Source organism: Mustela putorius, unplaced genomic scaffold (assembly GCF_011764305.1).
Source record: "Mustela putorius furo isolate JIRA1106 unplaced genomic scaffold, ASM1176430v1.1 tig00003853_pilon_pilon_pilon, whole genome shotgun sequence".
NCBI lineage: Eukaryota > Metazoa > Chordata > Mammalia > Carnivora > Mustelidae > Mustela > Mustela putorius.
The window spans coordinates 60,675,347-60,819,525 of record NW_025422005.1 but is presented as its reverse complement, the minus strand read 5'-3'; the positions used below and the strand labels follow the sequence as shown (position 1 = coordinate 60,819,525).

The following is a 144,179-nucleotide window of genomic DNA, read 5'->3' as shown; positions in this document are numbered from 1 at the left end:
AAATAAAAATAACAAAAAATTTTAGAACATCTAGAAGCTTAGCTATTTTTTATCTCAATTTTCATACAATTTTATAAAGTCATATTTAGACAAAAAAATGGGACTACTTTTTTTTTTTTTAAGATTTTATTTATTTGAGAGAGGGAAAGCAAGAGAGCAGGCACATGCAAGGGGAGGAGTAGAGAGAGAAACAGGCTCCACACTGAGTGGGGAGCCTGATGGAGGGCTCCATCCCAGGACCCTGAGATGGTAACCTGAGCTAAAGGCAGACACTTAGCCAATTAAGCCACCCAGGTACCCCAAACTACTTTCTTTAAACACATTCTTATCATGGTAATACTTTGCCTCTTACAAATTTCTGATATTAATAGTTGAGAAGAAATTTCATATTTGCAGATGTAGAAGATACCTAAATCTTCCTTATTAAGATTTGAAGGTATCTGCCAGTTGACTCCTCCACCCCAAATCTATGTAGTTTTATTTTTACATTATCATAAAGAAGAACTGTTGTAATATAACACATTTAAAATGACATCAAGTGGTTCTCTTTGAATCAGTCTTTTTTGTTGTTGTTGCACATATTTTGTAACACTAAAATCTGCTCATAGTTTCAATTCTTCAAATGCGTGTATTGGTAGTATAATTCTAAGGCATTAAAAGACATAAATAGGTCTATTTGTTTAAAAATAGAAGTGGGTCTATTCAGTGTTATTATTTGATGAGGAGAAATACATTTTTTCTATATTCTAAACAAAATAGTGAGTACATAAGTCTAAATAAATTTTGCTTTCTTAACACAAAAGATTGATATATGTGAAGATACAACAAAAGACTAGGAAAAATATAATTTTCTATGTAAAAAGTTTACAATATAAATACAACAGAAATGTCTCTCCATGTATCACAGTAAAATTACATATAAATTAAAACAAAAATATTAATTATCAGAAAGACACATTAAAGATGTAATACACAGTCTATGTGCTATTATTAGCAATTGGCTATGGTATAAGATACACATTTATAGATTTGGAGGGGAAAAAAGTTAGAAACACCATAATGAATTCATTACTCTAGTCAATATTACATGTCCTGTAGCAGGAAAGAACATTTTAACCAAGACTTTTAAGATTTAAAATTGCATATAAATGATAATTATTTCCATTGTCATGCTAATCAAGACTAGATTAGCATGGTCATTAGAGTAAAATGTGGCCGGAAGAGAAAATTATTCTAAAAGTCATCATTTGAACCTAGGTATTTTTTTTTCCTCTCCCTCTCTCTTGATTCTTGCCATCTCCCAGGTGAAGGATGGTGCTAATTGTGTCCAGGAGGTCATTTATTCCCAAAGTCTGAGTGTTACTATTGGATTTTTTTTCCTTGACCCCAAGTACCTCATTTTTAGCAGGGCTCCAAGGATAATAGGAAGGCTTTCCCAAGGTTAGAATCAATAATAGATATAAAGAGAAAACTGATTTCTGGAGAGGGGCTACATCATGTCTGAGGGCCATTTTGTTCTTCTTGTGATAGTTCTATAGTCTTTAAAAGTAATTCTATAAATAAAAAATATATATATAACATATTCACTAGAGATGAACAGCCTTTCCATGATCCATGACATTGAGTAAAAGATGTATGGTTTTGAGGTTTCTTTCTGGCTCTGTAAAACTCTGATTCTATGGCTAATTCTCAACGAGCACAAGTAAACCCCAAGGCATCTCTCAGAGGGAAATTCTGAGAGTAAGGGCTCTCCTGTAAAATCCTCCAAGAGTCTGGGATTTTAAAACCAGGGAAACAACTTCTTGGGCCCATGATGACTTTTATGAAATAGAAAGCTCCCTCTGTAGTTGTGTATCTACTTCAAGGGACATGAAGCATATTCTATCAGCTAGAATAGTTGTAGAATAATCAATGGTTCCTTTCCTTCTTTCTTTCTTGCTCTTCCCTCCTTCCCTCCATTCTTCCTTCTATCCCTTTTCTCTTTAATTCCAGTCAACAGCTATAATTGTTTCTTTTTCTTTTTTTATTAATATGTTTAGAATATGCCTTGTGATTTCATGGGATACGTTCAAAGTTAATTCTTCACTTCACTTCACTTCACTCACTTCACATTAATTCTTTCTTAAGTGCAGATGTAATTTAAATCTTTCCTTCTTCAGATCCTTACTTAGGTCACTCTACCCATAACATGGTCAGTTCCCAATATAGAACTTTCAATTAAGAAGGCACAAAACACTTGTCAATAAGACAGAGAGTGATTTCTTGTGGGTTTGGGTATTGAAGTGAAGCTGCTGAATTTACCTAGATATACTTTTCTTTGTGCTTTGGCCATGGTTAGCTCTTCTTGGTTCTAATGCCTCATTTCTAGCAAATGCTAGACCTACAGACTTGTATTTACTTGGCATTTGATCTATTTTATTTTCTTCAAAGGTATAGATTTTCCTATCATAGTAGGCCAGTGGAAGCTTTGAAAAACTTCATGGCAGTACTGCCTGTCCCATATTTTGACTTCTTTCATGTCACTAGGTGTTTTTGGGCCATGCTTGGCGTTTATCAGTTTAATTAATCTGACCTCAACAGTAGCATCCATGCTAACTGAAATGATTTCTAACAATGTTTTGTTGATCCCTATAACTGCTGAAGAATAAATGAAACAAGATGGGATTGGGAGGGAGACAAACTATAAGTGACTCTTAATCTCACAAAACAAACTGAGGGTTGCTGGGGGGAGGGGGTTTGGGAGAAAGGGGTGGGATTATGGACATTGGGGAGGGTATGTGCTTTGGTGAGTGCTGTGAAGTGTGTAAACCTGGTGATTCACAGACCTGTACCCCTGGGGATAAAAATATATGTTTATAAAAAATAAAAAATTAAAAAAAAAAGATGCTGTTCCATAGGGTAGCATTTTTTATTTATATGGCTTACATTTTAAGTTTGAGATCATCTTCTAATATCCCCTCCTCAGTTCAATTTTAATTAGAGCTATACTTTGCCTCTCTGATAAGGTCAGTTTTGCACATTCATTCCTTGAAAAGACTATGTTTAAGAGATTAAAAATATCATGTTTTGTTATTATGGACTGCTACAGAATACAGCTTTGCCTTTTAAAATATTTGATGAGGTTCATAATACTTGAAACTGAAGGAGTGTGGCTGAACTTGATCATAGGGAATTGCCCCTGGAAGTTTAGGTGACCTTGAAGTTAAGATAGAGAGGCTCACAGCCCAAAATGTCAATGATGACACATGCATTTTTTCTACATAATACTATGCTAATACGATGTGATATAGTACTGAAGCTCAAGAAACAAGCTTAATGGTACTCTTAAGAGCTTTATGCCTTTTGTTTTTTATACAAGGCTTTTCATTATCTAGACAAGAAAATGAATTTCTCTGTGGTGTTTTTTCTTCTTTTCAATAAAAAAGTGACCTTCATTTTGTGTGACCTGCTTGATGTTACTGTAGTGCTTGAAAATACCACTACTTCTTTTCCAGAGAAAAGGTCAATTACTCACAACATCCTCCTTTCTTTAAAATGTCTTTCAGACTATGTTTATACAGCAAAAAGTCAAGTGGAGATTTAGTTTACCTGGTTTATTGGGTTGATATTCAGTTTGGCAAAAATGATAATTCATAGTCTAATTTTGCTTATTTTGATTAGCTTCACTTTATTTTAACTATCATATATTTATTTGCTTGTTTATTTCTTTGTGCATTCATTCCTTTACCGTTTACATGAAATTTGGGAATTCTAGTTACAAAACATCTTTCAGTCTTTCTTGTACTTTTCTACTACATTTATCAAGTCTCCATATGTGCATGGGTCTGTTTCTGAGTTAGCCCTTTCAATCTGCTAGTTGTTATCACTGTGCCTACACCACAATTTATAATAGTTTTATGATAAATCTTTGTATCTTACACATAAAAATCCTTGCGCTGTCCTTCTTTAGCAGTGCTGAGGCTAATCTTGATCCTTTCTTATTTATATTCAATATAAATGTTGAAACTAATATACTTAGGAAAAAATATAACTAAGATGGTAAAAGATCTCTACTCTGAAAACTGTAAGACATTGATAAAAGAAATTGAAGAAGACAGAAATAAATGAAAAAGTGTCCTGTGTTCATGGATTGGATGAAGTAATATTGTTGAAATGTTAATGCTACCAAAGCTATCTATATATTCAGTGTAATCTCTATCAAGATTTTGATGGCATTTTTATAAAAGTAGAAAAAGACACTGCTAAATTTATATGAAACCATAAAAGACCCTAAATAGACAAAAAAGTCCTATGAAAGCAGAACAAAGTAGGAGGACAGTTGGCATCGTATTTCCTGGTTTCAAGCTATCCTATAAAGCTATACTTATTAAAAGAGTATGGCATAAAAGCAGACAAATAGACTAATGGAACAGAATTAAGAGCCTAGAAATAAACACAAGCATATGTGGTTAACTAATATTTGACAAAGTGGCTGAGAATACTTGGTAGAGAAAAGAATTTTTTCATTAATGATACTGGAATAATTGGGTATTCACATATAATAGAATGAAACTAGACCCATATTTTACACTATTTACAAATATTAACTCAAAATGGATTAAAAGCTTAATTGTAATACCTTACTGCATGAAATTCCTAGAAGAAACATAGGAACAAAACTCACTGACTTTGGTCTTGGTAATAATTTTTTAGATACAATGCCTAAAGCAAATCAATAACAAAAATGAACAAGTATGATTATATCAAACTAAAGAAAAACTTATGCATGGAAAAAGAAGCCATCAACAAAGTGAAAAGAAAACCTATGAAATGAGAAAAATATTTGCAAATAATATATCTGATAAGGCATTAATATCTGAAATATATAAAGAACTCATACAACTCAATATCAAAACTAATAAATTTTTAAAAAATGGGCAAAGGACCTGAATAGACATTTCACCAAAGAAAACATATGAAAGATCAATAGGTACATGAAAAGATCTTCAACATCACCAATCAATATGGAAATACAAAATAAAACCATAGTGAGTTATTACCTGATGCCTCTTAGGTCATCACTGAAAAAGCAAGAGATAACAAATGCTGATGTAGATGTAGATAAAAGGAAACCCCTTTGTACTGTTGGATTGTACATTAGCACAATTACTGTAGAAAACAGTATGAAGTTTCCTTAGAAATTAACAATAGAATTACCATATGATCCAGCAATTCATCTGCTAGGAATATGGCCAAAGACTGTGAAAACTCGAAAAAATATCTGAACCCCTATGTTCATAGTGGCATTATTTATAATATTTAAGACATGGAAACAGATTAAGTATACCTCATAGATGAATAGATTAAGAGGTTCTGGTTTGCATATCTATATATATATAGACATATCTATATATAAGCAAAACACAATAAAATAAGGGATATCTATATAGAGAGAGAGATATGTCTATATATATAGAATAAAATATTTATATTTTATTCAAAATAAAATATTTTATTTTATAGTATAAAATAAAAAAGCAAAATACAATAAAATAAGGGATATCTATATATATAGATATGTCTATATATATATAGAATAAAATATTTATATTTTATTCTAAAATAAAATGTTTTATTTTATAGTATAAAATAAAAAAGCAAAACACAATAAAATATATATCTATAGATAGATATAGATATAGATATATAGACATATATATATGTCTATATATATAGAATAAAATATTTATATTTTATTCTAAAATAAAATATTTTATTTTATAGTATAAAATAAAAAAGCAAAACACAATAAAATATATATCTATATAGATATAGATATCTAGACATATCTATATCTATATAGATATCCCTTATTTTATTGTGTTTTGCTTTTTTATTTTATAAAAATAAAATATATATATACCTATATATATCTATATATCTATAGATATAGATATATAGACATATCTATATATATATAGATATCCCTTATTTTATTGTGTTTTGCTTTTTTATTTTATAAAAATAAAATATATATATACCTATATATATTTATATATCTATAGATATAGATATATAGACATATCTATATATATATAGATATCCCTTATTTTATTGTGTTTTGCTTTTTTATTTTATACTATAAAATAAAATATTTTATTCTATATATATATAGACATACCTATATATATATAGATATCCCTTATTTTATTGTGTTTTGCTTTTTTATTTTATATATATTGCATTTAAAAATAAATACAAATTAAAGTTTTGTGACAACCCTGCACCAAATAATCCTATTGACACTATTTTTCCAATAGTATTTGCTCATTTCACTTCTCTGTGTCACATTCTGGTACTTCTTTCATATTTCAAAATTTTCTCTGTTATTATTTGTAATGATTACCTGTGATCAGTGCTAAAAGCTCAGATTGTGGTTAGCATTTCTTTTTATTTTTTCTGTATTCTTTTTTTTTATATAATTTTTTATTTTTTATAAACATATATTTTTATCCCCAGGGGTACAGGTCTGTGAATCACCAGGTTTACACACTTCACAGCACTCACCAAAGCACATACCCTCCCCAATGTCCATAATACCACCCCTTTCTCCCAAACCCCCTCCCCCCAGCAACCCTCAGTTTGTTTTGTGAGATTAAGAGTCACTTATGGTTTGTCTCCCTCCCAATCCCATCTTGTTTCATTGATTCTTCTCCTACCCACTTAAGCCCCCATGTTGCATCACCACTTCCTCATATCAGGGAGATCATATGATAATTGTCTTTCTCTGCTTGACTTATTTCACTAAGCATGATACACTCTAGTTCCATCCATGTTGTCGCAAATGGCAAAATTTCATTTCTTTTGATGACTGCATAGTATTCCATTGTGTATATATACCACAAAAACAGACACATAGATCAATGGAACAAAATAGAGAGCCCAGAAATAGACCCTCAACTCTACAGTCAACTAATCTTCGACAAAGCAGGAAAGAATGTCCAATGGAAAAAAGACAGCCTCTTCAATAAATGGTGCTGGGAAAATTGGACAGCCACATGCAGAAAAATGAAATTGGACCATTTCCTTACACCACACACAAAAATAGACTCAAAATGGATGAAGGACCTCAATGTGCGAAAGGAATCCATCAAAATCCTTGAGGAGAACACAGGCAGCAACCTCTTTGACCTCAGCCACAGCAACATCTTCCTAGGAACAACGCAAAAGGCAAGGGAAGCAAGGGCAAAAATGAACTATTGGGATTTTATCAAGATCAAAAGCTTTTGCACAGCAAAGGAAACAGTTAACAAAATCAAAAGACAACTGACAGAATGGGAGAAGATATTTGCAAACGACATATCAGATAAAGGACTAGTGTCCAGAATCTATAAAGAACTTCGCAAACTCAACACCCAAAGAACAAATAATCCAATCAAGAAATGGGCAGAGGACATGAACAGACATTTCTGCAAAGAAGACATCCAGATGGCCAACAGACACATGAAAAAGTGCTCCATATCACTCGGCATCAGGGAAATACAAATCAAAACCACAATGAGATATCACCTCACACCAGTCAGAATGGCTAAAATCAACAAGTCAGGAAATGACAGATGCTGGCGAGGATGCGGAGAAAGGGGAAACCTCCTACACTGTTGGTGGGAATGCAAGCTGGTGCAGCCACTCTGGAAAACAGCATGGAGGTTCCTCAAAATGTTGAAAATAGAACTGCCCTATGACCCAGCAATTGCACTATTGGGTATTTACCCTAAAGATACAAACGTAGTGATCCAAAGGGGCACATGCACCCGAATGTTTATAGCCTCAATGTCCACAATAGCTAAACTATGGAAAGAACCTAGATGTCCATCAACAGATGAATGGATCAAGAAGATGTGGTTAGCATTTCTTAACAAAAGTTTTAAGTTAAGGTATGTACACTTTTTAGAAATAATGCTATTATACACTTAATAAACTAAACTATAGTGTAAACATATTTTCCCCCCCACTAGGAAACAAAAAACTTCATTTGATTCACATTACTGCAGTGATCTGGAGTTGAATTTGTGATATCGCCAAGTTACAACTGTATCGTGGAATATTATTCAACCACAATCAAAACAAAAGAAAGCAAACAAAAAACACTGAAACCCTACATTGCAACATGGATGGATCTTGAAGGCATTATGCTGTGTGAAATAAATCAGACAAAGATACTGTATGATTTCACTTACATGTGGAATCTAAACTTTTTTTTAAAGAAATCTTGTAGAAAAAAAGATCAGACTTGTGATTACCAGAAGTGGAGGAGGGAAAGGGAGATTTGAGGAAAGGGGTAAAAAAGTGCAAGCTTCCAGTTATAAAATAAATAAGTATTAGGAATGTAATGTACAGCGTGATGACTATAGCTACCACTGCTATACCATACGTAGGAAAACTCTTAAGAAAGTAAATCCTGAGAGTTTTTCCTCTCACAAGGAAACATTTGTTTATTTCTTTTTTCTTCTCTTTTTGTTGTATCTATATGAGGATATGAATGTTAGCTAAACCAATTGTAGTAATCTTTTCACAGCATATGCAAATCAACCTAAAAGAAATAGAAAATTGTGAAAAGCATGCTGAAAATAATTTAAAAGGTAGATCTACTCTTCAGTTTGTATCTCTTCATTTTTCCCTTTCTCATCTTCACAAATTAACTCAAAGAATGCAGTTTTATAGATGAAACGAATGATTCTTTTGTTTTTCATGGAGTATTTTTCATGCAGTGGTTTACACAGGGTTCATCCATGTCAATGAAGCAAGTTGTGGATTGAAAGTAACAGAGACCCACCTTATACTTGAAATGGTGACATTGCCTCCATTTTCAGTTGTACTAACAGCTCAATGTGTGTGGTTTTATTTTTAATTGATTTTTTTTTTAAAGTTTATTTATTGGGGCACATGGGTGGCACAGTAGGTTAAAGCTTCTGCCTTCCGCTCAGGTCATGATCCCAGGGTCCTGGAATCCAGCCGCGCATGAGGCTCTCTGTTCAGCAGGGAGCCTGCTTCCTCTTCTCTCTCTGCCTGCTTCTCTGCGTACTTGTGATTTCCGTCTGTCAAATAAATAAATTGAATCTTAAAAAAAAAAAAAAAGTTTATTTATTTATTTGAGAGACAGAGATGAGTGGGGTGAGGAAAAGAGGGAGAAAATCTCCAGGAGACTACCTGCTGGGCATGGAGCCTGGAGTAGGGCTCAAGCTCATGAACCTAAGATAATGACCTGAGCTGAAACCAAGAGTGGAAGTTGGACACTCAACTGACTGAGCTATTCAGGTGGCCCAACAGCTCAATGTTAATTAAATAGCCTGGGCCTTTTCCCAGCAAGTTGTACCCTGACTCATTCCTAGTTATTCCACGTTTACAGCACTTTGGGCTTGCATCAGAGGCAATGTCTTGTAAGACTCCCAATAGAAGACAGACCAGAGAGAGAACTCCACTCATAAATTCTTAATAATGGATACTTAAGTCTGCAATGAATTCAGGGATAGAGTCAAATGAGTCTTGTTGAATAGTTACTGTCAGTTTGTATGTTACTTGTAATACATCAGGTAGTAAGTACTTTACATGTATTGTCATTTAATCTTTACAACATCCATGAGGTAGGTACTATTATCTTCTCCATTTACAGATGAGAAAACCAAGTCATAACAAAGAAAAGGGTTTTTCAAGGTCACTCAAGTTATATGTAATAGAGCCAAGACTATGACCTGGACAATATAGCTTCACAGTCATCCTTGTCTTGGGTTATACAATAAGAACAATTTATAAAATATCTGATAAAGATACATTTCTCTTCTGAAATTCACAGGTTATCCAGTTAGATTTAGCTTCTTAAAAAAAAAAAAAGCCAACAAATTTTATTTGAGATTCCAGTTTTCTAAGTGATAACTATCAGTTACACTAGTCTTTGCTCACAATTTGGGAAAATAGTTAACTCTGATATAGGGGTGGAAAAAGTTTTCTTAACTCTTGTAGGATCCCTGGGTGAGTTTGCAAATTAAGCTGACAAAGACAGATTAGCAGAAAAAAAAGCATACACAGTTACTTAATATTAGTTTTACTTGACATGTGAGTTCAAAAGGAAAACCCAAAGAAATGGTGAAACTTGAGTGTCCTTATGCTATGTTTGATGAAGAGCCGACAATAGTGAAGAAATATTTTAAGTCAAGGAATATGAGGTAAGTGTTGTAAATTGGGGAAAACTTATGAAATCCTGTTTGGCTTCTTCTCCATATCCCTTTGTTTTCAGAGGTAAGAATGCTCCTTTCCTCCTGGTGTAGGGAGGAACACCTCTTACATGAGGTTTTTATAACCTGTTTCTGGGAGGAGGGTTTGGGGTGAATCATGCTGATTGACTCATTGCTTCTGCTGTTTTCTCAAATTCTTTCAGTCTAACATTTTCAATATACCAAGGGCTATCTTTTGAGATAGCACATCCTGAACCCCATCAGGAATATATAAGAAGATGAAAATAATAGTCTATTTTGACCTGAAAAGGTAGTAATTTACAAAGGGTAAAATAATATATATAAATTTGATTTTAAAAGAGATAAATTTAATTTTTAGTATTTTTTTTGAATGTATTTTTTTTAATGTTGTCTAAGTCCTCAGTCTTTTCTTTAAAGTTTTCTACAAGACCCATTCTGTGACAGCACTGACTGATCTGTTCTCTAAAATGTATCTTTTCTTAGCAAATTGGTGTTAAAAGCAACTAGTGAACAAGTTTTCAATAACTGCCCCTGGAAATCAAGACTGTTCAACCTAAAATAATTCCATCTGGAGAAAAGGGCCATAGCTAGAGTTCACAGATGAGAAATTGGCTGTCAGAACCATATCCTATATGTCCACACCGAAGCCCTGTAATGTTTGATAGAAAACCACAAGAAGAACTATCCACTCACTTGGTGTTAGATATAAAATACCTGCTATCTCAGGAAAAAGAGACAGCTTTATTTTCACTTACATGATGAATTGGTTAATTTGTTAACATAATATATATTTAAAGGCATTTTTAAAAAGAAAGAAATATGAATAAAACCTCTCAAAATGGGCTTTGTTCATTTTAGTGGTTTCTAACTTCTCAGTACCCTCCTTCAAAACATACACAGCTCTACCTGTCTGTCAGATATTTATTTTCCTAAACTTTGAAAAGTTAAAGAAATAAAGGCCAACTGCAGTTTAAGTACACATGGCATAGGCACTTGTAGAAATCTGTGGTTGCTTGGCAACTGGAGGCTGTCTATTTGGAGAGTGAAGAGAAGTACACAATGTGACTTCAGGATGGATGAAGGGCAGCAGGAGGCATTGAGTTGACTGAAATGATTCAGAACACGGAAACATTTTCAAATAACATACATCCCAGTAGGTGATTATTCCCAAATGATAATCATATTGCTGCTCTGCTCCCCTCTGTAGACATGATAAGAACCAGAGGACTGTAGATGCAGGAGAATCTTCATTTTTGGGTTTTACTTGTATGACTATGCCTCATACACTCAGAGTTTTGTGGTAATAATACTGAAATAGCACATTAACAAGCAGAGTAGTTATCACTGCTTCCTTGGTCAATTGACACGTCAGTTAAGGAGATTTGATTTTTGAAAAGTCTCACCATCCTTATTAAAGATCAGCAATCATTAGAATTAACCACATGCTGATTTAATCAACATATAGCTTTGTTAATTACTAGTTCTTTCTTCATGTCCATCTGTTTTTAAGATTTTAGTGAACCTGCACCAGATGTTCATGTAAATAAAATAAGCTGCTTGCCATGTAAATATAACATTTTCAAGTGTGTTGTATAACAGCCTTTTAATTTATGCATACTGTTGTCTGTGTTTTGTCTTTAGTGGCTTAAATACAGAACTGATAACTTTGTTACCAGCCACATTAGGCGCAGTTTCTACTTGAAGCTGTGTGTGTGTGTGTGTTTGGTTGGTTGTTACTTAGTTATTGTATATAGTGTTAGGTGTTCAGATACTTAAGATATAGCAAAGCATTTGTCAGAGTATACTGAGAATGGCAGTATAAAAGTGAGCAGGGACTATTCCATTTTCACTCAGTCTAATGGTGTAATAAACTAACTACCAAATTCACGGTAAATATGATCCATTCATCTGGCATGGTGAAATTGTAAAGTGTTTCATGTATGTAGATGCTTCAATTTTGTGACTCTTGAGATCATCCCAGCCTCCAGTCTATCTGGAAAAGTCACTTGATAAAGTGGAGGGTAGACACAAGACATTTTCACATTTCTATGTAAGAGATTACTGGAATTGATCAAACTGAAGAATGATGGAATTGGTTAGTAGAAAGATTGTAAGAATCAAATTAGGACATATTGGGGCTTTTTGAAGAAGATAGTGCATTTTAAAATGCTACCCTGTACAATAGGATGAAAAGACTGTTTCCGTATCTGTTTTATAACAACGAAAATGTTTGAGCCCAGGTGGTTATGGATATAGCAATCAAGAGGAATCTAAATTACAATGTAACATTGAAAAGGAAGCCAATTTAAAGAGGTTCAAATCAAAGGCAAATTATAAAATGAGCATTAATCTCTAAGACTATTCACATGTTACCTGAATTTAAGAGGTTGATAAATTAGATCTACTAATGGAGTTTAGTGGAAGAATATTTGTGTGTGTGTGTGGGGGGGGGGGGGTTGACCAAAGAAAACAGACCTGTGGAATTATCTATAAAGAAAACCAGCTTGAATAAACTAAAAAAAGAAATTCAATTTCAAAGGAAAATAAGATGCACTGTGTAAAAAGAAGGGACTGTCCCTTTGTGACATTATAGGAAGGAGCAGAGCAGATCACACTGATGTTCTTGACAGTGTTTCTAAACCAAACTATGAATCAGACTGCTCAGCACTGTGGGCCTAGAATGAGAATTTAATTACACAGACAGGAAGAGTAGATGAAAACTCTTTAATAAATGTACGGTTACACAGTTTTCACCATTCTATTAGGCATCCATTTTCTTTTATTTAATTTTAAATGGCTAAATATAGTCACATGGTACTAAGCACATGAAAAGGTATGTGGTATAATTGACCCATCGTAATTCTCTTTTTATCCCATCTGCCCAGTTTCCAACTGCTCCTTCCACATTACCATTGTTCTTAGTTTCCTAAAACTAGTTTTGTTGTGTATGCAACAAAGAGATTTGAATGAATATTTCTTATGCTTATGCTTATGAGTATATTACCTTATATAGCTAGGCCAAGGAGACAGTGAAGATAGAATTAAAATAGGAGGAGTATCCTGGATTATTCTGCTTAGCACAATGTAATCACATGGGCCCTCAGAAACAGAGGAGAAAGGCAGAAGAGCTATCAAAGAGATGCAACCAGGGAAGAAGAGGTGGCATAGATTCAAAGCATGACAGGAACTTGACCTGCCATAGCTGCCTGATTATGGAGAAAGTGGGCCATGAGCCTAGGAAGCCAACAGCTTCTAAGATCCGAGAATGGCCCTCAGATGACAGTCAGTGAAGAAATAGTCCTATAAATGTGAGCAGTTGAATCCTATCAACAATCTGAATGAGCAAGAAAACAAACTCATCTTGTGAGCCTCCACAGAGGAAAGAGCCCATCAACCTTAATTTTATCCTAGTGAGACCCCTTCAGATTTGAGATGGACAAAGTAATAAATTTGCGTGGTGTTAATCTGCTAAATTTGTGTCAATATTTTGTAGTAAAAATAGAAAACTAATGCATCCCTGTTTCTTGCACAAATATAACATACTTTATGGACCTGGCTTTTTTCACTTAAAAATATATCTTGGGAGTCTTCCCGTGTCAGTGTACAGAAGCATCAACCTTCTATATTGTTTTCTTCCTATTTAATAGCCTTATAGGATTTCATTTTCATTAAGTATCTTAATTTATTTAACTAGCCATGTATCGATGAATATTAATTTGCTTTCCAAACTTTTGCCTTACAGATAATCCTGCACTAAAGAACACAATATGTGTCTAAGGTATCTATGAAGTAAATTTCCAGTGGTGGAATTACTGAGTCAGAAATTACATCTATTTGTAATTTTGATACATATTTTAATATTATACTCCATAGAGGTTCTGCCAATTTGAACTTTTACCAGTTATGTATAAAAATGCTAGTTATCAAATTTAGATAATTTTGTCAATAAAGAAAATAAGTAGTAAACTCTCATATACTTCAAATATGAATTTCTCACAATGAATGAAATTATACCAGTTTTTTTTTTTTCTGGTTTGGGAGATAAATTATATACTCATCCCAACTATTGCTACAACCTCTACATTCCCTACCATTTTCTTTACTTCTCCTCTTTTTTTCTTGTCGTTTTTAGATCATTCCTTTGGTAGTCCTTATGGTTACTTCATAGCATATGGATTAAAGGTCTTCCAGTTTCATGGAAAATATAATTTGCAATGTTTTGTTAGGTTCTATTTCCTTTTTAAAAAATAATTTTATTTATTTGACAGAGAGAGGGCACAAGCAAGGGCAGTGGCACAGGGATGGGGAGAGGTAGGCTCCGTACTGAGCAGGGAGCAGGGAGCCTGGTGGCCTGAGGGGGTGATTCCAGGACCCCAGATGCATGCATGACCTGAGCCAGAAGCAGGTGTTTAACCGAATGAGCCACCAAAGTGTCCCTTGTTAGGTTCTATTTCATTTGTGATCTCCTTATTACTTTTATAACATTTTCAGAAGAAAGGGAAAGATGCAATTGTCGATTGTGATAGGCAACTTCTGAGATGGTCCCTAATCATCCCTGTCTCCTAATATTCATGTCCTGTAATGCCTTCCTCTTGAGTGTGAGCTAGACTTTCTTTCTTCTATAAAGAGAATACTGCAGAAGTGATGGGTTTCACTTCCAAGATTATGTTATAAAATATTATGGTTCTGTCTTGAGCTTTCTCTGTCTCTCTTTTTCCTTCTCTCTTTCTCTGATCACTTGCTTTTGGGAAGCCAGCTCCCTTCTTGTGAAGTAGCACTATGAAGAGTCACATATGAGTAGGTGTGGAAGTGGATCTTCTGAGCCCTGCCAATAGCATAGTGGAGGGGCTTAGAAAGAGATCCTTCCCCAGTCAAGCCTTGACACAGAACACAGCCCTGGATGAGTATTTGATTACAGCTTCATGAGAGACTCTGAGTCAGAGCCATCCAGCTGCTCTGTAACTGAATTGCTGACCCACAACAACTGCATGATAATAAATGTTCTTTGATTTAAGATGCTAAATTTTAGGGCAATTTGTTATATAGCAATAGATGACATCAATCAATGCATTCTGTACAGCTAACACCCAATTTACCATTACAGAGACCAAGAATAAATTCTAGTGTGGCTTTGAACTAAAAATGAAGTAGGAAACATGCAAACTATTAAAGAGAAAAAAGCAACGGTAACATAAATTTAGACACTAAAGTTGTAGCATAATTTATAAGTTACTCAAACTGCAGTAAAAACCTTTTTTAATTCTAGAAATCTCGTATTCTATTTATAAGAAACATCATGTCACTGCATTTGTTAATAATAAATCCAATTTAGGAAAATGAGTGGAAGGGAGAATGATAGGCTCCCAAATGCATTATTTTTCTCTTCTCATTTTGTACTTGAGGACTTTCTTTGTTTATAACAACTCAAGTGAGTGGATATAGATGAAGATTCATTTTTTTCAGTATTTATGACCTGAAAAATCCCAAGAGCATATTTAAGATATGATGTAAACACCCAAAATTAATTATGGCATATGAAGTTTCTATTTTCTTAATTGAGATCATAGCTTAGAAAGAGGAAGCATTACAATTCAACTTCTAAACTTCAATTCCTCAGCAAATGACATAAGAACAATTCCAAATTTGAATCAATGTCTACCACTAGGAATAAGCATAGGCTCGATGGAAACCAAATGAGATGAACAGGTTTGTCAAGTTTTTAAATATCTTATTGGCTGCACTATAATATTATGTCCTCCATAATCATAACCAAGGTGGAACTAGTTTCTCTGGGCAACCCCAAAATATTTCTTTCCAATGTCTCCATTCCTTACTCTTAGCTAGTTGAAAGCAAAGATCATGTTTTGTTTCTTTTTAAGATCATATATATTTTTAATATTTGTTTCACTTTGGAATAAATTTAGATTTACAGGAAAAGTATGAAGATAGCACAGAGTTTCCATATACCCCCAATAGTTTACTTATTATTAAAATCTAACATTAGTATGGTTCACTTGTAACAACTGAAGTACAAATCTTGGTAAAAGATTATTAACTACAGCTGTCACAGATGTGACAGTTTTACTCATTTTTGATGGCTTTGACAGCCTTGAGAAGCATGTGTATGAATAAATGGAAGTGGATTATTTTCCAATTTACATTCTTAGACCACTGAGACCTAGACTATTGAGGGCCAGTGTGGAAGGAAAGCATCCTCAGAATTGGAATGAGCCAATTGTTACTCTTGAGAGACTTTAGAGATAAAGCAGAGAGGGCACCGTATAGAGTCTAGTGGAAGATTTGGAGTGGAGAGTGGGGAAAAGAGTTTAAAAAGATCATCTTCAGGTTTTCAGTGCCCAAACTGTATGTCTATATCTAGAATGTTGATGTCATTCTACCATGCATGTGAGGCACTTTATACCTATTCAGTTCAAATTTAAATGATTTTTTAAAAGATTTTTTTCATTTATTTGAGAGAGAGAGAAAGCTCAAGCATGAGGAATGGCAAGTGGAGGGAGAAGCAGCCTCCCCACAGGGAGCCTGATGCAAATTTGATCTCAGGACCCTGGTATCATGACCTGAGCCAAAGGTAGACACTTAACAAACTGAGCCACCCAGGCATCCCATTCACTTCAACTTTAGACAAACTTCAGATGGCTTTCCCTTTCAATTTGATTACTTTCTTTAAAAACCTTTCATTGGGGCCCCTGGGTGACGCAGTGGGTTAAAACCTCTGCCTTCGGTTCACGTCATGATACCAGGGTCCTGGGATCAAGCCCCGCATCAGGCTCTCTGCTCAGCAGGGAGCCTGCTTCCTCCTCTCTCTCTCTCTCTCTGCCTGCTTCTCTGCCTACTTGTGATCTCTGTCTGTCAAATAAATAAATAAGATCTTTAAAAAAAAAAAAAAACCTTTTCATTTACTCCTGACAACCACTCTCTAAACAATTAGATATCTTATTAAAAATAATAAGAACACGAATAACAATAACAAGAAGAATAATAACAAAAGTAAAAATAACAAAGAAGTAGTCTCTTAAGAGATTAGGGTTAAGAAACAAGAAAGCCTTCAATACAATAGTATAAGGAAGGTCATTATGGTTTATTTTTCCCAAGTTTATTACAAAACTGCTAGAATATATATTACCACAAGTATGTTTTTACTGGAAAAGTAGCTTAATAAACCATGCCAACTATCTTGGTGGTAGAGCAACATGGCAGAAAGATCTGGGATGGTGGAGATGGGCTTTGCTTTCAGTGAGAAGAAAGAGGTTTATTGTATGAAGCAAGTCAAAGGGAAACAGTAAGGTCCCTGGAACTTGTAGTCTTCTTTTATCATCTTTGGTGAAAAGGGAAAGAGCACTAAAAATTGAAACACTTCACTGACCTCCTCTGTTTTCACTCACACTGTTTCTGATGCCAGATGAGAGGTTTCCTTTTTCCTCTTGACATCAAATACATGTGTCTTTTCCAATACCACTTCGCCAACTCTCTGATACTAACTGGGTGTCATATAATTCCATTCAATTCTGATAATATCTACCTGCAGCCAGCATTAGGTCCTAATTCTTAGAGAGCTCAGTGCTAGAAGATTGCCCTACTTCAGGTGTCATTACAAGTCTTGGCCCTCACTGTTTCTAAATGATGGGTTAGAGACTGGGGGCTCCTACAGTGCCCACTCCAGTTCCATAATTCACCAGAGTGACTTAGAGAACTCAGAAAAACATGTTATTTACATTTTCTGGTTTATTTCAAAAGATAAAACTCAGGGAAAGCCGAAAAAAAAAAAAAAAAAAGAGATACCTACGCATTGTGTGTGTGTGTGTGTGTGTGTGTGTGTGAGAACATACCAGTACACAGAGCTCTCATGCCCCTTATGGGAGAACCACCCTCTCAGCACCTTGATGGGTACAACTTTTAGCCTATCCTTACCAAAGTGGAGGTTAAGGGACAGGAATGAAAGTTCCAAACTTCTAATCAAGGCTTGGTGATTCTGGTGACCAGGTTCCATCCTGAAGCTATCTAGGGGCCCTTCAAAGAGTCACCTCATCCAGACACAAAAGAGTGAAAGACACTCCTATGGTATTTCTCACTGTAAAATTCAAAGAACATTTAGAACTATGTGCCAGGAACCAAAGATAAAGACCAAATATCTTCTTATGATACACGAATGGCATTAGACACTTTAATTAAATCATATAAGATAATAGCAACAGTCTATCTCTCTGTCTTTTTATATTTAGAATCTTATGTTTTCTTAATGTTCTCCTTTTAGGAGAAGAAAGGTTTGCATCATTAATTCTTCTCTAAGCTCTTAGAGCATATACTTTTTCAACAAATTGATTCAATTCATCTTCATTGCTGTCGAGTTGAGCTGGCAAAAATGAAGAAATAATCCAGTAGATTCATGGGTGTTATTTCCTGATTATGTTCATAGTAAACGGAGATTTGTTTTTGTTTTTATTTATAAATTTTATGCTTTAAGAAAGGAGTGTCTTGGATGAGATTTGCCCTTCTATAGAGCTAGGAAGCAATCCTAAATTAGTAAAAACTCTTTATGTCTTGACTGAACATGTTAAGCTCTCATGGGTCAAGTAGGCTCCTGTTTACATGCTGAGAAAACATGGAACATTTAAATAAATCCTAAACAAGGATTATTCTTTTAGAATTCATTTTATCATAGTGGAGTTCTTGAGAAGAAATTACTTCTTTAACCTTATCTAACCAGTTATGAGGACATAATTCGATGTGCCAAGATCTACAGCCTCTTCCCAGATGTTTGAAAATTTATGAACAGGCACAGTAAGGAAACTTGCACAAATCAAGTTAGACAGATTTCCACATCCTGGAAAAGCACTTGGAAGTACATGAGCTGACCTTATGCTGAGAGATCACTTTAAAATGATGAGAATCATGAATTTTACTTGGTGCTAGAAATGTTAAAGCAGGCCCATCTGAATTACTGTGCCTTGTGTAAGCAGGTTTCAATATCTGAATGCCCATGTGTGATGTACTGTGTTTATCCAACATGAGCTAGGTTACGATTTGTTGGGTAGTTCTGGACGACTTACAGGTTTTCCTTGAGCTGCTGTCTTAATGAGGCTATGAACTCCAGGAACTCCTGAGGCTATGAACTCCAGAACTCAGTGACACACCTACTTCTCAGGGGCTGGAATGAGAATGCCATTATTTTATTCAAGTGTAGGGCTACCTTGGGTCCCTACCCATCTGTGTCTTCATTGCCATTTGGCAACTGTGCCTTTGTTTATGCATCTTCAGGCTTATTCAATCTTAAGAAATGACCAGTAGGAAACCCTGTAGCTATAGTTGACATTTATACTCTTTGCCAGTTATAATTGCTCCTTAATGTAATGATGTTCAGTTTATAAATTCATGGTAGAGAATAAAATTAGAATAATGGAGACCAAGAATTAAAAAAAACCTGGTGATTAAAGATTTATCTCGTGGAGTGTTTAATATATTTTTTATTTTGAATACTTTTTCAAAGGTCATGCTGTCTTCTATTCCTAACAGTGTCCACTGTTCTGAATTCCAAATTTACATTTTCTGTCTGGCATCTGAAGTTATTTGAGTTTGTTATTCCTTCGTTACACAAAGAGAAATCACAGCTTATATATGATGTTTATAATGATCATCAATTAGAACAATAAATCTGCAGCTTTTAGGGTCTTTTTACCCTGACAGAGCAGATTATTTTGGGGATATGTCTGCAGTTAGGAGTTATATATAAAGATGTGTCCTTAGAAGGTCTGACAGATGCCAAAGGAAGTAAAATGTGGGTTCTCTGGCTTATGCTTTCCCTCCTTGCCTTCTTTGGCTTTGTTTTTCCTTCACTTTTCAGTGGACATGAAGTTTATTTATTTGGGCTGGAGGAATATGTATGAAATCTGAATTCTAGTTAGCATTCCAATTTTTTTTTTAAATTTTTAGCCTTCACCTCCTCATTTACCAGTATGTACTAGAGTATAGACTAGATGTGCTAAATTAAACAAAAAAAAGGATATTTATTTAACCATTAATACTCAACTTATATCAATAGGATAATGAATATTTGGTATTTTTAATTGTATATTTATTTGTGCTCTTAGTGAAGTAAGAAGGACCGAGGTCAGCTTCAATCAGCCATTGGAGTAATGAAAAATTAAATACTAATTGAAAAATTAAATACTAATTAAATACTAATTGAAAAATTAAATACTAATCATAGATAATATAAGATTTTATCTGTAGCAGCCTTCTTTGATTATCCATATATAGCTGTATCTTAACATTATCTGGCAATCTGGGCTTGCATTTTATTAACATTTATTCTGAATAAATTTTTTCCTCAAATATGAATTTGTTGAGTACCAGCAAAGGTTCTATTTTTTGCTGTCACATTGAGATGAAACCTACTGTGATGAATTATTAGGACAATGAAAATTAAGCAAGAGTGAAGGCTGTAATTTGAGAAGGAAATAAATCTGCAACTTGCAGAAAGAATAGTAGCTTGGAAGATTTATTCTCTTTTGAAGTTGCCTGTCACAATATGGTAACACTAGGCATCAGAATTTGAAAGATGGTTTTAAAATCTCCTCATTGAAAACATTTCTAAGTGGCCAACTTTTCAAGTGTCACTGTGGGGGGTATTTGTGTCTATCTTTTATCCTTGCCATGATTTGAAGGAGCCATTCGTAGTAATTACTAACTGGGAAGGTAGGAATAGCCTGCTTTGCAAACTATATGACTATGTAGTTAAGTAACAACAGTCAAATAAACACTAGGCTTATACACTATCATAAGCTGTTGCTGGCATTTGGAGCAATGAGAGACAATAATAGGAAGACATTCCAGGATTCCCACAATGGGGGACTTAGTGCACTATTTCTGACCCATCTTACCTTATAAAATTAACTGTTTTACAGTTGATGTTCATATTTCACATTGGGGTTATGGTAGTATTTCCCAGTAAATTTCAAAACTCCAAAGTGCAATGAAACAAACAGACATTCATGTTTTAGTCAATGTTTTTATATTTTTGTGTTTCTGATGCACAGCATGTAGTTGAGGAATTTCTGCCATGTGTTTTACTTTGTGGGAAATATGAAGGAGTATGCAACTAAGATTCAGCCTCAATATAAATGGAAAAGGAAAGCACCAAAACTTCTGGTGTACCTATTAAATATTTGATAATGTCCTAATAATTATTTGCAACCAGGTATTATTATCGCCATTTTACACCTGAGAAAATGTAGGCCTTGACAGCTTACATACTATGACAAAAGTCAGGCAACAGTAAATGGTATTTTCATAATTTGAACCCAAGCTTTGCTAACTAATTTTTATTATAATGCCGTGGGTCATTCTGCCATCCAAGCAAATCAGTCTCTTTTAAGAATTTATGAGCATCAGAACGCCCAAGCCTAAATGCTTGCCTCTTCACATGGACAAGTTCCTAAGCCTTTCTGCATATCATTTTTCAGATATTATAGGCCATTGTTAGTACAGACAGTCCATCCAGTGTAATAGAGGGGCATGCAGAGAGGGAGATTCAAGATGAGGCTATATGCAGGGGTCACCTGGGTGGCTCACTGTGTTAAGTGTCTGACGTCAGCTTAGGTCATGATCTCAGGGTCCTGGAATTGAGCCTTAAATTGGGCTCCTTGCTCAATGGTGAATCTTCTTGTCCCTCTACCCCTCCCCCCACTTATACTCTCTCTTTCTCTTAAATAAATAAATACAATCTTAAAAAAAAAAAAAGAAAAAGATGAGGCTATCTGGTAAATGTGGGGGAAACAGTTACAAAATCACAGTGAAATATGAAACCAGCTGATTCATTGTGAATAATGCAGAAAGATGCCTCAGTGTGGTTGTATGGCTCCGCTAGTGTTTCATACAACTAATTTAAAATGAAGGAGTTCAGCATAGAGGAGTGATTTTTCCATGGCTACTTTCACATGCTTAGGTAGACTATGAAGAGAGTTGGATTTAATGACAACTGGGATTTAGCCTGGTTTGTAAGATGAAGTGAGTTGAGGATATATGGAAAAGACAAATATAATGATAAAACATAGATCTAAGCTGAGTGAGAAGTGTGTGAGACTGTAAAGATTGTGGAGGGCAAGGACAGTGAAAATATGTATCATCTAACTGAAGATCTCCCTGGGCTCTAAGAAATGTCAGAGTAGGGGACTAGCAGAAGTAAGCTAGAACACCAATGAGCTGGGCATTATTCTGAGGATATAGCAGCAGACAAAACAATGAAGTGGAGATTCTTGATAGCTTTGGTATTGAAGGAAAATCTGCGTTTGCCATAAAGCTTATAACCGCTGGTCTAAAAGTGGTTATAAGATCTTTAATTTACTTAACAATTTAATGGAGCAGTAATAAAGGAAATAATTTACTGTGACTTTATAGCTGGACTCCAGAAAAAAACAAAAACAAAAGAACAAACAACAACAAAACCCAGCAAGACAACAAATTTGTTTTAGAACTTCTGTGTCCCTTGCAGGCAATCTCAAATTAAATGAAAGCACATCAGAAAATATTTATTAAGCACCCAATTTTCTGAACAGTACCTCAGGGTTCATTTACTGCTAGGAATAACTATGAAGTTGAGGAGGAATATATTTTAATAATAAGAGCCAACCAAGTATTTTAATTTTTTGTGTGCATTTCATGCAGAACATTAAGAATTAAATTAAATTCAGCCAATGTTTACAAAGGTGTTATCCCTGACCTAGATGATTTTACAATCTAGTGGGGAAGAAAAATGTGTTTGAAAATTACCATAACAAAATGCATGAAATGACAGGTGACAGAAGTTACATATAAACACAGTGCTAGGAAGCCCCAAGGAAGGTGTGATTAATTCCTGCTTGTGGTGACTGAGAACTTCAGATGGGAAACACCATTTTGCTATGTTTTGAAGAAAGAGCAGCATTTATAAAGGCTAGATAGAAATGCAAGAAAAGAGGGTATTTGGAAATCATTCTAGGCTGAGGAAAGGCAGAGATGAAAGCCAGAGACAAACAAGTATAGGTTACGTTCAGAGACTCGCAAATAGGATCCCGTGGTTGAATCATGGGTATCTTTGGAAAGAGAAGTGAGATTGTAAAGTAGTGCCCAGGACATAGATTATTGCTTAATATAAAAGTTGCTGGAAGAGGATAGATATGACTAGCATAAAAGATAAGCATTTTGTGCCATTGAAGTAATGTGATAATGTTCTTTTCTTAATGAACATGTACTGTGGGCATTTTGAGTCTCTGACATTAGAAATCCTTGTTTTGACATAAACATGGGTATAATTCAGTAGCAGAATGTATTTTTTTAGTTAAACTTCTCACTTTATGCTACTCTTGATTGATATTTTTGGAGAATCTTGTGAGACTTACATCTGAGAGAAATCCAAGATGCCTACTAAAAACACAGATAGCTTTAAGGAACCATTATCAATTGTTTTCCAAAATTCATTGAAGTACTTTTTTTTTTTTTTTTGCTATGATGAAACAAAGTAGGGTTTGATTTTGTTATAAATATGAAAAATATAAATGGATTATATTTTTCCATACATTAATTTCAGAAATGTTTAACACCTGTCAAAAGTAGCTAATATTTTAGTGTCTTTAATATTTTTCTAGGCTATGATAGCCGAAATTCCTGACTTTATTCTAAAGTTCTCCATGTGTGTTGCAATATTTAATGTGCTAATAAAATCCATAATTACATTTTCCAGTTTTAATTATGAGATGCATTGAAATGTGTGGCTCTGTCACATAAATGATGACAGTACAGGTAGAAATGTAAACAAGTTTATCCAATAAAGTAAATACACTATTGATTCTATTGATACATGTTTGGAATTCCTCATACTCACTAACTTCATTAACTTTCAGAATAGTTGCAAAATAACTGTTTTATTGATGATATACAAAACATTTGATCCTCAGTAAAGCTCAACAAGAAGAGAGTATTTTCCTTATTCTCATAGTGGGACAGAGCCTTAAAGGTTTGGAATGCTGATATTTATATTGGTGTTTCATGAATAGTTCTTTGCAGTAATATTTTTGTTTTCTGATATAAAACTAAATATATGGGTATCAGTTCTTTCTGGTTATGCCAGCTGCTATGTAGCTTTCAGAGTTACCAAGAGTGCACAAAGGGTATAAGGGAATAGTACATAGAGCTCCTAAGTTTTTTGTCCCCAGAGACTTTTTCCCTTGGTGAAAGCATTTAGCGTGTATATAGACCAGAAGAATAGTGAGATAAAAATATAAGATTCTGACCTCCAGTAATATGCTATGCTGTGTTTTATATGTGTATATGTATGTACGTGTATGTGTGTGTGTGTGTGTATGGCTTAAATTATAGTATATTAAGCTCTTTCTTCTGATTTTTTATGCAGCTGTTACAAATTATTTTTCCTCCTGAATCAAAACTTTAATATTTATCCCACCCTGTCTTTTGTAACTGTACATTTCCAGCTGATAAAGAATTGTGGTTTTATCAGTTCCACATGGAGAAATTTTCTCCAGGGAATAGCCTATTCTTTATGACATTTATTATTCTAGAATAATCCTCTTTTGATCTCTACCAATAATGAGTGCCCACTGTAGTGGTTAAAACCCAGCTACTCTTGAACTAAACCAAATAGAAACAGATAAGAGGAATTGAAAAAAGATACAGACAGTAAAATCAAAGGACTTTTACAGTCTTAGTCTCCTTTGATTAAAATTTCCCAGAACGTACTTATACAGAAGACACTAAGTTATAATTAGTACTGAAATATGCTAAGTGATTTTACCTAACTAAACTAAGAACTTTAAGTCTTTAAGTGATTATTTTTTCTTACATGTGGATAAAGAAATTTACAGGCTACACAATTTTCTTTTTTTACACGTGACCAGTTATTTTGTGGGTTAGAGCAGGAAATGATTAAACTCAGATATGTTTGAATCTTTTTAGTTTACAAGGACTTGTTCTGTTTCTTTGCCCAAATCTTACATCTCACCCTAAGCTGAATCTTGCCCATAAAATTAGTAAAATCACTGACCTGAGTGAGAGAATGCAGATGGTGGATCTGTGTTCACCACCAGATCAAGAATGACAATGGTATCTTCTTTAAAGATTTTTTATTTATGTATTTGAGAGAGAGAGAGATCTCAAGCTGGCAGAGAGGTAGGCAGAGAGAGAGAGGGGAAGCAGGCTCCCTGCTGGGCTTGATCCCAGAACCCTAAGATCTTCACCTGAGCTGAAGGCAGAGACTTAATCCACTGAGCCACCCAGGCACCCCTGTATCCTCTTTAAAAGTAAATCTGTAGAATAAGATGTGTTCTGGATTTCATGGCTCAAAACAACAAGTCAGGTTTCCACTATTTCTTGAACTACTATTCCTGGAATACCTATCATGCGGCATGCACTTTATCTTTCCTTTATTTTTTTTTTAATTTATACTATCATATAATGTTTTATTTGTATCAAGGGTACAGGTCTGTGATGCACCAGTCTTACACAATTCACAGTGTTCACCACAGCACATACCCTCTCCAATGTCAATCCCTCAGGCATGCTTTGCATCCCACCCCTCTCAACTCCAGCAACAGTTTGTTTCCTGAGATTGAGTCTCTTTATGGTTTATCTCCCTTTCTGGTTTCATCTTGTTTCATTTTTTTCCTCTCTTCCCCTATGATCCTCTGCCTATTTCTCAAACTCCACGTATGAGTGAGATCATATGATAATTTTCTTTCTTTGATTAACTTATATTGCTTATCATGGTAATCTCTAGTTCCAGCCATGTGATTACAAAGGCAAGATTTTGGGTGTGGTTTTTAGATGACTGCATAATATTCCATCATGTATGTGTATATGTGTGTGTGTATTTATTCCACATTTTCTTTATTTATTCTTCTGTCGATGGACATCTAGGCTCTTTCCATAGTTTGATTATTGTGGACATTGTTGCTATAAGCATTGGGGTGCACGTGTTCCTCCGGGTCACTACATTTGTATCTTTGAGGTAAATACCCAGTAGTACAGTTGCTGGGTTGTGCAGTAGTTCTATTTTCAACTTTTTGAGCAACCTCCATACTGTTTTCCAGAGTGGTTGCACCATTCCCTCTGCATCTTTGCCAACGTCTGTCATTTCCTGACTTGTTAATTTTAGCTATTCTGACTGGTGTGATGTGTATCTCATTGTGGTTTAGCCTTGTATTTCCCTGATGCTGAGTGATGTTGAGCACTTTTTCACTTGTTTTATTCATGTTTTCTTTGCCAAAATTTCTGTTAATATCTTCTACCCATTTCTTGATTGGATTATTTATTCTTTGGATGTTAATTCTGTCAGTCATCTTTTGGTTTTGTTGACTGTTTCCTTTGCTGTGCAAAGCTTTTTTTCTTGATGAAGGCCCAATAGTTCATTTTTGCCCTTCCTTCCCTTCCTTTTGGCAGTGTTTCTAGGAAGAAGTTGGTGTGCCTGAGGTCAAAGAGTTTGCTGCCTATGTTTTCTTCAAGTATTTTGATAGATTCCTGTCTCACATTGAGGTCTTTCATCTATTTTGAGTCTATTTTTGTGTGTGTTGTAAGGAAATGGTCCAGTTTCATTTTTCTGCATGTAGCTATCCAATTTTCACACTATTTGTGAAAAGATTGTCTTTTTTTCCATTGGTCATTCTTTCCTGCACTGTAAAAGATTAGTTGACCATGGAATTGAGGGTCCATTTCTCAGCCCTCTATTCTGTTATTCTGAAATTGTACGAAAAAAAAAAAAGAAAAAAAGAAATGGAAGGGAAACTTCCCAACTCATGTTATGAGGCCATGTATCAACATGGACGGGACTGGAAGAGATCATGCTGAGTGAAATAAGTCAAGCAGAGAGAGTCAATTATCATATGGTTTCACTTATTTGTGGAGCATAACAAATAGCATGGAGGACATGGGGAGTTAGAGAGGAGAAGGGAGTTGGGGGAAATTGGAAGGGGAGGTGAATCATGAGAGACTATGGACTCTGAAAAACAATCTGAGGGGTTTGAAGTGGCAGGGGGGTGGGAGGTTGGGGTACCAGGTGGTGGGTATTATAGAGGGCACGGATTGCATGGAGCACTGGGTGTGGTGAAAAAATTAATGAATACTGTTATGTTGAAAATAAATAAATTTAATTAAAAAAATTTAAAAAAATGCACAGAAATCAGTTGTATTTCTATACACCAACAAGTCAGAACAAAGAGAAATTAAGGAGTTGATCAAATTAACAATTGCACCCAAAACCCTAACATACGTAAGAATAAATCTAACTAAAGAGGCAAAGAATCTGTACTCAGAAAACTATAGAATACTCTTGGAATAAATTGAGGAAGACACAAAGAAATAGAAAAGCATTCTATGCTCATGGATTGGAAGAAAAGAAATTGTGAAAATATCTATGCTCCCTAGAGCAATCTACACATAAAATGCAATCCCTATCAAAATCCCAACTTTTTTCACAGAAATGGAACAAAAAATCCTAAAATTTGTATGGTGTCAAAAGAGACCCCGAATTGCCAGAAGAATGTTGATAAAGAAAAGCAAAGCTAGTGGCACCACAATTCCAGACTTCCAGATCTATTACAAAGCTGTAATCATCAGGACAGTATGGTACAGGCTATCTTTGCTATTTCTAATCTTCACACAAAACCTTCAAGATAGTTAATACCATTGCCATTTTTGTACATAAGAATACTGAACCTCAGAAAGGTTAAGTAACTTGCTTAAAACTGAATAGTTGATACTGATGGCTCTAGGCTTTTGTTTTGGAAGTATCTGGCTCTATCCTGTCATTCCAGGTAAAATTTATTGGAATTACTATGCTAAACCATAAAAGAGTTAAACTGTATTAATTTTCTATTACTGTATAAAATGTTACCACAGAATAAGTAGCCTCAAATAAGATGATTTTCTGTGGCACAACTAATAAATACTTATAATTTATTATTAATAATATTATAATCAATATTATAATTAATACAATAAATAATATTATAATTATATTATATTATAATATACTAATATAATAATATAATAATAATATAATATATATAATTATATTATAATATAATAATATAATATTATAATTAATATTATAATTTATTTATTAATTTTACTTTTTTAAAAAGTTATTTGAAAGAGAATAGGAGAGAAAGAGAGAGAGCATAAGCAGGATAGATGGAGAGGAAGAAGCAGACTCCCCACTGAGCAGGGACCCTGATATGGGACTTGATCCCAGGACCCTGGGATCATGACCTGAGCCAAAGGCAGATGCTCAACCAACTGAACCATCCATGTAAATACTTTTAATTTATAACATAATTTTTATATAATATATTTTATAATTATACTTTGTATTTACATGTTATAAATAAATGCATACTTAAATATATGTGTGTATGTCATACACATATACACAAATAGTATAATATTGGGAGTCACCTCTCATCACCTTTGCCATATTTTATTGATTAGAAATGCATCAGAGTCCCATCTATACTTGCAGGGAGGTGATTATATGAAGACAGGGGATTTATGTATCACTCTAGGGCTGTCCAGTCTACTACATTGCCTGTAAGAGTAAACTATAGCTGTTAGGACACTTTCCCATAGTTTATCCTTTTCTCTTTTTCAGTTTTTTGTTTTGTTTTGTTTGGTTTGGTTTGGGTTGGGTTTTTTAAGATTTTATTTATTTATTTTCAGAGAGAGACACATAGAGAGAGGGAGCTAAAGCAAAGGGAGTGGGAGAGGGAGAAGTAGGCTTCCTGCAGTGTAGGGAGCCCAATGTGAGCCTCAATCCCAGGACCCTGGGATCATGACCTGAGCTGAAGGTAGACACTTGAAGACCCAGGTGCCCTTTTTCAGGGTTTTTTTTTTTTTCCCAGTTTATTATTCCTATAAACCTGCTGCTTGTATAAGACATTTATGAAAAGTAAAGAGAAATATCAGTGTTCTTGCCTCTTTCTCAATTTTCAGAATAACTTACTTCCAAAAAATAGATATTCAAGTCCATTTGTATATGGTTGTTTGTGGAAAATATTGAAAAAGTAATGTATTCCAGCAAACAGTCATACAAGAGCATTAAAATAAAAGCAGAAGAGGGATCAAAGATTATGATTATGGTGACCTTGGAAATTTAAGCAGTTTACTCTTTATCTTTATAAGACATGGGAAAAAGTTTTATTGCAAATGTTTAAGCTCATAATGTTTTTTTTCCTTTCTCTCCTGTCCTCTCCTACTCTCCCCTCTCCTCCTTTCTTTCTTTTTCTGCTATTTATATTATTATGTAACTGAAAAGAATGAGCATGAGAGACTTCTGCTTTATTACTTTTTTCCATTTTATTTTACTTCTTTTCAGTGTTCCAGCATTCATTGTTTGCATTTATGCACCACACCGAGTGCTCCACACAATACGTGTCCTCTGTAATATCCACACCAAGCTCATCCGACCCCCCACCCACTCCCCTCCAAAACTCTCAGTTTGTTTCTCAGAGTCCACAGTCTCTCATGGCTTGTCTCCCCCTCCAATTTCCCCCAACTCACTTCTCTTTTCCATCTCCCAATGTTTTCTGTGTTATTCCTTATGCTCCACAAGTAAGTGAAACCATATGAAAATTGGATCTTTCTGCTTGACTTATTTCATTCAGCATAAATTCTTCCAGTCCTTTCCATATTGATACAAAAGTTAAGTATTCATCTTTCTGATGGAGGTATAATACTCTATTGTATATATGGACCATATCTTTATCCATTCACCCATTGAAGGGCATCTTGGTTCTTTCCACAGTGGCGACTGTGGCAATTAATGCTATGAACACTGGGGTACAGATGACCCTTCTTTCCCCTACATCTGTATCTTTGGGGTAAATACCCAGTAGTGCAATTGCAGGGTCATGGGAAAGCCCTATTGTTAATTTCTTAAGGAATCTCCACACTGTTTTCCAAAGTGGCTGCACCAACTTTCATTCCCACCAACAGTGTAAGAGGGTTCCCCTTTCTCCACATCCTCTCCAACACTTGTTGGTTACTGTCCTTTTAATGTTGACCATTCCAACTGGTGTAAGGTGGTATCTCAATGTGGTTTTGATTTGAATCTTTCTGATGGCCAGTGATGATGGACATCATCCTGATGGCTATGTAATATTCCATTGCATATTTGGACCACATCTTCTTTATCCATTCATCTGCTGAAGGGGATCTTGGCTCTTTCCATAGATTGGTGACTGTGTCCATTGCTGCTATGAATGTTAGAGTATAGATGGCCCTTCTTTTCACTACATCAATATCTTTGGGATGCAAGGGTGGTTCAACATTCACAAATCAATCAGTGTGATAAAAGAAATCAATAAGAGAAGAGAGAAGAACCACATGGTCCTCTCAATTGATGCAGGAAAACTATTTGACAAGATACAGCATTTGTTCCTGATTAAAACAATTCAAAATATAGGGATAGAGGGAACACTCCTCAACTTAATAAAATCTATCTATGAAAAACCCACAGTGACTATCATCCTCAATGGGGAAAAGTTGACAGCCTTCCCTTTGAGATCAGGAACATGACAAAGATGTCTACTTTCCACACTGTTGTTCAACATAGTACTAGAAGTCCTAGCAACAACAATAAGACAACAAAATGAAATAAAAGGTATTCAAATTGGTAAAAAAGAAGCCAAACTCTCTCTCTTCAAGGATGACATGATACTTTATATGGAAAACCAAAAAGATTCCACCCCCAAGCTAGAACTCATACAGCAATTCAGTAATGTGGCAGAAAACAAAACCAATGTACAGAAATCAATTGCTTTCTTATACACTAACAATGAAAATATAGAAAGGGAAATGAGAGAATCGATTCCATTTACTATAGCACCAAGAACCGTAAGATACCCAGCAATAAACGTAACCAAAGAGGTAAAGGATCTGTACTCAAAGAGCTACAGAACACTCATGAAAGAAACTGAAGAAGATACAAAAAGATGGAAGACCATTCCATGCTCATGGATTGGAAAAATAAACATTGTTGAAATGTCTATACTGCCTAGAGCAAGCTATAATTTCAATGCCATCCCAATAAAAATTCCACTGGCATTTTTTAAAGAGATGGAACAAACAATCCTAAAATTTGTATGGAACCAGAAAAGACCCTGAATTGCTAAGAAACGGTTGAAAAAGAAAAACAAAGCTGGGGGCATAATGTTGCCTGATTTCAAGTTTTACTACAAAGCTGTGATCACCAAAACAGTATGGTGTGGCACAAAAACAGACACATAGACCAGTGGGAACAGAGTAGAGAGCCCAGATATGGACCCTCAGCTCTATGGTCAAATAATCTTTGACAAGGCAGGAAACAATATACAGCGGAAAAAAAGACAGTCTTTTCAATAAACGGTGCTGGGAAAATTGGACAACTATGTGTTGAAGAATGAAACTCAACCATTCTCTTACACCATACACAAAGATAAGCTTGAAATGAATAAAAGACCTCAACATGAGGCAGGAATCTATCAAAATCCTAGAGGAGATCATAGGCAGTAATTTCTTCAACATTGGCCACAGCAACTTCTTTCAAGATATGCCTCCAAAGGCAAAGGAAACAAAAGCAAAAATAAACTTTTGGGAGACTTCTGCTTTATTTCTAACTCTAAACTACTAACTGTCTTAGATATGTTGGTTTTATTTTCTTCATCTATAAAATGAGGAGATTAGTAGAACCCAGACACTGTTTCTGGGAAGCACAGAGAGGCAAGCCAGCTGCCTCTGGTAGCATCTCATAGGTGGGCACATTTTGTCAGTCATAGTAAAATGTATTGGATGGAAGTTTTAGAGTTGATCTATCACTCACACACCGACTAAAGCTACTTACATATAGAAATGACATATGTAAATAAAAACACCAATGATTTACTTGCCACTGAGGCAATATTTGACAAATCAAAATTCTATCGGTCATTTGGGGTGGGGTAAATGTATTCAGTTAGTTTGAAAGAGCCAGAGTTAAAGAAGAATGACATGATATGAAGGACTCTACACATCAGCCTAGGGAAACTGGATACAGCAGCTACCCACAGACCAGGGACATAGTCACTATGCATTAGGGTTAGATTGACACCAAATGATCCTTCTCTTTTGGCATCTACTTTCTATCTTCTGTATAGATAGCAGCCATTCTGTTAGGATGCTATATTTATCGCATGTAACTCATTATATCCTACAAACTTGTTTGGTTTGAGAAAAATCCCATTCTAACTTGGATTCAAAAGATGGGTAAGGGAGGTTAAGGAAGGTATTTTTGAGGAGCACAGGGTGTTGTATGTAAGTGATGAATCACTGAATTCTACTCCAGAAACCAATATTGCTCTGTATGTTAGCTATCTAGAAGTTAAATAAAAAAAAAATTTTAAGGCACTGTTTCCATCATTATGATATATTTCATTATAATGTGATATATATATAGCACATATATGATCTTACAACCTTGGGCTTTTTTAAAAGAAGTCTAATTTGATTTTTGGTCATTTCAGTTGTTGTGGGGAAGGAGCTTTTTACCAGAATGTGCTCTCAAATTCTAAAGATAAACCTGTACTCCCTATATTTGTCCTTGGTTCCTCTTTTTGAAGGGGTATGATTCATTTTATGGATCACACTACTCTGATTGATGAGAATTAGGTTTGGCAGGCAACTAGTATAGTGAATCTTACTCTATACTTTTTTGATATGTATTCTTTCTTCCTTTTTTTTTTTTTTTTTTTCTGTTGCTCTAACATTTTCTGTCTCCATTATAGTGGGAGTAGTTTAGGTAGGATCAGGAGTCATTTTCTTTGTTTGCTTTTAAGACTTTACTATTACAATCACAAAACACTATCTTTTTTTTTCATTATGTTATTTTAGTCACCATACAGAATATCATTAGTTTTTGATGTAGTGTTCCATGATTCATTATTTGCATATAATACCCAGTGCTCCATCCAATACATGCCCCTTGATACCCATCCACCCCACCCTCTCCCCTCTAAAACCCTTGTTTTGTTTCTCAGCATCCTCAGGTTCTCATGGTTCATCTCCCCCTCCAATTTCCCTTCCTTCATTTTTCCCTTCCTTCTCCTAATGTCCTCCATGATATTCCTAATGTTCCACAAATAAGTGAAACTATATGATAGTTTACTTTCTGCTTGATTTATTTCACTCAGCATAATCTCCTCCAGTCCCATCCATATTAATGCAGAAGCTGGGTATTCATCCTTTCTGATGGCTGAGTAATAGTCTCTTCAATATATGGACCATATCTTCATATTCATTTGTCTGTCGAGGGGCATCTTGGCTAATTCCACAGTTTGGCTATTGTGGACATTGCTGCTATGAACACTGGGGTGCATAGGGCCCTTTTCTTTACTACATCCATATCTTTGAGGTAAATACCTAATAGTACAATTGCTGGGTCATAGAGTAGCTCTATTTTTAACTTTGAGGAACCTCCATATTGTTTTCCAAAGTGACTGTAATAACTTGCATTCCCACAAACAATGTAAGAGGGTTCTGCTTTCTCCACAGCCTCTCCAAAATTTGTTGTTTCTTGCCTTGTCAATCTTTGCCAGTCTAACTGGTGTAAGGTGGTACCTCAATGTGGTTTTGATTTGAATTTCCCTGGTGGCTAATGATGATGGACATTTTTTCATGTGTCTGTTAGCCATTTGTATGTCTTCTTTTGAGAGTGTTTGTTCATGTCTTCTGCCCATTTTTTGACTTGATCATTTGTTTTTACATGTTGAGTTTGTGTAGTTCTTTATAGATCTTGGGTATCTGCCCTTTGTCTGTAGTGTCATTTGTGAATATGTTCTTCCATTCCGTGGGTTGCCTCTTTGTTTTGTTAACTGTTTCCTTTGTTGTGCAGAAGCTTTTTATCTTGATGAAGTTCCAAAAGTTCATTTTTGCTTTTGTTTCCCTTGCCTTTGGTACGTGTCTTAAAGAAGTTGTTGTGACTGATGTTGAAGGGGTTGCTGCCTATGTTGTCCTCTAGGATTGTGATGGTTTCCTGTCTCTAATTGAGATCTCACCCATTTTTGAGTTTATCTTTGTGTATAGTGTAAGAGAAAGGTCAAGTTTCATTCTTCTACATATAGCTATCCAATTTTCCCAGCACCATTTATTGAAGAGACTGTCTTTTTTCCATCATATATTTTTTCCTGCTTTGTCAAAGACTATTTGATCATAGAGTTGAGGGTCCATATCTGGGCTTTCTATTCTGTTCCACTGATCTATGTGTTTTTATGCAGTATCGTGCTGTCTCAATGCCCCCAGCTTTGTTTTTTCTTTTTCAACATTTCCTTGGCAATTTGGAGTCTTTTCTGGTTCCTTACAAATTTAAGGATTATTTGTTCCAGCACTTTGAAAAATGCCAGTGGAATTTTGATTAGGATGGTGTTGAAAGTATAGATTGCTCTGGGCAGGATAGACATTTTAACAATGTTTATTCTTCCAATCCATGAGCCTGGAAAGTTTTTCCATCATTTTTTGTCTTCTATTTCTTTCATGAGTGTTCTGTAGTTCCCAGAGTATAGATCTTTTACCTCTTTGGTTAGGTTTATTCCAAGGTATCTTATGGTTTTTGGTGCTATAGTAAATGGAATTGATTCTCTCATTTCTCTTTCTACAGTTACATTACTAGTGTTTAAGAAAGCAAACTGTTTCTGTACATTGATTTTCTATCCTGCCACATTACTGAATTGCTGTATGAGTTCTAGTAGTTTGGAGGTAGAGTCTTTGGGTTTTCCTCATAAAATATCATGTCATCTGTGAAGAGTGAGAGTTTGACTTCTTGGCCAATTTGAATGCATTTTATTACCTTTTGCTGTCTGATTGCTGTTGCTAGGACTTCTAGTACTATGTTGAACAATAGTGGTCAGAGTGGGCATCCTTGTCCTGTTCCTGATCTTAAAGGAAAGTCTCTCAGCTTTTCCCTTATTGAGAATTATATTTCCTGTGAGTTTTTCATAGATGGATGTTTTTATTTAATTTTTTATTTTTTATAAACATATATTTTTATCCCCAGGGGTACAGGTCTGTGAATCACCAGGTTTACACACTTCACAGCACTCACCAAAGCACATACCCTCCCCAATGTCCATAATCCCACCCCCTTCTCCCAAACCCCCTCCCCCTAGCAACCCTCAGTTTGTTTTGTGAGATTAAGAGTCACTTATAGTTTGTCTCCCTCCCAATCCCATCTTGTTTGGCTCTTCTCTCTCCTCTTATTAATGTGTTATATCACATTGATTGATTTTCAAATGTTGAACCACAACTGTAACCCAGGGATAAATCCCACCTGGTCCTGGTAGATATTCCTTTTAATGTACTATTGGATCCTATTAGCTGAGATTTTGTTGAGAATCTTGGCATCCATATTCATCAGGGTTGTGGTCTGAAATTCTCCTTTTTGATAGGGTCATTGCCTGGTTTTGGGATCAAGGTAATGGTGACCTCATAAAAAGAGTCTGGAAGTTTTCTTTCTTTTTCTTTCTTTTTTGAAACAGCTTCAGGAGAGTAGGTATTATTTCTTCTCTGAATGTTTGGTAGAGTTCCCCAGGGAGTCTATCAGGTCCTGGACTCTTGTTTTTTTGAGAGGTTTTTGATCACTGTTTTAATCTCATTACTGGTTATTGATCTATTCAAGTTGTTAATTTCTTCCTTTTTCAGTCTTGAAAGTTTATAGGTTTCCAGGAATTCAACCACATTTTCTAGGTTGCTTAACTTATTGGCATATGATTTTGATAATAATTTAAGATTATTGTTTCTATTTCCTTGGTGTTGGGCTAGTCATGATCTTTCCCCTTTCATTCATTATTTTATTAATTTAGGTCCTTTCTCTTCTTTTGGTTAAGTCTGGTCAGTGGTTTATCAAACTTATTAATTCTTTCAAGGACCCACTTATAGTTTCTTTGGTGTGTTTTATTGTACTTCTGGTTTCTAATTCATTGATTTCTGCTCTAATCTTAATAATTTCCCTTCTTGTTCATGGATTAGGCTTAATTTGTTATTGATTCTCCAGTTCTTTAAGGTATAAAGATAGTTTGTGTATTCAGAATTTTTCTATTTCTTTGAGTGGGGTTTGGATGGCTATGTATTTCCCCCTTAGGCCCTCTAAGATTTGTCTTATTCCATAGATTTTGGACTGATGTGTTTTTCATTCTTATTGGTTTCCAAGAATTGTTTAAGTTCTTCTTTGATTTACCTTGACCTAAACATTCTTGAACAATGTGGTGTTTCACTTCATTCTTCCCAACTTCTTGTGAGTGAGTTCCAGTTTCAAAGCACTGTGGTCTGAGAATATGCAGGGAATAATCTCAATGTTTTGGTAACAGTTGAGAAATGATTTGTGACCCAGTATGGTGATCTATGCTGGAGAAAGTTCCATGTGTGCTTGAGAAGAATGAGTATTCTGTTGTTTTAGGGTCAAATATTCTGCATATAATCTATGAAGTCCATCTAGTTCAGTGTGTCATTCAAAGCTCTTGTTTCTTTGTTGATTTTCTGCTTAGATGATCTGTCTATTGCTAACAGTGGAGTATTAAGGTCTCCTACAAGTAATATATTATTATCAATATTTTTCTCTATTTTGGTTAATAGTTGGTTTATGTAGTTGGCTGTTCCCATGTTGGGGGCATAGATATTTACAATTGTTAGATCTTCTTGTTGGATAGACACTTTGGGTATGATATAGTGTCCAGTGCCCTTCTATATCTCTGACCATGGTCTTTAGCTTAAAATCTAATTTGTCTGATATGAGAACTCTTACCCCAGGTTTCTTTTGCAGTACATTGGCATGAAAGATGGTTCTCCATCCCTTTGCTTTCAGTCTGAAAATATCTTTAGGTTCAAAATGAGTCTCTTGTTCACAGCATAGGATGGATCCTGTCTTTTTATCCAATCTGCAACTCTGTGTCATTTTATGGGAGCATTTAGGCCATTCACATTGAAAGTGATTATTGCAAGCTATGATTTTATTGTCATTGTGTTGCCTGTGAGGTCCTTTTTTTCTATACAATGTCTCTGTAAACTTCTGTTCTATATTACTTTTAGGGTCTTTCTCCTTTTGTAGAACCTCCTGTTAATATTTCTTACAGGGTCAGCTTAGTGGTCACATATTCTATCGTTTTTTTTCTGGTCTTTGAAGCTCTTTATCTCTTCATCCATTCTAAATGACCCCCTTGACAAATAAAGTATTCTTGGCTGCATGTTTTCTCATTTATTACCATGAATATGACTTTCCAGACCTTTCTGTCTTTCCAGGTCTCTGTGAACAGGTCTGATGTTATTATGATGTACCTCCCTCTGTACATAAGGAATCTCTTCCTCCTAACTGCCTTAAGATAGTTTCCTTGGTTTTAAGATTTGCGTGTTGTACTATTTCATGCCAGGTCATTGGTTTATTCTCCTTGATCTTGGGAGGGGTCCTCTCTGCCTCTAGGACACGAATACTTATTTCTTTCCCCAAATTTGGGGAGTTCTCAGCTAGGATTTTTTCATATATATCTTCTAGTCCTTTCTTTCTCTCCCCTGCTTAAGGGATTCCAATAATTCTGACATTGGGACATTTCATGGCATCATTTATTTCTCTAATTCTGTTTTCAGAGATTCTGAGCTGTTTGTTCCCAGCCTCCTCCTGTTCCTTCTTTTCTATCAGTTTGTCTTCCAGATCAGTAATTTGTTCTTCTGCCTCATTTGCCTCAGGTGTTAGAGAATCTAGGTTAGATTGGATCTCATTGATAACACTTTTAAGTTCTGCCAGATCAGCTCTCATTTCTTCCCTAGAGAATCTGTGTTGCTATTAATGTTTTTCTTCATCCTAGTTATTGTCTATGTAAGTGTTACCCTGAAGTCTTTTTCCAAAATCTTGCTTACATCCAAATCAATTAGTTCTGTGGCAAAGTTCGCAGTCTTTGAGTTTTTCCTTTGTTGGGGGTTCCTCCTCTTAGTCATTCCATTGCAGAGGGAATATACAGAGTCCAAATTATTGACCATAACCCAAGCAAGATGCTTCTGTTTTATAGACACCTTAGAGTTGTTGGCTTTTTTTTTTTTTTTTTTTCAGCCTGTCTTCTGGGGGAGGAGACTCTCATGCTGTAACTCAACCAATTTTGAGCAGAGTTGCTCTGCCCACTGCAGGGGACAGTGAGCTAGGTGATAACTGATTTGGGGGCCTTTTGTTCCCAGGCAGGTTCCCCTGGTGGCTTTCTGCATCTCTTCTGAGAGTCAGAGCAGAAGTGACTATATCCAGACCTCTATCTCATAACAGAGAGGTTACAGCCTGTTCTTTAGTATGGACTCCAGGCCACAATGTCTTTTTTTTGTCTGTGCTGCTAAAACCCGCATTGTCCTGGGTTGTGTGCTGCATAACAGCACTCCCAGCCCTTACTTCCAGATCCAGGCACATCTCTGCCCTTTGTGTTTCTAAAACTGCCAGCTGTACCCAGTTCACATGTGCAGCCCTGCAGCTTCAGGTTTCAGTCTGGGGGATTGCCCTAAAGTTTTTACCCCAAGGCTACTGGTCTGTGAGTCTGTGCCCCATTCCCAGTGTGGGAGGCTTTTGTGCGCCCAGGGCACAGGATCCCAGAGGCTCCCTTCCCCTTTCTGGTATCTGTCCACAGAATCATGGCTCACCGCTTCATACCTCAAAGCCAACCACTGGAAATATTCTGTTTGTAGAAATCTAGACATCTCTTCTTATATCTCAGGCTGATTTCATGGATGTTCAGAGTGGTCTGGTAGATATCCTGCTCAATTCATGGGACCAGTTGAAATAGAATCCCCTACTCCTCTACCACCTTGCATTTCTCTCTCACAAAATACTATCTTTTAATGCTATTTCATATTTTATAAGAGAGTCTACATGTGTTATTTTATTCAACTCCAATAATATTCTAGGAACAAAAACGAATTATTTGTGATTTATATATAAAACAAACACCCAAGACAGGTTAAGCAATGTATAAAATAATAACTAATATTTTGTGAATGCTTAATATGTTTCAGACATGTGCTAAGCATTTTATAGACATAAAATATTTTATCACAGATATTTCTCCATATGTTCCCATTTTATAGATGAGGAAACCAAGACTTAGGAATATTAAGTGGTTTAGAGTCACAGTGATTATGAAAGGACAGAGCTAGGCTTCAGGCATCCTCATCAGCATTCAGAGACCAACCTCTCCTGAACACTGTGTTTCCTGATGATCAGTAACTTAGGCCCTTGTGACTCAAACCAATGCCTTTTGTGAATTGGTGCCCTATATTAAAGTATGGTTTTTATTTAAAAACAAATGAACAAACAAACAAAAACTTAACTAATCCTTTGGTGAACAGTAACAATATTTCTTTTAATAGTGATACAATTTTTTTTTTTGAGTTCTAACATTTAGAGCTATGTGTTCAATTGGAAACAATGTGTTATTTCCTTATATGGCCTTTGCTCCGTGCCAGTGTTCTTTTGTTAGTATGAAGATGGAAATATGATTCAGCAGTAAGTGTACTCTGCTAGGAGTCAATTGTTGATCTCTGGGAATGGTAATAACTATAGTGTTGTTTAGTGTATTAAAAAAGAATCTTAAAATTTTAAATACAAGTGAGGAAATGATGTGTTTTCGAGAAAACTAAAGCTAACCTTATACTTGAAAAGCAATTTAATGTGATCAATTTACCTTTGCAACAATACTCTCTAAGCTATAATGTGCTCCCCTGATGGTCTCACAAACTGTACATTTGACATGCAGTTAACAGACTGCTGTTGCTGGTATTCAAATAGCAGAAACCAGAGAGGCTGTACTGGGAATCTACTGTAAGTTTTCTATTCTGGTTGTCAAGCACGTCCTCTAATTGTTTATTCTTTTGACCACCAGAAATTGCCAGCAGAATTCCTTCATTAGTTTTATTCTGTGGCCATGCAACCTTCTTCTACCTGAGTAACAGAATAGGCTTTTTTCTTTCAGTGGAACAATTAGACTTAGAAACAGAAGACAGAAAGGTTCATGCCCTAGTTCTGCCTATAGTAGTTGAGTAATGGGAGAATGCATTAATCTTTCTTTAAGTCACAGTGCGTCTGTGATCACAGTTGAACAAACGGTAGATAGACCAGACAGGCAGAAGAGAGTCCCAGGCATAGAAAGATGCTGTAAGGGAGTTTGTTTATCTGGTTTTCAGTGTTGGGTATCAGAATCGTTCTTGCAGTAATCAGTGACATATACCATGCCTAAAATATAAATATGCCTGGAGATGATCCTTTACCATCTGACTTTAGAATGCCAATAAGAATTGTTTGAAAGTGATTTTGTTCACTCTAAGGGATTAGTGAAATTATTTCTCCCACCTCCTCTCTCCCTCTCAACCAAGATAAATATTCTGTTCCAGTTCAGACGAGATTTCTGAAATTATCCAGGTGTGTTTTCTTATTTGTTTGTTTGTTTGTTTGTTTCACTTTATTTTGTATTCTGTTTCAATTCGTACAGAAGTATATTGTGGACATTTGCTGATTTGCATTTTCAACATCTATCCTTCTTACAACTGATAAAAGACAGTGATTTTGCTTTGGAGGACTTATCCCATTAGATATGGGGCAATGGGACCATTAATCAAGAGACTTTCACTTCTTCAGCCAAAAGGCCCATGATCCAAGATGCTAGAGTCTCTCTCTTTAAAATTTGATTCTTTAATCTGAGAACCAAAAAGAATAAACATGGTCAGAGTTGACTGATCCTGTTGGTTGTGCCGTAAAGAGATTTTTTTTTTTCATTAGTTCTCAATTTCAGATTCCTGTACTGCTTTTCCTGAACTATTTGAGCTGGTTTTTAAAAATTAGTTTCTTTAATTCTATGTTCTACCCCATATCCGTCCTCTAATGCCTTTAGCCAGCACTGGTTCTGTTGCCTTCCAAAGATTCTAACTATATAAAAATACTTGTTCATCCACATCTACCTACAATTATATATGCCACAAGGGTACCTAAGAGAGTTCTCTTTACATTTGTCTGTCTATCTCTCCCTGCTTCTGTGTTCTGGTTTTGTTCTGTCCCTGCTGCTATTTTTGGGAAGAAGACTATATCAAATTTTTAGGTCTGTACTGAACTAATTCTTACACTGAAAAGAAAGCATAGCTATCATTACTTTTTGTGAATCATCTTGCCTTATACCTCATCCAGGCAGGTTGTCTATTTGTTTCTCTCCTGGAGCTGTGTAGGTTGCAAAGTGCTTGGCACAGTCTGGTTGAGCCATCTTAAATGTTTGGTAACTCTCAATCACTTTAAGGGTTGTGATAAATTGTTAAGGTATTTAAGCCAAGCCTGAAGATGACAAGAGAAGTTCTCTAAAGAGCTGGCAGAGTTGACTGTGCCACTTTAAACTGTTAGATGTTTTGAGCACCTTTGAGTGCATTTTATCCTTGTTGCTGCTGGACAAATAGTATTAGATGGGAAGATTGGCTTACAACTATAGCAGTGCTCTGCACAGACTGCCCAAACATGGGACACTGACATGAGGAGACTCTTAGAAAAAGAAAAAAAAAGAGAGAGAGAGAGATTGATGCACTGAAGAGAAACTGAGTAATATGAAACTAACAGATCTTTTTTTAAAAATGCCATAGTGTATCTATATTGGAAATCAAAAGAGATTCTGAATGCAAACAGAATGATAGAACATAAGTGGAAAGTGGACTATTATTAAAACACTTTCCTTTTAGCCATAGTTGCTCACCCAGGAAGACTCAATAGTCTTAGACTCACACTTGAACACGAATAACATGGATTTATGCACCCATATGTGTGCAATAATTTTCACAGGTGTGCTGGAATAGTTATTGTTCAAACAGTCTAATGTTAATACTCGAAAACTCAGGAATTTCCCTATCTTCTCTGGTAACTTCAAAATTTACCTTATCATTGATATATCAGGTAATAAAAAGGTACTTTTATTCATTCTTGGCACTCATGATATATTTGGAGGTTTAGGGAAGAAAATCACGTTTTAGAAACACATTTCTTTAATACAGGACAGTTCTTTGTTCTAATTTTGTGTATGGGCTTTCTTTATGTTTTCTTATTTTAAATTATTACTGTATTGTCTGGAAAAGCAAAGAGTAGATAATCTATAATTGACTGAATTTTTCAATCCCTCTCGCATCTTGCAGAAATATCCTCTTGTGTTTAGCATTAAATGTAACAAGTTATTGGGGAACTAAAGTCAGGACTATAACACACACACACACATTGTGTATATATATGAAACACACACACACACACACACACACTAACAAGCTAACAGCTTGTTAAAATAACAGACAAAAGTGAACTTCCTAAAATAAGGACAAAATTTCATAGGGATTCTGTGTTAGGATATGTTTGAGGCTTTATCCAGAAAAATAATACTGAAAATATAGATAATTTTTTTCTACATTTAGCAAAATCTGGGCTATAATTAACATTTATTAATTTGTAAATATAGACTTGCTTCAACAATATATATGTATATTTTTAAAAGATTTATTTATTTATTTTAAGAGTAAAAGAGAGCACATAGAGTAAGGGTAAGGGAAGTAGGAGAGGAAGAAGGAAAGAGAATCTCAAGCAGATTCCCCACTGAGTTGGGAGCCCAACTCAGGGCTCAATCTCATGTCCCTGAGATCATGACCTAAACCAAAACCAAGAATCAGATGCTTAACTGACTGAGCCACCTACGTGCCTATTAAGCAAGATATATTTTTTAACATTTAGACAAAATAGTATGATATCTTAAATTCAACTTTGACTTTTGCAGCAACATCATAAAAAGGATCAATTTTTCAAAACATATCAGAGTATCATCATTTTTTCCAAGAGCCACTTTTTATGCTTTAAGATTCAAAGCATTATCTCTTGAAGCACCTCCTTGATATTCTCTTCTTCAGTTGTCTTCAGTGGTTTACTGGCTTAAATCAGCCTGATGTTTCTGTCAGTGGCTCTGCCTGTGATTGCAGCAGTTGCTCCAAGATCACGTGCACTTTGTTACGTACATTTTTATTAAATTTTGTTCTTTTGCAGTTTTGAAATTTTGCATATATCTGGGTTTTGTATTTAGGTGTATTTAACTTTTTACAGTGGAATAAGAACTAATGTTAACCTCAAGCACAATATTTATGCTAATATTAAGAAGGATGGATGCTTGAATGCTTTTCCTTCCTTTGAGAACTAGAAATTATAGAGATTGAGGTAATAAATAGACAATACTCCATTTAAAACATTGAAAAGTCACTCAAGACTTAATTTAGAATTACCCTGAATTATTGAGTAATGCTTGAAATTAGCCAAAGGAATTAAGAGATCATGAACTGAATGAAATTTCCATCATTCTTTGCCATTGTTGATAAATCTCAGTAAAATCACAAATATCTAAAGTAGACTTATCATACTAAAGAATTTAAAAATGAAATAGCCAAGTTTATCTGAATTTTTATTTCTAGCCTTCAGTAGTATCTTAACTTTATGATTTTTCTTTGGGTGCCTTGGCTATTAGTGATTACCTTAAGCTATAGAACCACATGATCCACTTTTTTTCCCTGTGGACTTTTATGGCATGAATTGATTTCTAACAACTATTTGGGTAGGATGAAAGAAGAAAATAAATGAACAATCCTTCAGAATCTGTGACACAGATCAGAAACAATAACTTTTCTTTATATTTATTGTTGGCGAATCTTACGTCTAGTAATCACAATTAAATAGTCTTCCTGACTGCTAGTGAAAGGAATGATTTATCTTCTACTTGGAGTATTAGTTGTCAGTCACACAATTAATCATACTATGCATTTAGTTTAATAACTGTATTGAATTTAATGAGAGCTTTGTTTTTAAAGTTCTAGATAGCCATGGTCTGCCTATATAATTTCTAATGTAATGGACTGGAGAATGGGATGAGTATCATATGTCACTGATGTCTTTCCTAGAAAGGACACTATCGCCTTTTTCTCTTTTCCTTATTCCACTTGCTTCAACATAAAGTCCACTTTCACATTCCTTTCTCTTTCCTGCATTTTCACTCTTTCCATAATTTGCTCTTTTTCTCTTTGTCTCTTGCATATTAGAATTTGTCTTCAGTTATTGTTATTATTTTAATGATTGTCAATATTTTCTTAGAGTGGGACCATGTATGAGTTGGTCAGATGTAGTCATGTCTAGTACTGCCAGGCACTATGCTCAGTACATTTACATTTTCTCTTACAACACAGGACATGGGTATTAACCCCCATTTTATAGATAACAGGCAGACATGGAGAACTAGACCATAAAGCTAGTGTTAGGGGCACCAGAATTGAATCCAGGCAACCTAGCTGCAGTTATGATATTAACAACTATGCAATGGAGTTTTTCATAGAATAAAGAAAAAGGTTATTCTTAATTCCAAAGGTTTTGCAGTTTAAAAAATTATAATGATCAAATATGAGCACAATCTTAGAAAATGTCACTTCCCATAGATTTTAGATGGTTAGAAAAGATGGTCAGTTGACCTTCTTGACTTCCTTTGCTCATTGAGAACAGCAGTAAAGGCTTTCATATTTTACTTACTTATTTAATATTAGGAGCCTATATAAACTCTTTATGGGAATTTTCAAACTAGTCATTTCATTTAGGCAGACAAAAGATGCAGCTGAGAAATCTAAATATGTATTTAAATGCAGTGAAATTATAATTTTTTTCCCCTAAGTAAGACTTCTATTATTCTTCTGGAATTTCTCTTTCCCAAAGAATGGCCCTTTTGTTGGTGAAACTTTCCTGAGTTATTCATTGACAGCTGCAAAACTGCTTTGCCAAGTTAAAAATAAAATCTGTATTTTGAAAGATGCTTATTTGTTAAACATGAGATGATTTATTTAGTGCCTGTTTATAACAGTTCTAGAAAGATGTAACTTTAGGAATATATTTTTATCTGAAATCACTATAAAGAGATCATTATGTTCTTTCATGTTTAGGATTTTATTCTCTTATTTTTGTACTATCCTCTTCAATTAAGCACTGACAAAATGGTCTTACTTTTTTCTTTTTTGTTTCATTCTCCTCGTATCCTTCTTTACCAACATCTTCTCTTAATTCTCTACTGTCATTTAGATGATGATCAAATGAAAATTATCTATTAGACACCAATTAAGATCTCAAAGTGATGGTTAAACCGTTCAACCTGCCATTTTCCAAGCTTTGCAGTGCTGACTTACACAATTTCATATTTCTTTTTAGAATAAGTCATCTTACTATATATACAGTATAGTATAGTAAAGTAAGATGATGGTAATATTCACCATTACTTTCTTAGAGCTTAAGATAGCATGGGGAGAAAATCAGGAAATTTTTAAGTAGTTATTTAGTATAGAATGAAAAAAATCTATGAATGAAGAAATTAATGAATGAAGTGCTCAACCATTGACCTCACTATGTTCTGCAAAGGTATTTTTGTTTGTTTGAGCTGCTTCTAAGATTTCTTTCCTATTCTTTTTTACTCTCTCATCCTTCAGGCTGTAGCTTGAATGATCTTTACACAGCATAATATATGCAAATTGAACATATTTAAGAGTTGTCATTGAAATATAAGCAAATTTTGTTAATTTTCTATGTATTTTTAAAAATTCAGATATAACACTCACTGAATATAATGACATTTTTGACAGAGCACTATATATCTGAGGTGGATAAAAACGGAATAGAGCATGTCTAAGATTTGGTCAAACATTTATCCCTCTGGCAGACTAAGAGGTATATGCAACCTTAAATCATGTATAGAACCTCAAAAATAGTTACAACTTTCTTACTACATGTACTTGTCTAGATTTAGAATGGTTGCCACAAGATTAACTTGTTTTGTTTGGAGAATTTGGGTTTATTAAAAAATCACACTGAACTAAAATTTAGGGTAAGTTTGGTCCTGAAGTAGATATAATTGATGAGTTATACCAGCCTTTTCTGGGTTCTGTTTACCCACAAAGTAGCCAAGATAGCATGGACAGATGGTTTCCTGGGTGATAGGGGAAGGAGTGGGAAAGGGAATAAAGGTCAACAGGTCTGATATGGTGATTTCATCAAATAATCAGTCTGTTCTTGAGTCACTGATCTTAGATGGTCAGTATATCTGGGGTGATGAGTAACTCTAAACTGCCCTATGTGTGTGCATTCAGATTTATTGAGCCAGGTGGTATCCTGAAACATCCTCAGTATATAGACCATATAGACCATTATAACCAAAATGGTTGGTCTCTTGAGATTTAAGTAAATCAGATTGTTAGTGTGTTCTTGCCAAGCTAGAGCCAGAGTATGATTGGGTTTGCTGAGTTTATCAGTAAAGGTTGTTATCCTGGCCAGTCATTCTGAGCTGATGAGAGTATTGGCCATACCAAAGTTTCTCTTAACATTCTTCTTGACACCTAGCTGAAAATTTGCTCTTCTACTTAGAATGAAACATTAGGTTAGAGATAGAATTGTTTATATATATACAGAGACCCAAAAGGGCTCCATATTTGGTCAAGATGACCCCCACTCATCTAACTCCACCACCTAAGATTGGGACAGAAATAGATGTAGCCTAAAATGAAATTGCAGCTATGTCTCAAGTTTTCTGTGTGGTAGGACCTCTTTTCACCCTTCTCATACCTCCTTCCCCCATCTCTGAGCCTATGGCAATGATGTCTACAGATGTGATACTCCTGCTTTTGTGATATGAACATCTAGCATCTTCTACTTCCTTTCCTTGATACTGAGGCTAATGTGATTCAACAGAACCTGTTAAACACAAGTTGCTTGGAATACGAAGCCCCTTAACCTTGGTTCTAATCCGTTCTCTGCATTTTACTGCCTGACTGACTTAGGGAAATAATATAAAATATCTTAAGCTGGGTTTTATCTTTTGTGAAGTGGGGGGTAGGATAGAAACTTTGGGTAAATGGTAGTTTAGTTGACTCCTGTGTCTCCTGAGAACCTCCTAAGAAGGCATTCCTGAGAACCTTTATGCTGCTGAGCAGCTGGCAGCACATAATAGGGCAGGTAACTCAGGTGAGACCAGTCTCTGTCTCATTGCTGGTAGAAAGAGTAGGCATGGGAGAAGAGCCTGAGAGGATAGCATCCAAGACCCTCCGGATCAGTGTTGCGAGATTCAGCAGATAGCTTGGTCTGAAGAGATCTCGAATCTGGAGTGGTACTGAGGGGTTCACATTGATATATTTTTGTTCCTAATCCTTATGGTACATGAAGAATTAAGAAGAGGCTGAAATATGAAACGAGTTCATTTTTCCCTTGAGGCAGAAGCCTAAGAGGAACTGGGAGTCTTCTGCTTGGTGACAACCGGGACTGACACCTTGAGGCCTTATATCAGCCAGCTCACAAGAGTTGAGACATTTGCACTTTTATATTTCACTGGAGATCCCTTACTTAAGGTACCCTAAAAGGTGTACCTGAGACCCAATAAGCAGATAGGTGATAATAAGATATATTCTAACAGGGATCCAGTAGCTATTGAGAGGAAGAATAAACAGAATACCCCAAACAGGTTGTATCTAATGTATCTGAGCTACAATAGAAAAAACATAAAAATGCAAACCAAAACTTAAAAATTATAATTGTGAGGGCACATAGGGAGATTGAGGCAAAACTCACTAAATATTCCTATGCTATATATACTATATAATCAATTCTGGCCAATGAATTATAAACAGTCATTCCTAGACTAAGGCAATGAAGAGCTGATAAACTACTTTCATCTTGCTCATTTCTTGCTACAGTGACCTTGGGGACCCCTTATTCCACATGACAACCCTATAAAGTAGAGGAAGACCATCAGACAGTATTGAGTTGCAGCTTGTGGAAGAACAAAAATCCAAAACTGAAACTTCAATTATATTAAGCCATTGAGATTTCTGAGTTTGTCGATTATATGACAGAGCCTAGAGCTTCCCTGGCAAATGCTGACATTCCCTCTTTGCACTGAATGGTGTTGCTATGTAGCTTATTCTCTTATTTAAGTCATTTGAGAACCAAACAATCAAATCCATAGATAACTGAAGGACATTAATATTTAGGATGGTATGAAAGTTCTCTTGACTCCGAAAGGCAGATTTTATCGAATTGCCTCTCAAACTTTAAAGTACATGTGAATTAACTAAGGATCTTGTTAATTTTCACACTGTGATTCAGTACCTATGAAGCACTCTTAGAGATTCTGAATTTCTAGCAATCTCCCAACAATGCTAATGTTGCTGACCGTTGGGTGACACTTTGAGCAGCAAAGTTTTAGGAGATACGTAGAAAGGTGGTCACACATGGTTTCTCAAAAGCCTGGCAGATAGATAATACTTTGGACTATTATAAGACTTCAGGTGGCAAGACTTAGGCTGGTTTCAATGAAATTGATATGATTAGCCTCATTGTGATCGCTTCTTCCTCTTCTCCCTCCTCTCACTTTTTTTTTTTTTTTAACAGTTTTAGCAGATGAGAGTAGTTGAAAGCAAGAAGTATAGTCTGAGTTAGAAGCAGAGCATCCCGTTGAACTTGCCCTGTTCCCATATTGGTCTTAGTGCACCGGGGGGGGGGGGGGGGGGGACCATTTTCTGAGTCTGAAGTTCCTCAGGGCAATATCATGAATGAAATATTTAACTTGAAGTATAACTGAACTACCTCTTAGAAATTTTAGGAACCCATTTCAGTATACTCAGCAGTTCAACTAGAGTCAATGAAGTACTTACTGTTAGCTCTGTGAGTATGAATGACCACACAGTCTGGGAAGATTAGATTATTCCATCAATTTTTACCATTTCCTAGTCACAGAGAGTCACCATTATTGCAGCAATACTATTGTATTAATATTTAGTATATTCTTCCACTGTGGCAGACATTTAATTACTAAAATGCATGCCCATTTTTTGGTAATTAGTAAATTACCAAAAATTAGTAAATTAGTAAATAGACAGAAAATTCTCCCTACCACTTATTTAAAACCTGGTGTTAAGTCCAGAATTAGGAAAATGGTAGTAATCTTTTTATTAGAATGAGTCAAGACTAGCCCCTCTAGTAAAGCCAGGAAAAGATGCAATATTTTTAAATCCATAGTCTGAAAAATGAAGGGAAATCATTTTTAAGTTCTTTGCTTTGTAGAGAAATACACAGAAATTAATATTGTCAAAAAATCTAACAAGGAAGCATTTATGGTCTTTTCCTTTTTGAATTTTTTCTACCATTATTTTATGTCTTCTCGAGGATTTTAAAGCATTTTGACATATTTTTGCAAACTTGCTCTCATTACAGTCTACTTATATTCATCAAATCACCAGTGATTTTTGTGAGTTCAACTCACTTTTTACATAGCAGATATCTGTCAGGTCATGGATTTTGCTTTAAATCAGTTAGCTCTGATTCTTGGGTTTTTATTCTGTCTGAGATGTCATTATGTGGTATATGAAATTTTTTAAAAATTCTGGAAATTGTCCCATGGACCATGTATATATAAATTTTAAATCACTACACCTGAGTTCAACAAATGTCACATTGGTTTAAGTTTTTATTTTTAAATTAAATTAAATCTGACTGTGAAAGTCTACCTGTGGGGGAGGTAAGAATGTCAAATTTGAATCTGGAGTAGTCCTTCCTTCTACTGAAGCTTGTGCAAGGCTCTAAAATATTTAGAAGATGACCAGAAAATGGGAGAAAAAACAGTTTCTGAGGAATTGTTCTCTTTCTTTTTTCTAAAACCATACAATACATTTGAAAGAGAAAATTTCAAGATGTTCGCACTTCTCTTAGATACAGATATTCTTGAGTAATTAGAGCCTTGGTATTGCCACTATACAGAAATTTCTCTCTGAAGTTATGTGACACTTCAAAGTTCTCTGAGTAATAACTGTGGTGAGCATTATGAAGGAATTCTAACCCTCAAAAAACATATTTTCTTTTTAGTATTGGGAAATCTGTTCTTCCCTAAGGATAAGCAGCCTCTACCTCTGTCTTACTAAGTATTTCCCTCTCATTCAGGTAGGAGAGAAATTAAGAGAAGTGACACATAATAGGATATGGTACAAAAATGGAAGGATTATCATTTTTTTTTTAAGATTTTGTTTATTTATTTATTTGAGAGAGAGAGGTAGACAAAACACTAGCAGGGGTTAGAAGCAGGCTTCCTGCTGAGCAGGGAGCCCGAGGCAGGGCTTCATTCCAGGATTCTGAGATAATGACCTGAAGAACTTCTTACTGCCTAAATTTTTTGGTGAAATTATAGGCAAGGTCCTTTTCTGAGAGTGAAAATGGAAGAAAGCATATTAGAAAAGAAAAAACGTTATAAATTACCATTTAAAAGAATGGTAGAGTAAATAGAGTAGCAATATGTAGAATGATTTCCTGGCAGCACTGTGGTTTCTTGTATCCTGTATTCGAAGTGAAACTAGTCATTGTGGTAATACCTTTTTCCCTTATACATTTAATTTCAGAAAGGTGTATACGGTGCTCCTAGTATAATGGAGAGAGGACCAAAGGACTGAAGGGAGTAATTTTGATCACTCACTGACCTTAAAATGTAAGATAGATACAGTAAGAAATTGCTAGGATTAATAGATTAAAGGAGATAAAGGCTAGTTGAATTCATGGTACTAGAAGGAATGACCTGGGGAAAAAGAGATGATGGTCAGATTATGATGTATAACATTGATATATGGAGGACTATAGTATTAGTATGATAAGATTTGGAATAATAATCATTTCTAACTAAGGAAAACTGTTAGAAGAATGAATTATCTAGCACTACATTATCTAATGCAGTAGATACTCAGGACATGTGGTCATTTCAAATAAAAATTATGTTCATCAGAATTAGATACAATTGTTCATACTTGCCCCTAAGTACAATTCTCTACTAAAAGGAACAGGAGATCTTTAAGGAAAAAGCTGATTATAGATCCGGGGCAGGAAAAGCAAATGAAACAAGATGAGCCTAAGGCCTTAGTATCAGAAAAAATACTGTCCACCATGAATGACAGACACAGGTAGATGGAATAGATAGGAAAGATCTCACAACAAACCAGATCTAGTGTCACTCTGATTTCAGCTAAGACAGGAAAAATGAAGAGGAAGCAATAATCAAAGGTATGAATGAGAAATTCCTAGAACTGATTATAGGATTAGGAAGCCCAAGAAATTCTTACCAGAGAAAGTACAATGAAATCCACATCCATCCATATGATAGTGAAAGTTCAGAGTATCCAAGGTCAGACTATCAAAAATATAAAATGCAGTTAGAAGAAGAAGAGCAGCAGACTCTTCAATATCAACATCACACTCAACATCAATGATGAAACCAGGAGCTAGTGGAAAATTATCCTTTATACATTGAACATAAATAAATATGAACTTAAAAGTTGTCAACCAACAGAGATGCCCACCAAGAATGAAGGTAAAATAAACCCAGTTTTAAAATAACAAAACTGAGAGTTATCACAGCAAACTCCCAATATTGAAAACTCTAAAAAGTGTTTTATCTCTCAGAATGAAATTGACCCCAGTGGGTAGTTTAAGAAACAAGAAAGGAAGAAAAAAAAGAAAACAGTAAAAGTGATAAATATGTGTGTTACACTGAATGAATATTGACTGTGCATAACAATAGCTACAGTGTCTTGAAGGGTTTAATGCCTGTAGGGAAATAAAAGGTGTAACAATCAAAATACATAGATTGAAAAGGAAATAACTAGAGTTAAAGTGGTATATGTTCCTTGCATAATCAGTGAGGAGGAGAAAAGTATTACCAATTGACCCTAAGTTTTTATAAGATGCATGTTTTAATTTCCATAATAATCACAGAAAGACCTAGTAGAGGAAAAGAGAACAATTATAGAAACAATCTTTAATATATTTGGAAGTCAAGAAAGAAAAAGGAGCACAAACAGATGGGATAAAGAGTAAATACATGGCCAGATGTTTATTTAAACTCAAATAGACCATTGTTATATTTCATGTAGGCGGGCAAACTACTTCAGTTGAAATAAAGATTTTGAGATTTTAGGAAACACAAACAATTTTTTTTTACAAGAGGCACATAAAAATATAAGGATTCTGTGATGTTGAAAGAAGAAAATCAAGAACTATACACCATGTAAAAACTAAAAGAAAGGTGGTTATTATATTAGATAAATCAGGCTTTAAAGCAAAAGGCATCGTTTAATAGAAGTGAGATTAGATCATAATGATAATAGGTTCAATTCACCAAGAAGATATAATTACTCTAAATTTCCAAATACATAGACAAAAACTGACAAATTCAAATGGAGAAGTAGAAAAATCCACAGTCATAGTATGAGATTTTTCCCAAACATCTCTTTTAGAAGTTGGATGAACAACAAAGTAAAAAACAAGGATATAGAAAATTTGAACAACGTAATTGCTACACTTGATCTAGTGAATATTTATAGAGCACCCACCCAACATCTGTGCAATGCATAATCTATTACAGCACACATGGAACAATTTTTTTAAGTGACCATATGAAAGGCCTTCAAGCAAATTTTAACACATTTCAAAAGATTAAATTCATACAGAATATGTTCTATGTCAGAAATCAATAAGAAAAAGAGAACTAGAAGATTCCTCTATATTTGAGTATTAAGTACTAAATTTTGTATATTAAAAATATACTTTGACCTGGATAGTAGCTACTTTTACTTCTATTTTTTGAGTTGATGGCTGATGAAAAATGTTTCAAGTATTAAAAAAATACTCCAGTGAACAATGCACATTAGAATCTGGTTAAATTAATTGTATAATCATTCTCATTTCAGTGGTGGAGATCCATTTTCAGGAGGATTTTGCTTAATAAGCAGGAATCCATTTTTAAAGATTTTATTTATTCATTTGACAGGGAGAGAGAGAGATCACAAGCAGGCTGAGAGGCAGGCAGAAAGGGGTGCGGTGGGGAAGCAGTCTTGCTTCTAAGCAGAGAGGCTGATGTGGCGCTTGATCCCAGGACCCTGAGATCATGACCTGAGCCTAAGGCAGAGACTCAACCCACTGAGCCACCCACGCACCCCCGAAATCCATTTTTAAAAGCAAAAGATTTATGCAATCTGAAGAGAAACTAGAGTATCAAAATCCATTTTTTAAAAAAATTTTTAAATTTATATTTAATAGTCATTAGCAAGTTCTAGGGGTACTGGTTTATTACTGTCTTTATTCTGCTTAGGCCACACTGAGCTGGCATCTCTACATGGATATAGCACAGGGATTTAAAAGGAAAAAAAAAAGTTCAAATGAGTGCACACACACTTATTTATATGTGTATGCATTGAAGGAAGACCCTAGAATTTCTAGATTAATCTTTTAAACTACCAGAATCTTATTATTTAAATATTCTAATAAACTTATAAAAGATATTTAAATTTCTATCCTTCCAAATTCTAAGATTCATAGTTTTATCTGTCATTCTATTACACTACATATTCACATCAGTTTGGGGGCCTACAATGGTTTAGTTTTATTTTACTTCTCCTTCTCTTATTCTGTGGTATTTTAATCATTCTTTTTGGTATAATCCTAGATTGAATCAGACAAATTTACAATATATGTAGGTAAAACTGTATATTGGAAATTTTATTTGACTTGCCATCAGTGACAGTGACTTGTAATTAATCCTGAGTCTCAGGTTCTTTTATTAGTCTGTAATCTTTTCAGGACATGTACCCTGATCCTCATGTTTGAAATCACAGCATCAAGTCCAGTAGCTAATGAGAATCATCTCTAAGAAATTAAAAATTAAAATTCAATCATTGTATTTTTCCTTTGGGAGGGAAAAAGTCTGACTGTAAAATGAGGGAGAAAAAGGAGAGCAGAATGGACACTTTCTGAACTAAATCTCTTGGATCCTATGCTTAGTTTATGGGAGTCTCCTACTTCACAATGCTTGACAGTTACTGCCCCACATTTCTTATGCTTCTTGGGGGATTTCTTTTATATCTGATGTAACTTTCATTTGAAATACCAACATTTAAAGTGCATATATCTTTTAGCATGGAAAACATACATGAAGTAAAGCATGACAAAATCTGTTTCCTTTAAATAGAGAACTTTTTCTTTGGTTACTTCTCAGAAAGGCCGTTTCTAACGAGATAACATTAAAAGGCTTTCATAAATTGCACCAGGCCATTTTAAGAGGTTGCCACAAAAATCAAACTGAAAAACGTGCACACTCCTTCTAAAGTGTTCTTTGCTCAATCAATGAGAAATACCAACTTTTCCTTACCATAGCTCATTCAGGAAAATACCAGTTAATTTTCTTTCCTAAGAAAAAATAATATTCACATTATTTCTATAATTTTAGATCACACCTAAATGATTCAGGCTATTTATGTCCTTGCCAAAATTATTTATTGATTTTGTTGATTTCTGGAAAATTAAAGCACATATGTTAATCACCTTAACTTTGTCTTGTCATTTCTTTTAATTTACTGACTTGCTTATAAGTTTTAAGCTGTATTTCACTGTAAATGATCAGATTGAATATTATTGAAGTAACCAAAACCTCTTTTAATTCCACATTTAATGATGACAGAATAAATGCCTTGAAGATGGGAACACCTGACCTAGAAATGAATGCAGAACATTCAAAGAGGCTGGAGATATAAGTGTATTAAAATGTCAGGAGAGGACATTCAATTTATAGGAAGACAAAAGGTGATTTTTAAAAAGGTGATTAAATCACATCCTGCTTGGAAAACTAATGTATATTTTATATTCTTATAATACATGCACTAAATATATAGTTTCTCTCATCAAATTTCCTTTTTTTTATTTATACAACTTTAGTTTTAGAAAACATTATTAGAATATAAATACAACTTGCCAATAAGTGTACTCATCTCAATCTCTTTAACAGATAATATAATTAAAATATCCTAGCATCCTAAGGTATATGTAATTTTGCTGTTACTTTAGAGCATATATTAATTTTATGTAAAACAGCCAGCATGTTATTTGGTACATGGTTGCCAGTTTACATTTATTATTTTCCATATGGGTTCAATAGATCTGAGCTCCATTAACTTTACACAGAAAGTGCAATTGTACAGGCATAGGCATTACCTATAAAGACTTTCACATATGAACGATTCTGCCAGATTTTACAAGGCATGGAAATATCATTGATATGGTTAGTCATGCTAAATAAACTATAGCATATTTTATTTTCTATGTTAGGCTTTCTAGGCATTATGATTTTGTCATATTAGAAAAAGTCTGAAAAACAGAAACATGTTCTCCAATTTGGAGAACTCTAAGTTGCCATTGTCCTTCTGATAACCTGGTTTTGGTCAGTGCAATTAGGGATATTCTTAACACCCCATCTCTGCATTGCTAATTCTTCCAGAGGCAGTGATTCCTGCATGTGTGGTCACTCCCAGGGGTCAAAGGACTTAATATGTCTCAGAACCAGACTGGTTAGAGTTCAATGATTGACGATGGCCTTTCCATTTGAACCATCAGTTATGGAAGAAAAAGCGACATTTAATCCAGGTTGTACATACTTTGGGAAAAGTTTGGCTCATCCAGTGTGGGAAAAGAAGCAGAAAAAAATGGAATCTGAACACTTAATTTCCCTTCATCTAGTAGATTGACTGATGTACACAGGCATGATTATGTGGTCTACTCTAAACAGACTGAACATGTCTATATTTGCCCATCCTTGAGGTCTTATTTTAATTTTTTGGTATCAGCCACAATCTCTCAGTCCAAGACTCTATTTTCCTTGGTTCTCAGTACATAATTCCTATTGATCCCGTGTCTTCAGTAGAGGATTTCTCATTCTTCAATAGTCCTTCTCAATAATATATGTTTCCTGACATCCTGTAGATTTCTGGAACAGTCTCCGGGTGGCACCTTTAAATGGGCAGAGGGAATAGAGTAGTCTATGATTTGGAAGGGATGAGTATCTGATTCTGATATTTGTTTCACTTCATCCTCTCTAGACAAAGACTAAGTACTGTCCCATTAATCCTTTTTCTTCACAAATTTGGAGTTCTATCCTAAATATGCATACAATATTATGCAGACTGTATGCTTTTCCACACAATGCCTGTCCTAATTTCCATATCCCCACACTGTTTTCCTGTGGGGAAATTTGTTACCTTCTGTCCTTTGGAACAGCCACTTTCCCATGTTACTATCTGGTATATGTCAGTGTTTACTTTTGATGAACTACTCTGCTTTCACCCTGAAATATCTCAGCCGCTAGCTTGCTCTATACCCCAGGGATCTGTCTCCTGGGGTGGGGGGAAGAGTTCTAATTCATATTACTCAGTGAGAAAGTTATTGGAACCTTCTCTAATTTTGTATTAAAATAAGACGCGGTTTCTAGAAGAATGCAGCATTTTGTAATTAGGCCCTTGACAAATTACTTTCTAAGATAAATCCTGTAAAACTGAATAAAATACAACAAATTCAAAATCTTTAATGGGCTCGGAAAAACACCACAACCTAACCTATGTTTAGTTTCCACTAATAAAAACTTCTTTTCTGTTCAATCTTAAAAATAAATAAATAAATAAATAAATAAGAGCAGTTTAATGTTCAACATGACTGAGGGGAAAGTACAGGGATTTCCTGTATGTCTTCTACCCACACATATGTATGGTCTCCCTATCATCAGCGTTCAACACCAGAGTGGTTCATTTGTTAAAGCTGATGAACCTTCATAGATACATCATTATCACCCGAAGTTTGTAATTTACATTAGTTTCCACTCTTGGTGTTGTACAGTTTGTGAATCTTTACAACTGCAAATGTAAAATGACACGCGTCCATCATTTATGGTATCCTACAGAGTATTTTCATAGGCCTAAAAATCCTCTCTGCTGGTATTCAAGCCGCCTTCACCGCCCTCTGATCATCAGAGATCTTCTTACTGTCTTCACAGATAAGCCTTTTCCGAATAACACCACACAGTTGGAATCATGCAGTATGTGGCCTTTTTCACCTTCTTTCATTTAGTAGTATGCATTTACGGCTATTCAATACCTTTTCCTAGCTTGGTAGCTTGTTTATGATTAGGACTGAATCGTATTCCATTGTTTGGACATACTAGAATTTATCCATTTGCCTACTGAAGGACATACTGGTTTCTTCTAAATATTGGCAATTATGAATAAAGCTGCTGTATATATCTGTGTGTGTTCTATAGTCCCATGATTAGGTCTCTGTATTTTAGTGAGGTATGCCTCTGGAGTGTGTACTTCACAAGAGTTTTTTCAGTCTTTTTTCCTCCATCCTTAGGTGGGACAGGATGGCTAGAGTGGGCTGGAGTTGGGTTTTTCCTTTCCCCTATGTGGATGGTTAGAGCTGGCTAGAATTCAGTTATTTCCCTGCCCCTAAGTTAGGCTCTGACATGCCCAACAGGTTAGGCTCTGGTTGACTCATTTCCCCTCAGCACAGTCTTTGTTAAGTAGAACTGAGGGCTCTCTAGTGCTTTTCAAAATGGCTCCTTTTCCCCTCCGTCTGCATATGGCAGGAGGGGATTTTTCTTTATATTTGCTGCGGGAAACTGGTTGTGCTCTTAGAGGTAAATCTTTCAAAATTGTGGGACCTCTTTATGACTGGCTTTCTCTCTGGGTTTTTGTTTGTTTGTTGTTTGTTTATTTTGCTTTTTGTTTGTTTTCTTAACTCTCAGAGTTGTCTGCACTGAACCTTGGGTGATTTGTTAAATCAAGTTCAGGTTTTCCTTCCCAAGGCCATTTCTGCTTATGAATTTATGCTATGGTAAAATGTGATTCTTCAGTGTACCTGGGTGGCTCAGTTTGTTAATCAGCTGCCTTGGGCTCAGGTCATGATCTAGGGTCTCGGGATCAAGCCCCATGTTGGGCACCCTGCTCAGCAGAGAGTCTGTTTCTCCCTCTCGTTCTGCCTGATACTCTGCCTACTTGTACTCTCTGTCAAATAAATGAATAAAATCTTAAAAAAAAAAAAAGTGTGATTCTTTTTCATTCAACTCTCAAATCTTTCTAATCTTGGGGTCAGCATTTCCCAATGCATCCTCCCTATCTTATGAATCCAAGAAGCATTGCTGGTCTTTCAGTCTGAATCTGTCGAGTTCTTCACTTGTTAGGACAGAGTAGCTATTTCCAAGCTCCTTATATGCAGAACTGGAAAAATAGCCAGTATTATATTTTTATGGCCCCTAAACTCCATATACCATAGTGACTTTATAAAGTATATTCTTTCTTTACCTCCTTTCTCTAATCAGTACACGTCTAAAAACAAGTGATCACTTAAGGTCCAACTCAAATGATACTTCATTCTTAAAACTTCCATTGATCCTATACTGAAGAAGATAATTTCTCACCAATAAATTCTAGTAAGAATGGCAAACATAACTCTGAATCATTATTTATGTACATATTTGTAGCTTCTGCTAGTAAATGATCTATGTCTATTCATTAATATATCCTCTAGCTCACTGTACAGAGTATATTCAATAGATATGTGCTGACTGTATAGATTTTCTCAATTAATTTTCAGACTGAGTTTAAAAAGAGGAGTGAGAAAATTAGAATGCTTTCAACAGTAGCCTGACAGAATCCATGTCAGGCTTTACTTTGTATCTTGTCCTTAAAAGAGGTGTTGGCATTAAATAATTTTTATTAAAAAAATAAACTTGAAATTTTACAGAATTTTTAATCCACAGAAACATCACAAGATTATAAAGAGGTTTTCTGTATACCTGAACCCAATTTCAGTTCACATTACTGGGGTTTATTAGTCAAAATTCAGTATCCAACTTTGGTATATTACTAAGAACAAAGCTTCAGCCTTTATCTGGATTTTTACCAATTCTTCCATTAATATCCTTGTTCTGTCCCAGAGTTAGATCCAGAAAAATTTGGAATTTTAAATCTCCACTTAAACAGGAGCAACATGGCAAGTGCATCAGGAATATTATGGCTTCAAGGCTGGGAAGTATGTAGCTGTGTATGTTGGGTTGGGACTCTATTATAATTAGTCTTCTTGGTTTCTCTAGATAGCTTCCCTATAGAACAGTAAAGCAATTTTCATTTACATTTGGGGTGTGATTCTTCCATATTCTCCTGTATATGAAACTTGAGAACTTTGGGTTTTCCTGTTTGAGTACCATAACTCCTTTTATTTTAATTTTTAAAATTTTCATCAATAATAATAACTAACATTTATCATGTACTGTCTATAGTATCAAGTATGCAATAAATATGGTATATCTCCTGTTCCTACAAATCAATGGTATGTTGCTTCTAAGTCTGCATTCAGTTGAATTGGCATGGACTTCTAAAACTCTCATTCAGGGGCATCTGGGTGGCTCAGCCAATGAAGCCTCTGCCTCCCACTCAGGTCATGATCCTGGGTCCTGGGATCCAGCCCTGCTCAGCAGGAACCCTGCATCTCCCTCTCCCTTTGCCCCTCCCACCGTTCATGCTTTCACTCATGAGCTCTCTTTCTCAAATGAATAAATAAAAAATCTTAAAAAAAAAAAAAAAACCTGTCATTCATATACTTCCTCCTTCTCCTAGAATTATGTCAAAGTTCTGGGAGCTTACAGACTGTCAGGCTTTTTGGTTGTCAGTTGTCTGTCTCACAAGTTAGTGCTGAGGCATCTGTTCTCTCTAATCACATGGCCCTTTCAGAACTAGGGTCTCTCTACTGCTGTTATAGGCCAGAAAAAATCCATTGTAATGCTGGACACCCACGAGGTGTAGAGATTTCCTCAGGATATTGCAGCCCCTTGAAGTTCATCCAGGACTCACAGGTCTCTCTCTCTCTCCAGATGCAGCTCCGGGAAATAGTTTTACTGTTTATTTCGGAGAAAATTTTCCTCTTGCATATAGCATTTTTAAAAATTTTATCTTTTTCAGTATTCCAAGATTCATTGTTTATGCACCACACCCAGTGCTCCTCATACAATACATGCTCTCCTCAATATCTACCACCAGCTCACCCATCCCCCCACCCCACTAAATGCATACAGCATTTTTTAGGTCTCTCTTTTTCATCCTGTTTTCCAAGTCCCATTTCTTAAAAATCCTAATGAACTATTTTCTACTGCTTCCCCCATCCTCTATAGAACATACCTCCCTGTGAGATAATGAAGGAACAATCCTGTTGCCCACTTGAACAGGAAGCAGTCGACACAAAACAGTACAATGAGGTAGGTCATTTCTCTCATTTTACAAATGATAAAACTGATGTAAAACCTAATATACTTAAATACATGACAGTGAAAGTGAGTAATCCCAGAACACTGAGTTGCAGAGGGCCAACATAAAAAGTCATTAGATAAGTATTCTGAATTAGACTCTATTTAAAATAATGTATGGAGGTGCCTGGGTGGTTCAGTGGGTTAAAGCCTCTGCCTTTGGCTCAGTCATGATCCCAGGGTCCTAGAATTGAGCCCCACATTGAGCTCTCTGCTCAGCAGGGAGCCTGCTTCCTCCTCTCTCTGCCTGCTTCTCTGCCTACTTGTGATCTCTGTCTGTCAAATGAATAAGTAAAATCTTTAAAAAAAGTGAAATAAAATAATGGATGATATCACATGTAACATACATACTTTAACACTTAAATTTTAGAGAAAAATTGGTTTCCAAAGCACGGGGTTACACACTATACTTGATGTTGGAATTCTGTGCAGAACACATGTCTTCACTTGAACAGAATGTGGTAACAGATGCCTTTACTTACTTCTAGTGGGAATTGAGAACTTTGATTCATAAATACAAGGCTACTTGCCAGTATACCTAATGAGATTTTATATTCTCCCATTCTGACACTTCTGGTGATCAGACTGTATTACCTTGTTTTATTACCTTGCACACCATGAACTACACTGTCTGCTAAGCTGGAAATGAGGTTATAACTGAGTGGGTCAGTGGTCATTCCCTTCATAAAACACAAGAGGAGAAACATAAAGCAAAAGATATATATATATATATATATATATATATATATATATATAGTTTCATTGATAAATGGGACACATCAATATGGGTACAGTTAAGGACTGAAACTAGACTTATGACACAGGTAAATCAATTTGTAAGTTCACTTAATGATATCTGTAAATGCCATAATTGTTTCCTTTGATGATATTTTTAGATCCAAAGCTCTCTGCCTATATTTCAATTATATTTATGAAGGAATTGGGATTAGTTTGGCTTTCTCAAAAGAACTAATCTGTATTCATTAAATGTGTTTATTTTACAATTTTTGCATATTTATTCAGATTTGAGGCATTTACCTTTGTAAAAGCATTGTGTTACAAAAAAGATGATGGTAGGAGAAATATCTTGCTATGGAACATAATATGATCTTTTTAAGCTTAGAAATGTTTGTAATTTTTGACCTTATAATTACAAGGTAAGCATTCAAGTTCTATTTATACAAAGTGAAAATTATTTTTACCTAATTTTTTTAAATCTATTTTTTCAAAGATGATTATTTTTTAAAGATTTTACTTATTTATTTGATGGAGAGAGAGACAGCAAGAGAGTGAACACAGCAGAGGGAGTGGGAGAGGGAGAAGCAGGCTTCCTGCCAATCAGGGAACCTGATGTGGGACTCAGTCCCAGAACGCCAGGATCATGACCAGAGCCAAAGGCAGATGCTTAACGACTGAGCCACCCAGGCGCCCTCAAAGATGATTTTTTAAGAACAGTTTTAGTCTCACAGCAAGATTAACTGGCATGAAATTCTAAAACAGTCATTTATGTACTCCCTTCTCCTCTTTCTAGAATTATGCCAAAGTTCTTGGGGTTTACATGTCCCCTGTTTTCTTGTCCCCCCACATGTATGCACAAGTATTTTTCTTCATTATCAGCACCTTCCATCAGAGTGGAACATATGTTACAATTGATGAACCTACCTACATTGACAGATCATTATGATCCACAGCCCATAGTCTACATTAAGTCTCTTATACATTCCATGGGTATAGATAAATGTATATAATGACGGGTATCTACATTGTAGTATCATACAGAGTATTTTATATTTCTTTAAAAAAATTTTCTATTGGTCTAATTTCAGCATTTCTATGTATCTGAAAATCACAATATTGAATTCTTTATAAATCAAATCACAACATAGTGATCCATATGCTGTTTCAAAAACAATTTTATTTTTGGTGATACTTAATTTCAATGTATAGATTTACTCTAAATTATGCTATAGTAAATTTTCTATATTTATTTTTATTATTATTTTTAAGGGTTCTATTTGTTTATTTGACAAAGAGAGAGACAATGAGAGAGGGAAACCAGCCGGGGGAGAAGGAGAGAGAGAATTAGGCTTCCCGCTGAGCAAGGAGCTTGGTAATGGACTCCATCCCAGGACTCTGGGATCATGACCTGAGCTGAAGGCAGATGCTTAACAACTGAACCACCCAAGGTGCTCCTTGTATATTTATTTTTGTTTGTTATTTATTTTAATTGAGTCCTTAAGAAAGGTTTGAAGTTATGAAAATAATATGTCATAGTAAGAATGTCTGTGTAGAAGTCTCAATTTTAAGTCTAGTTGCAGAATGTACATAAATTTAGCAATTTATTTGTGGAAGAATACTAATTATCTCTGTTATATTTGGAGAATGAGTCAAAGATGAGGTTGAGAATGAGAGATTTTTACTTTTCATCTTACATATTTTAATGTTTAATTTTTTTATCATGTACAGTTTACTTTTGAAGTGAAATATTAAAGTTTTAGAAAATGCAATAACGTGTTATATTTAAAAATACAAACACATTCACACAAAACATAAAACGGGCAACCTATATACATATACTGGAGAATGAAACTGGATTATATGTCCATATTATGAAACATTACTTTGAATATTTGTGCAGTAACAGCAATATCACTTCTTAGAATCTTTGTATCTCACATAATAGGTATTAATTCTAAATGTGGTATGAATATTAGGAGACAGCAATCTTGGTTGGGTAGCCATGCCCCATGGAAACAAAATAATAGTAATGGAGCTGGGACTTCAGAAACTAGAAGAAAGGTTAGCTGGGGATATATTGATGCAGATTCAAAGCAGCTCTAGCAGTTGGGTGATCTCAGTTGTTTGGTCAGTAGCTGCAACATAATAATTTCTATCAGTCATTATCGAGATTTATCTACTACATTAAAGAGAAGATAAGATTGATTTGTGTAATTCTGCTATTAGTGACCACCTCATAGGTCTCTGTATAAAATATAATTTGAGGGGCGCCTGGGTGGCTCAGAGGGTTAAGCCCATGCCTTAGGCTCAGGTCATGATCTCAGGGTCCTGGGATCCAGGCCCACATAAGGCTCTCTGCTCAGTGGGGAACCTGCTTCCCGCCCTCTCTCTGCCTGCTGCTCTGCCTACTTGTGATCTCTCTCTCTCTGTTAAATAAATAAATAAAATCTTAAAAAAATATAATTTGACTTCTCTATGCCCCCCACCCCCTTCCATGGTCCAGAATTATGCCAGGATTATCCAATCACCTGATATCAGAACAGCCTGGAGGGACGTTACTAAGGGAACTTCATAGAAGGGATTTGTGGGTTTAGCAAGTCTGTGACTTGGTTGACCATGGAGTATAATGAGGAAAACAATAAAATTTTTTCAATCTTCAATGACCTTCAATGAGTGCAAACCTATCTGTTCTTAATATCTCATATACTTATTATTTGTTCTGTGAATTTTAAATGCTGGGTTGATTTTCTTTCCATGTTTAGAGCATACATAAAGATATGTTTGCTAAAGCAAGCTACCATACTCTTTTTTTAAAAACAATAAATGGTGATTGTGTAATACTTGATATCTATATATACTGTATAAGAAGTATATCAAATGAATGATTATATGATAATTTATGTATATATGAACTTTATATACAAGTTATGTATCATAATAATGAAGACAAACCAACATGGTTCCAACTTTCTACTTAAGGAACAAATCAGTATTGTTTTAACTCACTATACATATCTCCTTCAATGCATCTTGCTCCTTCAAAGAGATAACTTTATTCTGAAGTTTTAGCTTATCACACGTTTGCTTATAGATTTTAATCTTTTATGTTGGATATCACTAAACAATGTATTTTTCGGTATTAGCAGTTTTTGAACTTTGTCAAAACTGTACCACAGTAAGTGTAGCCTTTTGTGACTTATTTTTTCTGAACTCAACTTATCACTTTCCAAAATTCATCCACGCTGATGTTCACAACTATAGTTCATTAATTTTTCATATGCATGGAGTATTTTATTGTATGAAACTATCCTAACATGTTCATTCAATATCCTTTTGATAGATATTTAGATTGATTCTAGGATTTTGTTATCTTGAATTATAGTATTAAAAAAATTTCAGTGATTGCCTGCTAATTCAAAATTCAAAAATTTCTTAGAGTACATGTATAGAAGAGGAATCACTGCTTATAGCATATGTTGTAGTAACAAATTATGCCAAATGTTTTCAAAAGTTGTTTAAACAAATTACACTCTTATCAGCAGTATTCTCCTCCTTCCAGTCTTACAGACACTTGAATTTGTCAAAATAGTTTACCAATCTACTGGGCATGAAAGGTATCTTACTGTAATCTTAACTATCATTTTTGTGTTTCTTATAAGATTGAATCCTTTTTAGGATTTTTCTTGTCTCTTAACATTTCCTTTTACATTAAATACCGATTTAGGTGTTTTCTCTACTTAATTCTATTATTTATGAATTCTTATATATTCTATATGTACAAGAGATACTAATAGTGTATCAAGTTTTATACATTGCAACTCTCTTTTTAATCTTGGCATTATATTTTTATAAACAAACAGTAATAGAATACTGTTAAAAAATAAAGCTCTTCTGCTGAGTGAAATAAGTCAAGCAGAGAGAGTCAATTATCATATGGTTTCACTTATTTGTGGAGCATAACAAATAGCATGGAGGACATGGGGAGTTAGAGAGGAGAAGGGAGTTGGGGTAAATTGGAAGGGGAGGTGAACCATGGGAGACTATGGACTCTGAAAAACAATCTGAGGGTTTTGAAGGGGCAGGGGGTGGGAGGTCAGGGTACCAGGTGGTGGGTATTATAGAGGGCACGGATTACATGGAGCACTGGGTGTGGTGAATAAATAATGAATATTGTTTTTCTGAAAATAAATAAATTAATTTAATAAAAAAAATAAAGCTCTTCCAATGAAACATACCAACCTCTCTAAAGTTACATTAGACCTCTCCATTTGATTTGTGCTATTATATTTTGCCTTTTTAATTCTACTTATTGTGCTATCTATATTTGGAGTCATATGTTTAATAAAAAGTTAGATTTTTAAGGTGAGTAGCAAAGATAAAAGATACTCACCAAAGTGGATATTCTAGTTTCAGTTTGTTTGTCTTTACTTTAGGGGTCATAGATAAATATTTGGGGGCATGGTTGTTGAGAAGAAATATCTTTTTAATTATGGATTCGTTAATGTAGCATTAGAAAATATTCATCATTATCTTGTTTATATGTGCCTTAATCACATCCATCAGACCATTTCCACATATTATTTAAAAAGCTAAAAAAGGTGGGGCGCCTGGGTGGCTCAGTGGGTTAAGCCGCTGCCTTCGGCTCAGGTCATGATCTCGGGGTCCTGGGATCGAGTCCCGCATCAGGCTCTCTGCTCAGCAGGGAGCCTGCTTCCCTCTCTCTCTCTGCCTGCCTCTCCATCTACTTGTGATTTCTCTCTGTCAAATAAATAAATAAAATCTTATTAAAAAAAAAAAAAAAAGCTAAAAAAGGTATTTGTTATTTGTGGGAATCAACAAATTTGCCATTGCTGCTTAGTGAACAAAAAGTGACAGCAATAATATATCAGTTCATCATCATGTGATTAAAATAAAATAGCCACCCTAAAAGTATTCTGACCAAATAAACAACCAAAATATATGTTTACAAAAAGTATAAAAGGCGATTTCTCATTGCATAAAATATGGCAACAAACATGATTTTTAGAGACTATTTTAAAAGATGATATCAAGAGTAAATATGTATCTCTCAATGGAAAAAACAATGGGGAAACAAGAGTAGTGGGAAAGAATAGAGAAGTGCTTTAAAAATCAATTTGTGATATTGCCAGTGAATCGTCTGCTTGAGAACCAGCAAGAATAGGATAGTTGAAAGATGGAAGAGACACTCTTTGAGACTATGTTCATTCCCTCTACTGCTGAAAAATAACACTCCCAAGGCTAGCACTGGAAGAGATGCCCAGAAATGCCATTGTTTTAAAAAACCTGGAGAAAAGTGGTAGAGGCAGGAATAATCTCCTCTGAGCAATATGTTGGCCAAAAATGAGTGGCAAGCAAAGGCAACTAGATAGGAAAACAAAAAAGCTGGACGTCAGCATAACAATAAAACCCAAGAACTGTGAGAACATGTCACTAAAATTATAAGCTTGCTTCCAAATAAATACAATAAAGCAGCACTGAAGGACTGTGCTTTGGCACATAAAAATACTCCCCTTCTTCCATAACTCAGCAGATCTGGATGCTGAGCAAGCTTTTCAACAAATGTATATAGAAAGGCAACAGAAACTTAACCCTTCTTTGCTATCCTCATGTGGTTGATGGACAGGGATCGTCTCATCAGGATGGATCAAAGTAGGAAGCTACAAAAGTGGTGAGCAGGAGGGTAGTCTGGGTGGTGCCCTACAGACCTGTGTTTTAATGCTTTCTCTGTGGATTTTGCAATAAAACCAATTCTAATTCTATGTCCTCTGAGGATAGCTCCTTGTCTTGTGAGTATTGTTCTTGACGAACTCGATCTATTCTGTTTGTTCCTAGCCTATTGAAATTGGATGTATCACTTACAGTCATAGACACCAATTCTTAAGCTGAGATTTGTGAGAAATCTGCCTTATTATCATGCATGAAGTTTCTGGTGGATTCTTACCAGGACACCAATGCCTTCTAAAATCCATATGAGTTTTCCAGTCCTCTTTAGAAAATGCTTATTTTCTAAGCTGTACTCAAAAACTCTAAGAACCAGGTTGTCGGCTCTAACTTCTTTCTACCTTCTTTTTGAATAAGCAATAATTATAGCTAACACTCGGAGCACTTACTAATTTTTAGATACTAATTTCTAGATACATTCCTAAAGACTAATTTCTAGATACGTTCCTAATATATATTAACTCATTTAATCTTACAAAAGAGGACCTATTGACATGGTCCTCACTGATAGTTATTTTGAAGTAATCCATATTCATTCCTTTGTTTATTTATTATATCCTTCCTTCATTCACTTGTTTAATAAGAATTTACTGAAAATTTCTTTATATGCCAACTAGCATGTGGATACTGACATATATCAGTGACTGAAAAGGACCTGATTACTTCCTTTGGGCAGTTTTTATCTAACTGAAATCCCAGAATGTCTCACCTGGGTGTGTGTATACTTCATCTAGTCTTTATGATGGATACCTGCTTACCTCTTTGAGTCACAGGTAGCAAAGGATTCCATGTATTTAAATTTGAGAAAAACCTGAGCCAAACAGAACACAAACAATTTCCAAAGTAGACGACTTTCTGAAGCTTTCAATGTTCTCCAGTATATTGACTATACTTGGACTATCTTGAGTACTACATTTGCATTAATGACAACCTAAATATATCAACACATCCTTGGCTAAACCCAAATTAAACAAAATGTGACTCACTTAACATTTACTAGAGAGGATTATGCTAACTGAAATGTGTCAGAGAAAGACAAATACCCCATTTGATTCCACTCATATATGAAATTTAAGAAATAAAACAAATGAATGTAGAGGGGGAAAAGAGAGAGAAAACAATAAAACCGATTCTGAACTATAGAGAACAAACTGATGGTTACCAGAGGAGGCGTGGGTGGGAGGGATAGGGGATATAGGTGATGGGATTAAGGAGGGCACTTGGGGCGAGCACTGGATGTTTATGGAAGTGTTGAATCAGTAAATTCTACACCTGAAACTAATATTACATTGCATGTTAACTAACTGGAATTTAAATAAAAACTTGGAAGGAAAAATAAACTCAAAAATGTCTTACTCTCTGTCCTCTCTCTATATTTTTCAATCAAAATCCAACATTTTTCTGCTCTCATTCTATTTGTTGTTAATTTCATTGCATCTGGGTTTTGTTCATTTTTATCCTGCCATTTTTTTCTTCTATAGGGATTTTCCTCCTAGTGCAGAATCATTGAGTTTCTTTCTTGATATTTCCATTACACACTATCTTAGGATTTTCTTCAAATCTCCATTCATTTGTTTAACCATAGGTCTTACGTGGCTTTATCAGCATTTTGGTTAATGTCCCTTCCTTTTGGAGAAACCATTTGACCTAATGGCTTTGCCCTTTACTACTTACTTCCGTTTATAAGCTCATTTTAAATGTGTTAGCATTTTTACTTGAGCCCAAATTTTAAATTCTAAATTCAGTGACATTAGGCAATGTAAAATGGTTCCTCCTTCTCAGAAGTTTATAACTGCCTGAAAATTTGCCATGTAACCTGTATACATGTAAATATAAGTTAAAATATTTAAAGAAAGTTTAGAGTACATGCCTAGACATCAATCAAATGGAGATAAACTGGGAAGCCTACAAAGATTTGGAGTTTTCTTGTATATAAAAAGAATAAATATACTTCTCTCAGGTAAGAACTAATAAAGAGTAAATGCACACATTATTTTATAAAAAGTGATTTTGTCTCTGCTTTTATCTTTAGGTACATTGTTACCATGTGGGGTTTTCACAAAGTTTAGGAGAGTGCCAAACATTATATATTAAATTGCAACATAGTAAATCACAATTGTTTCACATGGATTCCTAGCTCCTTAGCTTTGTATACAAAGCTTGAGAAGTATGCCCCTTGCCAAAATGCGAAGAGTCTAGAATTATAAGCTGTGCCACTCTGCATTGAACTGCCCTGTCTGCTGTAGGTGAGTCCTTTTTGCAGCATGGTTAATGTTTCACCACATTCAATGATGATCTCATGCTAATTTAAATGTAGGTGAACTGGTAATGCAAACATTATATTTCTCTTTAAAAACTGAACAAATTTAAAAATAGGAGTATGAACAAAATAGAAGTATGGAAGGTTACATTTGAATAGTAAAGCCAAACTATGTAACAAAACGAGACATGGACTTTTGCACCAATTCATAAGAATTACAACATCTTAAACTCATAGAATGCTTTTATCTGGTGAACTCAGAGTGCCCTACATCTGTTCATTCACTTCTGTACAAACAGTTCTGTTTCATTTATTTGGTAATATTATCCTAGCAAGAGCGAAGGGAAGTAACGGAGTAAGTTGAGAGTAATTGCTTACAAAGTGAGATTACAAAATAAAGAGACTTTGACTTATTTTTCTCTTCACAACACCTAGTTAAGTTTCTAGCATAGTAAGTGCTCCCAAATGGGTCTACTAGAATATGCATTTTGATGCTGTAAAAAACTGGGTTTTAACTTTAATCTGACTGCTTATTGTGAGTAGGTCATTTTATATAAATTCTCTGAGTTCCAGTTTACTTATTTGCAAAGTAAGGGAGTACTCTCTTAGTATGTTTGCAAGATTATTAAATAATACATAGAAAGGTCCTAGCTCATTTCCTAGAATTAAAAAGTAATTCTTATTAATTATTGTAAAAAATATGTCATTGATTTAAAGATAATAGATTCTTTGCCCAATTCTACATCAATGTCACATCTTAAGATTGTTTTATTTCTTTCTCAATAACATTCAGCTGCTATTTGAATGGCACCATAGCCTTAACTTTCTGGTCCAGAGTATTAGACCAGCTGAGAATCTGAACAAAGCATGAGACTGATACAGGACAAATTATCACTCTTTGAGGGGATATAGAGTAAATTTGGAACATAGGCTACTGTGAGAAATTAGAAAACTGCACCAGTCACAGCCTTTGAGGGGTGTGTGTGTGTGCACCTGTGTCTGTGTGTGAAGGGAGTGGTGTGAAAGACTGTGAAGGGAGTAGCTCTGAGAAATTTAAAGGGAAGTGCTGGGCTGGGCATTTTTACTGCATTCTTACTCAGCAGTTAAGCTACTCTGGAGTTTATTTGTATTATTGTGTGTATTTTGATGTATTGTCCTCCTTTGTACCCGTCTTCCTTTTGAGTTCCTTGAGGTCAGGGTCTCCTTTTTACATTTCATATTTCTAGGACTTACCAAAGCCGATAAAAATTGGAAACTCAGCATTTTTCAGTGACAACAATAAGTACAGGTTGAGGGTTCTAACTGAAAATTAACAGCCGTCATCTCTCCTGTGAAATCAGGTAGCATATATTATTTATATTTCTTGTCTTGTTATTAACAATGCTTTACATTGATTTAGTAGTTTTAAATACTTTTATTCTTCTCTTTAACTAGAGCAGTAGACATAAAACCTCTCGAACTTTGCTTACCCTCACACCCACCGTTTGGCACAACGCTCAGTGTAGAATGCAACTCGGCATACCCAATATTTTGAATGATAATACACATTCATATTCATTTAATTTAATTATCTGGTTTCATAAAAGTAGCTTCCCCAGCTAGAGATAACTGTCGTCCTTTCTTCTAGCCTTTTACTCTGTGCACACACACACATGCACATACATACACATACATTTGTGTGAGTGCACGCATACATGGATACTGCTAACTACAGAATAATGCAATACATGGCCTGTTGAAACCCATGTTTTCTACTAATAATGTGTTACTGACATCTTTCCATGCCAATAAACCTAGTTAAGCAATGGCTGCACAGTATTACTGTAAGAGCCTATTCAGCCAGAGCAGCCCTACCCCGGTTAGACAGCCATTTCGTTGTTTATGCAGTAGAACTTAAATTGACCCTGCCCCCGCCAGGGGAACTTACTTAAAACAAGTCCAGGAAACCAGTCCCAGGTAAGGGCCCAAATACAAGGGTGGGTCAGGTCAGATGGAGATAACAGCCAGAATGCAGGGATGAGTCAGGGCAGGTGGAGACACCCAATCAGTAGAGCGCACATACTGTCTCCCTAGCTACCAAGGAGTGTGGGCCCTGCCTTTTGGGCGCCTTTTGGGCACCAATTCTGACTAAAGTGATAGGCTAGGCTAGTTCTAATAGCTACTATGGGGTGAGTTGTAATTCAATTGGCCACCCGTGTGGGACCTAGCATGACTGTGAAACCCAGTCATTTCTCTGGGTGTTACAATCTCGTTGGCCACCTGTGTGTGGTCAGAACCAATCACATGGCCTTTGCTCTATAAAAGTTAGTCTGTAAGGCAGGGAGGGGTCACCCTCTCTGTAGGAGGCATGGCCCCAGCCAGTCAGTTTGATTCTTGATGCTTGGCACAAAATAAAGCTTTGCTTGACCTTCGCTTTGTATCAGTCCTGCTCCTTTGACCATGGACCTATTATTAGGGGACCAACATTATAAGGCTATAAACAATTTTTAAATATGAACTCTTACAAACAAAACATAATGTTTCATTGATATTCAAAATTTCATTTTCATATTTACTGGACAGTTGTAATTATTTTTTGTGAATTGGTTATTTATATCTTCTGCTTAGTTCACAATTGGTTATTTTCAATTTTTTAATGAATTTGTAAGAACTTTTTATATACTGGGTTTATTAAGTCTGTGTCCTTTTTTTTTTTTTCCCCCTGAGAGAGAGAAAGTTTGGGGGAATGGAAATGGAGAGGAAGAGAGAGAATTTTAGGCAAGCTTCATCCATGCCCAGGATGGAGCCTGATGTGGGGATGGATCTCACAGCTAGATCTTATAGCTGGATCTCACAGCTCATCTCACATGAGATCATAACCTGAGTTGAAATCAAGAGTTGGATGCTTAACTGACTGAGCTACCCAGGTACCTCTTTATACCTGTGTCTTTAACATATATTACAAATATTTCCCTGGTTCTTATTTATCTCTACAAAATATAGATCTGATTATGTCATTCCTTCCAACATGAAATTTTCAATAGTTTCCTATTGCTCTAGGCGTATAAACTCATACTCTTTAACCCAATGAGCCACCCAGGCGCCCCTAAACTCATACTCTTAAACCATGACCATCTCCTTGACCCAAGTTGCCTCTACAACAGTTTCAGGCTTCAGGATTCCCAGCTATAGCTTCTTTGGCAGCCTAAGTAGTCCCTACTCTTCCGTTGGATTTCTGTCCACTGTTGCCTTCTTTGCCATTTTCTTTGTTGCTGTGGATTTACATTTTTTATTATCTCTTTATTATCATTTGAAAAATTTTCATGAACCAGAGAGGGGATTATTCTGTTTGGTAGAGTCAGAAGCCCCTAATATATTTTAAGGTGTAATATATATTAGAGATGTGATAAACGATCTGTAACTCAAGACTATGTGAGAGCTTATAATATCTCTCCGTTTTTTTTTTTTAGGGTAAGATAGGGATAAATCATTTTTCATATAGATAGTCTTTAAGCATCTTCTGTGTGATAAGCGAATGAAAGGTAAGTCATGATCCTTGTTCTCAAAAGTTCAGTGTCAAGAGAAGAAGGAAGTTACGTTCATTCAGGTAAAAGAGGGAAAAGTTTATCGGTTTATCTTTAAATATGGATAAGTTATCAGTGATAGAAATAGGAGAGAAGGGCATTCTGAGCTGAAGCATGTCATCAACAGCAAAAGGAAAGTCTTCCCCAAGCAGCCTGTTGCCATATACAAAGAGACATAGTTATCTCTTTATCTATCATCTATCTATTATTGTTTTCTTTCTTTAAGTAGCAGTGATGGATTTGTATCAAGCAATATGGTATATATTTGAAATATTATACTAGCAATCACAATCTATATGGCTTCAAGTGCTTATAGTTAGAAGTATATGCACATTCCAAGGTCCACCACATAGTCTACTGGGTTAGATGTGGTCAATACTTAGCACCATGCCAGTGACTTGGGTCTCATTAACACCATCAAGGCACCAAATAAACCAGCCACAATAAAAAGGTCCATTACCTACAAAATTGTTAAAGTGAACATATTTTGTAATTGCTCTTTGTTATTTATTATATACATGAAAGAAATTAAAAAACAACATCTGCTACTTAAAAACAAAAACCTTTGACTATATCAAAATAATTTTCTCTGGGGTATTGTTTGAAAAAAGAGAACTGAATAACATGATCCCCTATAGACTCAATCCCAGTGTTGCAAGAAAGATATGTTTAAATTACCATTTCTGCCCACCTGTGAATTTCCTGATCAGTTATTTCATTTCTCTAATATAATTGCATGACAGAACAAACACAAATTAATGCTACTGCTCCCCCAGTGGAATTCATTTTGAAGTGTTTATAAGCACTACTGAACTTAAAAAAAAAAAAAAAAAGTAGCAGATGCCTCTATCAAAGTAGTAGTGATGTATTGTTCTATTTCTGTGAGCACACACACAGTGAAAGTGCTTGTCAGTCATGAAAAGGCTTGGACTTCAATGAGATGCATATAAGCCATGTCTGAAACTACAGATCCAAATAGTACAGCTGGAGAACAAGTGTTTGACGCTTAAAAATATTGTGCCTCTAGGACTAATTACGCTTTTGCAAACTTAGTAAAACATTGCTGTTTATTTAAACTTCGGCTGTACAAGATCTCCCTCAAATGAATGGTAGCTATTCTGAAGCCTGCACATAAACATCTATTTTGTGGAGAAACTGGCAATTAAGGATTTGTAATGAATTCTAGTCTTTTTCAATCTCTTTAAAAGAATACTATCGAATCAAAGAAAACAGGATATGAAGGATTCTTTAAAATTCTGCCTTGTCTTTTTCTGATAACTTAAGATACCAAGAGCATAACTTGTTTTTCTATGTGTTGTACATCTATATATTCATTTCTTGTTACAAATAAAAAATAAGTTATAATTCATGATTTTCCAAAAAACTCCACATACAATTAAAAAAAAATTTAAATCTTGCGAGGACTATTCTGGATAAGTGCAACTATAGATATTTGTTTTGACACCCCAGTGACATGATAAAAATTTGTTTTGTAAGTTAATTGGTTTTAAGATTAATTTTAACTCTTTAAAATATTCAGGGAATAATATAAGAGCATATGAAGATATTCCATAAACAGTGGCTTTGTATTTTATATAGAAATACATATTCATGAGTGTAAAGTCCTATATATCTAGGGCTTTTAAGAGCACAGCAGATGATAAAGCTTTGTTGAAATTATGGGTATACCAGTCTTTTGTGATAAACTGGACCAACGTCAAAGAACACAATTATTTGGATTTTAAGGCTCGTATCTTATATAATAACAAATATTAGCCAAATACAAAGTAATAACAAATATTTTAGATAGATGGATTACTGATAATTACATCAAAGGTTTTACCTTGAGAGGGCCAGATATTTCAAGATGAGGAGTTTTGTGTTAATACTGAAACTACTCCTATGAAATCCTTCCTTCCTACACAGAGTGAAAGTGCTGGGAAAGGTCAGGCTGCTCCCTTGGTCTCCAATGGTGTTCTCCCCGTGGATTGCACATGGTGGAAGATCTTTTATTTACTGCAACTGTTGGTGCATTTTTGATATCCTGAGTCATAAAGAATTCATAGAGCAAAGAAAAGCAAACAATTACACAACTAGAAAGGGCTAAAGCCCAAGTGTTGCCTCACACTAGATCCTCCTGCTCTGAATTTCATGAGCATTTAAAGTTAAATTGGAATGCTATGCAAGTTTCAAAGCAATTACTTGGACTCACCTGCATCAACCCATGCCCACAGTGCTTCTATTTCTATAAAAACAAAACAAACAAATGAACAACAACAAAAAAAAATAGAAGTAAAACATTTATAATCACTTTTAGAAAGCAATACTAACAACACTACCACCAACAAGCACATACTATCCGTAAGAAGCAACAATGGAATCATTCCCTGAGGACAGTCTTATTAGTGAATATTATGACTTTCTTTATCTGGCCAAGACAGTAATGCATTACTGATATTATATTCTGTCCTTTTTTAACTAAATAGGGCACCAATATTTGTGGTTGTGTGGTTGTGGTTGTGTGTGTGTGTGCGTGTGTGTGTGTGTGTGTTTTCCCTAGTTGTCATGGTCAAGCTTTTAGGAGCTAAAGGATTAACTTATAAGATAATTTTGTTCTTTCACCTACAAAAAAGGTGTAGGTGGTTGTAGGAGGTTTAAATGTCATTTTGAAAATAGCTGTCCTAATACCTATCATATAGTAACTGTTCCATACATGTTTGCTAAATCTGAAATGTGATTCCCCTTCAGCATATTTCAATCCAGATAAGGTATCTTATCCTATTTCTTCTTGTAGCACTCAGAAGTAATACCACTGACACATTAATGAGAGAAATATAATGACTAAAGTATCACTTTAAAAAAATGGGGGTGCCTGGTTGATCTCAAGACTGTGAGTTCAAGCCCTGCATTGAGCTCTATGCTGGGTGTGGAGCCTACTTAAAGAAAAAGGGCGGGGGGGGGGTTGGTAGAAGCAAGGTTCTGTTGTCTTTTAGTGGATGCTAAGACTGTTCATAAGTAAAATCAGATTTGGTGGGGCCATATGCTATGAGATTTGAGGAAGGATCAGAACAAACCAAATTTAATCCTCCTTTTAGAACAATTTCCTCTACCACAGCATTTACACTACTGCAATTACATCCCGTCTTTATATTTCCAAAAAGATTCCTCAGGTAAAGAAGCACTCTCTAGTTATGTTTATCCTTAGCACATATTTTAGTGTCAAGCACATGAAAGTGATGGCATAAACTTCATGTGAGAGGGATTATTATTGATTATAATGCAGGGGTAAGCATTATTCTGTGGAGGGCAAATAAATAATCAATCAATACTAATTGATATGGTAGACAGAGGAGAAGTTTTCATGGAATGTGTTTATGTGAGCTGAGGACCTGGTCACAGGGAAGGGTAGTTCACGCTGAGGACATTAAATGAGAAGGGAGAGCCAGCTCAACTGGGAATATACAGAAGAGAGTCATGAAAAGGGAATAAAGAAATGTCAAAAATAGTTTACTTCTTATGTACTATGCCAGGAGAGAGCCCTGACTGGGGAAGCTTTTCCTCAGTGGGCTGCCAGCCTATCGGTTTGAGGAGTTCCATGTTCTAACTTCCTTTTGCCAGTGATCTTTCAAAGGACACCCATTCTCTGCTGTGGCATCTGCGAAATGCTGGCAATGGAGGTAAGGAACCGTGGTTAAAACAGCACAGACAAAGCCAGGGAGCACGTCAAACTGAGAAGAGGTCTAGTCCACAGGGAGATGGTTGACAGGGTCACAGCTGAAGGAGCAAACTTTCAGGCCACTGTGGGAATGGGTCATAGATAATGAATTGAAATCAAACTCATTAAAGATATATTTATGTCAATAAAGAAATGAGTGCTGGGTTCTGAGCAGTAAATTACCAGGGAAATAAAAAGCAAAGAGAAATATGCCAAAGATGTCTGAGTTAAACTTGAGAGGGCAGGGCTTTTTTCTTTTTTCTTTCTTTTTTTTTTTTTTTAAGTATGAAACTTTTTTAATTTTAAATTCAATTAGCCAAGATATAGTACATCATTAGTTTTTGATATAATGTTCAATAATTCATTAGTTGAATATAACACTCAATGCTCATCATATCATGCACCCTCTTTAATTCTCATCACCCAGTTACCCCACCCCCCACCCACTGCCCTTTCCACAGCCCTTGGTTTGTTTCCCCGGAGTCAAGAGTCTTATCTGGTTGGTCTTGAGAACACAGTGCCTTCTAACAGGAATTCTTTCTTTGAACTTTTGAGGCAGCCCTGTACCCATATTTCTTTGAATCTCTTCCTTAAAAAATGCTATTGCATCTAATTAGTACAGTCCTTAGTAGCAGTCTGACCTTGACCATGTAACTAACCTAGGGATAAACTGAAGACTAGTTGTAGTAGATTGCAAGAGCTCAGTGTTTAATTTTCAGAAATTTTACAAGTCAATTAAACACAACCATTATTAAAAATTAAATGACATGAACGTAAATATATTATAGTAAAATAAAAGTATTATTTCTTGAATTATGTGCTCACATACTTTAATTTAGTAATATTTGTAATGAAATTATGTGTGTGTGTGTGTGTGTGTATAGTGTGAGTATGTTTGTGTGTGTATTCTTTTTTTTTCCCCCAGAGAGCTGGACTTTGATTGTGAAATGTTTACCACCATGCTACTGAACTAGCCCCTGTGAGCTTTAGTCTGTCATCTGATAAACTTAGATAGTATTGTATCATACCTCTTAGGTAATTGAAAAAACAAAACAATGGAATAATACAATACTTAGTAAGTGGTAGATTTTATCATAATCAATTATTATTTTGTGAAACAGTATCTTAGTTTTTCCATAAATTTATATAACTAACTCTTGAATGTGTGGTAAAACATTTTAAATATTTAAGCTACATGGTTAGCTTTCTAATCAGAAATAATGTTTTTACATATTTATTAGGAAGAGTTATTGGTTCTATGAGGAAGCCTGTCAGAAGACTCTCTCCAGAAAAGATAGGTTTTGAGAGTTGCAACCTATTAAATAGTTGCTAAGGCAACCATTGCTTGCTAATAATGTAGTGATAGAAAAGAAAAGGTAATTTGAGGAACAATGCTTCTGAAAATTCAGAGGAGAAATATAGGTGAACAAACCCTCAGTTAGAAGTGAAATGACTAGCCATGGGCAGTTTCTTTCTTGAATTAGATAGCAGAGGGAGAGATTAGATGGTATTTAGCAAGGTGGAGAGACAAATAGCATGTTTTGACCCTCTTTTCAATGTTATTGCATTATTTCTCATTGCTAGTTTTTCATGATTTTAAAAGTGATGGAATTAGAGACCCATCATACTAATCTTAAAGCTAGATTCTAGCATTTTGGTAAATGATATTAAAGTAGCCATTGTCATATGTTTGCAGTGGTAAGTATATTTTAAGTCAAAATGTATCTTAGGGATTCGATTTGAAAATCTAAATGGTACCCTGTCAATAGCAAATGTCACATGTTCACAAGATATGGTACCCTCAAAGGGTTTATTCAGTTAACTGCTTTTTCCATTTTATCAGTATAACAAGATGATTAATTAGTTTGGATGCTCAAGGAAGCCTTTAGTGTGAGAAAAGTATTAAATACACTAACCCTTACTTTTCACATATAATTACTTTGCTCCTTTATTAATATGGCAAGTTAGGTAATATTCCCATCTTTCTAATGATATGACCAAGGAGTCTAAAGATTAAATCCTACTTATTGGTAAATGCTAAAACTTAGATTTTATTCTAAGCCAATTATAATCTTAAACTCAGATGTTTTTCTCATTGTCAACAATACTAATTGCTATTCATAGACTTATATTTAGAAGAATTTGGTTTTACCCTTTTTGGACCAATTTTATGTTATTTTGCTATGCTAGATTCTTCAGTTTAGTAGATCTCGCTTTCAAATAGAGAGATTGCTATTTATAGTGTTTTCCTGATAGAAAAAAAAAATCTCATTATCTGAGTTGGATCTAATTAAAAGAGCTCCTGTTTTTCCTAAAACACCATTATTTTAATTTTGGCTCTTGACCTGTTACAAATCACAAAATCAGGCAGATACTAAGATTTAGATCAAACAGATACGATCCATGTGAATCCTTAATTGGCAGTTTTGCATCTGGATATCCTGGACAAAGAAATGAGCAAGTGAAAAGGCTTCTATTTATGAATTTGACAGTATCACATTATGATTGGACATGGATACAGATTGAGGTTGCAAACAGCATTGAAGCAACAGTTGCAAACAATGCTTAAAACACCTTTAATACTAATCAAGAAAATAATCCCAGGGGGAGAAAGAAAAAAAAAAAACAACTTTAAATATTTAAGTAACAGATTATCAGTTTAAGACTTCACTTTATCTAGCCCCTTTGTTTTCTATCTCGTTGGCTGTTTATTCTACACTGAATCCTCTCAGAGTCATAATCTTCACATATTTTATTTGCAAGTTTACAATTGCCAAGCTATGCATCTTTTTGCAAAAATAAATATGCTTAAAAATCTACACACACATAAGAGGTCAATGTGAAGAATTCATGCTTCATTGCCATTTCATCAAAAACAAATACAATTGATGGATACAATGATATCGGTGTTCGTTGAGACTGTTTAAATTAGAAAGATGCTTAAAGGGCAAAGGAAAAAATGATGAAAAAAATCCTAACTCCCTGAGACTTCACTGAATAATGAGGTCTAACTAGGCATGGAAATTTGCTCATATATTATGCAGCTAATTTAGGAGAGAATGAAGAATGGACTGTTGTAAAAGCTACACATTATTTCTTCTGGAAAAGCTTTAAACAGTTTGCAAAGTCAAATTTTAAATGTTTTTAATTGCAGTCCTTTATTGTTGCCATGTAAGAATGTGGTTGAAGTCTGTTGAGCAGATTGGATCTTAGAGGAGATGAATGCCAGTTAATATAAAAAAGGATCTTTGAACTTACATTTTTAATGCATACATTTCCTCAGTAAATTCTTTGTCTATGGTTGTAAAGCAACCTCTTGTAAATGAGTTTGTACTCTGTTCCTATCTTATTACATATCAAATAGACATAGACAAATCATCCTGATGAGAAGTCACCCTCAGAGCATTTCTACCTATTATTTAAATTTCTGAATATTTATTACTATCTCAAAATTACCATCCTGGGTACCCATGTAAAACATTAATAGTCACATTTTCACTTTATGTTTTACATAATAATTAAATTTCATGTTCTTTCAGGAAACATGCTTTTCAACATTTTTACTAAGTCAGCATTTTATTTGTATTCAATTTATTCGAAAAAAGGAAGAATTATGGATCTGTTATTTAACCAGCCTCTTCCGTTTACATAGTGCAATTTAAAAGCTCTGAACTCTTTCATTTGTAGTGTTCAGGGCCGTCCATCTATGTCAAATCTCTGCAAACTGTCTCTACATTTCTTAGGAATAATTTCCTTTTGAGAAGTAAAACATACAAACCTAATCCATATCACTCAAAAATACCTGTACACCACACCATAAGTTAGAATGTTGCATTATGTCACCTACATTTGCTAAATTTGAGGGCTGCAATTTAAAAGTACTTTGGGATTTTATTAGTTTCTTCAGTGTACATCTGGAAATTTTAACAATTTTGGCAAAGTCATGACATCAAACTTGACACAATTTGTTTTCCCTGCCCATAGAAATTTGCCAAAGCATTACTTTATATATTTGTTTCTTTATGTAATCATATGACTTATTTTACCAAAATGTGACACAGACACAGTTGTGTATATTCCCTCGGAAAACTTGCTTGCATTGGCTTTTATTATCAAAAAGTTTAGCATTTTTCTTTTGCAGTCCTCCGACCCTCGTTATAGTTTGTTGATGACAGTCTAGATTCAAATCCAGACCTTTTACTTCAGGTCTTGTTTTCTGTCTATCACATGAGTTTTAATTTTTTGGGAACCAGAATGAAGATCTTTGATCCAAGGTACATCCAGGTGGGGAAATAGGCATTTGCTTACTCATACATCCCTAGGACTTTAAAAATCTCTTCTTTCTGGAGCTCCTACCTATTTTCTGAGCTCCAGTTGCCCCAACTCCTTCATTGTCTAATGGACATATTTATCAGAGTATGCCAGGGGAACTTCCAACTCACTAAATGCATCTCAAACAGTACTTAATGCCTTCACTCCTAAGCAGTCTTTTCTCTCAAACTCCCTACTTAGTTAAATGCTTTCACCATTTAGACAGTCATATAATACATCTTTACTAATCCTTGGGATTAGTAAATCCATGGGAGTACCCCATGTCCCTGAGTTCACACATCTAATGACTTTAAAAGTCTGTAGATATTAAACAAAGTGGATGCCACCAATATCCATCCATCCCAACTCTTTAGCATAGAATTCATTAAATTGTATTAGGTATTGTTGGTCCTTTGCCATATCCATCACACCTTAACTCTTTCAAGGTACTCTGCCTGCTAATACTGGCTTCTGTGTGTGTGAGAATTTCTTACCCTAATATAACAAAAGGCAACTTTGCTGGTGCAGCAGCAGGTTGATACAGGTAGAGAATTAACTCTCTCTGGGAACAGTACTCAGATAATGACACTTGGGAGCTGGTGAATGAACACAGTCCTAAAAATCTTACCCACATTTTGGTTGGGGTAATTCTGAGCTGTTTTATGACATTTTCCACAGTATCCTGTGAGATTAAGCTCAGTACCCAGTTACTCTGTGTGGTAGCTAATTTTATAATGCAAATACATTGACTGTATTCCCTTCTCTGAATCACTTCCCCACTCCATCCCCATAGATGCCCCTTCCAAGTAAACTACTTGCATTAAAATCCTTGTCCCTGGATCTGCTTCTGGAGAACACACACTAAGAAAAAGGCCCTTCACAGTGAGTATTACAACTTCATTCTTGGCCACTTTCATCTATATACCCATACACTAGTTCAATTTACTATACATCTTTTCCCAAAGTGAGTCTTATCCTGTCAATATATACACATTTATTTATATATTCCCTCCTTTCTCCAAAGTCTTATTTCTCACCTTTTTAAAAATACATTAATCTTTTCAATCCTATTCATAATGTATACATTCTTTGAAGTATTTTTTAAATCCTCATTCAAAATCCTATTTCTTTTCTGCTTCTGTAGTAGATTATTAGAAGTTCATTATTCATTACCTTATATGACAGTTAATTTTTGTCTTCGTGTTGCTCCTCCTGGACTCTTTATGAGCTCTTTGATGGAAGTGTTAAAATTCTGAAGTATTTTTCCACAATGCATTATGACTAATGTTAAGTATATCTTAAAGCAGGAATTGGAAAGAAAATGTGGTGTGTTCATTTCCACCTTCAACCTTCTCTAGTCTATGTGCATCAGTGTTCTTCAGCTACCATAACAAAAATACCATAGACTGGGTGGATTAAACAATAGAATTATTTTTTTTCTCACAGTTTCAAAGGTTGAAAATCTGGGATCAGGATATCAGCTTGGTTGGGTTTTGTTGAGAGCTCTCTTCCTGGCTTGCAGATGGTCTGCTCTGCTATGTCCTCTCGCGGTGAAGAGAGAATGATCAAGTTCTTTGATGTCTCTCCTTATAAGGGCACTAATTCCGTCCGGAGAACCTCACCATTATTACCTCATTTAATCATAATTACCTTCAAAAGTCCCCATCTCCAAATACTATTGTAGGTAATGGTTTCACCATATGAATTTGGGAGTTAGGGGGAACACAAACATGTAGTCCATACACTAGGGCAGGCTGTTGGAAAACTTAGGCAACTTTGCTTATCAAATGCATGTATATACAAGGTTCATTAATTTTTCTCTACACAGAACTTCTGTCAGTGGATATCAGAGCTTTCATATACAACTGTATAACTGCCACATACAATTCCAGGAGTGCTATTTACATTAACTTGGGATAGGCATGAAGGGTTCTGGAGTTGAATGGATGCTGGGCTTTTCCTCATCCCTTCTCCTACCCTTTTGTCTTTTTCATACATTCCTTAATGCAAACTGTTCAGAATTGTATAATGGTATACAAGCCTATATGTTCAAATAGATAAATATGGGTTTTGAAATTAGGTTTTACTTACCCGTTATAATCATATTATTTACTCCTTCCAAAATTTGTTCTTTTTCTCTTCCAAACTTCCTAACAGAAATATGTCTTAATTGTCTTGTATAGCTCTAACCCATTCTTTTTAAATGGCTCTGTAATAGTTCATGATGTGCCATATTTTATTCAGCAATTGATGAATATCTATTTGGTTTCTAGTTTTTGCCCTCACATTCAAAGTCTCAATAAACATATTTCTATCCATATCCTTACATGGTTTTTATTCCTTTAGGATATACTGCTAGAAGTAAAATTGCTAGAGTGAATGGTATATCTAGTTTTAACTTTATGGAAGTTGAAATACTGATTCCTCAAAAGGCTAAACAATTTATTTTTCTACCCTCAATATAAAAGACAATCCCTTTCCCTATATTCCTACCAGCAATAAATTTTAAAGCTCTTTTCAAATTCTATGCCAGCCTAATGAGAGTAAAATCATTTCTCATTGTTAATTTAATTTTCATTTCCATGACTACTAGTGAATTTGAACATCTTGTCTTATTTCTGTTAACCATTTGGACTTAGATATGAAATATCTATTTGCAGTTTTGCCCATTTTTTTTCTTTTGGACTATTTTTCTTTATTTCTGATCATTTAGTGTCATAAAGATATTAACTCCTTTATTTATGATCTGAATTAAATATTCTTCTAGACCCATTTTATTTCTATTAAAGGTTTTATATATTTCATTATATAAAGTTTTAAAATCTTTGTATCATCCTATTTCCACGTTTTACAGATTTTATATATTCAGTCTTAACTAAGCAGCATACCATACGTTTGTATATATAGCTTTCTAAGATTTTTTTTTGTCTTTAATTCCAGTGGAATTGTTTCTATATTGGATAAGAGAATGATCTATATATTTTTTTCTTCCAGATGGAAAGTCTGTGTGACAACAGCATTTACTAATGGTGTCATTCTTTCTGTAGTGTATTGAATTAGTTTGTCAATATTAAATTCTCATATGCAGATATTTTAATTTATTTTTTATTCATTAATTTGAACATTTATTAATTCATTCTTTCTGATTTCCTTTGATTTATTTAGTTTTTTCCCCTAATCCTTAACAAGAAGGATACTGATTTCATGAACTTATGTTCTTCTTTAATAATTGTGGCAATTAAGACTATCTTTCTTATCTTTTTATCTTCTAAATACTGCTTTTGCTTAGGGCTTAGATTTGTTGCAAAGTATTATCCTTTTTTCTTTCTTTTTTTTTTTAAGATTTTTATTTATTTATTTATTGGACAGAGAGAGATCACAAGGAGGCAGAGAGGCAGGCAGAGAGGAGGAAGCAGGCTCCCCGCTGAGCAGAGAGCCAGATGCGGGACTCCATCCCAGCACCCTGGGTTCATGACCTGAGCTGAAGGCAGAGGCTTAACCCACTGAACCACCCAGGTGCCCCCCTTTTTTATTTCTTAATAGATGGTTTAGGATTTTTATTTTTATTTGCTCTGTGACCTAAACATTACTCAGGAGTTGTTTATTAATTTTTATCAAGTTGGTAAGTTTTTTGGCAATTAAAACATACTTCTAGTTTTATTGGCTTAATATTAGAGAAAGTGGTCTTTGAAATTTCTGCATTTTTACTTACAATATCTTCTTAATTATGCCTTTGATCATCAAATTACTCTTTATCCTATTTACTATTTTCAAATTTAATTTTCATCTGTTCAGTATTAATATTACCAATCCTGTTTCTTTTATATAATATTTGTGCATTATCTCCTTTATTTATCAGTATGTAATGATTAGCTATTGATACAAACCACCCAGAAACAGTGGCAAAACACTCCAAAATTTATTAGCTTAAGATCATAATCTACATATTCTTTTTAATGAGACAACTGGGTAGTTCCTCCGTATTGACTGAGTTGCTGTTAGCTGAGGCAGAATAGATGGTTCATATCTTTTGCACACTGTTTTCTCTACTCAAAACTGTTCATCTATTATGGGTTTTGTCAAATGTTTGGGAGTTAGCTGGCTATAGTTTCATCTAGAATGGCCTCAGATGGGACAACTGGGCTTCCTTCCTTGTGGTCTATCACCCTCCAGCACATTAGTCTGAAATTTTTCAGGATGGTGGCAGGCTTCCAAGAGATATTCAGAAATATGCAAGATTGGCACACTGTCACTTCTTTCCATTTCAATCAACCAAAGCAAGTCCCAAGAATAGTTCAGATTCAAGGACTGAGATAAGAGACTCTACTTCTTGGTGGGAGGAGATGCAAAGTTATACAACAAAAAGTACAGAGATAGCATGCTTAGACAAGTGGGACTATTTTTATAGTAATCTGTCATTAAATCTTGATTTATCACTTTGTTTTTTAAGTGTCTACTATAAAACCATATTTATCTTAGTTTTTAATCCAACTTGATAACCTCTGTATTTTGAAACTAATTTTACATTGTTGATTCCTGCTTTTGCAATTCCCCATTTTTTGTGGTTTAGTCAAATTGCCATTAGTTTCATTTCTTCCCTTGTTTATTTGAGAAGTGTTCATACAATTGTTCCTTTTATTAGTAATTGCTTTTGCTTTCCTTACTGTTTTAATTGCAAACATAATATTCTACTTTAATTTGTAAATGTGCTGTCAATTATAATTGCATAGTTTTCCCACCAACTCATATAATTCTTCACTCTGCCCTTAATCAAGAGAAAATCTTTAGAATAATCTTACTTCTTCCTTTCTTCCCTTTCTTTCCTCCCCTGTCCAATGAGACAAATATTTGAATTGTTTTTCTCCTTCAATGGTTTAGAATTTATAAATTTTTTTTCTTACAGCTATACTTCTATTTTATTTTATATCTTGACTTACATTAAAAAAAGATCATATCCTATTAATGTAGCTTAAGCTGTTACTGTAGTTATGAAAACTATGCATTACACAACTCTGAAAAGTACATTAAGCTCACATTCATCCTAGATATGCATAGCTAGTTCAACAATATTCCGACAGATGCTAGTAAAATGTCTTGAAAAAGGAGCGTCAGTTTTCCATATGGATTTGGGTCAGTGTTGGGCACAATGGGGGTCAAGTATTAAATCAACCAGCCCTAGGTAGGATGTTTACCTTATGACTCTTGGCCACTGTTTTAATTGCAAACATTAATACTGAGATATACTGGAGGTCTGCGGCAAAGGATGTGAAATTATTCTCTAGGATAATGGAAGAATGACTGGAGGCTTGCAGGAGTAGTCCAATTGAGATTAGGAATTACAAATTTAAAATGAGATCAGTCAGCATGGTCATGAGTTTGTCTTCCTTCCTCCTTTCCTCCCTCCCTTTCTTCCTTTTCTTTCCTTGCCTGTCCGTCCTTCCTTCCTTCCTTCCTTCCTTCCTTCCTTCCTTCCTTCCTTCTCCAGCCTTTTTCAGATGCAGGCCAGGAGTAAAACAAAAGTTAGATTTAATGAACTGGGATTCGACAGCATATAACAAAGAATAAAAGAGAGGCAAGGGACTTGAAGTTATATATAAGCAAGTGGTTATAGTGAAGGGGTAACACAAAATTCATATTAAAATAGACAAGCACATGATTGATAGTAAAATGCAAATGTTGTATAAATGTTTAAATAAAATACAAAGTTTGGTGAGACACTTGTTAGAGTTGGTTAGCTTATGTTGTCAAACCAATAAAAATATATTTACTTTAATTGGATGAAAGGTACTTATGGAAAAGTTTGAGAAATTTTGCGAAAGGAAGCATTTTTCAAGCTATAGCTATAGATGGAAATTTAAAATATTCTTTATCACTATATGTGACCTTAATAATAATTCAGATAATATGATTTCATTTCTGATCAATTTCAGTGGATATGTCTGAATATATTTTGAACTAATAAAATTTGTGGAATATTTTTATAACTATGAACTTTTATTGAGGAACATATATTAGTCAAGGGTTTAGTTGTTACTAATAAAAAATATATGCTAATAAAAATGACAACTGAGATAGGTCTACATTTTAAAATACTGATTATACATACAAGAAAAAAGTAAATGTAGCTATCACCTTTTTTAACCCATATATTGAAAACATATTACATTTTTCTCTTTGAAAATTCTATAGATTTTACATAGATTTATTGCTAAATTTGGAAATGGCTGTATAAAACAAAATTTAAAATATGACATGCATAATTATATAGTAAATAGATATAGTTTTAACATATTCTGAATTTGTTTTTATTAAATGGAGTTTTATAGTACAGACCTGCTCTATGATTATCTGTCTTGGGGTAATGTTCTTTCTTATCATCTGACAGAAGGAAAGATGTTGCCTAAAAAATAATCTGGTCTTCATGCACTAAGAAGGTAATTTTTTTAGTTTTCTCAAACACAGTGTGTTTACCAGAGCTGATTACTACAAATGATTTATCAACTTAAAATCTGACAAATTTAGAAAAATAATTATGATACTTAGAGAAATGTTTAGGAAACACTATCATTTTAGGGTCATCAATCAATTTTTTGTAATTAATCCATCACTAATATTTAAATAGGGCCATGTAAATAATTTGATCCTGGATCACACTACTGACTTAATAAATTACACATTGATACTTGATATGGGACCATAATTTATTCCTATAAAAAGTATTGAAAATGAGATTAGTAGATAAATGATGTAATAGATCTTTCTTTATGTTGAAAAGTTGTCATTTTGTCATTTAGGGACTTCATACAATAGCCAGATTTTTTTTTCTTTTTTCTATACAAATGTTTATATTTTTAAATTTTAAAGAAGATAATAGTAATTAAGTAGTGTTTCAGTATTTAATAAATGTTCTATGAAACATATCCACAAAACAGATGTACTCACTATATTCTATAAAAATATCATATTCTTAAGATAAGATTCTTCCCACATGCTAAAGTTCCAAGTTATCTTTCTTAATAACTTCGGAAAAGAAAAATAGCTTATATATAATTTTGGCAAACTTTAATTTTTAAGCTATATGTTATTGTGCCATTTAACCAGAAAAAAAAAAAGTTAAAATGGGTAAGAAGCACAGTTGAAGCTTAACATACATACATACACACATACATATATGTATACCTTTTGTAGTGGTACAATTGTCAACATAGCTAGAACGATTAATTAGTAAGATGTTTGCAGAAGATAATAAAACAGATTTTCTCACTATGCTGTTTATTATAAACTCTATAAGCTTACTAAATATAGAGCCAGAGAAGACCATAGCCTCATTTGATAGTCATTGCTCATTCCACATGCCAACTCTTAGACAACCCCAGGAGGTCACGACTCTCAGCCTAACTCTGGACACTCTTACTATATTTGGGTTGTGCACCTGCCTCAACTTAGCTATTCTATTATAACAACAACAATAGCAACAGCAGTAACAACAACAATAACTATAGTCAAAAAACATGATGTATGTCTAGAATCACATCTGATCCTTACAACATTCTTAGGACAAAATGCCCAATGTTACACCCATTTTACAGATAAAGAAATTTGGATTAGATAGTTCCAATAATCTATCCAAGGTGCTCAGTAATTAACAGAGTAGAGTGAAGTTTGTACTTCAATCCGTTTAATCAGAGCAGATATTCACGTTTTGACAAATACAGTTCTTCTCCCCAGGTTAGCCAGTGGCATATAGGATGAACTGTTACAATCAGAGAGGGCTAGAGAACATACTAAAGAATTTTATTTCAAAGCAAACAAAAAGTTTGCTGGTGTTTCCGATGAACCTGCAGGATGATACTTTTGAAAAATGCAAACCTCTGGCAAGTATTGACAATTCCCCTCTGTAAACAGATGGGTGAGGCCATACCTAATGCAATGTCAAAAAGGATTTCTTGGGGAAGTAAATTGAGCCAGTTCTGGCATCTTTCAAACTTCAGTGACTAGAACTGTGCTCCTACTGAAAAGGGAGATGAGTTTCTGGTCAGGAATAAACAGTAGATGTGTACTCTGATGAGTTACTAGTAACTAAAATACTTTAGGAATATATGCTATTGTATTGAATTAAGCTGGCATGAAAGAATATATGCTAGATTATATATTGTAATAGCTTGAAATAATCCAAAGGATTGAGTTCTCAAATCTGATTCACAAAACTCAGAGATTTTGCTGAGCATCAAACTCTAATAATAATTTCAGGGATATGGGCAAGTAAGAAGTTAGGATAACATAGAGTTATCCTAGAAATTGAGGGCTTTTCCTTCCTACATCAGTGCATGCTCTATGGTTTAGAATTTGTAAGTTCTCCAGGGGAGGTACTCCTATTATTACCTCATGCAGCAGAAGGTGTTTTGTCTTTTAATAACACAAACTAGATGACATTTTCCAGGGTGCTACACCTTATGAATACATAAATTCTAGGTTTATTTACTATAAGCAGTGGACGGCCATACATTTTTTGATTAAGAACATGACTTAATAAGTACTCTCCTTTTAGTAAATGTAATTTAGTCTATTTACCCAGAGGTTCAGTTATCATTTTAAAAAGAAGATAAATCAGAGCACCTGCTATTATGGACAGGATGGTTGTGACCCCCCCCCACACACACACCCATTTTACATATTGAAGCTCTAATCCTCAATGTGGTCACATTTAAAGATGATAACTTTCAGAGTTGAATAGGCTTAGATGAAGTCATGAGGTTGGGGCTCCTATCATGGGATTGGTGTCATTCCAAGGAAAGGAAGGGGATTCAGAGGGTTTTTTATTTGTTTGTTTGTTTGTTTTGTTTTTTCCTTCCCTCAGTTTTTCAAACAGTTTATTAGACTGAACACTTAATTACCGGGATGGAAGGAAATCTCTATAAAAACATGGTTTATGGTGGGCGCCTGGGTGACTCAGTGGGTTAAGCCACTGCCTTCAGCTCAGGTCATGATCTGAGGGTCCTGGGATCGAGTCCCGACTTGGGCTTTCTGCTCAGCAGGGAGCCTGCTTCCCTCTCTCTCTCTCTGCTTGCCCCTCTGCCTCCTTGTGATTTCTCTCTGTCAAAAATAAATAAAATCTTTAAAAAAAAAAAACCATTGTATATGGTAAAATAGAATAGGACAGAATAGTAAATACTGTACATTTTAAGAATGACCAAAGTTAAAAAAAAAATGGAATGACCAAAGTTTTGTGAAATGTTTGCTTCAGATGTATGTGTATGTATATGCATATGTACATATATGGTGTATACACAAGGTTGCCATATAAAATGCATTCAGTTCTATGGGTTGCAATTTTAAAAATTTAAAGAACACTAGTTTTCTATTGCTTAATCAACACATAAACTACATTTAAATCTTTCGACTCTGCATGTGTTTACCATTATTGGACACTACCCCTTGGAATTTTTACTGATCAGCCCCCAGGTGTATTCGAGGCCCAAATAAGATTCCAAACAGCCTTTTCTCGGTTGGTGCAGACCACAGCAACACAGCTTGCAATCTTTGCCATTATATACTTTCCATGACTTAGGTCCTACGTTGTTCTTGATACATGAAATCACAAAACTGCCCTTCCCTTCTTTCCTTTAAACCAATCATAAGTTCCAGTAGTGCTAATTATGAATAATTTAAATTATCAAACTAATTCAAGGTAAAATATGTATAATACTTTCAACACCACAATCCCTGTGTTCAGCTTCCTTTGTAACAGTAGAGCAGCAATTTGGAATCTGCCTTGAGACTCAATATTACCTATCCTTCCCAACAACTGAAGATTTAGTGATGGGAACAAAATAGAACACATAGACATGATTCTGTCTCAAGAAGACAGTTAGGGTTTCCAAGAATACTCAGTATAAATGATAATGAATTTTGTGAATTTTCAGCTACCATTGGGCATTTCCTCATATTGAGGTTTATACCTGACACAAAGTAGGCCCTTGATGTTACACTCTTAGTAGTTTATTATAAAATAAATACACTTGCACAAGAATAAAAAAAAAAAAAAACCTCTTCTAATTTTGTAAGGTCAGATATGGGAAAAATATGGTGTACATGTTCTCTTGGAAGACCAAGAGACTGCAGTGAAAAATCTAAGTAAATATTTGATTTTGATCTCAACCTCATCCTTTGTAAATCAATCTGATACCTGTGGTTTAGATTCGATAGTTTAGAAACTACCTGGGGAACAGACTTATTGATATATTTAGGTAAGTGGAAAAACATGATTATTCTCATGTTCTGAATGTTCTGTGACTGAGATTAATGTTGGAAACTAAGTCTTTGACTTTTATTTTTAATCAATTTTGTAAAAGTTTATTTTACTTGTAATGAAATGTTTTAAGAGTACTCTTGATGAATGTAATCAAGTGCACACACCCTTAAAAGCCCTACCACAATCAAGATATATTTTCATCACCCTTAAAGTTCTCTCATGTCTTTTATAATTAATTGCCCTCACCTCTGGCTCAAGGTCAACACTGATCTGCTTTCTAAGAGTATAGATTAGTATAGCTGTTCTATATTTTCCAACCATTGGAATCATACAGTAGGACTCTTTTGTGTTGATTTATTTCATTCAGTATGTTTTTGAGATTCATCTTCTATTGTTGAAGGTAGTCAGCAGCTTCTTGCTCCTTTTGACTGCTGTCTGCATTCAGTTGTATGTACTAAGTATGATTAGTTTACTGCATCTACTTATTTGTTGAGGTTTCATTGTTTCTTATTTGGGGTTTTATATTTACTTAGATATTTTTGTGGTGCACATATTTTTATTTCTTTCAGGTAAGTACTTAATGGTTGTTAAGTTTATAAGAAATTGCCAAAATATCTTCCAAAGTGCTTGTTCTATTTTACATTTTTTACCAACAAATATTAAGCACTCTGGGTGTTCCATATGCTCACCAATACTTTATGTTGCTAGTTGTTTAATTTTTGTCACTCTAGTTGGTGTGCATTGCTATCTCATTAGGGATTTAATTTGCATTTCATTGAATACTAGTGATGTTAAGCACTATTCATGTCTCATTGGTCATTTCTGTATCTTAAGTGCTTATTTACATTACTATGCTCACTCTCTCTTTTTTTAAGATTTTATTTATTTATTTGACAGAGAGATCACAAGTAGGCAGAGAGGCAGGCTGTGGAGGGGAGGGGAAGCAGGCTCCTTGCTGAGCAGAGAGCCCCACGTGGGACTTGACTCCAGGACCCTCAGATCATGACCTGAGCAGTGGCTTAACCCATTGAACCACACAGGCACCCTCCTATGCTGCTATCTTTAAACTGAATTACTTTTCTTATTATTGAAAGTTCTTTATCTGTTACATACAAATTCTTCATTATATTGCAAATATTTTCTCTCAACCATTTGACTTTATTTTTGTTTTTTAATTATTTTTGGAAGATTAGAAGTTTTTAATTTTGATGAGGCCCAGTTTATCATTTTTTCTTTCATGATTGGTGATTTTGGTGACTCACCAGAAAGCTTTTCACCTAGCCAAAAGATGCAAAGATTTCCTCCTATGTTGCCCTCTGGGAGTTTTATACTCTGCATTGAGCAAGTGTATTGTTGCCATTTTCCAACATTTGCTGACTTTGTGTCTCTGTGTCACATCTTGGTAATTATTGCAATATTCAAAATTTTCATTATTATTACATTTGTTATGGTGATTTGTGGTCAGTGATTACAACTTGCTGAAAGCTCAGGTCATGGTTAAGATTTTTTAGCATTAAAGTGTTTTTAATTAAGGTATGTACACTTTTTTATAGACATAATGCTATTGCACACTTAATAGAGTAGAGTATAATGTAATCATAACTTTTATATGCACAGGAAACCAGAAGGTTTATTTGACTCACTTTATTGCAGTATTTATTTTACTGCAGTGGTCTGGAACCAAACCTACAATATCTCTGGGGTATGCCTGTATATGCTTTTAATTTCTTTTTTTTTTTAAACTTTATTATACTGGGTAGAGATTCTAGTAAAATATTGAATATATAGAAATGGTGAGAGTAAAAGTCCTTGACTTGTGCTGATCTTAGATTTGAACATTACCTATTTGAGATAATTGATATTAATAGAATACTACATCCAATAACTGAAGCATTTGTATTATTTTTAATTACACTTGAAAATATCTAGGCCAAAACACCAATCTCAATATATTTAAAAATATTGTAATAACACAGAATATATTTTCTTATCATAATGCAATCAAACAAGAAATAATTTTTTAAAAAACTAGGAAATCAACAAATATTTGATTTTTTTTTTAATTTATTTGACAGACAGAGATCACAAGCAGGCAGAGAGGCAGGCAGAGAGAGAGGAAGGAAAGCAGGCTCCTTGCTGAGCAGAGAGCCCAGGACCCTGAGATCATGACCTGAGCCGAAGGCAGAGGGTTAACCCACTGAGCCACCCAGGCGCCCCATATTTGATTATTTTAATAGGTAAGAAAAAAATAACTTGACCAAATTCATACTCACTCATAATAAAAATTTCAGCAAAGTAAAAACAAACCTAAAAAGTCTATTAAGAAATTGAAAACACAGCCTCAGGTTGGAAGAAAATATTTGCAATACATGTATCTGAAAAGGGGCTGATCTCAGAATATAGAGTCCTACCAATCAATAATTAAACTCAAACATCCAATTAAAATAGGAGGGAAAATATCACCAATAAAACCAGACTTTATAAAGATTTCTGAATGCTAAGTCTATGACAAGAGTTTGGTATTGCTAGTCATCAGATAAATGGCTAAAATTGAGGAGAATGACCCTATTAAATACTGATGAGGATGTGGAACAACTGGAACTTTCACACATTGTGGGAGTCTAAACTGATGCAATCTTTTGAATAATTTCTAATATATTTAAATACTCATCTACCCTATAACCCAGTCACTCCACTTTTAAGTGTTTGCTCAAGAGAAAGGCATGCATTAAAGATTTGTGAACTAGAATGTTGGTAACTCCAGGATAGAAACAACCCCAAAATTTAAAAATGAATAAACCATACTATATCTCTATAATGGAATACTACTCAACAATAATAGGATATAGGTATGACATAATATGATATGATAGTATGATATAGTCATACTATCACTATCACTTTATATTGAGATAAAGAACCGGACTACAGAAAACACATGCTGAGGATTACATACATCTATATATAATGTTGAAGGGCATAGAATACTAATGTATAATGATAGAAATATGAATATTTGTTGCTTGGTTTGCGAAATTGAGTGGAAAGAGGCACAGGAGATTCTGTGGAGTCAGAGGCAAGTTTTTTATCTTGAGCTGATTGATGTTGACACAGGACATTTATTTGTAAATAGTCACTGATAACGATCCTTAAGTTTTGTGCACTTTATTGTATGTAATAAAGCCAGTCTTTTTGACGACTTGTATGATTCTAAACAATCTAGCTTCATTTTATCCTTGTATGGTTCATCTCCTAATACTTACCTGCACATTTATTACATCTCATATATACCATCATGTTTTCCTTTGAATGATTTAAGTGTGTTCCAACCTCAGTGTTTTCCTTTATTATTTACTTACACTTTTCTTTTTCTTTTTTAAGATTATCCACTTGGATGACTCTCATGTGTCCTCTAGGTCTTTGCATAAATTCCGACTTCTCAGTGAGGACCCCCATGACAATGACTTTGAAAACAGCAATCTCTCCTTTCCTTTATTTTCCTTTTCTGTTTTATTTACCTCCAAAGCACTTATCAAATTCTGACCTTTCATAATTTTTCTATATTTGTTTATGAGGCTTCATGAGACCAAGGGAATTTTTGTTTTTCTGTTTATCACTGTTTCTTCAGAGCCTAGAGTAGTGCCTGCCATATATTAGGATTTGATTATTATTGCTTCTGAACGAAATTAATCAGTCTTTCTTCAAATGCCTGGGTAAACATCCATACCTTAAAATGAAGCAATCAAACACCACTACTGTTCCTCATGGCTGTAAACACAGTTGTGGACACAGGGCTTTGTCTTGTTGATGGGCAGTACCCTGCAGCCCTGAGGAGTCAGCCAGCCTCTGCTGGGTTAATGCTATCTTCTCAGAGAGTTTTCTATGTGTTCTATCTCTGGAAAATAAAACTGTTTCTTTTCCTGGAGGATACAAGACTTAGGGCTCTATAGTATGTAATCAGAAGTTGACAAGGATTGAAGAACCTGAGTGGCTCAGTCAGTTAAGAGTCTGAGTCTTGATTTCAACTAAGGTCATGATCCCAGGGTTGTGAGATCCGGTCCCAGTTGGGCTCCATGCTAAGCTGACAAGGATTGTAGGAGATAACTTTTCCATCTCCTTCCTTCAAGCTTACCATCCTTTTTTCCGCTTTCCCTGAAGTACTTGAAGTGTTTGGTTTCTGTGCCTCTTTAGGGTGCTGCTGGAGGATACATAAATCGGATCCTAGATAAAACTATCTTCTTATATATTCTTAGATAGAGTGTTTTCCCCAACTTTCTTAATTTAGAAATTTTTCTCTGTTATCTATTTTCTTTTCTTTTTTTTTCTTTTTTTTTAATATAATTTTTTATTTTTTATAAACATGTATTTTTATCCCCAGTGGTACAGGTCTGTCTGTTATCTATTTTCTAAAAATTGTTTGCACAATACCATCTTCCTCTTATTTGTTGTTGTTAATTATTTTTTCCCTTTTTCATGATTTCACTGGAATCTAAAATGGAACATAAGATAACCAGGTGTGCTCAATCCATCATCTTAGGTGAAAAGCCATTGTTATATTTTTAATCAGTCAGAAACCAGTCCCAGGGTAATCCTTCACATCTAGGCAGTCTAGCCAATACCTGACATTACTTCCCTTTCCTCTCCAATTATCAGAAGAATGATTTTGTCATATGCTCAAACTAAAGAGTGTATGAGGAAAGTTATTTTGAGTGACTGATCATTGTTTTCCAAAAAATAGACATATTTATTTTAGAACAGTTGAGTCAGAGTACTAAATTCCTCGTGTTCTCAGACCAATAGAGTTTGAGTATCATCTCAGTTTGTTTGATAGCAGAGTATCAACCTCTGGTTTCTTACCTGGCCACACTGCAGAGAATCAGCTATTTAGACTTTGGATAAATGTGTAGCTATGGATGACAAGGAGGTATCAGATATATCAAGAATCTGATAAGAAATGTTTTCTAAAATTGTAATTGAATATCCTTATTATTTTTAAAATTGAGAGTTCAGAAACAAATCCATATGTTTGTGATCAAATGATTTTTTTTTAAGATTTTTTATTATTTATTTATTTGACAGAGAGAAATCACAAGTAGACAGAGAGGCAGGCAGAGAGAGAGAGAGGGAAGCAGGCTCCCCGCTGAGCAGAGAGCCCGATGTGGGACTCGATCCCAGGACCCTGAGATCATGACCTGAGCCGAAGGCAGCGGCTTAACCCACTGAGCCACCCAGGCGCCCCGATCAAATGATTTTTTTTTTTAAGATTTTATTTGACAGATCACAAGTAGGCAGAGAGACAGGCAGAGAGAGAGAGGGATGCAGGCTCCCAAGGAGCAGAGAGCCCAATGTGGGGCTCAATCCCAGGATCCTGAGATCATGACCTGAGCCGAAGACAGAGGTTTAACCCATTGAGCCACCCAGGAGCCCTGAAACCCTCATTTTGACCATATCCTGTTTTTGTTTTTGTTTTTTTAATAAACATGTATATTATTTTAACATACATACTTACACATTAAAAGTTCAGGCTCAAGTGTAACTAGATTTTTGTTTTTTTAACAGAGGGGATGATTTTTATTTACTAGTATGACCACATTGTGTCTTTACAATGCCTCAAAAAATAGAAATACTCATGATGATTTTCTATTTGATAGAATTAGTAGCACATTGTTCCTCTTTGTATTTTTCTATCTTCTTTTATTACTAGTTGTATTATTCTTATAATCCTAAAAAAATAAAAATAAAAATAAAAGTAAAGACCATATCCTATTTTGATAAACCAAATGAAATCTTGTTTTCTTTAGTGGTAAGAACTGAATTATTTCCATTTTGAGCAAATACACAAAAGAAGTGTAAATCAACCCATGAAATATGAGTAGGGAGACTATTTCTCATAACAGAATTTTTTCAAGTGGGCCATGGACTTGGATAGAAGTTGTTGGGCAAAGGATCAGACTATTCTGACAGGAAATTCATAGCAATAAAGAGACCTCTAACCTTCTCAAATGTTAGCACCTGAGGTATCCCTGTAAGTACAGAGGGGCCATTAAAACTATTTCTTTATAGTAAGTCATATGGGTTGTTCATATATCTGTTGTAGCTAATGTGCTATCTTTGTATAGCACATTATCTCTGTATAGCACATTTATCTTATATTGCTATCCTTGATCTCAAAAGAAGTCAGCTTGATTTCAAATCCTGACTCCATTCCTTATTAGCCTATGACCACAGACAGCTTCCATAAACATGTGAATCTTTGGCTATCTGATATGTAAGATCATGGGATATTATTTCAAGGGTAGGTGATAAGATTTTAAGTGACATAAGTCATGTAGAACATTTATTTGTCACAAAATATATGTCTTACAAATTCTAATGATAATATCATCATTATAACTTCAATAGTTCTTCTTATTGTATGGATATAATCATACTCCTATCGTGTTAGGTATCTTGCTTTCAAGGAGAAGAGAAATTACTTATCTATCCCCCAATTTTTCTTCCAGGTCAGTAGCTAAAGAAAATTCATATTTTGTCTCTTCAAAGGAACACACCATTTTCAAGTACCTTATGACTCTGGGAATGTATCTATTTTTTCTATACATAGTGATTTATTTTCTTTTATTTTTCAACAATCATTAGGAAGCAAAAAATCATATTCATATTTCTAATATGAGTGAATCGATGGGAACAAAGCATTTAGCAAAATAACATAAAAGGCAACTTAGCAACAGCTCAGCAGGAGAAAGAGATCAATGCCCCAAACCATCCTGTAATATTTTCTGAATGATTGACAAAATATTTCGTTTTAGCCTGCCCTGAGAAATCTTGGCAGTGTGTAAAAATCAGCTATAATATGGCAAATGAGGAAGGAATTGCCAATTGTGTTTGTACTGTGGGCTATTTCCATTCATATACCTACAGTAGCCATCCCGTGAGGGAGTCTTCAGAGCATCTGAGAACAAACATGGACGGACCAACCATCTCCAGGCCATATACCAAACTGTGGAAGTAAAATATTCTTCTTTTTTATAGAATAAAGAAGTGGATTTATTAGGAGAAAGTCACAGTATTCACCAATACTGGATCCCTTTTACAAAAAAGAATCCTCTGAAGGCCCAGTCCCCCATTACTGAATTAAACGTGGGAGCATTCAGAACTAAAACAAAAAACAAGAAACAAAAAACACAATTTGCAACATGTATAAAACAGTGCTAACAGTGTTTTCAGTTTTTCTAAGGGAGACCAGAATTTTATAACTTTAAAAAGTCATTACAGAAGCACAAAAAGTCTAAAATACCTAAAAAATGAGAAATTCTATTTTTTTAATTTATAGGCTTTATTTTTTAGCAGTCTTATGTCTACAGAATTGAGGGGAAATTACTGAGTTTCCAAAGAGTTCCTCACTTCTTCCTACTCCCAGTTTTCCCCCCTTCTTAACATCTTGCATTAGTGTAGTATATTTGTTACAATTACTGAGGCAATATTGATATGTTATTATTAACAAAAGTCGGTAGTTTACACAAGGGTTTGCCGTTTGTGTTATACATTTCATGTACATTCTATACATTTTTGAAAAATGCATAATCATGTGTCTTGATTCACTCATGCTGCTCTACACAGGTTGGCTTACATTCAATGGAAACTTATTTCCCACAGTTTAGTTCTAGAGGCTGAGAAGTCCAAAATCAAGGGGCTAGTACATTTGTGTCTGGTCAAGACCCTCTTCCTGATCCATAGGTGGATGCCTTCTTGCTCTAATCTCACATAGCAGAAGGGGTAAGGAAGCTCTCTGGGACTTTTTATTTATAAGGCACTAATCCCATTCATGACCCTCAGGCCCTAATCATCTCTGAAAGGCCCACCTCCAAATACTATCACATTAGATTAAATTTCAATATGTCAATTTTTGGAGAACACAAACCTTCAGTATAAACCAACACGTATTCACCATTACAGTATCCTATAAAATAGTTTCTCTGCCCTAAAAATCTCCTGTGTTCCACCTGTTTTTCCTCCCCATTGATCTGAACCCCTGGTCTTTTTTACTATACTCCTTCAATACTGTTAGTTATTCTGCATCTTTTATACAGATCAAGTTGTGAGGGACTGACATCTTAGAAATGAGTCGTCCTATCCATGTACATGGAAATCTCTACACTTATTTAGTTCTTTGATTTCTTTCATCAGAGTTTCGTCGTTTTCCTCATATAGGTCTTGTACATATTTTGTTAGGTTTATACTTCAATATTTAATTTTGGGGTGTTAATGTAAATGGTATTGTGCTTTAAATTTATAATTCTGATTACTCCTTGTATATAAGAAAACAGGTGATTTTTACATATTATTCTTATATCTTGCAACTTTGTTTATCAGCAATTGACTTATTGTTGACTATGATTTCCTTTATAGAAATCTCTCCCTACCTTCCCTGTTTACCTATTATTTACATTTCTATTTTATTACATTAATTAAGACTTTCAGTACAATTTTGAATAAGAGCAGTGAGAGAGGACAATTTTGCTTCGTTTTTCATCTTAGTGAGAAAGCATCTAATTTCTCACTAGTAAGTATGATGTTAGCAGTAGGGTTTTTTGGTTTTTTTTTTTAATGTGTGAATTTTGGTAGATGGTGTCTTTCAAGGAATTGGTCCATTAATCTAGGTTACCAAATCTGTGGACATGGAGTTATTTATAATATTGCTTTATTATATTTTAAATACTCATTTACTATCCTACTCATGTCTTTTTAATAAAAATAATACCAGTCTTGGTTAAAATAGAATTTCTAGCCTCTTCTTTCTCTGAATATATGAAGAACTTGGCTTTTTAAAAAATTCATGTGTTGTGAGATGCAGAGTCTAGGTCACTGTTGTCATAGGAAGAATGAGTTGGAACAGACAGTCTTTGATATTTGAAGCATACCAGTATTTTATATATTCAAAAATAAAATATAATAAAGAATATCATAGAAGTAAACTTTAAACAATTATGTACAAGCAAAACATTATAATATAACTGCACATGAAATTAAGAAATTTCATGATTGAAATGAAACAAAACTTTTTCAAGAAAATGTTGAACACATTTTTGATTGCACACACTATTGATATACAATCTAAAATCAAAATGAACTTCAAAGTCATCTTGAACTTTGCTCAGTAAGTTTTCTTTCTGAGATAGTCAGCTTTTTGGATATTTATTTGCTATTTTTTTTTTTATCAATTTGGGAGTTTTCAGTCATGAGCATTTCAAATATTTCCCCCAGAACTTAATGATCTTATAACTGAAATTTTGTACTCTTGGACCATCAGCTTCTTATTTCCCCTTCCGCTAGCTCTTGGCAATCACCATTCTACTCTCTGGCTCTGAGTTTAACATTTTTAGATTTCACATATAAGTGAGATCATACAGTATTTGTCTTTCTGTGTCTGGCTTATTTCTTTAGCATAACATCCTCCAGGTTCATCCATGTTTTTCCAAGCGTCAGAATTTCTTTCTTTCTCGTGGTTGAATAATATTCCATTTCATAAATAACATATTTTCTTTATCTGTCACTAGACACATCATTTTCATGCCTTAGCAATTGTGAATAGTACTGCAGTGATCATACGAATGCAGATCTCTGTTGAAAATATTTTAAAATTTTTAGTTATATTTTTTCAAGAACCTCCATAGTATTTTCATAATGGCTATACCAATCTACATACCTGCCAACAGTGTTTAAAAGCTTCCTTTTCTCCAAGTCCTCGCCAACACATATCTATTGTCTTTTTGTTAATAACTATTTGAGCAGGTGTGAGACAAATATCTCATTCTAATTTTGATTTGCATTTTGCTGATGACATCTTTCCTTGATTTCAGATTACATTTTGTCATTTCTTTTATGACTATGAATGAGATCAGATCTGAGCATCATAAAGATAAATTGCAGAGTTTCTGGATTGTGTTAAAATCTGCTGGGGCACCTGGGTGGCTCAGTGGGTTAAAGCCTCTGCCTTCAGCTCAGGCCCCACATCAGGCTCTCTGCTCAGCAGGGAGCCTGCTTCCCTCTCTGCCTGCCTCTCTGCCTATCTCTGTCTGTGAAATAAATAAAATCTTAAAAAAAAAAAAAAAGATCTGCTAAAGAGTGATTTTTCTTTAATCCAACTTGCCCATACTCAAATTCCAAACTCTGACTCCCATTCAGTTATCAGCAGGTAAATCATCTTTGTACTTCTTTGATATTCCAACTCCTGCTTGTTACCATGCTCCCCAAGGTCTCTGCCAAAGAATAGTTGAGGTTCTAGTTAATGAATTTGAAGTACTAATTAATTAAGACACTGGTTAATCTATCATGACTGGTTAATCTATCATGACTAAAAATCTCAGAGATTAATTTTTATCAAACCCATCTCCTTGTATTTTTGCCACAAATCTAACATGCTTTCCTCAGCTTCATTTGCATTTTGGTATGGGTATCTGATGATAGTTAACGATGTATGAATAGGAATGATATGTGCTATTTCCTTCATACCCTATAATAACCTCCCTTTTCTAATCTTCCCATTATTTTCTCAGTTTATAGCTGAGTGCATAGAACAGAGAGCCTAGAGCTGAATATAGCCAGAGGGGTGGAAGTATCCTGAGGAGAGTCCAAGTAGAATGCATTCATCAACCAGGAATACCCACATTGGATTATTATGTGAATAAATATTAAAATCTTACTGAGTTAAACTTTAGAATTATGGGATTAATTTCTTTCAGTCCCTGGCATTACTTTGAAACTAGAATTAATACTCATGTTAATTGAATCTAGAATTAATACACATATTAATTCTGGATAAAATATATCAAAGTAAGTGAGAAAGTCAACAAAGAGGAAAAATGGAGACGTATAGAGGTTCTTTTAAGGCAGATAAAAAAGACAACAAAGTAGTAGAATAAGGGTTTAATGTATACCTGATTCTTGTTTTCTTCAAAATATTAGTAACAGTTAGAAATTATTTTAAACATTTTTCTCTATCCAACCTTGTAGTAATCTCCAGGGATTCATAAAGTTATTGTTATGGCATACTAGAAAATACTCTGTTAAGTAAACCAATAAATGGTGAGTTTTACTAAATTCATTTTATTTTATTTATTCATTTATTTATTCATTTATTTTATCTCTAATATTTCTTAAACTTAAGCCCTTCTCTTTATATGCACTATCATATTTTTTCCCCTTTTAAATCCCTCAGTACTTCTAACCTCGGATTCTGAATAGAATTTCCACCTGCAGGTTTTTCTCTTCTTCTCTACCATCCACCTGCTTCTAGAGGGTTAGTCCTAAAACTCAACATTCATATAACTACTCTCCTATTTCAACTTCACTGGGCCATCATTGTCTACAACTTCAAGTGGAAGTTTCATGTCTGGGCATGTAAAGGTTCTATTTCTTTCCTATTCCTTCTTACCTCTCTCTGGAAGTTCATGTCTGACATTGTTTGGTCTGGGCATAGGATGCTATTTTCAGATAGTATCTGAACATTTTTACCACTGAATGCATTTCCTTTGTTTCTTTACTTTGCCTTTAAAGTTTCTCTTCATACCTCACTTGTAGTAAAAGGCACACCTGATAAACATGGCCCATAAAGCCTGGAAATGCAAGTTATACTTATAAATAAGGAATCAGAATAAAAATGTCAAGTGTGCCAAAATCGTAAAGCTTGCAAGGGGAAGGGCCCATCATTAATCTAGGTCTTCTGATCATAAGTCTTGTTGTCATTCAAGCATAGAAAAAAACAAGCCATCATATAAAATCTTTGGTTCTTTATAATTGATTTGTGCAACCATTTTTTTACAAATATTTTGTACAAATAATTTTTGTAAATATTTCTAAATTAATCTTAGCCTCAGAGTCCTATAAAATGGAATCACAGGATACCTACATTACAGTTGTTTCAAAGATTAGGTGAAAAAATTATTATTATTATTTTTTTTTAAAGATTTTATTTATTTATTTGACAGAGATCACGAGTAGGCAGAGAGGCAGGCAGAGAGAGAGAGAGGAGGAAGCAGGCTCCTGCTGAGCAGACAGCCTGATGCGGGACTCGATCCCAGGACCCCGAGATCATGACCTGAGCCGAAGGCAGCGGCTTAACCCACTGAGCCACCCAGGCGCCCAGGTGAAAAAATTATTAATCAAAGTTTTTGTTCTGACTCCAAGAGGCTAGAAGTATAAAATAGCAGAAATCCCTTCCACAAATCTTTATATGTATCAAAAGATTTCAAAACTACTGCTTGAGTTTTGAAGAAAGAAGAATTTAAATATTATTTACTGAGCCCATACCCTATGCCCTGAAGTCAGTTGGTTAAATTTAATTATCACAACAACACTTTGAGAAAACTATCATCATTCCCACTGTTGCCTAAGATGTGATGCAGTGCCCGGGATTTCGCCATCTGCTTGAAGTGCCGTCCAGAACTAAACCCCACAGCTGCCAGACTCCTTAGGGCACTGCCTCAGATGAAGAGAGTTGCCTCATCCAAGGTTGCAAGGCCTTCACTGCTCACATCAAATGACCTCAGTTTGGGATTATCAACAGCCATCTCTCTCTCTCTCCAGCTCCATAAACTACCAAGCATCACACTATGTTCACAACATACTATAGTGTCAGCTGAGATGTCTGTGGATATTATATCACAGCCGAATTCCTCTTTCTGCCCGCTGCTGCTTCCTTTCCTTCTCTTTCACACATACTGGGGCCAAGAACACTCCCTAATGAACCACCTTCACGCTTATAGCTGTTTTGGAGTCCGCTTTGTCACAGCATGACTCAGAGGAGAGAGGAGAAAATATCCTGGTAGCTACAGAAATTTTCACACAGTGTCAAAAACCAAATGTCCTAGTGCTGTGCCTTTCTTGTGCTCTTTGCAGTGCTTTGTGGAAATTCTTGGTCACTATCAAACAGTAATTAACAAATTCTGAGTTGATCATGTGATTCACCAGTCAGGGAATTTTAGCCTGTGTGTATGCTCTGTAATTTTTGGCACATGATCACTTGTGGGCATCATTATTCACTGGTTTAAGATTGGATGCTGTCTTGTAGCCAAACTTAGGTCCCAATCCATCACTGAGCAATATATTTTTCCTCTACTCTCTTGGGACTAGGCCAGAGTTCAAAGAGACAGGACTGGAGGACTATCAGCTGTACTTTAAGATATCTTCATACAACACCCATTGTGTTTGTAAAGTTTCTCTCTCTCTCTTTCTCTCTCTCTCTCGTGTTTTTTGTTTGTTTGTTTGTTTTTTGGGGGTGGGAGTCACTTTTTCTCTGTCTTTGGCTTTCTCTGTTTCCACCCCTATGACCACCGGGACAGAGAACTTTAATTGACATTTTTAGTGGATCTATATCTCCATTTGTTACAAAATCCCTTTGGTCATTTGCTGCATATTCCCATCCCCATTGTCTAATAGCTACCAATAGATCATCAATGCAATAAATATAATTGGATGTGTTTATGAACAGTTTCTGTGTTAACAGAACATTATGCCAAAGAGATATTCACAGCATCAGACTAAGTTAAATGCAGATAAGAGTGTTCATTCGGGGCACAAAGCCATTTTGTCCTTCTAGTATAATGTAATAAACGATAGAAAAATTTTCCAACCAGAAGTCTTCTTTATTCCCCATAAAAACATTCCTAAATTGTCCTTCAACCAGAACTAATATATATAATAAAAAATTCAGTGGCAATGAAGTTGGCAACTGTGTCTTAATGAATATGTGCTGGGGAAAAAATATGCTTAATTGACAGCCCTGGAAACACAAGCACCATTGCTCCAGGAACAGATACAGCGTAAAATGTTCCTTCTCATATTGCGTCCCTCTGGACAGGCGGTTTTTGACATAGGAAAAGGCAATTAAATATGTTTAGCTTGTGCATGTCTGAGAACAAGGCATGGGCTGAGTTCCCATAAAGAGAGGTATTAGGTTTGTTTTATTTTTAAAAGTTTTTTTTTTTTTTTCCCCCTTTCTTTCTTTCTTGGCAATGGAATCTCTGAACTGAGAGATTGGTTTTCCTAAAGGTGTCACTCAACCAGAGAGTGTTTCTCAGCCTGCAAAAATTCGAAGTACTCTTATTGATGGAATAAGTAAGAATACAGGGCAAATGGTCTCACCCATTTAAATTGGCATAATAATCTTAGCTTCAAAAATCACAACCACTCCATTCCTCCCCAAAGATTCTTGTGACAAGTCATCTGGTTTATAATCCAGACAGGCAGATGAGGGCTAGAGTTCAAGATAAATTTTCATTTCTCTAGAAGATGGAAATAAAGCCAAAAGAGTAGGTGCTAAATGGAAGAATTATTCAGCACACTGACCAGGAAGAGGGATTGGAAAGTTATCATGAAAGAATCATTGAAACTATCAGTGCGCAGCAGTAGAAAAGGAAAGTAAACAAGATAATAAGTGATGTTGGTAACAAGAGAGAAAAAAAATGATCAGGTGTCATTCCCTTATACTGCAGCTTTTCATCCTTTCCATAGTAATCTAATAGACCTGTTGTTTCTGTGTTCAGACAAAAATTGCCGTGGGGCAGACAGGTAATACGATGTCCACCACTAGAATAATTATACCTTATATAGTTTTGAGAGGAAAGGGGTAGGTTTGCCTTACAGATGGAGATCAATTAGAAAAAGAGAATAATGCTAGGTAAGATTATTTATTGTGTCCATGCGCTAGAAAATAAACTGATACATAGAATGATAAAATATACTGAACAGGTTAAACAACATTATATGGTAAACAGTTCAACATAATATTCTCATTTTGGAGACAAAAAAAGAGCTCAAAGAGATTAGTGGCAGGTTTACAGAACTAGTAATTTTCATCAGGATATTTTGAGATTTTTTAAAGTAAATAATGATGTGTAAATGTTATACACCATATGCATTTCATAGATGAGAAAAATTGAATTGGTACCAAACCGTTATTTTAGTTGCAATAAGAGTTTATGCTCTTTTATCCTTGGAAACGTGGCTGAGACATTAGAAACAGACAAGACAAAACCATACAATCTCACTTATATGTGCAATCTAAAAAAACTAAAGAAGTTTTCAAAGGCTCTTGGATCAGGTCAAAAGTATTCAGGAATCAGTTTAAAGAGAATCTACTAGAGATAATAAGGAAAATCTTAAGTATTAAAAAACAGTAATAAGTACAATAGATTAAAGTGCATCAAGGATGTTTAAATCTATGCTTGCATAATATAAAACATTAAAAACCTAATCTGTCACTACTGGAATATTTTACTGAGTTTAGCTATTATTGTGAAAACTAGTCAATAAATTAGAAAATTTGTTTATTTATCCTGCCTTTTCTATACATTCTCCACTCCTGAGCAGTTCAATAGCAGATGAGGGAAGTCTCTGTTTATAGAAGTTTTCCAGCTAATAGGTTGATGGAGGAATATTAAAAAGAATACATCGGGGCACCTGGGTGGCTCAGTGGGTTAAGCCACTGCCTTCGGCTCAGGTCACGATCTCAGGGTCCTGGGATCGAGTCCTACATCGGGCTCTCTGCTCAGCAGGGGACCTGCTTCCCTTCTCTCTCTCTGCCTGCCTCTCTGCCTACTTGTGATCTCTCTCTGTCAAATAAATAAATAAATAATCTTTAAATAATAATAAAAAGAATACATCATTTTGTCCTCCTCATAGAACCAAAGTATCTGGGTATTAAACATCAGTAACTCCTAACATACCATAAAGAGAAACATTCAAGAATCCTGTACCTTGTATTAGAGGGACACAAACTCTGAAAAATCATCTTATCATAAAATTCTGAACTTGAGGGGTACCTGTGTGGCTCAGTTGGTTACGTGACTGCCTATGGCCTGGTCATGATCCCAGGGTCCCAGTATGGAGCCGCGTGTTGGGTTCCCTGTCAGGGGGAAGTCTGCATCTTCCTCTCCCTTTCTCCCTCTTCATGCTCTCTCTCTCAAATAAATGAATAAAATCTTAAAAAAACTTTTTGAACTTGATTCTGATCATAGCATATATTCAACTGCCAGGAAATACCAAAGGTAATAGAATTAGAGATACAATTAGCAAATCCAGTCTTTAGGAAATTCTACAGGAAAAATAAAAATGAGCAATTTCCTCAATTTATAATTTATCAGGAAAACCAAGAGAATGATGCATATTAAAACTAAAAAATTAAAACCTTAAAATTATAATTCACTGCACAGGAAATATCGTAAATAATATGATAATGTTTGATGACAGATGATAAATAGAACCTATTGTGGGGATTATTTTGTAATGTATAAAAATATTGAATCATTATGATATATGCCTGAAACTAAGAGCATATTGTATATCAATTATACTTTTATAAGAAGTCTTGAAATTAATTGTGTTTATCTTATTTGTACTATAATTTAAATGAACTATATCCACCCACCCATACTTACACTTACACACATAGGTGTATATGCATGTATTATATACATGTATGTATTCTGTTTGTGGCATGTGTGTGTAGTGTAGACATATATCTTCTATCTATGTCTCTATCATCATCTATTATATCTCCATATGGAGCGTGAGAAAGAGAATAAAGAGACAAAGAATATGAAGAATACACAAAGAGAAATATGACATTTATGACATAATTGGATTTGAAAAAGGGGCTGGCTGTATAATGATAAAGGAGGAATTACTGTTCCAGGTTTTTAGGTGTGGCAATGGTGTTTTTTACTTTAAAAAGTCATTATCAGATGGATAGATGATAGATAAAAAGACAGAATATATGGATCAAATAATATGGTATGTGGGAGGTAGGGGGAGTGAATGGGCTTTGTAGCAGTTTTTATCTGGTGTTGGTTTTGTCTCCGAGGGGACATATGGCAAGGTCTGGAGATATTTTTAATTGTCATGACTGGGAAGCAAGTACTACTGCCATCAAATGTAGAGAACAAGGATCCTATTAAACATGCTAAAACACACAGGATAGTCTTTTCCCCTCTCATCCACACATAAAGAATTATTAAGTTTAAAATGTCAATACCACTAATGTTAAGAAACCACAGGTTATAGATGAAAACTTTAGTTTACTTTTGCATATGCTTAAACATTACCATAATAAAACATAAAAGTAAAATTAAAAGTACATGAGTTTTTTGGGGAGGTTTCATTTGGTCAGATAATGATGATTGAGAAGATGTTCAAATGTTACCAAAGAAATATTCCTCAGGAGAATTCAGTCACAGAAATATGCCAGTCATGGAGTCAATTTAAGATGATATACTTATCAAGCTGTAAAAAATGTCTTTATTTCTTAGAGAAGATTCAAGCCAAAAACTTATATATATATGTATATATATATACAGATATATATATATAACTTATATATTAAAGAAACTTAGCTAAAATAAGAGAAGCAGGAGAACCTATAAGTAAACCTAATAAATGAAAATCTGAAATTTAAAATAAGACGTTTGAGGGAGTAATGATTCATTTAATAAAATATGTTTTTAAAAGGGATTCACTGTACCATTTCTCTAAATAAAGCTCTCTACTGCATTGATTTGAATTGATTTACACATATTTGACTAAAATGAGTATTTTCTGGAACTTCCATGGGGTGTTAATAAAGTGTGACAAAAACACTAGGTTTAAAATGGGCTCAGTTATGTGCTTAAAATGTTCAGTAAGAAAACATTTTGGACACCTATGAGAAAATCCTCTAGTTAGAAGCTGATTTATGGTTGATCCTATAGTCATGTATTACGTTTAAAATGCAAAATGTAGTCAATTAAATTTCTTCCATATCAGTTAAAGACCCTGGAAGAGAGGCATAGTCTAGAAAATTTAGTGAGACGAGCAGTACGAAAAAACTCAACTTTTACTTATTTGCCAATGTCTTAGAAAAGAAGTAGGTGGCATAAGTCATGTTTCTGTATTCTGTTCTGATAAAGGATGATATGGATGAGTAAAAGGGGAGTTCCTACCTTTTTCCTAAAAGGAAATTTGGCATACTATTGTTTTTTTAAGAGATTTAATGGAAGGTCACCATGATAGCAATGACTAATAGGATTTCTTCGGTGACACTTTGCTCTGATAAGACATAATTCAAGCAAAAACAAGTTCTTTGAACAGTATCTTAGGGTACCATGCTATCAGTGAACTCAGCAAATGAAAGTTATTTATCCATCTAACAAATGTTTACCAAGCACTTCTATGTGTCAGGAACAGTTGATCTTTTCAGAACTCACAGTGAGAGAGAGAAAATAAACCATTAAAAATACTAAATGTGAGGTAATCATAAATTTTTTTAAGCATATTAACCTATTAGGACAAATAAGCAGTAAAAGGAATGAGAAAGCCACTGAGCATAATGATGTTAAGGGAATGGCTATCTGAGAAACTGATATTTTAGTTAGGAGAGGAAAAGGCCATAAAAGAGAAAAACTTTCAGGTGGATGGCAAGAGTGAAGCCGTGTAGGAGGAATTACTCTGTCATGCACTAACTACAAGGGTAAATAGGCCCATGTGTCCTGAGCATTGTGAGGGATGTGGAAAGCAATGGGTTGAGGAGTAGCTAGGGGCTTTGGAATTGTTCTAAGTATTATGGGAACTATTGAAGTATTGAGAGCAGGAGGGCAACATAATCTGATTTGGGTTTAAAAGGATCACTGGACTGCTGTGTAGAGGATGTACTTTATTGAGGCGAGATTATGAGCTCAGTGGAGTAGTCCAAGGAAGATGGGATGGTTCCCTGGATCAGTACAGTGGCAATAGTAGCATCAAAAAATGGTTATTCAGGTTATTGTTTGATGGTTAATACGGAAATATTTGCCTATAAATTGAATACTATGTTTAGAAGGAAAAGAAGAATTAAAGAGGATTATTATTTTTTTAGTCAATCCACCTGAAGGAACAATGGAATTTATTGAGGAAACTGTGGAAGGAAAGCTTTAGATGGAGAGAAAAAAAAAATTGTTTTGGGGGGGAAGATAAAGTGTGAAATGCCTTTTAGATATGAAGTGGAAATGTGGGAAGGCAATTGGATATAATGGGTATGTAGTTCAGGATAAAGGTCTAGACTAGGGATATAATTTTGGAGTCACCAGACTATCAATAGTACTTTTTCTTTTAAAATGGGATTGAATGAGTTAACATGGGCATATGAGTGAAGAGAAAAGAGAAGAGCTGACAAAAATGAAACACTCTAATAGAAGGTTGTCAGGGGAGCAGGAACTATCAATGACACTGAACATAAGCGCTTCCGAAGTAAATATAAAGCCAGGGATGTGTTGTGTTCTATAAGTCAAGTGAAGAAAATATTTTAAAAAGGAAGAAACAATCAGTTCCATTACCTGCATCTGATACTTCCAGGTAAAATGAGGTAAGACCATTAGTGAAGACACAGGTCAACATTGCAATAGCAGTTTTAATGGAGTTTTATAATTATCTCCATTTGGATTGAATTAAAGTGGTTTCAAGACAGAGTACAGTAAAAGGGTAGAGAAAGAAAGGAATACTTGTTCTTTTCAGAAAAATTTTTATGGTACACCACATATGCTGAAAAAGTAGAACAACCCATGACCAGGCCCGGTGATGGATATTAAGGAGGGCACAGATTGCATGGCGCCTTGGGTGTTATATGTAAACAATGAATCATGGAACACTACATCAAAAACTAATGATGTACTGTATGGTGATGAACATAACACAATAAAAAAAATAAGTAAAACTAAACCAATACATAAAATTTTAAAAAGGAATAAAACATTTTGATGAGCTTATAGAAAAGGAATTTAAAAAAAAATTAAGTCAGTAATTTTAGGAATGAGGTGAATCTCAAAATTGCTTTTTATTTCCTTGATGATGTTATCATTCAGGAAGCTAAATGTTTCACGGACACAGCTGTTAGTATAATTGTTACCAGGTTTGGTGTTGAGTTTTTCTGTAAGTTCGGAAGAATTCTGTAGGGAAACGAACAAAGATAACTTTAGTAGTACCGTTCTGTTTAGAGCATTTGTCATTGGAGCACCAATGACAGAGATGTACTATTATTTGTTATTTTTCTCTTGCAAGAATAAGATAAATTAAAATATATCTCATCTTTGGAACTTATTCAGAAAATAGTACTACTTTTGTTGATTAATCCTTATTCTAGCTCAAAAATAGTTCAAATTTACACATAGATATTAGAATGAATGGATCTAGAATGAATAGCATGAATGAATCTGGGTGGCGGGATGGCAGGGAGGGGAAAGTAGCCTATCTTGGAAAAGATAATTTCAAGGAAAGAACTGTAAGGTTGTGATTACAAATGGTTTTAAAATTTGGTAACTTCCTCTATTATGTATAGGATTAGACTTGTTCCTCTCTGTTCAGGAAGAAGTAAAGAATTTAACTATTCCTTTCATTTTACTATAGAGCCAGATACCATGGAGTATGTGTGGAGATCTGAGTGGCCCAATGTATGATGTTCCTCAGATTTTGTTCTACAGTTAATTGATAAAGAACTCATCTCTGGGCCACGAGCCACTTGCTCAACAGAAAAGCATGTTACCCCATCTACCAACACTGCCATCTTTGTGGCAAAGTGGCCCCCAAGACGAAGGTCAGTTTCTACTGTGGCTTCCCTTGGCTCCTACACAATGAGACCTTCAGCAGTGAAAGAACTGAGGCCAAACATAAATAGCTCTAAAGAGTCTATGGCTTCCACACCACTCTGGACTTAGATAAAGGATCATATTGTAGGACATGAGACCTGACTTCCCTAGCAGCTTTCTAAAGTGTCTAGTTGACACAACTGGGAAATTTGTGGAAGAGTTAATATGCCTGTGATTAATTGTGGGCCTCTAAGAAAAAAAGGGGACAAAATCAAGAAGCCTGATTTTTCCTAGGCAACTATTATAAGGCCCCAAGGCTCTGAACAACCTTGGCTACACTTTCTAAATGACTGTATCATGGCTATGCTTTCTAGCATAACTTTGGATAATTTGGAACTACATATCCGTTATTTGGTTTATCTTCTTCCCTTCATCACCCTTGTTGTCCTGGGATTGTACCTCACAATAGGTTCTCAGCATGTAATATTTTCTCTAATTCTATTTTTTTAGAAATATTTGTTACTATAGAGACCTTGATGTGAGGTGAAAAAGAGTTTTGGCTACACTTGAACAAATGCACGTATGTTTTATTAGGGTGAATTCTTCTCATTGTTAAAGATGAAGAAAATGGAGTGTGAGAATTTCATATTCATTGTTATTTTTTAAATGTTTATTGACTCCTTATTTCTTATTGTCTGAGAGAAGAGGTTAAACGTGAAAAATATATCTAATATTAATCCTTCCCTCATGCGACTTTCAGTCTAGTGAACAGATGTTAAAGTTAGGGTCTAATAAAAACAATAATCCACCTCTTGGGGAAATCACATATTGATGGGACCAGGAGGAGTTATGGCTACAATCCCATAAAAATTCTAGATGATGGTAAGAGCCAGTAAAACCATACATCTTCTTCAACTCTAAAGAGCTGTTTAGTAAGTAGAAGGTAGTAGCAGAGTGGCAGTAGGGGACATTTGAAAATAAACAGGTGAGAGATATCAACCTTAGAAGATATACAGTGACTACCATTATCTCTAACAGTAGCAGAGCCATTGAATTCAGTAAAAGGTCCTGGAGCTGTGTACATGGCAGGTTAGCCTGAGCTCACTATGCTCTTTTCCTATGAATTTAAAGGTTGCTTAGCAGTAGTAGGTTGGGTACTCAACTGGAAACTAGACTGTGTTGGTGAACTTCTGTTTGGCCTTTCAGATCTACTCTCTTTCCCTCTCTGACCTCCTCCCTATCAAGGAGGTAGATCTATCAGAACTACCTCAATGACTTTCCTTCTTTTCTCTCTTGGATACTAGCCATAAGTGGCCAAGCAGGAACACTGGCTGGAGAGGAGAGGAATGGAGAGAAATGAGTAGACCCACTCTCTGCAGATATTCTAGAGTAAGTTGAAACCCTTGGTGGTCATGTGGATCTCTCCTCACAACTCTCTTTCTGCAGGTTCTAGTACACTTTCCCTCTTGGTGTCCCACTGTTATATCATCAGAGTACTGCACTAGCCCTACTTTGTGATTATAGACACACTTTTTTAAACAGTACCTCTATTAAGTTCTTCTAAAATTACTCAGTTTGACTGTGCCATCTATCTCCTTCTGTGATTCTAACACCCAGAATCATAAAAGAAAACATTCTGAACACTTCTTTATAATCTTGATTGTCATCGCAGTTCCTAGAGAAGTTCCCATAACAAAACTTTGCACAGAAATAGTAATGGGCATTTTTATGAAGAATGCCATGTTATATTTTCTTGGAAACATGAGTGTGTCATAGTGTTAAAAGAAGCCAAAGAATCCCAGTGCAAACTACTAGTTCTCTATGAGGAAACAGTGTTCCCAGGGGGCTGCTGGTGGCCTTCTATTTACATCCCTCAGCTCCCTTATTAAAGAATCTGAGATTTCTAAGGACCTGGGACCTTTTCCTGAACCATCTAGCATTTGCTTTAGGAAAGGGCAGGTTCTCTCAGCATGCCACCTTCAGAATACCAACATGCACAGCAATAGAGAGAAAAGCTTGTTATTTTATCTTCCGGGCAGAGAGCTTCACTTTGAGTTCTCCCACCTGAAGGAGAAAATGCCAATAAATTTACACCATCATTAAAATAGCATATGATTATTGTGATGATACTGTTGTTCAGTGTAAATGGGAAAAAAAAAGAAAGAAAGAAAACCAATAATCTTGAGAACAGTAATATCTTTAGTTCTGCTGAAAGGTGAGCTGTGTGTCATTGAATATCAATAGATATAGCTGAGAAGATAAAAATAGATTTACCTTTACATTAGCAGAGCAGAAAGTAAAAATACTAATGAAAAAGAGCTTCCTGTTCCAACCAGCCCCACACAGCATGGTGCCATGCAAGGGGCAGGGCCAGACAAGCTCTCTCTGCAAAATCATTGACACTGTTAGATTTGCCAGTCAGGTATTTCTTTACACCCAACTTTTAACAGTATGAAAGCATTTATATTCCATCCTCACTAAGTCACCATCTCCACAGTCTTTTAACAATGTGAGCCCTCTTTTCTAGTTTTTTTTTTTTTTCATTCAAGTTATGCTATGTGAATATTGCCAAAGGAGATACATTCCAGTACTTAAAATTCCTGACCAAAGAGGAATTCCCTGGGTGAAGGAAAGCAGTTTCCTACAGTCTACCAGTTAGCTGTCATGCCTCAGTTTCTTCAGATGTCAGTTTTCTAGGCACTTTTCATTCTCAGCCAGGCTCCCTTCCTCAGACCTTTCATTCCCTTCTTCATTTCTCTCTCTCTTATTTCCTCTTCTTCTCTTATTTTCTCTTCTTCTCTCTTTTTGGCCCCTCTGCAAAAAGAGAGGCCTGGACCTGATATTTTCTGTGACCCTCTAAGTAGTCTGAGGCACATGTTGTGTATCACATACATGTGAACAAATGGGCAGGTGGACAGAGCATATTGATCCATTCTTTACTAGGAGAAAATTAAAGATGAAATCATGGGGTTGAGGGACACCTGGTTGGGTCAGTCAGTTAAGGGACTGACTCATGATTTCAGCTGAGGTCATGGATCTCAGGGTCTTGAGATCAAGCTCCTATTCAGGCTCCATGCTCAGTGGGAAGTCTGCTTGAGATTCTCTCTCTCTCACTTTCCCCACTAAAATAAATGAATAAATCCTGAAAAGAAATCATGAGGTTAAAGCATAGGATATTGGCTTTGTCTACTAAAATATTATTAAAACAGCCCATTAAATTTTTAAACACCAGAGTTTTAAAATATTTTTTCAGAGTATTAAAATATTACAAAAGCTTCCTTACCTCTTTTGAGTAGCATTTTTGCTATAATTTAGATAGTATATATGTCTGTACACTCAACTAAGAGTAGCTGCCTACCTTAGAAAAAAGAAAAATGCATAGAATTTTAGTAGGGTAGTAGACGGTGAGAAAAAATGATGACTCAGTGCCCCATATATATATATGAAAACCTGAGAAGGATATACAGAGTAGAAACCCTTCCCCATTCTACCCCAAAACTACAAAGGTTGGGTAATTTAAGGATTATAGACAAATTCACTTAGAGAGATGTTTTGGGGAGTCAAAGTATCTCCATCCGTGGCTATTATCTTAGATTCAGCTACTTAGAATTAGGGTTTGTGGCAGAAATCTCTTTGAAAGTGATTCACAAGAAGGAGGGCTCTAAAGGGAAACCTGAGTGATAGGGTAGGGGAAGAAACTATGCAAAGATGTGGTTTTGGGAGGAATATATGGAGATCTGATCCCGATGGGAGCTCTGGCACATGAATTCCACCACTTGTAATTTATGGGGGCCATCATCCAATCACTGGCTACTGGCGACCCTTGGGAGGGAGTGGGGCATAGTCTCCTGGCATCTCCCTAAAAGGTAGGTCCCTTTAGCCAAGGACAATCTTCCAAAGAAGAGTGCAGATGTGAACAATTATCAGCCAACACTGCAAAAACTGAGGCATGGATGAACCATGCCTCAGTGTGCACCAGCTGAATTTCCTATAGGAACATTTTCCAACTCAGTTTAACTCAACGATTATGGGGCATCTAATATTTTCAAGAAATAGGTATAGCAATATGGGCAGTAATAAATAAATGTATGCTTTCTACCCTCAAGGAGCTCCTAGTCTGATATATGAGACAAATATGTACTCAAATACTGAACTGTGATCTGATTTTCAGATGATGATCATAATCTGATCTAGAATTGTTCTGAGAGATGTCAGGGGCTGAATTATAAAGAATTCAGATCTGCTTTTCTTGTCTACCACCACTTGAAAGGGTAGTTCATCAAATCTCATGGCTTTTAAACCCACCTGATTACTCCCAAATCTGTATCTCCACTTTGAACATCTCCCTTCAACTCTAAAGTCATATGTCCAACTGTCTATGATACACCTCTTTCTTTACTATCTAACATGCATGTAAAACTTAAGGAGTCCAAAGTGGAACACCATTTTTGTCCCTGCCAGCTACTTTTTCTAGATTTCTCATCTCAGTAAATGTCAGCTCCAAATTTCTAGATAAATAGACCAAGAATTTTAGATTCATTCTTAAAAACTCTTTTTGGGGCACCTGGGTGGCTCAGTGGGTTAAAGCCTCTGCCTTCAGCTCACGTCATGATCCCAGGGTCCTGGGATCAGCCCCAAATTGGCTTTCTGCTCAGCAGAGAGCATGTTTCCTCCTCTCTCTCTGCCTTCTTTTCTGCCTACTTGTGATTTCTGTCTGTCAAATAAATAAAACCTTTAAAAACAAAACAAAACAACAACAACAACAACAAAAGCTCTCCTTTTGTAAAGCCCCCATCAGTAAGCCATGTCTATTCAACCTATGATATTTCACTTCTTTCACCTCTACTACTACGACCCTGGTCATCATCAACTATCAGCTCTTGCCTGGATAATGGCTAGAGTACAGAATGGTCTCTATTCACTTTCTTGAATCCACCCCTCTCTATACTTCCATCCTTGGTCACATATGTAGTCTCTTCTCACCAAAGGAGCCAAAATGACTGATTCAAAACACAAGCCATATCGTATCATTCCTCTGCTTTCATTATTTTACTTGGAGAAAAAAATACAAAGTCTTATAATTTCCTAAATGGCATTCTATGACTTAATGTGTCCATCCTACCTATCAAAATGGGCCATAGCTCAGAAAATGAGCCAATGCTAGAATTTGTAGCTGGCAAGTATGGACATATCATCTTTTATTTACAGTTATGGGAGTGACCATAGTTACTTTTGTAGAAAAATAAGTCAGAAGATAAAACGCTTGGCACAGAACTTTGAGGAACTTCAACTTTTGTAGTTGAGTGAAGGTTGGAAGGATTGGGTCAGGAGATAAAGAAGCAAACTGTAGCCTTTGAGAAAAGTATCAAGATAGTGTAGGTCTTAAGAGCTAGGGGTTGAAGACTGAGACTTTTTCTCTAACTCAAGAAGCTAGAGTAGATTCCTGGTACCTGTAAACTAACTCAATGACTGAATTTTATATTTTTGCAGTTGATGTATTCTTCAATCACTGAATGATTTTAAATATAATCATTGACTATTACTACTCTTTATAAATGATTGACTATTATTTATAAATGATTGACTATTACTACTCTTTATTTTCTGTAATTACAAAGTCAAATAGTTGTATCTGAGTGCCTTATCATGCTAGACATCTATCTCCACAGTTCCTATTTACAATGACCATCTTTGTGATAAATACTTTGAACATGTCTCGTTATTTAGTATTGATACTCTTTCCAAACAATTTTGGTTACCTTAGGCTTCTTACATTTTCTATTTAGAAAGAAAAGATGATCATGATATTTGGCCTATACTACTTCTGATTTCTGCAGTATTGAATTTCAGAGTTTTATAGTTTTCACTATGTAAAAATCTTAGGAAATCTTCCTAATACTTTGAGGTATAAATGAATGAACACTAGAATTTGAATAAGATCATTAAAATAAAGTATATTACATTACATTATATTATATATACCTAATATAACCATAATAAGGCTAAAAGAGATAATATATTCCAATGTATTTGGTAAAGATAAAAAAATTATGTAAGTGCAAATTATCTATTTAACAGTCAGATATTGCAATGCATATTATGTAGAGTAATATGATGAGTAAAGAAGTATCCAAGAATAAATATCATCAAGTATCTTCCTCAAAAAAGACACTTTCATTCTAGTATTGGAAGACCAGAGTAATTTTAACATAAATTGGAATACACTAAGATGTAAAACTTAAAAAGAGAGGCACCTTCATGTTCACTGTGATTTTATTTCTTCAATACTCAAAAATGTCATAGAGAATGCCCTCGATTAATGCTTATTGAATAGATCAAATGATAAAGGAATTCAAAGAAATAAATAGATGAAAACAATTTGCAAAATATAAAATCATATTCAAGTATAAACACAAGGCAGTGTTATGAATTTTCAAAGCACAGAAAACATACTTCTGAGTAAAGAGCAATGATGAAGTTCCATGAGAAGGGGCATTTGACTGGACTTTACAAACTGGGTAGATTTTAACAAGTAGAGATTCGGATTATTTGTAGAATGGAGGAATGAGGAAAGCAAAGGTTAAAAAGGGTTGGCAAGCACAAATGTGCTCAGTTCTGCTGGTACTAAGAATATAAAATTGGATAGCTTTAGAAGATAAGGTTGTTTTAATATAGGTTTTGCCCCAAACATGGTAATCAATACTGTAGGCTAAATTCTACACAATCTAAGGAAAAACTGTTTTTGAACAGTTGAGTATATTGAGAAATAGGAAACTACCTTTGAAAAAAATAGTCATGCTGTGGTGAAAAGATAACTTAATTAAAAGCTAAGACATTTTATATTAGTCATATAGGATAATTAGAAAAATAGCATTGACTAAGTGTTGACTAAATAGGAGCTCTCACTCCCACTGAAAAACCTATTAAGAAAAAGGCTATAAACTATGGAGAAATGTTTGCTATTTGTCACTGTTTAAATAACTACTGCATTGACTGAAATGTTTAAAGAACTAAATATTTTTCCACAGTTGCAGCCACCTGGTGAGCTGCTAACAGTTAGACAAAGGCAACCTTAAGGAAACATATTTATCATGACACCCCATGCAGTTACAGCCATAGAGAGTTCAACTCCAAAATGGATATTTCCCTTGGGCTGTAAAATTTTGTTTTAGAAAAAACTCCTTAGGGGAATTAAACCTCCCTTTGCTTTTTAATTGATTTGAGTTTTATAGTTATTCAATTATTCTGATGTTCAATAAACTTTTATTAAACCTATGTGTGCCTAACACAAGCCCAGGCACTGAGGGAATAAATAAGATGGGTTTTCACACTATTAGAATCGATACCTAAAATAGAAACATTACATCCACTTTGATGGCAGATGAACTCAAGAGAGATGCTTTCTAATTATTTATACAGAAGATATAAAATTGTTCTTCATTATGTCCATTTTGATTCCAGTGCCAAGAACATGCATAAGTGGCAATTAAATGCAAAATTATGACCTACATCACAATCCATTTACTTTAAAGATGAACAGGGTGGAAGATATACCATATAATCTTCATTACTTTCCTAGGTTTTGCCAAGAAAACTTCTTAGATAATATTTATTTAATGTATAAGCTTAGTGTAAAGTAAGTTTAAAAAAATGTAGATGAATATAACACTTACTTTCCATGATATAAAGAAGTGCAGGCCTTCCCCACAAACTCCAGTTCATTCTGTCCACGGAGAAAAGATGCAGAACTAAAGTTTAAAAAAAAAAAAAAGCATTTATTTGGGGTCTTAGAATTGCAATTTAGGAAACAGATTTATGTGGCAGCCCACTTGGGAACAAAATTGTGTCCACTAAGGAATAAAAATCAGAGGTTTCTAAAGACAAAGGGAGCTGCTTTTATACCTGTTTGCAAAGAATTTTAATCGGTATTGGTGGCAGAAAAGGAATTTCAGTTCCATTTAATTGTTTGCTAAGCCTCTCCATAAGCATAAGTCCTGTACTGTAGGAAGTTTCAGGTGCTTGTGTAGAGTCCTTGGAATATTTGTGGTTGGCCCACTTCAAGAGTTAAGGTTTTGCCCACTGAGTGCATGCATAGGGCCTGTTGCCTTGCTGGCTTCTCAGCTCTATTTTAAAAGCCCTTGATGTAAGTGACCCCATTTTATTTCACCTTTCACAATCCTCAGAAATTATCCCTCTTTAGAAATGGTTATAGCAATCCCTGCTTTTTCCCTAGATTTACCCATCTCTCTCTATTTTGCTCTTGCTCTCATTCTGCCTTCATCTCTTTACCTATCTGGAAGTGTGCATTTTGTTTTTTATTAATGGTGGGATCAGGGATGCCTGGAGGGCTCAATCAGTTAAGTGTCTGCCTTCTGCTCAGGTCATAATCTCGGGGTCCTGGAGCTGAGTTTAGCCTTGGGCTCCCTGCTCAGGCAAGAGTTGCTTCTCCCTCTCCCTCCATCCCTGCCCCTCCCTTCACCCTTTCTCCTGCTCTCTTTCTTTTTCTCTCTCTCAAATAAATAAATAAAATCTTTAAAAAAAATAATAGTGGGATCACGCTGTACATAATAATCTGTAACTATTTTTTTTAATATATTGGTGATACATTATTTCAATATATAGAGATACAACTTATTCTTTGCAGTAGCTACATGATGTTCTATGACATAGATGCCTCACAATTAATTCAACAATTCTCCCATTGTCAAATATCTAATTACTAAAGCCTGTGATACAAACAATGGAGTAATAAATATACAAATACATATACAACTTTATGGAGACTTCCAGAATGAGATTGCTAAAATACAGCTGCTCCTCTGAAAATTTTCATTAAAATTTTGAAATTATCTTACAAACATTTTATTTTTTCTATAATTCATTCTATTCATTTATTTTTTACTTATTTATTGAGATTTATTTATGTGCCAGGTCCTAATGTTGCAGATATGCTGCTGAATAAGATACAGTGTAAACCAATAAATACTGGAGGGCAAAACTTTGAGATCTATGTAGCAATTTTATACATTGTGGCAAACACTTCATGGAAGGAAAAGAAAACCACCTAAACTGGTCCAGAGGAATAAAAGAATCCAGGTAGAGATAAAATTTGAAGCAAATTTAGCCAAATGAGGTTGGGTCAGTAAAAAGCATGTATTAAGGTGGTGAACATTCAGGATTTCACTCTGATTATATCTGAGCAAATTTTCCTTTTTTTTTTTTTAAACCTGACTAGAAACCCTACTTTCTTTTTTTTTTTTAAATATTTAATTTATTTATTTATTTGACAGAGAGAGAGAGATCACAGGTAGACAGAGAAAGAGGGGGAATCAGGCTCCCTGCTGAGCAGAGAGCCCGATATGGGGCTTGACCCCAGATTCCTGAGATCATGACCTGAGCCGAAGGCAGAGGCTTAACCCACTGAGCCACCCAGGTGCCCGAAACCCTACTTTCTAAGTGGCAGGTTGTTAAAGCAGGAACAGAAGATTCAAATTTAATTTGGGTTGAATTTTCTAACAATGCCTTTGCTTCTCTGGCACCTGATTCTTCTGGATAAAAGTTCTTGATGTCAATAGGGAACTATTGGAAAAATGATGAAGTTATAACTCCTGAAAAGGAGCACACTGATTTTGTGATATGAGAGTAACCTCAGGATCTGAGGATAGAATATCTTAGACCCTGGGAAGCATGACAGAGAGAGGAAAATTAATGTTTGTTTGACTTTCAAAAGTGTCTTCACCCTCAAGCTTTGTAATGAAGTAAAGTGCCCTATTAGCTCTTTCAAATTATTGTAAGCACTTTAAATTTAACCAACCTCTGGGATTACAACCCTCCACCAGATGATTCCAACTTAACCATTGATTGATTCTCACTCCCTTTAATTTACTGGGCAATATATCCTTGATTACTATGGGAGCTTTCTAGAGGTATAAATTATTTATGTTTTATAATTATTACAATTATTTATCCATATAATGTGGATCCTGTAATTAGGAAAAATATGCTGAAATTTGTCCTTGAGTTTAGCTGACACAACCATTTTACATCACTTCAGCTGATAGGATATTCAAGTCAGCATCAAATCACTGGCTAGGGTTATTATGGTTGATAGACATGGTTTAGATGTCTTTCTTGCTGGTCAGTGTAAAGTCTGCAGCTGCTAACACGTTATGCTGTACCTGACTGGACACTTTGGGTCAAGTGAAGAGGTTAATATACAAATCCTATAAAGGTTAATGCACTAACTACTAGATGGGAACACCACTTCTTTTCCTAAACTAGACTCTGAGGGTTTATGGGATTGGTTAAGCTGGTGGAGTCTGGGAAGTTGGGAGGCACATTTGAGTTTAGTAGGACACATTGGCCTCACCCTGATGCTTGGAGCATGGTTGTTTTTTAGTATTCATTAAATGGTCTATGAGACAAACTGAACAGGTTTGATTCTGGTCTCTGTTGGTCAGATTACTCCAAGTGGCTGCTGGATTATAGCACTCACAGAAGATTGACTAGACATTAAGCAGTGGGCATTCCCCACCTGAAATCACATTTTGAACCATCTGGCATGATCCAAAGCTTCCAGGCATATGAACACAGTCCTATCAGACATGACGCTCCAAAGGCTTAGAGAATGCCAAGTTTAAATTCTTTACAGTATTTGTCCTCATCCTGTCTTTGATCCTTCTCTCTCATATATTATGACTCAGAAAAATTAGTCATCTATGATTGTGAATGAGTCATCCAGCCAATGCGTGACACTTCTGGTGATAGGAAACTAATTACTTGTAAGATAGATCCATTTCATTTTTGGAAAATATATTATTACTTATGCTGAGGCTTCATATAACATATGATACTCATCTTTTTGTATCTATCACAGAGCTTTGCATGTAATGATAGCTAAGTAAGATTATGCTAAATGAATGAGAATGCACATTGTGGTTTTTGCTGTACTATGAACCAGAGCCAAATTTCACATGTGACAACAACTAAACAGGTACAATAGGAAAGTGAGTTAAAAAGGGAGGTCCTCTGAAATAAGCAAATGAGGAATGGAAGAGCTTCTCTTATTAAGAAGGAGAAATCCTAATGGAGGTAGCAACTTCTTTGGCAGATGGATATCATGGCTGTTGTGAGCAACATGCTATGAGTTGTGTCCCATTGATAGCAGAGAGGTGATAAATCAGCAGCAAGTCAAATAAAATAAAATTGTGTAATCTCATGTTGCCTTTAAGGCAGAGAAGGATGTACGATGGGTGGTTGACCTTTCAGATATAAGGTAAAGATAATGTATTCCTTCTTACTGGTACATGTTTTATGATTAAAGTTAGCTGAAAAAAAATACTCTGTGAACCCAATTCAAAGAAAATAAAATTAAATGAGATTATAGAAAATATTTACCTTAACTAATACATTCACCTCTATCCACAGGCCGGCTGAAAAACTCCAAGGCACTTTGAGCATTGAGGTGATGAATTTGTAATTGGGCTGCTACTAACTTGCTCACTGAACTTCATTTTCCCACTTCAGTTCACATAGTTAAAGACTCAGTTTTGAAGCGAAGCAGTACATTTGCAGAATACTTGCAGGAAGATTCTGACATTACACTGATTATTTGTTTTTAGGTTTTCCTCATTTCCATTACCTTTCAGAAGCTAAATTTGTTCCAGATTTTTAATGTTCTAGAATCCTAGTCTTCTTGGAATTGTCATATTTTACTTCTTTGTCTTTTGAGTAAGTGGGTGAAATTTGGAGCTCATTCTAAATCAATCTAAATTATCTTATCTGTAAGGATTCTACATTTGAATCATCTCCTTATGCAGCTAAAGAATTATAAACCCACTTGTCCCATGTAAGGGACATATGAATTAGATGGATAAAAACCAAGGCAAGTTTCATGTAACTTAGACACATATGATTATATTTCTATGTTCTAGTAAACTATAATTTAAATCATTAATCAAATGAATAAACTGATTTTACTTTACCCTTTTGTGCCTCTAAAGCTATATATATAGCTTTAGAGGTTAGGTATGATTAAATCATTGGATTGGATTTTATACTGCACAATGACTATACTAGTTTGTCAGTGTTTTGGATCACAAAATGAAGAAGACATTTAAAATAACTCTGTGATTTTGATCCACATGTGTTGGTTATACAGTTTATGGAGATGGCTGGGAAAAACAGCAAAATGATGAATTACATTTAAAAATATTCATTTATTTTTAAAAGTCAAAGATATTTATATATATAGTTTTTTCCCCCTCAAATTTCTATTGTGGTAAAATATACATAACAAAATTTACCAACTTTAAAATTTACCATTTTAAGTGTATAGTACAGTGATATGAAATTCATTTATTGTTACACAACAATCACCACCATCCATCTCCAAAACCTTTTCCATTCCTTGCAAAATTGAAACTCTGTCCTCATTAAATATGAACTCCCTTCTCTCCTCACTTGAGCCCCTGACAACCACCATTCTGCTTTCTGTCTCTATGATTTTGACTATTCTAGGTACTTCCTATGAGTGGAATCATATAGTATTTACCTTTTTATGACTGGTTTATTTCACATAATATAATATCCCTCGAGGTTCATCTATGTTGTAGCATTTGTCAGAAAATTCTTCAGTTTTAAGGCTGAATAATATTCCATTGCATGCATATAGCACGCTTTTCCATTCTTCTGTGGGTGGATGTTTGTATTGCTTTCATTTTTATGTATCATGAATAATGCTGCCATGAACATGGTTATACAAATCTCTCTTTAAGACTCTATTTTCAGTTCTTTTAGCCACACACACACACACACACACACACACACACACACACACATATGAATTCCTAGATTGCATGATAAATCTTTATTAAATTTTTTGAGAAACCACCATACTGTTTTTCACAGTGGCTATACATTCCTACAAACATTGCAGAGATGTTCAAATTTCTCCACACTGTCACTGACATTTGTTATATTTAGTTTTCTTCATTATAGCCATCCTAATGGGTATGAGGGAATTCACACACACAGTTTAAGAAGAAATATCTGTAAGTGTCATTATAAGAAAACAATGATTTCCTGCTTCAGCATCCCTAGTTTTCACTCCCCAGAATAAATCTCTGACAATTTTTATCAAAACAATTTTATAGAATGTTTGAAATAGTCATTTTTTAGTCAGGTATTTATTATCTTTTACATCCTACAATGAAATAGGAAGGTTTAGGTTTTTATACTTATTACAGACACACACACTGATAAAATTATACACACACTATACCTTCCCCTTCTTTCCTATTAAATTTATATTACCAATTTTGTTCCTAGCCATATGCAAAGTTTACATCACTAAGACTATATAAATATTTTCACAGCTGAGTCAGGTATAGATTAAGGTTTTATTTTAGGGGCACTTGGGTGGCTCAATGGGTTAAGCCTCTGTTTTCAGCTCAGGTCATGATCTTAGGTCATGATCTCAGGGTCCGAGATCAAGCCCCATGTCTGGCTCTCTGCTCAGCAGGGAGCCTGCTTCCCCCTCTCTCTCTGCCTGCTTCTCTGCCTACTTGTGATCTCTGTCAAATAAAATCTTTTAAAAGAGATTTTATTTTATTTTATTTTATTTTATTTATTTTATTATTGGGGAATGAATACCTGAGACTTTTTTCATTTGTCTAATTTCATAAGAATTTTTGTTAATTCATTCTCAGACTCTCTAGAAACAGAAATCTCTAAGAAATATTCTCTGCCTACCTGTTGGTTGCTAGAAACTGCTCTGAGAATCAGGATTTGACAGTGTCCCATAAAAAACTCCTTGACAAACTGGAATGCACATTTCTGATTCTTAGATAATAAACAATATTATAATGTATAAATTTGCAGTTTAAAATATTAGAAGGGCTAGAAGCTATGAAAAGAAAAGATAAGGTAGACTATGATGGGTATAATGCAGATTTCCTTGTTAAATGGGGGCAGACCTCCTTGGAAAGGTAATATTTGAGAAGACATTAAAAGAGGTAAAGGCTTAGAAGTAGTCTGTGAAGAGTACCAATATGGAAACATGCTTGGCAAGTTAGAGAAACATGGCAAAAACTGAGCAAATTGGTAGGTAAGTGGTAGGAGATAAATTGAGATGGGGAAATGCTTAGGAGTGCCTTTTATTCTGAGGGGGGTGGGAAAGTTTTTAGAGCTTGAACAGAGAAATCATAAAATCTGACCTCTGTTTTAAAAGGATCCCCTCGGTATTGTATTGAGAATAGTGGGGACCAATTTTCTTTTTTCTTTTTCTTTTTTTTTTTTTTTTTTCATGCCAGGGCAGAGGAGGGCAGAGTAGAACAGAAAGAAGAGTTAAGAGACAATTCAGGGAGTCAGGTGAGTTATTTGGGTTGTTTTCCTGTTGAAACCCTATTGTTCACACACAGCAGGAATTCTAGAGGTTTTGTGTTTTTCTTTAATCTTTATTTCTAGGGCTCCCTGCCTTTATCCAACAGTCTGAATTGCTTAATGTATGCATTCATACTGGAATGTCTCTTCACTATTATCTGCAAGAATGCCCTTGGCTTGCAATGGGTGTCTTGTTAACTAAAGTCTTTTTCTTTATTGATAACTCCTTCATTTTGGTTAAGCAACTATTTTAGTAGATTCTTGAGAAAGGGGGCATAGAAAGTATTTTTTTTTTTTTCAGTACTTGTAAGTCTGAAAATGTTTTTATTGCTGCCTCACATTTGATAGATACCTTGACTGAGTAAATAATTCTAAATTGAGAATTAACTCCCTTTAGAATTTTGAAGAAATTGTTCCTTGCTCTTTGGCTTTCAGTGTTCAATTTTGGTATCATAGCAATAGAACCTTGGTAGGGCTCTTTTTTTCTCTCTTTCTTCTTCCTTATTACACTTTTCAAGTCTGGAAACAATTTTTATCATCTCTGGGAAATGGTCTTGTATTATTTATTCTTTGGTAATTTCCTTCTCTATGTTTTCTTACTTTTTTCTGTGTGGTACTTCTATTATTTAGATATTAATAATTAATTTCCTCCTTTTGATATATTTTTATTCCATTTTACAACTAATTATTTCAAATTTTGGAAAATAGCCGCAATTTTTTCCAGCCCTTGAATTGAATATTTCCTTTTATTATTTATCATGTTAATTTCTTAGAATTTCCTTTTATTTTCTGAATATTCCTATGCATCCTATTTATACCAGGTACTTAATGCTGCCCTGCAAATACATTAGATATATATCTTAAACAATTTATCTTTTCTCTTAGATGATGAATTCATCTATGAATTCCATGTCTCTTTCCCATTCTTATGGTCAGCTGGAGACATTTGATAGAAGCATGGGTGATTCATCTACAGGAACAGGTAGGAGGCAGAATACTCCAGACTGTAGTATCTAAGTAAATGGGACACTAATTAAGAACCTGTAAAAATCCTTTTCTTTTTTCTTTCTTTCTTTTTTTCTTTTTTTTTCTTTTTAATTTTCCTCAGTGAAATGGGAAACAAAGACTCCAGGTCCTCTCATACACTTAAAGACATCACTTCAGCAATCCTCAAATTTTTTTGCCTTTGTCACTTTTTCCTTCTCTATGGCATCATTCTTAGCATATTATCAGATGATAGTGTTTCTTGTCTTAAAATCTCCTCCTTTCTCCTCCAGAGAAAGAGCAGGAAAACATCTTAGAAAATTTGTCTATATTCATTGCTCCATTTTCTTTTAAACTCATGCAGATCAGGCCTTTCTTGCTAATAGGCCATTTTGTGCTCTTGTTACGACTATCTTTGTCAAGCTGTCAGTGGCCTAGTTTTTATTGATCCCAATGGTCAGTTCTTAGCCTTCATCTTAACTGACCTGTCATTGGTATTTGACAGAGTGTTTATTCCCTCCTCCTTGATTAATGTGCATTAGCTGGTTTCTAGAATCTCACATTCTCTAGTGTATCCTCCAAGTCATTGGCAGATTCTTCTCAGTCTCCTTTAATGGGTTTTCCTCATCTCCCAAAGTATCTTAATGTGGTGTCTAAAGGCTCAATCCTGTGTTCTCTTTTCTATTTGTACTCATTTCATGGGTGATCTCATTCAGTTTTGTGGCTTTATATATCCTCCATACTTAACTGTTTTCTGGCCATATATCCTAACCTGGATCTGTCATTTGAACATCAAATATTTTACACCTGGCTGCCTTCTTTACATTTCTATTACAATGCATGCCAGACATCTCAAACTGCATGAGACCAATATTTAAATTCCTGCTCTTTCTCCAACCTCTAAACATGTTCTATGTTCTACTCATAGTCTTTTTCATTCTAGTTAGTGGCAACTCTATTCTTTCTGATGATTAGACCAAAAAACCTTGAAGTCAGTTTTTACTCTTTCTCTTACAATTCACAAAATGACAAAGTACATTTCTGTTTATCTTCAGAGCATAAAGAGCTAACTTCTTACAAATCAAATGCTATCACTGTGGGTCCAGCCATTATCTTTTTTTCTGCTAGATTATTGCAATAGTTTCCTTGCTTCCAACCAATTCTTATATAGTCTATTTTTAATATATCATTGAAAATAATCCTTTGAAAATTTAATCATTTCTTGTCACTTCTCTACTAACAGTCCTGCAATGACTCCTCACCTTCTTTAGAATAAAATGCCAAGTCTTTACAACAGCTTACAACACCATATATTTGACTTCCCATTACTTATCTGTCCTCCGTTCCTACTGCATTTCCTTTTTGCTCATTTCACTCTGTGTAAACAAGCCTCCTTGATCTTATAAGCTTTTATCTAATGGTGTTTGCAGTTTTTATTCATTCTGCCTAGAGCTCTCAACCCGAATGCCTCCATGACTTGTTCTTTCATATCCTCCAAGTCTTTGCTCAAATATCACTTTCAGTAAAGTCTTCTCTAATTACCCTATTTAAAATTTCAAGATTGTCTCAACTTCTTGTTTTATATACACCATAGTAATTAGATATTTTAATATGCACTATAATGTATTAATTATCTTGTGCTTAGTTGCCTTCTCTACTAGCATGTAAGCCCAACGAGGAGAGACTATTGGTCTATTTTGTTTACCTAGAACAGTTCTTCTCATTATCTTTCAGCTAACATTTATTAAAATAATTGAATACAGAACCTGCTCATATCTCTGTATGTATTAATTATAAGTTTTGTAAAATTTCTTCTTACCCCCATCTGTTTCAGTGTTTTCCTGAGGTTTTTACCTCTTATTTTACTGTTTATTTATTCGTTCATTCATTCATTCATTCATTTTTTTTATTTGTCTATTTGTTTCATACCTTTCATATGAAATGCTTTCTTTAAAAATTTCATGATACATGGCCTGCAATTTCATATAATTAAGATGCAAATTACTGAAATCTTATTGACCCAGAGATGACCCAAATGCTCTATTTAGACCAGTCCTCCCCCAACAAAATCAGAGAGAAATTGGAGGGATGTTCACATTTTCAGGACAGAAAAGACTTTGGGTGGAACAGTTCTCATATGTTGTTTTTATTCTGGCTGAACTCTGATCAATGCACGCATAAGAAAGACTCTAAGTAGCCCAAAGGTTAAAATAACTAAACAGAGACTCTAAATGAAGTTTTAATATCAGTCTTTCGAAGTTAATTGCCTGTTAAACACAACAGACCAAATCAACATTATATAGAAAAAAGGGGAAAAAAAATCCAGAGCTTCTTCAACACAACATTCTCTATGTCCAGGATATAATCACAGATTACTGGATTTATTAAGAAGTAAGGAAATCACAACCCATCCTTCAAACAAAAGGTAATCAATAACAACCAATCCCTACATGGCAAATTTAAGAGAAAGGTATTTTAAAGCACTTCTCATTACTATATTCAATGATATAAAGCAAGCCATTCTTGAAATAAATGAACATAGATGAAATCTCAGCAGAGGAATAGAAACTGTAAAGATGGATCAATTTAAAATTCTATACCTGGAAGGTAAATGAAATAAAATACCTGCATAAGCTTCACAGAAATAATGTAGATGATATTATCTAATCAGAACATAGGAAAAAAAATACTGACTCCGTGCATGAATACAGCATAAATTATCTGTACAGTTAAATTTTTAATTCACAAGCAATTGCAGTGTCAGAATTGGAGGAAGCAAAAAGGAATAGAACAAGGTTTTTGAAAAAATAATTTCCCTAAATTCCCAAATTTTGTAAATTCATAGATTTATAGATTCAAAAGTTATTGAATAAACAGCAGAATAAATACAAAGCAAATGACATACTAGTCAAACTGAGGAAAACAAAGATTAAAAAAAAAAATCTTGAGGTGCCTGGGTGGCTCGGTGGACTAAAGCCTCTGCCTTCGGCTCAGGTCATAGTCCCAGGGTCCTGGGATTGAGCCTCACATCAGGCTCTCTGCTCTGCAGGGGGCCTGCTTCCTCCTCTCTCTCTGCTTGCCTCTCTGCCTACTTGTGATCTCTGTCTGTCAAATAAATAAATAAAATCTTTTAAAAAAATCTTATAAGCAGTTAGAGAAAAACTATGCATTAAAAAGGGGACAGTGGGGCACCTGGGTGGCTCAGTGGGTTAAGCATCTGGCTTTGGCTCAGGTCATGATCTCAGGGTCCTGGGATTGAACCCCACATCTGTTTATCCTTCTGTACCTCCCCACTCTCATACTCTCTCTCTCTCTCTCTCATCTGTCTCAAATACATCAATAAAATCTTGAAAAAAACAAAACAAAAACACAGAGTTTAAAAAAATAAAATAAAATAAACAGAGGACAATGATTTCAGATAACATGTATTTCTCATCAGCTACAACAGAGGTCAGAAGATAGAAGAATTAATCTTGAGAGTGGAGCATCTTTTTTTTTTTTTTTTGACACTTATTCATTTATTCATTTGAGAGAGAGAACACAAGCAAGAGAGGCAGAGGTGAAAGGAAAGGGAATCCCAAGCAGACTCCATGCTGAGTGTGGAGCCCAACTTGGGGCTCCATCTCATAACTGTGAGATCCCTATCAGAGCCCAAACCAAGAGTTGGACCCTTAACCAACTGTACCACCCAGGTGTCCCTTGACAGTGGAGCAACTTGTATTAAAAGGAAAAAAAAAATGTTTATATTTGGAGATAATATTCTTCAACTGTAAAAGTGTAGTGAGGCATATTTAAATAAACAAAAATTAATAAAATTAATTGCCAACAAACATGAATTAAAAGGGAACTGTTCTACCTAAAAAGATATGATTCCAGATGGAAACACATACCTTAGAAAAGATTGTAGACAATTTTGGATAAATAGAAAATAATTTTCTTCTTACTTTTTTAAACATACATATAACTGTTTAAATAAAATATATTACCTATACTGTGTTGTTTAAAGCATATACAGATGTGATATACATTAAAAACTCTAGCATGAATGATATGGGGAATTGATAAATGGACCTGTATGTGAAATTCTTACAATTTACATAAAGCAGTACAATATCAACTCTAAGTAGATTGTGCAAAGTTTTATGTTGTAATTCTAGAACAATACCAAAGAAAAAATAATGCCAAATGTTGAGGAAAAAAAAAATGGATTAATTATAATGGAATTCTAAAAAAAAAAAATAAAAGTTATTTAACTCAAAAGAAGATAGAAAAAAGGGGAAAAAAAACACCAGAAGGGACAAATGGGAAAAAAAATAATAAACCTAAATCCAGTGACATCACTAATTACAGCAAATGTATATAGAGTCAGTGACAGATGTTGTCAGAATGATTAAAGATCTAATGGATAGATCTGTGTGTTGGATAGATAGTGTGTGTTGGACTCAGAGGGAAATAGCTATAGACCTTTACTCTTGAATCTGTATTTTAAAAAAAAAAATGTATTTATTTACTTTAGGGAAAGAGAGAGAGCAAGAGAGGCTAACATGAGGGGGAAGTGGTAGGGGCAGAGGGAGAGAATCTCAAGCAGCCTCTCTGCTGAGGATGCCAAGCCTGCTGGACTTCACAACCCCGAGATCACCAGATCATGACCTGACTGGAAAACAGAGTCAGAAGTGGACCAATAGCACCATTCAGGTGGCCCTACGTGCTTTTAGGGTAGGTAACATTCTTCTCCTATGTTACTTTGTGGTAGAAATCTAGCTTACTGTATATTGAATGAGGTTAAAAATGCTAGAGGTCTCATCATTAAGTAGATAGTCTTTTACTTACTCCTGCCTTTTTCAGTGTTTCATCTCCATGACAGTAGGGTCTGGGGCGCTTAGTACCATATTCTCTCTGAGTGATCTCCTCAAATAATAAAGCTCTGATCTTCTGCAAGAACAGGAGTGGGTAGAATGTTCAGTCTGCCAATCTAAAAAAAAATGAGACTTTATCTTGAAAAGCCTCATCTTTAAGAGGGTTTCACATGGGACATATTTGGGGAATGCAAATAGTACTCTGATTGTAATGCTATGAAACAAAGAAGCCCCCTTTTTAGGAAATGTCCAGTGGGAAAAAAAAAATTCTCTGGTTGTATATAGCCACATGGTAAGACTTTATTATACTAATACTCTTAGTACCTGTAGATACTTCCTGCTCATTCCTCCCTCCACTTCTCAGGAATGATATAATTATTAATTTTAAGAAAAGGAAAGAACATGATCACTTTATTCTTTGTGAGTTTTTGTTTTTGTTTTTTGTTTTCCAAAGCCAGGTGACTCTGCAGTGGAGGTGTATTTGATCTTTCAAGCAGGCAAAAACAAGATAGCTTCTATGCCATAGGGTGATCGAGCTTGTCTATGCCAGGGGCTGCATAGTGGTCATTAAAGAGGGGCAGTGGTTAGAAATATAGAGCCATAGTCTCCAGACAGCATTAGAAATATGAAAGATGGTCATTTCTTTTCCATCTCTCTTTACATGTTTCTTATTACACAAGCCATTTTGATTAAGAAGGGAAAGGCAGGACTATGTATTGTCCTCTTAAAATCTCAATAGTAAATACTTTGGTTTTGCATCTGAAACGTAAATTATATGCATAGTTTGTCAGTTTGTTTCTTCTCATTGAACTATTTTTGAAATAGTCATGGCATTGTCAAAACATGGGTTGTCATTTTTTTTTTTTTAAGGTTTATCTCTTTCGCTTATTTGGTATAAAAAACCTGTCAATGAGGTATTGCTACACACTTAGCAGAATGATGAAAATTAAAAAGACTGAGGATATCAAGAAATGACAAGAGGATGGTATGAACAGAACTTTTATATATTGGTGGTGGGAGTGTAAATTGGCAAAACTACTTCAGAAAATTGCTTTACAAAACCAGAAACAATTATATGTTTAGCCTATGACCCAGAAATTACACTGCCAGATGTATTTCCAAGATAAATAACGGCATATTTCCACAAAAAAATGTACAAGAATATTCATGACTACTTTTGCATAATAGCTGGAAACAACTTGCAAATAACAAATGTCCAATGCCAGCAAAATTGACAAATTGCACTATATTAATAAAAGGAAACCCTACAGAGCAATGAAATAAATAAATCACCACAATATGCAACAACAAGGTGAATTTCATAGACATTATATTGAGCAGAAGAGGCCAGATATAAAAGTGTGTATACCATATAATTCCATTTGTAGGAGGTTTAAGAATAAGCAAAACTAATCTATTTAATCAGAATCTTTGTCTCAAATTTTTATATAAAACTTGTAGCCATGTATTATAAATTCATAATATGGAAATTGGGTACTACCTTTTTATTTATTTTGTGTTTGTTTTTCTTTGAGAGGCCGGACAATAAAACCAAGGGAACTGTGACTGAATGAGCAAGATTGTCAACTTTGAAAAGACATGGTAGATTAGTATTTAATTCTATTAATCGGTTATTAAGCTTTTGAATTTAAGGTCTTATACAATATAAGAAAATGTGGTCTCTATAATATTAGTTGATGGTAAACATTCCAGGTCTTTTTTTTTTTTTTAAATATACTAAAATAACATAAAGAGATATACGTCCTCAGCATTGTTCTAATATCTGGAAAAAATGAATTCATCATTTCTAGTGTTAAAAAATTGGTAAATTGAATTATCTGGTTAGCTTATCATATTCCTATACTTCAGAAAGAATGCAGCAGGTGTTCTATTTCATGGCAATTATTTCATAAACATGGCTAAATTTTCATTCACTGTGAAGAAAGTGACAACAGTACATTTATAAATGGATGAACAAGATGTTGTTAAAAGAAACTATAGCAAATCCTTCTACATTTCAGTAGGATTTATCAAAATATTTCTATTTTTTCATCATATAGTAACAGGATAACTTGAAACAAATGTAAATGAATTTTTCCCCTCATAACTTTTGTTAAAACCAATTATTCTAAAACAGCAACTTTCATAACTTATCAGATAGGTAGGCAACAGCGAGCAAGTGCATTTGCCTTCAAGGGGCTTCCAATCTAATAAAAAAAGGAAAGTGGTTATAGTGCCATGTAATCATTTGTAAGCAAACCACAGGACTAATGTGAAACATTTATCTTCCACAATAACAGAAAACAAAACCCATAATAGAGGATCAGGGACCCAATTAATCTTTAGTTAAATTCTCAACAATATTACATTGATGAAGGGGGACAGTTGACTTAATATGCTACGTAGTTGGCTTTAAAATGATAGATTCTTTAAAAAAAAAATGTTGCTAGAATAGACTCATTGCTATTGATCAAACATTACCCTATACTATCCTTTAGCTTCTAACATTTCCCACTCTACCTCCTGAAATTTTTGTCTCCTCATTTCTTTTCTATTTCACTTTTTTTCTAGAATATCTCATCTAATCTGTGATGTTAAACAAATCCGTATGACCCTTCTTAATTTGTAACTGCCTCAAATAGCTGACCATGTTCTACTTCCTTTCAGTCTGCACACTTCCAAAAAAATATTTCCTGGTCCAACCAACCAGTCCGTTGTTTCTTGGCATGCCAACTGATACTTTGAGGTCAGTACTCATGTAACAAACAAACAAACAAATAAATAAATAAAAGTAAAAACAGAACAAAACTGTTTTACTGTAAATGTATTCCATAAGACTAACCCCCTCACACACACACCCACACTTTCCATCATTTTAGCTTATACATACAGTTGTTCAAGGTATTCACTTTCCTTTGATGATTGTACACATTTCAAAAGTTCTCTCTACCTCTATTTCAGTAATCATCTTGGACTATTTTTGAAACCAGTTATGTGACTCACCAAATCCATGTTTAAACCAATATGTAATATTTATTTACTGAGCATTGTGTATATTGTCAGGAACACAAAGCTGATTATTTTAGAGCCTCTAACATGAAGGAGCTCATATTGTGAAACAAAGAAGTGAATCAAGTAGTTATAGTATAGTCTTTCATGAAATATAAAAGGAACTTGTTTAAAGGCTGTGGAATGAAATTCTTTAGTAAGACATATGCCATTTCACAACCTTGACTTCAATGTAACCTATTAATCTCATAGCTATAACTTTGCTCTCCATCTCTCAATTTCCTTCCATGCCACTCACCAGAACTCAAGGTTTTATCCTTATTAAATTTTTCTCCATTCTCTAAATATGCCATGCCTAATTCTATGCCATTTTTCATATGGTTCCATCTGTCTGAAATATCTACCACACTTTTTGGCCTTCTGTCATCTCCTCTTCCTACTTTTTAACTTAGAAATTAACTACCAGATGAAAACTTTCCTGATACTATGAAGATGATTAAAATACTAACTCTTTTGTTTTTCCATGCCCTTTGGATGTACTTCTAGTAGCTCTCATCACATTTTATAATAATTTAAAATACCATCTCTTTAGAATGTCTCTGAGCTCCTAGAAGGTAGAAACTGAATATATATATACTTAGTACCTGGCACATAATAAGTGGTCAGAACTTTTTTAATAAAATAAAGATTGGCATACAAAAGATGAAATATATGAGAGAAATTCGCATCAAAAGAAAGGTCGTTTATTCTTATGATGTTTCTTACGTGCAACTTTCCTATTAATAACTGATTAATTGTTAAGTATAATTTACCTCTAAGGTCTTGGAATTTTCTCAAAATCTTTATTAGTCTGATAGGCTAACTTGGTGTTTCAGAAGCAAGCCTTAAATTAGAATGGCCTAATGTGGAGCTCAGTGGTCTAAAGCCTCTGCCTTCGGCTCAGGTCAGGATCCTGGGGTCCTGGGATCGAGCCCCGCATCGAGCCCCGCATTGGGCTCTCTGCTCAGTGGTGAGACTGCTTCCCCCTCTCTCTCTGCCTGCCTTTCTGCCTACTTGTGGCCTCTCTCTCCCTATCAAATAAATAAAATATCTAAAAAAAAAAAAAAAGAATGGCCTAACACAGTAAGTTTTATTTTTTGTTCATATAAATTACAATGCCAATGTTCCTATTAACTAGTTCTGCAGGGTGGCCCTATTCCATGTGGTGTCTCTCACAAATTCAAGCTCCATCCAGCTTATGAATTTGCCATCTGTAAAACAAGGTTTCTGAATTTGTCAAAAACGGAAGAAGAGTTTGTGTATTAATCTCTCAGCCAGGAATTGACACATATCATTTTTGTTCATATTTCATTGGCTAGAATCAGTCACTTGGCACCATCTAAATACAAGATGGCTAGAATATATTCCCAGGTACAACTTTATACTATAGAGATTTTGAATATTGCTGGTCCATTAGCCCTGTGTTGTACAAGTGAACTGGCTTAAATAATTGTAAATAGTAGTTAATATCTGGAAACTAAGATCTGATAAGTAAAGAGAATTTGAACCCACCAAAATATGCAACTGTAGATGGCTAGAGAAGAGGCTTAATTAACCATGGATTAAATAAAATATTCTTTCTGAAAGTGTTCTTTTTAATTTGGATAGGCCTTTAAATGCAATTTGATAGATCTAGAAAATGCAACTATGTCTGGGTCCCTGAATCTTATTGCTGCTTAAGAGGAAATGTGTTTTGATTCATGATAAAAACAACATAAGTTTTATTTAAAGTTTAGTAAATTAGTGCAAGTTATTGGAATTTTGTTTTGCCCTTGATGTAAGTGATCTAAGTGTCTGTAAAAAAAAAAAAAATCATATGCGATTGCTGTTCACATCTGATTTCTGTTCTTCTATGACAAATTCACAATTTTGGCTGCTACAATCACATACAAGTTTGAGGGTTTTGTTATTGAACCCAAACATATACCTACACTGTGGCTAGAGTCTAAAAGAGCTATGTTCTTGGTTAATTGTTAATTGACATGTATATGCCAAGAAATTAAAAGGTCCTAGACTTTGGCAAAATCTTGGTTAGATGAAGTTATATAAGGTTACTTCCTATAGGAATGCCAAAATTATTTTTCTATGCTAACTTAATCTATGCTAATTTCATCTTCCTTACTACCACTCACCTGGCCTACCATTAATTGAATAGAGAAAAATCATTTTATTTCTTCACTTGACAAATGTTTATTGCATATTTTTTTCACATGCTGATCTTAGTACTGGGTATGAACAACATATAGCTTAATACATCTGTAAAACTCCAAGGTGTAATGTTTCCTAAAATTAAAATTGTTTTTATGACTAAATTATAGAACACATGGGAGGGAAATAATTGCATAAGACCCCAAGTATAGTAGTTCCTCAGTAATTTATTTAACTGTTTTCATTTCAACTTTCCTCCTTCCGAATCAAAATAAGAAAGATTTTTTAGGCATCGGTGTTAGTCATGAAACTATAGACAGAATCTCAAAAAAATTTAACTGACTCCACCCAATAAGAACAGGTCACCTGGAAGACAGGAATGGGTACATTTGAAGCACCATAAGACGAACAAAGGAAGGGCCTTAAGTTGTTCCTAAAACCAAAATCATTTCTATCACTTTCACATATTATTCTAAATGCTTAATAATGTAAAGGGACATTTAAAATTACTTTTGGAGAAAATTGCTTCTACCTTGCAGCTGTGAAACAGTCATGCTTAGGGATCATATAGAATAGTTGGTCTACTTAGCTCCACAACAGAATAATTTATTGGGAAGAAAAATATCGGGTGAGTATTCAGCTTTGCATTTTCAAAATGTAATACCTGGTAAAGTGATGATCAAATTTTGTCTTTTTTCCATCTATCCAATCTTTTGTCATTTTATTTACCTACTCATCCACTTAATCAATAAACCTTTGTTAAATATTTAATGCTTTCTGGAAATTTTATCAGGTATTAGGAGTTAGTAGTAAGCAAAAATATGTATGGTTCTTACCCTTTTGGAACTTAAATGAACATCTCTACCAGAATTCACTAGTAGTGATATCTATCATTGTTGGTCTTACTCAATCATTACAGTAATTCCATAAGATAGGCACTATTATCTCAATTTTATGAGTCTGCTGAAGCAGAGAGATGTACCCAGGTCATCAGATTACCAAGTGCCAGGGGCGCCTGGGTGGCTCAGTAGGTCAAGACTCTGCCTTCAGCTCAGGTCATGATCTCAGGGTTCTGGGATCGAGCCCCGCATCGGGCTCTCTGCTCAGCAGGGAGCCTGCTTCCCCCTCTCTCTCTGCCTGCCTCTCTGCCTACTTGTGATCTCTCTCTCTCTGTCAAATAAATAAATAAAATCTTAAAAAAAAAAAAAGAAAGAAATATTACCAAGTGCCAGAACCTACATGGTCTGATTCTAGAGTCTACATGCTGTTGTTGTTAAACCACTATGATACATTGCTTCCACTGTAGTGACTTTTATTGGTACAAATATATGTTATTGAAGGCTTTTAGTCTTCTTTGGTAGATGCATATTAATTCCTTATTGATGGTGACATTCCTTTGAGTGGCAGATTATAAAATTCAACTAAGAAGAAAGATTCCTATATCCAAGGAGCCATCCAATGGAAATAAGAAAATGAATTTTTGATGCTGAGTTTAGGCTTTATCAGCTTTGCTTCAAAGTTAATAGTATGAATTGTAAGAAATGAACTCATATAGAATAGTCTTAGTTATACCACATTAGATGTGTTCAGTTGCTCTGCTCCACTTGGCTCCAACTGTGACATTATATTTTCAAAACCATTGCTTTGCTGTCATTTAATAACTATTCTCTCCAAAGTTCTTCGTAAGTTGCTATGTTTCCAATATGGCAGATGCCTCAAAATGGCTATTTTAGGAGAGAACTACTATAAATATATAGTAAGATGAGCAATGCATTTTGTATTTTATTTGCTACTTCATACAGGTTGTAACACCAGTTTATAGGATATAGTTGATTATTTATAAGGGCAGAGAAAATATTTTTTATTTAATGGGTTTCATTTTTTATTTCTTTCAATTCCATTGTTTTAGCAAAGAACAATTTTGTAGATCTTAGAAAACAAATACACTAAAAGAAATAATTCTTGTTTTAAAAAAAAGGAATGTATTCTTTACTATGAAACCCAAATAATGATAATAATAATTAACAATAATAATAATAATATAAATCATTATTGCTAGCATGGAAAATAGGAAAGTCTAATTTACATTTATTTTCATAAAGCTTCTTCCCTTGTCTTCTTTTGATTTTGATAACTACTTGTAGAACTCTAAGCTGTAATTTAAAAAAAAAATCAGATATAGCACTGAAATAGTGCAAGTTATGCAAAAAAAAAAAAAAAAATCCCCAAAAAACCCACTACTCTGAAATCGATGTTTTAATAAACACTTTATCTTTGCCATAGATCTTACCAAATATCTGTGTTGTTGTTTGCTTCTATCAAGTTAAACATGGGTGTACGAAACTTTCTGGAATCTTTACTAATTATAGTAAAAATTAAGAATACAAAAAACAAACATGCTCACCTACTGCGTAAATCTTAGAGGACCAGGGTACTATGTAAGGGAAGATTCAACATTTCAGTCAGTATTTTATTCTCCATGTAGATAAGCGGTAAATATTAAATTGCCTCTAAAACTTAAATATTGATTTGGACTTTTGGTATAATTTTAATAAATATAAGATATTTTTCAGTTTACTTGTATAGCATTAGTGGATTTCATTTAATTTGAGTGTAAATGTTATATATCTTGGCTTCTTTCTTAGTTTTCTCAGCTTGAGAGAGTAAGGCTAATGCCTAACTTTATATGTATTAATGATTAGAAATAGTTTGTGGACAGTGTCTAAACTATAGTGACACTCACTAAATTGTAACTAAATTTAAGCTGCTAAATAATCCTTTGAGACAGAGTTTAGTGAGTGATTTTTAAGTATCACAGTTGATTCTGAGAACGCATATGACACTTTATCCTACTGTATATCCACAGGCATTTATTGTGTTAAAGTAGCTTTCCCTAGTTTACATGCTTTAGTACCATTTGAGCTGTTCTATCTATGAATATTCAGTTGCCACTAGATGGTGTTCTTTTTTTTTCTTTTTTTAGTTTTATTGAGAAATAACTGATATACTTCACTGTAGAAGTTTAAAGTGTAGAAGTTTAAAGTGTACAGCAAGTTTATAACATTTTATATGTTATAAAATGATCACCACAATAATTTCAGCTAACATTCATCTTCTCATATAGATACAATAAAGAGAAAAAAATTTCTCCTTGTGATAAGAACCAATAGGATTTATTTAACTAATGATTTTTCTTATATATCACACAGCAGTATTAGCTATAGTCATCATGTTGTATGTTATTTACCTTATAATTGGAAGTTTATACCTTTCGACCACCTTCCTCCAATTCCCTCTCTTCCCACTCTCCACCTCTGGTAACCATAAGTCTGATCTTTTTCTGTGAGGTTTTTTGCTTTTTGTTTTAGATTCTAATATAAGTAATCATACAGTATTTGTCTTTCTCTGTCTGGCTTATTTTATTTAGCATAATGCCTTCAATATCCATCCATGTTGTTGCAAATGATACAATTTCCTCATTTTGAATGGCTAATAGTCCATTGCAGATATATATCACAACTTAATTATCCACTCATCTGTTGATGGAAACTTAGGTTGTTGTCATGTCTTGACTGTTGTAACTAATGCTGCTATGAACATGCAGATATTTTTTTGAGTTAGTATTTTTGTTTCCTTTGCATAGATGTCCAGAAATGGAATTGCTGGATCAAAAGGTTGTTTGTTTATATTTTTAATTTTTTGAGGATGCTTCATATTGTTTTTCATAGTTGCTACACCAATTAACAATCCTACCAACAGAGTACAGGATTTCCCTTTTCTCTGCATCTATGCCAGAATTTATTTCCTATCCTTCTGATGATGGTCATTCTGATAAGCATGAGTTAACGTCTCATTGTGGTTTTAATTTGCATTTCCCTAATGACTGTGTATCTTCCTACACTTACAATGGGGTTATCATCCAATAAATGCATTGTAAGATGAAAATATCATAAGTTAAAAATACATTTAACACACCTAACCTACTGAAAATTATAGCTTAACCTAGCCTGTCTTAAATATGTCAGAACACTTATATTAGCCTACAACTGGGCAAATAAACACAAAGCCTATTTATTGAATATTGTACTAAAATTGAAAGGCAGAATGGCCATATAGGTACAGAATTGTTGTAAGTGTATTGGTTGTTAACCCTTGTGATCACACAGCACACTCAGAGCTGTAGCTCACTGCCCAGTCAGACAAGAGCATTGTACTGCATTATTTCTAGTCTGGGAAATGATAAAATCTGAAAATTAGAAGTATGGTTTCTACTGAATGGGTATTGCATTTGCACCATTGCAAAGTTGAAAAATCGTAAGTCAGATCATCTTAAGTCAGTGATCATCTGTAGTGATGTTGAGCATCTTTTCATTTACCTGTTGGCCTTTCAAATATCTTCCTTAGAGAAATGTTCATTCAGATCATTTGCCTATTTTTTTAAAATTGAGGTTTTTCTTTGTTTTTTTTTTTTTTTTTTTTTTTTTGCTTTTGAGTTGTCTGAATTCTTTTATATGTTTTGGATATCAGCTCTTCTTCAGATGTATGGTTTGCACATATTTCAAACCTTTGTATAAGTTGTCTTTTCACTTCTTTTTTTTTTTTTGGCTGTTAAGAATCTTCTTTTATTTTGATATATAGTTAAAAGGATTTGTTCTTTTTTTATTCACTCATTCATATATTCTTTCAGTCATTCATCTTATCCATCCACTTATTAAGCAAGTATGCTACCTTCACTTAATAAAACTATGCTGAAAAACAACTATATGCAATAACAACAGAAAAACAAAATAAAACACGAATGTTAACGATGACTCTATCCTTGAAGGACACATGGACTACTGCTTCTGACTTTTATTCAGCCAAAATTTATTGGATACAAATCTTGTGTCAGGCTCTATTCTAGGTGTTGTGAACATAGATGAGGAAGAAAAAAATACCTTGTCCTCTCAGAGCTTGTATTGTCATAGGAAAAAAGCAAGCTGTTTTATTGAATGAATAGAAGATAATTTTTTAGCTTATTTTAAAGAGAGAGAGAGAGAGAACGAGCAATGGGATGAGCTGCAGGGGAAAGGATATTAAGCAAACTCCGCACAGAGCCTAAACCCAGAGGCAGGCTCGATCTCACAACCCTGACATCATGACCTGAACTGAAACCAAGTGTTGGTCAGTTAACTGACTGAGCCATCTAGGCACCTAATAGAAGATAATTCTATACAAGCAATAGTAGGGCATTTAAAAGGTAGCATGGGCAACATAGTTACCCTGACTAAATAAAACCTTTCCTCATGATCAGAAACATAAAACCTATAGAATCCATTTGTGTAAGTTGAATTTTCTTTAGGGTCTCTGTTTTTGTGTCACTGTTTGCCATTGTGCTTTAGCTTGTCCTGGAGCTAAACTGTCCAGGAATCATGACTAATTTTTATTTGAAGCTAATTAATATTCCTCAGGTGCATTTATTTTCCCAGTTTGGAAAAATGAGACCGAATATCTCTCTGGTCTCTTGTTTCCTTTATACCGTTAGGCTAAAATGGAAACTGAGGCCTTTCTTCCTCTTCCTCTTTGTCCACTGGAGCGTGTCCCTAGCAAAGAGAACTTCCCAGTCAGAATCAGATGCTTATACAGTGAAAGAGCTGCTGAATGCCTGAGGCATGTCTGAGCAAGCTTTACTGTCCTATTTATAAGACAACAGGGTGCTTTGCTTAGAAAGCCCAGCTTCTTCTGAGAGCCCACAGGCAAATCGGTTACCAGGCAACAACTGATTTCTTATGAAAACCAAATATAAAAGCCTACATCATTAATTAAACAGATAAGGATACAGTCTTCCCCCTAGTTACTAACCTGCAAGCTATGAAGTTCTGCATCTAAAATGTATAATCGCCATTTTGATTTTATAAAGATGCTCTTGTTTTAGTCAAATACAGTCGGTAACTATTTGCCTGTATTAAAAGTTCACTTACTGGTTAGGGCTAGTGAAAAATATTTATCTATCAAAAATGAGATGAAGTTCTGTGTTAGCTTCAGAAAAGTTTCTCAGATTGATGTTCTCCACTTAGTATAAGCAGTGCCATTTCAGGCTTAAGGTAAGAGGAAGAGTATCTTAAGGTAAGAGGAAGAGGAAGAGAACAAATATGCTATAATCAGACCTGAAGGGAAGTAAAGCAGAAGAAAAAATATGTATTACAGGACCCAAAGTTCTATTAGGCAGACTATTAGAAGTATTTAGAGCCCCCAAATTAAGAAGGACTTGTCATAAAAATGAGCAGTTTTTTGTTGTTGTTATTTGCTTGTTTTTTGTTTGTTTGTTTGTTTTTTTACCAAAACCATACTCTAGTGATTACTACAAATGGTAGTCGGAAGCTAGCTGCATTCTGTTCTACTCTTTAGCTCTATGAGGCCATGATAAATTAGTGAGACAGGGATAGAAAGGAAGAAAGACCAAAGACATAACACTGTTTCTACTAAGAGAAGAGAGATGAATAGGTACAGGCAGGTAGGGAGACTCAGGGGAACATTGTTCTTACAGGGAGATAAGAGAAACCGGCTTGTAGACAGGTGTTATTTCAGCAATTTCAGAAAGTTTAAGCTGGCTTGAGTATTATCTCAGAGCATTTTGGTGAGAAATTACTCTACTTTTATCAGTAATTCCTATAATTAAATATTAACTTCAGCACAATTTAGAGTCCTCTGATAGGTAAATAAGTATCCAATAAATACCTAAGAGTCTTGATCTAGAAAGATCATTATATTTTTGAAATAATTGTAGTGATAGTCTCCTCTCAAGTGAGTAAATCTATGACAAACTTGGAGAAGGTGTAATTGACCACTCCTTAAATTTTGTTTGGTGTTTGTTTAAATTCCCATGATGGGATGTTGTTGGTTTTTTTTTTTTTATTTTTTATAAACATATATTTTTATCCCCAGAGGTACAGGTCTGTGAATCACCAGGTTTACACACTTCACAGCACTCACCAAAGCACATACCCTCCCCAATGTCCATAATCCCACCCCCTTCTCCCAAACCCCCTCCCCCCAGCAACCCTCAGTTTGTTTTGTGAGATTAAGAGTCACTTATAGTTTGTCTCCCTCCCAATTCCATCTTGTTTCATTGATT

General features: G+C 34.8%; 1 long non-coding RNA gene across 2 annotated transcripts; it reads right to left on the bottom strand.

Moving 5' to 3' along the window:
• Positions 1-50,429: 50,429 nt before the first annotated feature.
• LOC123387348 lies at positions 50,430-119,616 on the bottom strand. Of its 2 annotated transcripts, none has more exons than XR_006601785.1 (3): positions 119,321-119,516; positions 74,625-75,026; positions 50,430-56,139 (listed from the first exon to the last, which is right to left on the bottom strand). It is a non-coding gene; the product is annotated as an uncharacterized LOC123387348 (long non-coding RNA). The 2 variants fall into 2 exon arrangements; XR_006601784.1 differs by lacking the exon at positions 50,430-56,139 and adding an exon at positions 119,550-119,616 and having other exon boundaries at positions 71,634-75,026; positions 119,321-119,395.
• Positions 119,617-144,179: the final 24,563 nt, after the last annotated feature.